The 144179-nt window shown below is 36.1% G+C and overlaps 1 protein-coding gene across 1 annotated transcript; it reads right to left on the bottom strand.

Moving 5' to 3' along the window:
• Positions 1–27262: 27262 nt before the first annotated feature.
• Positions 27263–114470, bottom strand: LOC150102200 (thioredoxin-related transmembrane protein 1-like). Its single transcript, XM_090398975.1, has 8 exons — positions 114291–114470; positions 111747–111862; positions 94661–94706; positions 72670–72798; positions 69651–69696; positions 55675–55776; positions 46691–46798; positions 27263–30366 (listed from the first exon to the last, which is right to left on the bottom strand). The coding sequence occupies exons 1-8, from the start codon at positions 114422–114424 to the stop codon at positions 30307–30309; spliced, it is 741 nt and encodes a 246-aa protein (XP_090255101.1). The 5' UTR covers positions 114425–114470; the 3' UTR covers positions 27263–30306.
• Positions 114471–144179: the final 29709 nt, after the last annotated feature.

Consider the following 144179-nt stretch of genomic DNA (forward strand, 5'->3'; position numbering starts at 1 on the left):
AATCACCGCCAGTTTGCACAATTTCTAAAAGACTAGGAGAGTGAATTTGAATGGCTACCTTATTACACAGAGATTCGTTGGTTATCTTGTCAAAAGGTTCTGAAAAGCTTTTTTATTTACTTTTAGAGGAGATCAAATTGTTCCTAGAAATGAAAAATCATGATGTTGCATTTCTTAATGATCCGACATGGGTACAAGATCTGGCATTCTTAGTTGATATTACAGGACGTGTGGATGTCAAACTTCAGGGGAAAGATCAATTAATAACACATATGCAAGTTTTAGATGTCAGTTAGTTTTGTTTCAAAATCATTTAAAAGAGAATATTCTAAATTAATTTTCTATGTGTGAACAGTTGAACAATAAGAATCCAAGTTTTACCATTTTTCAATATTGTCCCGAACTAGAATAGATAAAAGAAGGATTTGATAGGCGATTTAAAGATTTCAAGGAGCAAGAAGAAGTTTTTTCGCTTATTACGGATCCTTTTTCCTTTAATTTCGAAAAAGCTCCTATTTGTATTCAAATGGAACTTATTGATTTCCAGAATGATTCCATTCTAAAAGCGAAATACCAAGAAGTTGGTGTACCAAAAATATAGTTATTTAGGTCGAAAATATCCGGAAATAAAAACGTTTGCAGCATATATTCTATGTTATTTTGGAAGCACCTATTTATGTGAACAATTATTCTCATGTATTAAAGGTAATAAAACAGCCCACAGATCAAGATCAACCGACGTCAACCATTCTGCCATAATGAAGGTCGTATGCTGTCAATCTTTGAGTCCAAATTTTGACAGTCTGGTTAATAATAAACGTTGTCAAGTGTCGGGAAAAAAATAAGATACTGAAATTAAATTATTATAATTATATTATGCAAGTATATATATATATATATATATTTTTTTTTAAACCCGAAAATATAAATTTTACCCAAAATATTTTCAGTAACATTTAAAAATTCCTTTAAAAATTCAAAATATAGTCCCCCCCACCAAAAATATATATATATATATACTTTTTTTTTAGAATGTATAAATATATAAATATTTGATTTATTTAAATAAAATTTAATTTCGTTTTAATTAGGATTAAATGTTATCTATTGTAAATATTAATATAATAAAAATATTCTTTACATTTTTTTTTGAGTTGTCATAATCATTATAATATTATTTTATGTCTTGTAATGCTTAGAATAAATAAATTTTTTGTTATTCATTTTCCAATTTATTCATACTCGTTTTTTCACTTCCCTTCGATTCTAATTAGTGCAGGTTTTTTTAGTCGAAACTTTTTTGCGGCCCACTTGGGGGTGCTGCATATACAAAAAAAAAAAAAAAACCTTTTTCTCCCTAATCAGTAATGAATTTATTAATAAATAAATTTACATATTAAAAATTGCTTTATTAAAAATATTTCATCCTCACCACGAACAAACACCAATAATAAAAGTTTCGTATCAACGGCAATGACAAGCGCAAACGAATATCGGCGTTAGATGGCAGTGCTTTTGTTTCGTGTAACGATAATTGAAAAAATATAATTCTTTTCGTATTTTCAACAGTGACACTCGTCATAATTCAGCGTTGTATCTATAATAAATAAATAATTATATGTTATTTTAACAAAACAAAATAAGATTGACAAAAAATAGTTCACCACGAACATGCATCCATAATAAACGTTTCATATCTCACAGAAATAACGCGCGTAAGGATACTAAAAAATAGTGTGGGAATGACGTAACGTGCAATGACAAGCGCAAACGAATATCGGCGTTAGATCGCAGCGCATTTGTTTCGTAATCTAAAGCGTTAATCGAAAACAATTCAAATTATTAACTATTCAATCAATGTCAAAACATAAGCTGTAACCTTTAACATGTTGTACTGCATTTACATAATGTTGTAAGCATTGTTATTATTTATTAACACAAACAAAATTTAATTTTTTTCATTTTTTCCTCGGTGGTGCTGCAGTGTCGCAGTGCTTATGTACGGGCCGCCACTGATCCATGTTAGGAACTTCGTCAGCTGCTACAAATCAGCACGCACGTGGATCGGTACATTCTTCGATGGATTTCACAAAAGTATATCTTGTAATACTGCCAGCGAACTCTCCATGATCTCAAGAAACTACTGCTCGCGGGATCACGACCCTTCCCGTACTCGAAAAGCTTGCCACAGGAACAAAAAACAAGCGAGAGAGAGAGCGCACGAGCCTCAATCTCCAACTTTTATATCATATAAAAAAAAGTTATCGATTTACTGGCAGCGCCCTTATCACCCACGCATACAGTAAGGTTTGGGAGCAAAACTCATAGTCCGGTGACTTTTTTTTTTTTTTTTTGTCTAATCCTGTCTGAGCTTTTTAGCTACAATTGCTTGTGGTTCACTCAGTCATTCTAACATTATAATATAAAATTGTTACATTACATTAGGTTATGTACACTCTTAATTATAAGTATTTTATGGGCCATGTAAAATCGATATAGGTGAAAAATATTTCACTTTTTTTTTTTTTTTTTTTTTCCCATAAGAAATTTTACACTCCAATACAAGAAATCATGATCAAATTCAAAAACTGGTGATTAGTAAAATCTAAATGCTATGAGTCCTTGAAAGACAGTAAAATTTGCAAGCCAAATGGCATTACCATTGATAATGGTTTGAAAACGATGTTTTGTTGTGCTTGAAGCTCGATCCTACTGCATATCTGTTGCTCTACTGGTAGATTGCAAAACTCGTCTTATTCTTTACAACAGTTCAGTCCACCCAAGAGATGAATACGTGAGGAAAAAGTCTTTATAGAGTTTGGCCATAAATATTACCACCAAATTGCACATCTCATATCCATATGAATTAGCGAGAACTCTACCGTTCTGATGAATTATCTTTTAGTTTTCAACTTTGGAAAAGACGTTTGAAATTTTATAATCCTCAAACTTGCCGTCTGCACACTGTTTATTCCATTTTGTAAAAACACGATAAAATTGTATGCAAAAATATTTTAATTACAAAATTTTAATTAGAGTGAATCCATTCCTCCCGATCAAAATGAAAACATATAAATACCAATAAGTATAATGCTCCACTGTACACAAAATCTATCCAACAATGTGTTGTCGATAGATGTCGCTACAAGTCAGTCACCAGCCTATACACGTAGTGTGTTCAGTATCTTCTGTTGGTGTATTACTCCAAATATGGTACACTAAATTCTGTGGTTAAATTTATTCGGGGCTCTCCGGGGCCCGTCCCCGGAACTTTTTTTATGCACCAAACCTGGAACATTTTTCTGTTTTGTGACTTTTCTCCCTTTACGGTAATTATGCCTACATTACTGTGTTATTAATCAACACTTGTTTACAGTTTTGAATGTGTATATAAAGTCAATATCAACAGTCGCCTGATTACGAACGCGTGATGAAGGGGGGGGGGGAGGTTTGGAGCTTCCCCAGATAACATTCAAAGGTAAATACAATTGATTATTTTCTATAGGGCCCGGAACTTATTCGTTTATAATTTAACCACTGACTAAATTATTACTTCCAGACTGTAATCCAAGTTTACGTTTTTTATTTACAGCATTGCTATAGTGAATACTGAAATAGCTTGTTATTAATATTAATCTCGATATACATAAACGATACTACTTTTTATCAAAAAAATATTTAATTTTTAATATAAAAATGCAAATGTAATATTATAGTATATTTTAAGTTTACTTCTAATATTATAATATTAATTATAACTTAAAAACTTAAAGAAATACTTTATACACCATATCGTGTCTTATGAATAATTTCTATAAGAAATATGTCTTGATGCTTGAAGATGGCATTCATATATCAATGAAAGATACATGCAAGTAAAACTCAACGGAATTGTTTCTTCAAGGCGCAAAATTCTGGCGGGAGTACCTCAAGGTTCTCCTCTGGCCCCAATACTTTTCACAACTTACATGGCAGATGTTCCTCTCAATCCAAGAACAACTACTACTGCCCTTTATGCCGACGACACCGCTATTCTAGCTAGATCACTCAGCCCTCGCCTAGCAATCACTAGACTCCAAGGAAGCATCAATGAGCTAGCAAACTGGTTCACCAACTGGAGGATTCAAGTGAACCCCCTCAAAAGCTCAGCCATAATGTTTTCAAGAAGAAAAATATGCAACAAAGAAGACATCCTGCTCTCTGGTCAAAAGATCCCATAGCAATCAGAGACCAAATATCTTGGGGTATTAATGGATAAGAAACTCCTTTTCAACAAACACATCAATCTCATTTGCTCCAAATCTTCCAAAGTCATAGCTCAGCTCTACCCATTGATCAACCGTAAGAGCAAATTGAACCTACATAATAAATTGCTTCTATACCGGATGGTAATACGTCCAGTCATTACCTACGCCTCACCAGCATGGAGTCACGCTTCAAGATCAAACATTTCAAAATTACAGAGAATCCAAAATAAATGCCTTAGGATGATCCTGGATGCTCCGTGGTTCGTCAGAAATTCACCGAGAAACTGGCACTCTATACATCTCCTCCCTTCTTCGTGATCTTGCAGAAAAACTCTTCGTGACGTCAAGTTCACATTCAAACCCACTAATAGTACAAGCTGTCAATTACAACGAGACTGATTACTACAAACACAAAAGATCGAAGGCTATTCTTCTCTCAACCGATCATAGCTAACACAACTGCCCTCAGAGGGCGAGCTTAATTGCTCACAAATCTCCCACTCCCAAACAACTCTCGTTACAGATAAAGGGGAATATGAAAAGCCCTAGTGCTTCACCCATCCTGTCAGTAATGTTATTGGTATTGGTATTGAAGATGGCAGAGCGGTTAGGAGGTTTGGCGCTTGGCTTTTGATGTGAACGGACGTAATATTTTAGACTGAGCCTGATTAGTTTGTTTACGTGGTTTTTCACGAATCGAGCACTGCACTGGTGCAGACACAGCTTGTTTCCTACTGTCTCCCCCTCTGCATGAAACATGCAAGAGGTCTAATGGCCGGCAGGCCCCATCCGCAATGAGGACCAGTGGTGGATTTATGGTTTTATAGGGAGGTAGGAGTTCAATCTGTGGCCAAGTGAATTCGTGACACTCCTTTTCCCTACTGTAAGACAGCTAGTTGTATTTTATTGCTGGTAGACACCTAAGAGTGTCTACGGGATTTGCTAGTGGACCCTCAAGTTCACAGGATTACCTGTAACCTACTCGGGACACCAGAGCAATCTTTATTCTCTCTCTAATCACAAATTAGTCAAAATCATGGACACTCCATATGATGAGCTCGACTTCAAGCGGCTATTGCATACTTCAAGCATGTAGGAGGCCTGCTGCAAAGGAAATGATCAGGAGAGGTAGAAATCCACCAAATAGCAGGTTGAATCAGAGAACTACCAACCCCCTGATCCACTTTCCAGCACTTCTCAAGATAACACTAGGGAGATTATGTCGCCAGCTATCGGCCAACCCCTAGTGGACTCAGATGACTCCACAGACTATCAGGTGGTCAGTAGAAAAAACGTAAGAAGGAATCTCCAGCTTCAGAACTTGAAACAACAGTGGAAGCAGAGGCTCAGTCCAAAGATAGGACAGCACAGATGGACACATCGGTACAGCCCGTTGAAAGAGCAGCTTCAGGGAATACAGCGGCTCAGCCCAAAGAAAGAATTCCACCAGTAATTCTAAGATCTAAAGACTAATGATCGACATTAGTGGAGGTGATGAAGAACACGAAAATCAAGTTCACTTCTGCTAAAAATTCAGATGAAGGTGTTCGCATTCAACCAGGAGCATCAGACTACCATCGACTCACTAAATTTATGGACGAGCTGAAAATTCCATATCATACATTCCAGCTAAAAAGTGAGAAAATTTTAAAGGTGGTAATTAGAGGTCTAGTGGAAACAATATCATCAGAGGAAATAGCCGCTGACCTCAAGTCACAAGGCTTAAAACCTATGAAAGTTTCGCGCATGTACCGTGCAGACAAACGTCCCATGCCCCTAGTTTTAGTTGAAATTAGAGAGAAATATATGACCTAAAAATTGTCTGCCATCTAGTGATTAAGACAGAGACATCTGCAGGTCAATGCCATCGCTGCCAAAAGTATAGGCATACGCAGAATCTTTGTAGAGCAGAGTACAAGTGCGTTAAGAGGCAATCATCCCTCTCATACATGTTCTAAACCACGCACTACTCCCGCCAAATACGCAAATTGTGGTGGGCCGCATCGGGCGAATTACAAAGGTTGTTCATCCCATCCATCTAATATGTCTAAAGCTAGAGAAACAGGAATCCCGTCAACTCAGAAGCATGCTACACCTCTTACACCAGAAAACCCTTTGCGAGCTTCTACAAGTAAGAAATCGTGCACCTCAGTGGTTTCTTTACACACCAAATCAGCAGAAACCATACCAAGCAGTCAAACCTCCGCTGCGATGCTTGCCGCCCCTTTAGGAGAAATGTTAATAGATTTTAGCAAATCAAATCCCAACCAGGCTGATACAAACAGATTTCTTAAAAATACCCAAGTCATATACTCAATCATTAATGGATAATCCGGCCATCATAATAAATTCCATACAAGTCGCATTTTGGAATGCTAACGGGATCAGTAACACCATTATAGAACTTCAAGAATTTGCTAATCATTTCAAAATTGATATCCTGTTAATCAGTGAAACTCATCCCTATAATCCCAAGCTAAGGAATTACTCTTTAATAAGAAATGACAGTCTAATGCCAGAGAGGTGGAGGTACTGCAATCTTTATCAAGAAAAACATCCGTTACAATGAAATAAAAAAGATCCCTACAACTAATCTGGAAAAAACGGGCATAGAAATTCATACCATTAATGCAGGCATTGTAAAAATATATTCCGTTTATAACCCTCCAGGCAGAACTCTGCTATCCTCTGATCTTTCTCAGCTGCTTGACAATACGGAAGCAATGATAGTAGCAGGAGATCTAAACTCAAAACATCCCTTATGGAATAGCAGGTGTATCAATTACAACGGAAAAATCCTTCACAATTTTGCTAAGCTGAGAAATATTATCATCGCAGGTCCGATTGAACCAACATACAGAAGGCCCGATGTATTAGATATAGCTATATTCAAAAACACATCTCATCAATTCCAGCTGCCAGTGGATAACGACCTCAGTTCGGACCACAACCCACTACTTCTAAGACTGGGAGAGGATCCGGAACTTATTCCCAGTCAGTCATTTACTAATTTCACAAAATTCAAGGCTACAATCAACACTATCATAGATTCAGTACCAAATCTCTCCTCCCGTGAAGAAATTGACGTGGCAGTGAACAACCTGGAAAGCAAAATTCAAACTGGATTAGCTGCAGCCTCTTCTATTTCCACTCTAGGTCAAGTAAACCTACTTCCAGAAGAAATCCTTGCTCTAATCAGAAACAAAAATAAAATCAGACGTCGCTTTCATAACACGCTATCTCCTCAAGACTGCCAAGAGCTGAACAGAGCATCAAATTTACTTCGTTATGCACTAAAAGACTACAGAAATCAGCAATGGGAAAGAAAACTTTGTTTCCTGAAAACTGAAGATAACTCTTTATGGAAATTGGCAAAAGCTCTCCGTACAGATCGTTCCAATATCCAACCCATTCACGGAGAAATAGGTATAGTTTATAGGGACGATGAAAAGGCAGAAGCTCTCGCTGAAGCTCTTCAACTTCAGTGCAGTCCTAATTATGCGCATGCGGATTTAGTCTTCATAGAGAAAATTCACCGTCGAGTCCAAACTGCGCTCCGGCAGTCTTGCAGCCGTGAAAATATCTGTCCCACCTCGCCTAAAGAGGTCTACTCAATCATTAGGAAGCTTAACAACAAAAAAGCCCCTGGCCCAGATGAAAGTAACAACAAAACAATCAAGACCCTTCCGCACAAAGCTGTCATGCATTTGATAGCCATCATATATGCAATACTCAGATTAAATTATTTTCCAGTCCGATGGAAACAAGCAGACATAATCTTCATTCATAAGCCAGGAAAACGCCTCAGTTACCGCAAAGTTACAGGCCCATCAGCCTCCTTTCATGCTTGGGGAAAATTGCGGAAAAAATCATCCTCAATCGACTTCAAGATGTGGTGAACAAAAACAACATAATTCGGAAAGAGCCGTTTGGGTTTCGAACCGGGCACAGTACTACACAACAAGTTCACAGGTTAACAGAAATCATCACAACTGGATTCAATTGGCGACAACACATAGGAGCTATTTTTCTGGATATAGAAAAAGCCTTTGATAAGGTTTGGCACAAAGGCCTCATCTATGAATTGTTTAGGGCCAACGTTACTCTCTACCTTACCAAACTTATCGACTCCTTTCTAAAAAACCGGAAATTTCAGGTCAAGTTGAGAGGACTCAAATCCTCTTCGAAAAGAATCACTGCAGGTGTTCCTCAAGGCTCGCTGCTTTTTAACATCTTCGTTGCTGACGTCCCTAGCACGACATCAACCACCACAGCTTGCTATGTGGACGACATGACAATTTTGAGTAGATCTCTCAGGCAGAACTTAGCTACGCAGCGCTTACAAACCTCAGCAACAAACCTAGAAATGGCTCAGGAAATGGAGAATAGCTGTGAATTCCGACAAAAGTACTACCATTCTCTTCACAAGACGGAAGGCATCCCACTACGGAGAAGTCAAACTTTTCAACACAGCTATTCCATGGAAATCCAGCACCAAATATTTAGGTATTCAACTAGATAACCGTCTCAACTTTAACTCTCACATCGATTATGCCTGCAGCAAGGCAAACTCCACAATTATGCAACTTTACTCTCTTCTCAACCGAAGAAGCCGTGTTAACACTGTATAAAGCAATCATTCGACCCACATTGGCTTATGGATCACCAACTTGGGGGTCACACCTCCTCTGGCAACATCAAAAAGCTACAGGTCATCCAGAACAAATGTCTCCGTATGATATTCAATGCTCCGTGGTTTGTCAGGAATGCTCTCCTCCACCGAGACGCTGACATTCCTGATATTCACATGTTTCTCCGTGATACTGCCACTACATATTTCACCAAAGCAGCTAGTCATCCCAATTAACTCATTCGAGAGTCATCTAACTACGATGAAAACGATAGGTGGAAACACACGCGTCCGAAAGCGGCTCTGCTCATCGGTACAGACGCTCCTACACTGGGTGAGCACCTACACCAGATGCGCGATAAATTCTAATTAAGAGAATTTATGCCATTTTTCATAGAGATGAAGGGATTATAGTCCAAGGGATCTCCAACTGGAACTTCCACACAGCTGCAGTCTTTATAGATGCTGCAAAGGCTTTTGATAAGCTGTGGCATCAGGGTCTTCTCAACAAGCTCATCACATTCAATATACCAATTAGTCTTGTAAAAATAATTCACACATACCTCAAAGACAGATTCGTGCAAGTCAAAATAAATGAAACCGTCAACGAGATGCAAGATCCTGGCAGGTATGTCGCAGGGCTTACTCCTCCCCCCTTCTATTTTCTATCTACACACACCTGATATCCTGAAAACCCAAGTTCAACAATCACTGCATTATATGCAGATGATACTGCATTATTAGCAAGATCTCTCAGCCCCAAACTGGCTATCAGAAGACTCCAAAGCAGTATTCATACATTAGAGAAATGGTTGATGGACTGGAGGATCCAAACAAACCCACAGAAGAGTTCAGCCATACTGTTCACTAGAAAGAAGTTTCAGACCAAGGAAGACATACATCTCCTGGGAGTTAAGATTCCATGGCAGAGCGAAGTCAAATATCTTGGCGTGATGCTCGACAAAAAACTCCAATTCACCATTCCAGTTCAAAACAAACTACTCATATACAGGATGGTAATATGCGCAGTCATCACTTACGCATCTCCTGTATGAACCATACCTCGAATACAAATATTCAACAGCTGCAGAGAATACAGAATAAATGCCTGAGAATAAGTTTGGATGCCCCATGGTTTATCAGAAACTCCCCTCCCAGATTCACAGGAAAGTCAACAATCGCTACATCACATCCCTCCTCCATGACCTAGCAGAAACGTTCTTCACCAAGACAAACAATCATCCGAACCCGCTGATCAAGCAACTTCAGACTACAATGAAGCAGAATTCTGCAAATACAAAAGACCCAAGTCAATTCTTTGCTCAGCTGAACACAGCTAATCCCACTGCCCTTTCAGGGCAAGCTTAAAGCTCAATAATTCTCCATTCAAAGAACTTCCTTTTCAGACAAAGGGGAATATGAAAAGCATTTATGCTTCGCCCATCAAATCAGTATCGTTATGCATTTTGAGTTTTTCGAAATTGTGAATTGTGCGATTGACTGGTGAAGAGTGATTGACTTTTGATGTGATCGGACGTGTTATTTTAGGCTGTACCTGATTGAATTTTATACAAGGTTTTTCGGGGAACTAACACTGCACCGGAGCTAACACAGTTTGAAACTTACTGTCTCCCCCTCTGCATGGAAAATGCGCAAGGTCTGATGGCCGTGTAGGCCCCACCCGCCATGAGGACCAGTGGCGGATGTATGGTATTTTAGGGAGGTAGGTTTTCACTCTGTGGCCAAGTGAGTTCTTGAGATTCCTTTTCCCATTTTATTAGAGTACTATAAAACTAAAAATTGCTGTTACTTGGCGCGTTTTTCCAACGCTTAGTTTTGCTGGCAGTCTTTTGCGGCTGCGAGATTCTCTTTGCGGGTAGACCGCTGATTGGGGTCTACGTGGCATCTACACGAACTCAAGGACCCACGTTTTAAGCAGTGATTTTGCACCTCGTTTTCTCGCTATGAGTGGGGTTGACGCTGACGCCCTGGTAGGGTAAGTGGACAGAGGACTAGCCATAAATGTACTGAAAAAGATTCCCAAAAAATTTGAACTTAATTTGTACTCTATGTCGGGGGATGACGACGACAAGGCTTCAGCAGATGAGAGATAGGACTTGGTGATCTCTGCCCCCTCAGACTTCACCGAGGTCCGCGCACGTAAGAAGCGCAAAACCACCAAAAGAGGATGGAATGGAAGACGATATTCCCGTTTCGGACTCCTCTGACTACAAAAGAAAAGATACCTCCGATTATACTGCGTGGGAAAAAAATGGATATTTCTAAGGGCTACCATGTCCAATCTGCAGATCTCTTATAACTACACAAAAAATGTCACTGACGGCATCAAGATTCAGCCCACCACAGTGATGGACTACCGAAAATTCACAGGAGAAATTCAGTATCTCACCTTCTTACTTGCTTCAGAAAAAAAATCTCAAGGTAGAGCTTAGAGGATTGTCTGAAGACGTATCCACAGAAGACGTGGCTGCTGATCTACACCATTAGGACCTACCACCCATCAAGGTCAGCAGAATGACCAAAAAAAGACAAGACTCCGATGCCACTAGTATTAGTTAAGATCAGTCAAGATTTGAAACATATATATATGTCAGTGCTACAGATGTCAAAAATTTGGCCACCCATAAAATGTGTAAGGCTGAGTTTAAATGTCTAAAATGTGGGGACAGCCACCCAACCAATATCTGCACAAAGCCGAAAACCACCCTGCCTAAATGTGCCAAATGCACATTTATTCGGCTGTGTGTGTGTGTGTGTGTGTGTGTGTGGTCCACACACAACCAACTACAGGGGATGCATTCAAAATCCAAAAAACAGAAAATCGGAGACAAACAGACACTCTTCCTCCCACAGAAGATCTACGTCAGAGGCCTCAGCTTCACAACCTCTCAAAGAACATCACAAATTGTCAGAAGCCCATCTGCAGCAGTCAGAAGCCTTTAAAAGAACAACTCAGCAATGACAGACAAGGACATGTTCGGATGTAGTCCGTTCTAAACAGATAACTCATGAACATGATCAGCTAGTACTACACACAAACCTGACAGCTATCATCACCTCTTCTTTGGCAAATATGCTACTAGACTTCAGCAGATCCAATCCTACACCATCCTCTACTAAACGATTCCTAAAGGATACACAAACCATCCTCACAGCGTACACTCATGAACAGGGATAAACTAAATCCAGACTCACTGCAGATTATCGCGAACAGCCCCAGAAATAAGGTCTCGGAGCTCCAGGAGTTCACCCAAAGACATCAGCCGGATGTAGTTTTGATAAGGGAAACGCATTTGAGATTCTATCTCTCCAGAGGATATCATCTGTACAGAACTGACAGGCTGACCCACAGAGGTGGCGGCACTGTCATTTTAATCAAGAATTACATTAGTCATCACTCTGTAAATATCCCACCTGCTATTAATCTAGAGGTTAGAGGTTCTCACAAGCTCGGCTGGTAGACTAAAAATCTATGCAGCATACAATCATCCATTAAACTCGTTAACTGTCCCTGGATTTGTACGCTATCTTGGGCATCAAAGCGCTTGTCATCATTGCCAGTGACTTAAACGCCAAGCATCTCGCCTAGAACAGTCGAACTACCAATAAAAATTGGCGCATACTTGCTAACTATGCAGGATCCAACAACGCGGTTGTGGCAGGTCCCACTGAACCTATCCATCATAATCGGCAAGGCTAATGTCATGGACACAGTCATACTGCAGAATGTGAGACTCCAGTACAGTTTAATGACACAATGATCTTTCATCTGATCACAATCCAATACTGCTTCAGTTGGGAAACCAAGAAAAACTGTCTCCCCCCCCCCCCCCCACACACACTCATTCATATCACGGGAAAGGTTGACCAAAGTACTCCCAAAATATATTGGTCCTGTTCCGCTTATAAAATCCAAAGAAGAAATTGAAACACCTGTTAAAGACTTGACCCAACAAATTAACACAGCTCTTACAATAGTCACTACTTCCACAACTGCCCTCAGGTCAAACCACTTGCCAGAAGATATCATGAACCTGATCAAGGAGAAAAATAAGTCTAGAAAAAGGTTTCACAATACCCGCGCACCACAAGACAAACGAATCATGAATAGGCTCAATTCTGCAGGTGAAAGATGCCCTTAAAGCACATAGAAGTCAACTTTGGGAAGAAAGATTGTCTTCTATCTCTCCTGACAATCACTACATTTGGAATCTAATCAGAAAGATCAAAAACAAAAACAAATCTCTTCCCCCTCTCCAAACAGATCTTGGCCTCATCCACGCTGATGCAGATAAAGCCGAAGCAATAGCAGAAAACTTAGACAAGCAATGTAAACTCTCATATGAACATCTAGACTTCAATCACATCTACAAGATCCATCGACATGTCAGATGTTCATAAAATCTTCTGTAACCTGCTCTATTCAAATTGCACCCACATCACCAGCAGAAATATATGATATAATCAAGAAATTAAAATACAAGGCTCCTGGACCTGATGGCATCAACAACAAGGTGATAAAGCTGCTGCCTCGTATTGTACATCTGACCAACATAATTAATTCCATCATTCGTTTCAAACATTTCCTCTCCTGGTGGAAGATGGAGATATAATTCCAATCCATAAGACCGGAAAATACCTGCACCTGCCTCAAAATTATCGGCCAATCAGCCTCATCTCAAATTTGGATAAAATTGCAGAGAAAGTTATTCTTTCCAGACTCCAAGCCTCCGTACACAAGTTAAACATTCTTCCTAAAGAGCAGTTTGGTTTCCGTCAATTCCATAGTACCATACAACAGATACATAGACTAGTCGAATACATCTCAACTGGATGCAATTGGCATCAATGAACTGGGGCTGTTTTCCTTGACATAGCCAGTGCATTTGATAAAATTTGGCATTTCCGATTACTGCATAAACTGATCTCAACTGGAATACCATTGGAAATGGTTCACCTAATTATTGTGTATATACCTTTTTGACAGGTGCATGCAAATCAAGATCAATGGTGCGGTTTCGGCACAGAAACGTGTCTTGGCTGGAGTCCCACAAGAATCCTTACTAGCACCGATTCTGTTTTCCATATACATCCCACACAATCCATTGTCATCTATTGTGGCCCTCTAAGTGGATGATACAGCAATATTAGCCAGACCTCTACAGCCACATCTTGCCATCAAAAAACTACAAGAAAACCTACTACTGATTGAGAAATGGTTCTCCAAATGTAGACTGCAGGTGAGTCCCCAGAAAAGCGTAGCCATGCTATTCACCAGAAGACCGATGCTTCCTAAAGTGGACATCTTCCTATTCAACACAAAAAACCCGTGGCAAACAGAAGTCTTGGTGTATACTACTGGACAGAAGGCAAACTTTCAGCTGCCATATCAAGGCTCTCTGTGTAAAGGCATCAAAAGCCATTGCTGAACTTTATCCTCTAATCAACAGGAACAGTAGACTAAGCATCAAAATCAAATTGCTTATCTACAAACTGATGGTTCGTCCTATACTCACTTACGGTTCTCTGGCTTGGAGCCATACCGCTGATACTCATATTCTCAAGTTACAACGAGCGCAAAATAAATGTCTACGAATGGTCCTAAACGCTCCATGGTTCACAAGAAATGTGCAACTCCATTGAGACACAGATGTCCTCCTATATTTACACTTTCCTGCGAACTATAGCAACAAAGTTCTTTTCAAACTAAGAAATGTTTTTCAAGCACCGAGAACTTCAGCTTCACGGTTAGTGATTTCTTTGGCCTTATCACCAGCATAAGCAGTCTGAAGATTATCCGATTCTTCTTGTATTTGCCGAACTGCAGTTCCCAATGTCTGAAGAACATTTTCATAATTCACATGTTTCCTCTGCAAGTTAGACACACGAAATGTATCTCTTCCTAGTTCGCCTGACATTGAATTTTGCTTTTTCAGAATACGCCCATATAGATCTTTGCAATCATAGAAGAACTCATATAACTGCCAAGAGGCTGCCAGCATTTGAGAACTGGATTCAATGAATTCAAGTAAATCTGCCCAAGAATCATTGACTGTATCTTTCCACTCAGCAATACTTGCACTGTCTGAAAGTCTTATGGAAATCAACTGATCTGCACTGCTGTTCACAAGTGCTACTCTTTCTGTGCCAGTCATCTCAGTATCTTGAGCAAATGTTTTAAACCTTTCACTAAGCATAGTGACATTGCTCATAGTCTTGACCAAGTTCTTGGGAGCTAGCAACTACTTCTCTCTCAGCAATCCACTGCAAGAGATCGTCAACTTCATGGTTTAGTGAGAATAATTTCAATGCCTCATCCAATTTTCCTCTGTGTTCAAGAATTAAGCAGATGTACTTGGGATTGAAGAACTGCTATCTGATCACTTTCAGGATGTTCTTCTGATATCAATTCCTTAGCGGTTTCTCCTAATAGCCTTACTGTATCAGTATAATCTTCAACAGCATTTTCTAAAGTTTCATGCTTTTTTAGCAAGTTTTGAGCAGATATTTCATCCTTACCACGGTCCTCTACTATCATATATAACTCTTGTTCACTCATCCATGCTTCTACTTTAGAAGTATCAAAGTAATATTGCTGAGCCTTCTCAGTTTCTTCGAGCTTATTCTTTCTGAAGTCAATTGCTTTCTTCAGAAAGCAATTGACTAACAGTGTACAGATGCTTTCTTTTCAAAAGCATCTGTACACCCCAACAAATTGGTTCAAGTAGCTGCAAATTACGAAGCAACGGATTACTTCAAATATAAAAGACCAAAAGCCATTTTAAACTACAATTCTGATTTCAATATTCAAGCCCGCTCAGCGCTAGCAATTGGTTCATAAATTTTTCCTCTCACTGTTTCCCTGTCAGATAGCAGGGAGTATGAAAAGCATTTTGCATCACACTTTATGTCAGAAATGTTAATCGTTAAAAATTTGAAATAAATTTGCATATTTTGTTAAAAGTAAACTGGATGAATGGAGTTAATACATCTGCTTAATGATCAGATTAATATTAAACATGACGTATTGCAGGACACTTAATTTTATTAATAAATTAATGAAACGATATAATACAATATGATGTTTCATGGAGTAATGTTTATAATATTGCATAATAATAATTTAAATTATTTTCATACGCTGTACACCTTTTCCATATAGTAATATACAGTATTGTCCCTTGAACTTTATAAGAAGTTACTAAACCAATTTATAAAATAAAATAAATCAGCTAATGCTTTTTATTCCTTTATAGGGAATAGAAGAGGCCTTTATACCCTATGTAGATTTGGAGACTGAGTGGGCAGTTCAATCTCCACTCTAGACCAATTTAGATAGCATAAAGGTGGTGTTAACGTTATCACTGAAATATATATATATATAGTGACTGTCATTTTTATTCGGTAGAAACTATTATAAATTAGTTTAAATGACTGATACCAAGAGACAAAGAGGTGACATGGTTTATTTAAAAAAGATACCACTAGTTTACTAATTTCTTTGGATGGATCAACTTCTTCAGGTATCACAATCAAAGAAATATACAAAAAATAACAGAGACTTAAAAATTGCATTAACAGTACTAGTACAAAAGACAGTAGTACATTTTGAAAACAGTAATGCGAGCTTGAGTTCCCAAACAAAAGTTGACTACGTGCTGTCACGAGTGCGCCAGCATTGAACAGAGGCAATGTGTGCGTCAGAAAGATTGAAACTTAGGCTGTTGTTGATATGGGAAGAAATTAAGTTCTAGATTCGACAATTTTTCTTTCAAGTTTGTCATAGCACACATGGATATTAGAAGTTTGTGTCCAGTCCAAAATGTGTTGGCAGCCTTCATCTGAGTTAAGAGAAAAAAGAACGCGGCTAGAGAGAGCGCTGGCTCTAGTCCTGTTGTAGGAAATATCTCTACGATGTTCTTCCATACGTAAAAGGATGGATTTAGCAGTTTGGCCATAGTATGGCTTTCCACAATCACATAACATCTTGTAGACGCCTGGAAACTAAGTGGAAAGATGTTTCTGTTTAGGTTTACTAAGTATGGAGCGAAGTTTTGGGAGCGTAGTGAAGCAAGTTCTGAAGTTAAATTTACTTTTTTTTTACTCATACTGACAAATATCTTCATGCTTCTTCCCATCACTATCCTTCACAAAACTTGGGTATTATTTCCACCTTAGCACACAGGGCCAGATCTTTACTAACAGAAGAAACAGAAATTAAAAATGAACTCCTTTTTCTTAAAAAGACTTTCGTTAATAATGGTTTCTCCCCTAATAAGATCAACAAATTTCTCTCTCTACTTCACTCAACTGCTTCAGAAGATCGCTCTTCCCCAAGAGCTTTTATTTCTTTGCCTTAAATCAGCTCTCTTTCACCAAAACTGGCTAAAATTCTCAAGAAATTTAACTTCAGAACTTGCTTCACTATGCTCCCAAACTTCGCTCCATACTTAGTAAACCTAAAGAGAAACATCTTCCCACTCAGTTTCCAGACGTCTACAAGATGTTATGTGATTGTGGAAAGCCATACTACGGCCAAACTACTAAATCCATCCTTTTACGTATGGAAGAACATCGTAGAGATATTTCCTACAACAGGACTAGAGCCATCGCTCTCTCTAGCCGCGTTCATTTTTCTGTTAACTCAGATGAAGGCCACCAACACATTCTAGACTGGACACAAACTTCTAATATCCATGTGTGCTATGATGAACTTGAAAGAAAAATTGTCCAATCTAGAGAAATTGTTGCAATAGCCTAAGTTGCAATCTCTCTGACGCACACATTGCCTTTGTTCAATACTGGCGCACTCGTGACAGCACGTAGTCAACTTTTGTTTGGGAACTCAAGCTCGCATTACTGTTTTCAAAATGTACTACTGTCATTTGTACTAGTACTGTTAATACAATTTTTAAGTCTCTGTTATTTTTTGTATATTTCTTTGATCGTGATATTTAAAATTTTTTTTTTTTTTTTAAACTAGGAAGGAGACTGTCGCTGGCATCTGCGAGGGGTTCCGAAAAGTAAAGTAACATTTTTTTTTTGAATGATGGTGAAAGGGATAAAACACAGTGGGCAGATAGACCCGTTAATAATGTTTAAAAAGACCGCCATTACAGTGTGGCGCTACTGTCGCCTCACAGGTAATTTCAGTTGCAAGATGGCAGCTGCCGTTCCAGTGTAGTCCGAAACAGTTGTATTATACACGGCCGACGGAAGCGGACATGTACGATCTGCAATGCAGGCGGGCGTCACTACAAGGTCGGCGCGATTTCGAAGTGTTAGTATGAAGTTTCATTCTTTCTTTAAATTTTTGTAACCGAATTAAGTAATAATAATTAGGTAAGTCAATATAATTGTTGCAAATTTATATATTCTGCATAAAAATAGATTAGATTTTCTCCCACTAAACCAGTAGTCGTTTGGCCCGGTGCAGAACTCTGTGAAATAGTCATGTCGCCAATGTAAGTAATTCTAAAGATTCTAACCGATTCTAATAATTCTAACCAGGTGTAGTGTGATATAGGATTTTAAGACTGACAACTATAACGGCCCGTTTCACTGGGATGGTTTCTATTTTGAAATGAAAACAATAAAATTCAGTTACATTTGCTCTGGTTACTGTTGGTAAGTAGTAAATATCATTTACTACCGCGCTGATTTCGCCTGATAAAAAACAAAAGTACAGTATATCGACTGTCTATTGAAAATGATATATGTGAAAACTTAGATATTAAGAATATTATAGATACTTTTGTTAATATCAAAGCTAGGAAATTTAAATTTTAATTAATAAAATGTTTTCAAGAACAAAAGTGTAATTTAATTTCTTTCTTGTAAATTCTTTCCACATGATTATGACAAAAATAAAAATAAATAAATAAATTGCCATTTATTTGAGGGTGCCGATTTCAGCTTTGCAGGTGGGCGACGTCAAGCCTAGCGCCGGCCCTGGTTGTATACGTGAAGTTAATTGTTTTTTTTTGCAAGTAAAATTTAAAACGGGCCGTGGTGACGTTGAAAATCGACATCGGGAGGGCAGGCCTGCATCGAGAAAGTCAGAAGACAACGTTTTGCTTCGCACATTAAGGGTATCGTTCTTGAAGACTGGAAAGTAAAACTGAGTGAAGCTTCACAAGTTGGAAACTTGAATAAGTCCACTGTTTATGAAACTGTTGTTGTTGGCTTTCAAAAGACGTGCTCTCCTGAGTACCCAAAAGAGAACAAGGCAACATGAATAGGGATGTGTCTGGAGAATCTGTTGCGATACAGCGAGAAAGGCGAGGATTTTCTCGCTCGCTTTGTCACAGGAAACGAAACGTGGGTTCATCACTTTACCCCGGAGAGCAAATAAGACTCTATGACCTAGAAACATTCCCAATCTCCTGCGCTCAAAAAAATGCAAAACTGTTCTCACTGCCCCACAAAATCATGGCCACACGTTCTTGGGTCACCAAGGTGTTCTGTTGGTGAACCTCTTACCGAAGGGAGGAACAATCAATGCAGAGCGTAATGTTGGACACACTGACGGCCAATATTCGATGCAAACGACTAGCACTCCTGACAAGCGGCGTGATTTTGGTGCACGACAACGCTACTCTACACACTGCACACACCACTCGTGGGTGGTTACGCTATAATCATTGGGAATCTCTTCCACCCCCCCCCCCCCAACAGCCCAGACTTTCATTTATTTTCTCTCTCAAGAAAAACCTATCCAGAAGGCATTTCACTACTACGGGAGAGGAAGTTCATTAGTCGGTGCGATGTTGGTTACTGGGTGTGGGCAGGGACTTCTTCAGTACTGGTACTGATAAAGTGATCTCTCATTGGGACAAGTGCATCCATTAATTTGGAGACTTTGTGGAGAAGTAATGCATGTTCACTTATTTCTCTGTGTATAATTTCAACTTCCTAATCTTAATCCCAAACTTCCTGGAGAAAAAAAATTTACCTTACTTTTCAGAGACCCCTCATATAAATGTTCTAACAAGAGGACCGTTTTTGTGAAGAATTGATCTTTTTTCAAAGGACTTGGTGTTCTAATGGAGATGTCACATTCCTCAAGTCCAGATTGTTCCAGCTCATCGAATGTAATATAATCAAGATGCTCATCATGATAAACAGCCACAGATCTATTAGTCTGGTGAAAGATCTGTGGCTGTTTATCATAACAACCACAGATTTAAAATAACCTGCAATGACAAGCAATTTGATAAACACCAGGGTAAGGTAAAGGTAGATCTCTTTTCCCAAGCATAAAGAGGCAGAAATCTTAATAGGGCAAAAGAACACATGATGATCAAGCGATCTAAGCAATTTGGCCATTGTTTCTGAAATGGCTGTGAACATAAGGAATGGTAATACAATGGACCATTTCTTAAAAGGAAGGTGAATAAGTGATGTAGTTGTTGACATAAGATTGTGAAGACATTAGCCTGGAAGGTAGTCTTAATTTCATTTATTTCTTATGACAGCAACACTTCTGTAGAGAGCAGAGTGAGCCCAATGTATAGGTCTTTGATAGTGACAGATTTTAGAGAAGGATGATAAAAAGAAAGAGAATGATTAAGTCTGGGGTAGATTTTCTTTTTAAAACACAGAAGTGTAAGCATCTGGCAATGAAAAAGCACACTTACAAGTCACCGAATTAGCAACTTTGATTTAATAACGTGTTGGACCTCCTTTAGCCCGAATTACAGGATGTAGGCAGTTTGCCATAGATCACAGGTGTTGGATTGCATCTACGTCAACAACATACCAGACAATCATTTAATTGATTTAGATTGGATTTAGGAGAACTTTACTCAGGATCTGTTTTTCAAATATGTAAGGTACATTCTCAATGGGGTTCAGATCTGGACTTTGTAATGGCTAGAAAAGATAGTAGAAGTCGTTGAAATACTGCTGAACAATTCGTGTGTGATGAACAGCAGCATTGTCGTTCATGAATCAACTGCCACCTGCTGCATAAGCTCGTGAACATCGGCGACAATGTTCAGATATTCCCTGAAGGACACTAGCCTTCCAGCAATATCCAGGGACTCGTTCTGTGCCAAACGAACATGCTCAGCTCCAGAACCTTGTTGTCACATGGCAAGTTAGGTTCATTGTTTCATAGGGCTCCCTGCAAACTCTCTGCCCACCGTTGGTAGAAAACAAGGTGTCCTGTCTGACCACAGCTGTTTTCCAGTGTCCAGTCACGGTGCTCCTGACACCACTGGACAAACTTTCCAGTCTTTCGCAGAAATCAGAGGTTTCTGTATAGGCATACTATGCCAATACCGATCCTCATCAATTCGCTGAGCATAGTAAGGTGAGATATGAGTCTCGAACAAAAAAAAAAAAAAAAAAAAAACTCAGTGGATGTGGCGTTTGCACACCACCGCACTTGGCCGCACGAAGGAAGTCTTGGTTTCGAGTCTAGTCGGCGACTAGAGGAAATTTTTCTAAGCCTTTTTTCGACCGGTTCCCGAGTCGATCTCTGGCACGGCCAAGCAGGTTTTTCCTCCCGGAAACTCGGGTTTTTCGTCCTGTAAACTCAAGAAAATCGACCGTAGAACCCACATTATTTCAGACATTAAATATATTGTGTTAGGGTTAGGGACCACGAGATGGCGGCACATTCGAGCCGTCTCTCTTCACTGCGTACCGCTTAATCAGTGATAGCCTTGGGCCATCTGTCTCTGATTGGGTACCAGTGGAGATTGAACTGCCCACTCAGTCTCCAAAAAGTTAGATAGGGCTAAATGGCCTCGCCTACTCCCGTATACGGGAATAAAAAAGCGTTAGCTGATTTTTTTTTTGAGTCTCGAACAGCCTTTATTAAATGCTTTTCAATTTCTGCACACAGGAAGTTGTTTATCCATACAAGCTTTCTCAGACAACGGCGATCACGTTCCTGATTTTCAAAATCGTGGGTGCAGCCACAATAAGCCTTTTGTCGAATTCCGAAAGATCTTGTTTTTCCCATTGCGATCGACACTTGTTACTGACTAGCAGAATTCTTAAATAGTTGCCTAGGACACGTGATCACGCACGTAACCAAATATTTTTCACATATGCTGCGGGACGTTTATGTACATCTGCCTAATGGTTTCTAATTCAGTTGCCGGTATGTAACACGACAATCTTTTTCTGCAGCAGGACCTAACCGAATGTGATGGTGAACGCTAAAAATCTTTGCAATTAAATTTTGAAGTCTTTAAAAAGGGAACCTTGTAGCAAAGTGAGCCAATGAAGTCAATGAGAGGATGTTATGGAATGTTGGTTTTGTTCATTTTAGGAAATCCACATAACCTACAAGCAATTTTTTTGTTGTTTCTTATTTATCCCAACAATACAAACTATCAATGAGTGTGCTAACTTTGATTAGATGTGGGATCATTAGTAAGAAGATACAATGTTTGGAAAGAAGTCAGCTGATACCATAGTGTGAGGAACGAAGTCATGGCGCACACTTTAATAAGATACATGGCCTCCTTTCACTGCAATAATCCTATGGGGCATACTTTCCACAAGCGTAAGATAAGATAGCGACTAATGTTCATTTTTGATCATTCTTCCTGTACAGGCAATAGGTCCTGGACTGTTGTGTGGCGAACGTCCATTGACGATCTAGTTTATTCCACAGATGTTCAAGAAAATTGAGATCAGGGCTCTATGGAAACTAGTTAAATATGTGAAGTTCATGTCCACAAACCACGCACTTACAGCAGCAGCCTCATGACATGGCACACTGTCTTGCTGAAAGTGATAATGGTCAATTCCATAGAAACGTCAAAGAAGAAGACACGGACCAGGCATCTACCACACCCATACCAGTTCATCTGCTTAGTAGAGGGTATGGTGTGATTCGTTAAAGTTTTCACATCCTACTGTATACTTTTTTTTGCACCACTGAAGACTGCTGCATGTTGGTTTTGGTAATGCAGGGCTTAAATATTGGAGTCCTACCATGAAAACTTGTGCTGTGAGCCTCGGTTTTGCAAACATGGGAGACAGAATCATGTTCCAGTCGATGCCCAAAATTCTGCATTCAATGTGTCAGTTTTTACATATCCTTTCTAGCACTTTATGGACGCTTTCAGCGAGTCTTCTTCTGCAGGTAGCTTGCAGTTGACTCCCATCTCAGTATGGTATCACTGATTGTTCGACTCGGGATCGCTTAATTCGCCAACAGTTTGCTTAACAGATAGGCCTGCAACATGACATCCTCTCACAATGCCTCTTTCAAACTTGGTCAGTTCCCATTTTGCAGCCATTCACCAGGGCAGTTGCACTGACTCGGGAGAATCATTCCTACAATTTATATTGCCTACAAACATGTGACTCATTACATGGCGCACACACCTTGCCCATGGGGGATGTCTGTTGATTTTTTTCCAAGCAGCATATTCACATAGCATTAAGGTAAGTTTTTTATATTCTTTTTTGCTCTGGAAGATAAGGAATCACTTCCTATCATGTGCATCCAACCAAAAGCTAGGCAATCCAGTTGCAGAAGTATGGGAGCTTATTTAAGAGGTTCTTGTGCAAGTCCTTGGAGATATATAAAGGGCATCTGCTTGAGATTTGTCAAGCGTTTGCATGGTATTTGTTCAGAGATGGGAGACATTTCTAAGAAGCAGATTCCCTGGTTGATCAGCAATGGGGATCATTAACTAGTTACTTCAAAGTAGCAAAGGAGTTGATATTGATTGCTATCTCATTACTTCAGAGGTTTAGAGAGACTGCATGTAATTTGATGGTTAGGATTTATCACCCTGATTCCCAGCCTATGGGATGGATTACCAGTGGAATAAGAGCATAAAAATGCATTACAGGAATCAACTCTGGAGCAAAAACTTTCATGCCAATAAAAGGAATGCTATTAACAGCATGAGACATTCTTGAAGGTTCAAATTTCTGCAAGATTCTTCTGATCTCTATCTGGACAAGGTTGGAGAGGTCACCCAGTATACATGTGCACTTGAGGAAAAATATCAAGCCAAATATCGACTTTCTGTGATAATTCAACAGCCATCACCATCTGGACATGACAGGGATTGGAGTGGTGTTGGTCAAAAGTTGCAGTCGATTGCTTTTGGCAAGAGATCAGAATGCTTCACAGCCACTTGGATGCGATGCAAGTTTTCTGCTATTGGCCCTTTCAAAATCAGTTTCTGATGCATCATACTTTTCATGCAGCTGTTTTGAGTTTTGGTATAAGCAGTAAAGGAAGACCAAATTCTTGATGAAAGCCATTTGTGCTGTACCCGATTTTTTGTTTGTACAGCCTTGGAACATCTTATAGAGAAACAAGGCTTAAATAGGAGACAGCAGTTTAGAGTGGAATGGGGAATATGTTTCCATACTTGTAACGATTAATTCTGTGATATTTCAGTGCATATATTTCGGTTGGGAGACCAAAAACAATAATCCAGCCTAGAGGATGATGCATTATAACAGCAAGAAGTTATAAAGACAATCCCATTTGGCACTATTATGCCAGAAAACTCTTGACAAAATAATTGTGCGAGTATTGTTCCAGAGAAGAGAACACTTCTAGAGTGTGCGTGTAACTTGGAAGTTCACTGGCATGGAAGAAATCTAGGGAATAGTTGAAGTTATCTGGTAGGCAACTGTTCATATGAACAATTTATAAGGTCACTGATGATAGCAAATATCAGCATTTCCACCTGGATGAAGAAAGCTGGACTAAAGAACATTTAAGGAGAGAGAGTAAGGATTCAGGCTCATATTAGACCAGAGACAGCAAATGAATCCAAATGAGTGGGGATAAAATTTTCCACCAAAGGTCAAAATCAAGTGATTCTAGGTCAAACACTTTGGTATGCCAGAGCAAGTGTGGTATCTGCACATACATTTGAATTGAAAGGAGTGTAATTAGGGAAACTGAAATAAGAAGTACTTGAGGGGGGGGGGAGAGGGGAATTTGAGTTGAGTTTCAGCAAGGAGAAGTACGTGGGGTTTTGCAAACTGGAGATGGAAGTGAAAAATGTTGAGGTTGGAAAGACAACATATATGTGAAGGCTCTGTGGAGTTAGTTACTGATTACATGGGTTATACATTTTTTATGCAGTGCTTGCATTCCAGTTTCCATGACAATATCAGTGGCATGTAGTTTCTGAACTAGAGTTCTTTTCAGTAGTCAATAATTCCACATCACAATATAATCATAGACTAGACTTAGTCTATGATCATATTCTCACTGAGCAGTGAACACTTCATGATCCCTCACAGTACAGGCTCAATACACAGAGTACCTTTGAGGTGTGGGAAGTTCATTCCAAGTTTTTTTTTTTTTGTGGGCCTGAAGCAAATGGCACCTACTGTATTCCCACAGATGCGAGACCCCTTTGACACTTATGTCAGAAGAAGGAGAATCTATTCTGATAACAGGGTAATCAATCCATCTTCTGGGATGAGTTGTTTATTATTACTACACGTTGGAAAATTAACTTTTCTTTTGTGAACATTGTAAAAGTGGTAACTATTTTGCATGTATAACAGTTGGAAAATTTTATGTATAAAGCATGTTGTGATTTTGCATGTTGGCAACCAACTTGTATATCCTTTATTTTTTTTTTTTCCCTTCAGCATGAATTGACCACATCTGACAATCTGCCAGACCAGGTTCTATGTACTGTGGGCATACAATACAAATTTTCTGACATCTAAATTGCACTCTCCTTAGTGCTTTATCAATTTCTGTGTGAAAATTTAGAATGACAGTATTCTTTATTTACAGCCTCAATCAAGTCATGCACTGTTGACAATAATGTTAACAGAGTTTGCAGTTTTTGGCAGAGGATGCATTTTTGGACTAGGTGCTAATCATGAAGTTTAAGCTTGGCTTCTGTTGATTTAATTTTATTGGAGAGATTCTTGTCAATAATGATGAAGCTCTGCTCCAGGCTGTCAATGTGCTTGCCCAAGTTCAGGAGCTATTTTACTGAGGGAAAGCACAGAAGATAAGAGAGAGACTGCCTGAAGTTGGTGAGCAGTATGTATGCCAATATATGAATCTTTATACAGCAAGAATGTAACCAGTGCCAACAAAAATCAACTTTGTGTCCACACCACAATGTCTAGCCTACAACTGCAGCACGTCACAGCATTAGTGCATTTATTAAGGTGGTCGAATGCACTGCAAAACCTAAAGTGCTTGGCTTTATTGCTCACTATCTTCGCTTCAGGCAGTAGGATACAGTCATCTGCATGTGGCCAATATGAAAACTTTTTTTTTTTTTAAACACTAAGTATTTATACAGATTGCACAGGGATATTCAGCTTTTTGGACCTTCTTCTGTAATTTTAGTTGGAGATTTTAGAACAAAACGCTTTACAAAACATGTGAACACAAATTAAGTGCTATTATTCCAAAGCACCACCTATTAACTATGTAACGATAAGTTATCTTACATCTGCAACTTTACTATGGACAGGGAGAAGTCGCAGACATGACACTTATTACATGATTACATAAGAAATACAGGCTATGATTGTTATTACAAGTCAGCACTGAAAAAAACATATTGGACACCTTTTCACATACAATTAAATGGAGAATATGGTACTATGTACAGACCATCACATAAATAGTCGGCGAGACTATTTTTGGAGTCATCATCAGTAATGAAGCATTCCCTTAATTTACCTACCAATTGTAGAATGCTATTAAATAGTTAATATTTCCTGAGTATATTTATAGCAAAGTACAGAACTAGTTTTAATGGGACATTAGTTCTTCTGTCCATTAAAATTCTGAATGGTTTCCAGTTAGTAATGTTTTGTGTTCAGTAACAAATGTTTTTGTGCCCAAGGATGGTGGTATGAAATCATATGAATCGCCAACACCTTAATAAATTAATATATTTATTTTGCTTCTGTGGTCTTGCAAATCAATACCACGAAGTTAATATGAAAACCTATGTATTCTGCATGTTATCTTAGGATCGACAAATGTTCATAAAGTTATTGTGAACCATGTTTGTCGCTCATGCAGAAAGCTGTTTTCATTGTTTTTATATAATGATTTTTAAATATTTGCATAAAACTTTCTACTATGTCCAGTAAGTTGGGTTTCATTTAGCTAAAAAGCTGCATGACCTTTAAAAAAAAAAAATCTGGCATATTAAATTGAAATTGCAGCTAAGATATGACATGAGATGCTCTTACATCCAAAGCACCTTTTCTGTTCACACCAAGGGAGGAGACAAAAAAATGAATCCAATATTTGGCAAACTTCACCTCTTGGGCTAGTGAAGCATAAGAATAGTAGAAAAATAAAGGTATTGGGGTTAATTACTTCAAAAAATTATGGCATTTTAAAATTGTTTTTAATTTAATCACAAATTAGTACAGTACAAGCAATTTGCTGAAATTTTTAATAACTTAATATCATAGTACATTAATAATGCTGATATACAAACCATTAACATTTCCTGAGTATATTTATAACAAAGTACAGAGCTAGTTTTAAACATTAGCTTACAGTTCTGAAATATTTATCTGAATATCATTCTTTTCAAATAACAACCATCTATTTTACATTTCAGTAAAATGAGAATTATGTGCAACTAAATACTAACCTCAGTGTCCAGAAGAATGTTTACTTTTCTTTTAAATATATTTATTGGATATTAATAACTATATATCTGATACCCAAACTTCTATGTGTTAAAATTTACGTAAAGCATTTTCACAAAGGTATATTTGTTTCATGCAGATATTTTCAAAGTTATTTTTATTTGCTTAAAGCTGATGGATATTTTGTAAAATAAAACTTTCAACACACACGCACACTTTTTTAAACTTAGAATAACAACAAAATGCTATGTATTTTAGAAGGAAAAAAACACGAACGATTCATATTAACAAAAGTAAGACACATCAAAGTTGGCAGTGATCACAATGTAATTTTGGAGTGAAAATCAGATCGAAGATCTGGTATATATTTCATTGAAAATGAAACAAACCATTTTCACAACTCATAATTTTCAAGAAAGAAAAATGTCTAATACAATTCCAGAAAGCAGAATGGCAATGTCATTTCAGGAAGTAGGATAGGAAGCTAAACAAACCTGTTACATCGATATTAAAAAATTACTAGTAATTATTTTTATCAATAATTAAGATTACCTATTAATAACTAGCTGTTCTCTAACATTACTGCATTATCTTTGTACTTATTGTAATGTATTAAATGGACATGTTATTTAGCTGAAAGTCAACTTATTTCTTGTAGCTAATATCCATGCAACAAGTTTATCTGTGTTATATGGAGCATACAAAATAATACCTTATGGCAATATATCTAATAAAAGTTAAATCAACTACTATTGTGTATGTAACTGAAAAAAAAAAAAAAAAAAAAAAATCTTACAAGCCAATAATGCTTTAAGTTGAAAAAGATAAATGAAATATGGTCATATATCAGAATATCAGCGATTGCAGATCATCATAAAGCTTCAAAATACTAAAAAGTTGCTATACTTTTGTCATGTACAGCAGTATTCAATTTTTCTTTTTTTAATTTTACATTCAGAAACAGTGAAAATGCTTTACTGTGTGAATAAAAATACACTGAATATGCAAATTATCTAAACATATCTATAAGTTCTTGGTTAATTTTTGAGCTAAATGACTAGTCAGTGTATATATAAATACATTCCATTCTGACTATTACAACCAGGCAATTTTTATATATATTTTTTATATATTATTTCTAAATATTATACCACCATCTTGATCTGATCCTAATCTATAGTAACTAATTTTATCTGAACACTTCAGAACTAACTGCTCTTTTCTTGAATGTTATTCCAGTTACAATTATCAATCTTGACCTAATCATAGTATAACAAAGCTTTTGCAATTAAAATAAGTTTGTATTATCAGCTATAAGTAAACACCTCAATGCATCCTTTAATTCCATTTTTTAAGTAATGGTTAATTTAAAAATTAACAAATTAACCTACTTCCCTTTTGCAAAAACACTATTTATAAACATTAATACTAATATGCATCCAGTGTTCATTTTGTGAGGGAGATTATATCACAGTGAATTAGTCCCTCTTTCAATATGGTATTATACCAGTTAAAAGACAGTGATAAGATTTCTAGGAATACTTATGTAAATTGGTATTTGAAAAACACACTTCTATTCTTTGTATTTCCCTTTCTACTATTGAAAATTTTAATTAAATTGACATCAGACTAAAATAAATAATACTGTACTTGTTGACTAGCAAAGTTAAGAATTCTAAAATCTAGGATGGTAAACAAAAGCTAATGATGTATAAATTAATTTATAACTCACTTGGCAACACAAGTGATATGTTAGAGACAGGGATAATATTTCTGTGTATGATAAATTTACAAACATAAATTTTTAACAAAATACACCATACATGGCCAAATATCAAAAGTAATTTGTGTATAGTCTTAATTTCTACGAAAATAAATAAATGAAAAATTTAAGAAATAAGGCTCAAAAACATACAAAAATTGTGCATAGTTCATTTGAGAGAGAAATTAAGTGCAGTCATTTAATTTCTTTTTTAAGTAATTGCCGAGTGATCTTAACTTCGCAGAACATATTAAAGGCATCCTGAGAAGTTAAGACAAAAACACTCCTGAAATAAAATAATTATTTCTTGATATTGCATCTTATCAGTATTAAAATGATACAACACTAAAGTAGTTAGTGACTCACAAAAACAAGAATTAATGCAAACTTAATTTTTAAACATTATTGGATAAATCATTTTAAATACTGATCCAACAAATGATTTCTTTTTTCAGAATGTTATTTCTTCCCTTCTACAAAAGATTTAAAATAACTGCATATAGTCATCGTGATTTCATGTGCAAAATAAGAAAAAAAAAATTACGATAAATTTTGTTTAAGGAAATGAAAATTATTGTAGCTTCAGCATTTGTACAAAGTAATAAATAATTTTCATTTCCTTAATATTAAGGTTAAGTTATGCTTTAAGCTATGATTTTTAATACTATTTACTCCTAATATTCTAAGAAATTATCTGTTGGCTTACATGTTAACAAATTAACATGTTTCTAGTTAATTTCTAGTTTCCAGTGAATACTTACAAATGTCTATATTAGGGAAATATTAAAGAATGGAATGACAGATATGCATTTAATGTCAAATTTCTGGGAAATGAGAAACTAACCACACATGTCAAATCAATATTAAATAATAAACAGAAATGAAAAATCTTTAAAATGCCTATTCAGCTTTTAAACATCTGTTAATACTTGGCTTCTATACAATTTCAGCACAATTTTTCTCAAACAGAATTTGGTCATTTATTACCCATGTTGAAATCACTTCATTTATCAATTCATTATCACAGACTGCATTTCACAATAATATTAAAATTATTTCCTTTTTCTAAGGCTTGTATCGGTATCGATTTCTGTAGTTTCATTTTCTTTATCCTGGGAAAGAAGATGAATTCAGCATGAGACAATCTTTGATATAAGTTTATTTTACAGCTAAAGTACAAAATGTTGTAATGATATATTCCAAAAACTGCAAATTCAATATAAATGTATTATTTTAATGGCTAATATAGTCTACTTTCGTTTAGGAGTGCCCCTTTTTTTACAATGTCATTGGCCCTTTACCCAAATCTTAGGGCATTACTGAAGTGTTATAAAACTAATATATGAAGAATAATATAGGAGGAAAATTCGGACATATTTTTTTGGATATTGTTTTCTGTCTCCTTATCCTGACAATGTGCATTCATCTGCTGTTAAGATGTTAAAGAAAGGGTTTTTTTGGGGGGAAGTGGTGGTAAAGTAATGTGAGGAAATTATTTGAAAAAACCCTGGTTTTTTCAAATAATGAACCCCCCCTCCCCCAAATGCTCTCTACCCACCCTTAATAATATTTATTATTATTAAAGATGGGTAGAAAGCATTTGGGAGGGAGGTCGAGAGAAGGATCTGAAGAAAGAAATTTTTTGGGGGGGAGAAGAGGAGGAATTTATGGGAAAAAGTCGGGGTGAGAGTAATGGGATGTGAACCGTTTTGACAGGCATCGTCTTCGGAACTCATGAGGGAAGTGAAGGCTATGTCATGTCATATAGGTGTTTCTGCCTTTGGTGTGCTTGTGTTGTCTGCTATTGGTCGGAGTCGTGATCTAATTTTTATGTTATGAATCTTCCAACTCTGAGATTATGTAGGGTCAGTGGACGTTTATTCAGTTTTCATCACATTTTATGGCTGTCATTTCTGATATTCTAAGCATTGTTTCATTGTCTTGTATGTCTAATATTATGGCTTGTCAATTTGCGGGGTACGTTTTTTGTTTAAGAGCGTGGACTGATATTTCAGTTTTTCCTGTGCTTTGTATCCTGTTTTTCTTTTTGTTGTTGCATTTTTTTTATTGTTTAAATGTTCTGGAATAGGGATGTTACAGTCCTGGAAGTGTTCTTGTAGTTTTGCCCCTAAAGACCTGATAGTAGAACATGTGTAGGCAACATCAGTCTTTTTGGCAGGGAAATTTGTAAACAACATTGTGGTGTTCTAATATTTCTTTTTGTGTGTGTGAGATTTTGCAGGTTTTAGAAGTGTTGCCAATTTTTGGTTTGTGGTGAACACCAGCTTATAGTCAGTGTGTTTGAAAATGTATTTGTAGGTTTTGTATGTGTTCTGGATGTATGGCAGTTTGATATTTTTTTGTGCTGGGAAGTTTGTTTTGGTTTCTGCTGTAATTTATTAGTTGTGTTGGGTAATTGCGATTTTGAAAAATTTGTGTTAACTTCTTTATTTCTGTGTTGAGATGATTACACTTAGTTGAAAACTTGTAAGCATTTAAGAATTGTGTTAGGATGACTGATTTTTTAATCAAATAAGAATGGTAAGTTAAAATGGAGGAAGTTTCCGATATGGATGGGTTTGTGGAATATTTTCATGGCTATTTATTGTTTGTTCTAAGTAATGTCAGGTTCAGGAAATTGATGGATTTGTCCTGTTCAGTTTCTATAGTGAATTTTAGTCTGTTGTTGTAATCATTAAGGGATGCTTACAAGGTGGTGATGCGTGTTGGTTCTCCAATGCATAGAATATCGTTCACGTATTGGCCATAAAAGGTGATGATGCGGGGGGGGGGGGGGGGGGAGAGTTGAGTAGGAGTGATTCTATGTGTGCTAGGAACAATTCAGCTAAACATGGGAATTTTCCCAGAAATAATACCTATTACCAATATAAATGTATTTCTTTAACATTTAAATTTACTAAAACAGGATCCCTCTTGTGCTTGCACAAAGAAAATAACTCTTGTCATTTTTTTAACACCTCTAAGTAACCAGCACAGATACATTTTACCATTTCACAGAGAAATTACAGGGGTTCCCCCATTTAAAAATCGACAGAAGCAAGCTGTTCTAATATGCCAACATAAATAAAACTAAATTAATAATAATTTAAATGTAAATAAACTGTTAAGTAGTATATAGTATACTATTCTATGAGAGGTGAATTAAATATACAGTGGGTTAGCTTTGCATTAGGAACACTCCCCATCCAATTTACATATTTGGCAAAATAACGAGGCACCACGTGATATCAACTTCAGGTCTAGCTATTATAAATGGGCACACATATCCTCTGTAATTAATCAGTAAACATTTGCCAGTAATGGGGAAATGTGGTGACATAAGCAAATTTGACCATGAGCAGATAGTTGGGGCCTGCAGGGCATGTGCCAGTATTTCAGAAACAGTTGCACTTATTGGTTGCTCCTGTGCTACTGCATCAAGGGTGCAGAAGCACAGGACGCATGGTTGATCCTAGAGGTGAATGTCCTTATTGGTCTCCAGCTGTGAAACCCCATACTTTGCTTCATCTGGGTATCACAAACAATGGCTTACATGGACCAAGGAACGTCAGCAATGGAAGAAGGTTGGTCACCTGGAGTGATGAGTCCCATTTCCTGCTGCACCATGCTGATGGCCAGGTTTGCATTTGCCATAACAGCATGAAACCCTATCCCCTGGTTGCACAGTTGGGGTGGGGAGCTTTTTCCTAGTACGCCCTAGTTCCATTGGTTACCATCCCAAACACTAAATGGTAAATGTACAGAAACCTGTTAGATGACCATCTTCATCAATATCTGCAGAGTGGTCTACCCTGACCACAGTGCCATCTTTCAACAGGACAACACACTTTGTTTTTGAGCTCATACAACCACTGAATGGTTGGAGGAGCATGACAACGAACTGTGGCCCTCCCAAATGTCCAATTCAAGATGTGTGGGATATGCTAGAACAGGGTGTAGAACTGCTAATCCTCCTCTATGTAATGAGAGTGAACTGACGGAGTTGCTGCTGCAGACATGGGTTGAGCTATGCATGGAGGATGTCTGATACCTTGTGGAATCTGTTCCTAGGTGTCTGTGAGACATGGTTGCATAGAGAGTGGGACCAACATTATTAATTGGGTGTTCCTAATGCAAGGCTAATCAGTGTACTTAAGTGATATGGTATGCTGCATCCAAAAATCAAGTTCTTCAGGATTCAAACATGGTGAGATATCTGTTGGGTGGTATATAAAGTATACTCAGTAGAGTTTATGAGGAACATCATGTTAGAGGTTTAATGGAATATTTACAGCACTAGGAAAGAGTTAAAAATTTATTTTAATGCTTCCAATATTTCGTTTCAGTCACTGAAACATCTTCAGGGATTACAAATAACTCTTGTAACACACTCAAATACAACATAATACTAAGCGAAATACGTGGGTGAATCCAAAGTAATATCTAGGTGGTGCGCTCTCTATGGGCATTTGTAGGTGGCCTAGGATGTAAAGTGGGACCTCTAATAATTAATGTTTCCCAAATTTTGGGAAGTTTTATGCAATCGTATTTATTTAAATTCAGTTGATTTCCGAGTGCTGCTGCAGATTCTAAAAACTTTCTTTTTTTGAATGGTGGAGCATGGTGGTTTTTTTCCAGGAGATCCTGTGGGTTATATCCAAAACATGATTTGCAAGGCCAAATTGACCATAACCATGATTGCAGATCTACCTGTCTGTCCAAAGTAAGCCAGCTTGCAGGAACAGGGTACTTTATATACTCCAGGCACTGAGAGAGGAGGGAGCTGATCTTTGGGAGAACAGATAAGATTAGTAAGTTTACGGTGAGGCTTAAAAGCTGTGTAGCGGTTGTATTTTTTTAAAGACCCAGCTATTTTTTCTGATGTGCCACAGATGTAGGGAATGGTGATGGCATTTCTGAATTCTGAAATCCTGCTGAAGAGATGGTTGAGGAATGGGGAGGAAGTGATTATTTTTTAAATTCTGTAATTGCTGTAGCCATTGGAAAGGAAGATGCTGTGTATGTGGTTGAGTTCTGTTGAAAGGGAGATTCCACTGGAACGAAGATTGTGGGCCTTATCGGTTAGAGTTTTAATAATGCCAATAATACCATATTGTTGAGAGGGGTGGTGGTGAGAGAGTTTGTGAATCTGCCTGTGTGAGTGGGTTTTCTATATAAAGTGAAGGAAAGTGTGTTACTAAGGTGTAGAAGGGTAAATTATTGTTATTTTCTTTTTCCATTGTAAACTGGATTCTTGTATGTAGGCTATTGAGGTGACTGAGGAAGGAGTCTAATATCTCTGGGCCACGAGGCCAAATAAAGAACACATCATTTATATATCATAGCCAGATAGAAGGTATGAGAGGGGGCTGAGTCTATGGCTTGTTTTTCAAAATTTTCCATGTAAAAATTGGCAAGAAAAATAGCCAGAATTGATGGAAAAGGAAAAGAGATCTAACATATTAGAAGGAAAAATATTTTTTAAGAGTGTTAAAGTGTTATTTACAAGAATATTGGTAAACAGCGAGGTGATGTCAAAAGCTTATCAATATATCTGTATTATTTAAAGTTAGATTTTCAATCAAGGATTGGTAAGCTTTGACAACACCTCACTGTTTACCAATATTCCCTTCAATTAAATGCATTTTGTAATGGCAACCTATAGTACAATTGTACTGTGGACAGGTTAAGAATTTTTTAAAATTATTTCTATTGATTTCATAAATATTAATGTATTCTTATTTATTTTTTTAATCTGGTATGGAAACCCTGCTCTAGAGACTAAACAAGGAAAATTTTCAAGCTACTTCAGGCCTCCAAAATAAGAAGAGTGCTGGTCTTACACCAGGCAATGAACTTCATCTCCCACTTAAAGACAATCACAAACATTCATGCTCATGGGATTTGAATCCAGAGCCAGTTGCCTGAGAGTAGATATGCTAACCACTCAGCAAACCAGGCTTGCTATGGTGGTAATATCATCATCATCAAATTCCTGCCGTGTACTCTCAAGGAATGTACAGGATATGATAGTACTACATGAAAAATTTACATCATTACTAACTTCCTATCTACAATTTTCCTCCAAATCAGTCTGTTGCTTGCCAAGACTCCAACATTACCAGATCTTATATTTGTATCGTCTAAGGCACTTTGTACCACATCAATTCACCTATATCTTGGTCTTCCTCTGGATCGTTTTTCTGCCATACTTGGCAGAGAACGCTTGTTTTGCTAATCTTTCCTCGCCCATTCTGTTTAAATGACCTTACCACCTGAGATTAGCTCTGCTAATGCATTCCTGGATGCGGACAATGTCAAGTTCTTTCCTAATATCCTTGTTTTTAATATGATATTGCCATTGATGCCATCTGTTCACGCCTCTAATCTTTCTCAGGACTCTCATATCTGCGGTCTCTAGTCTTTGGTCAAGTGTTTTACTTCTGACCCAGCTCTCAGATCCATAAGTTAAAACTGGTTTGAATACTGTCTTGTATACAGCTACTTTAGTGTTCCGACTAATTTCTCTCTTATTCCATATGAATTTATTCAATTGACTTCTTACCATACCAGCTTTGTTGATTCTGTTGTCTATTTCCATATTTAATTTACCATCTTCACTAAAAATCGTGCCAAGTAGCTGAAATGTTTTACTTGTTCCACAGGTTCTCCATTCACAACACAGTTGACATTTTCAATGATTCTGCCTATTTTCATTGTCTTTGTCTTTTTATTGCTGACCTTCATACCATATCTATTACAACAGCTATTCAATTTAGTCAGAGAATCTTGCAGATTTGTAGCGGATTTATTTAGAAGAATAACATCATCCGCATAAAGCAAAGAGCTGACATTAACATCTCCAATTTTGATATCATGTTTAATACCACTTTCCTTCATAATGTGATCCATATAGATAATGAATAACAGAGAGGATAATGTACATCATTGTCTCACACCACATTTAACATTAAACCATCTTCCTGTACTTGCTTCAGTTTTAACTGCTGACTTACAACTCAAATAAAAACTAATTATTGCTTGATATAATGCCCCATTGACACCATATAACTGTATTGAATAGCTTCTCTCTTGGCACCTTGTCATATGCCTTTTCAAGATCGACAAAACTTAAATACAGATCTTTGTTATATTCCCATGCTTTCTCGACTGTTTGTCGTAAAGTGAAGATCTGATCCTGACAGCCTCTAATTGACCTGAATCACCAAGCTTTACTTCCACAATTCTTCTCAGCCGTTTCTCAAGTATACTTGCATAAATCTTACCAGGAACACTCAGTAGGGAAATACCTCTGTAATTCTCACATTCAGTTTTATTTCCCGTTTTATATATATATGGGTACTACTCTACTCCAATCATCGGGAATTCATCACTCTGTCCAGGCTTTCAGAACTATGCAGTGCAGCCACTGTAATACTTTTATACCACCATACTTCAGCATTTCTGGTCGAATATTTTCTACTCCTGCTGCCTTTCCACATTTCAAGCCTTTGATGGCTTTTTCTACTTCAAGTATGGATATATATATTCCTGACTGTATGCCTGTTGAGTGTTTCCTAACACTGTGCTATCACTGCTTGTTTCATTTAACAATTTTTTAAAGTAATTATTCCACACTGAAGTGTGGAGCAATTACTTTGAAACGATATCTTTTTCTCCTGTTTTCATATCACCTTTATCATCTCTAACTCCTTTTACAGCCTCTTTCCTCCATTCCTAAGCTTCTTCAACAACCTCCAGAATATTTTGCCACCTTCTTGATATTTATTTTCTATGTTCTTGCCAAAATCCTCCCATGACTTTTGTTTAGCTAGTTTTACAGTGTTTAGCTTTCTTACATTTGTCTCTGTGTTTGCTAAGATCATAAGCTTATTTGCCAGGAACTTTCCGTACGTTTTCTTCTTTTCTTCTCTGCCTCTAACTTCTTATGTCCACTATGGAGTTCTGATTTTTCTATCCTTGCAGACAACCTCACCACCTGCCTCTCTGGCTGAATCAATCAAGGTTTTCTTCAAGGCCTGCCACCGAATCTCCAAGGTTTGGTTCCTGTTCTCAAACTCTTCAATAATCGTTGTGTATTTCAGTCTACAGTTCGCCTGTGAGAGTTGCTTAACTTTTATTCGCTATAAAACTTTCTTACATGTTATTATTTTCAATATGAAATTCAATTTTATCCTTCTCAAGACTAAATAGTGATCACTTCCAATTTCACATTCTCTGTACACTCTGGTGTCCTGCACCAGGGAGAAAACATCACTATCAACAATAACATAGTCAATGAGACTTTTCTTATTCCTGGCCTCTTCTCTCCATGTGAATTTGTGCACATTTTTATTTTGAAACATGGTGTTAGTAATAACCAGTCCATGTCCTGTGCAGAAATCCAACATGTATTTGCCATTATTATTAGCTTTGCTCTTTTCTCCAAATTTTCCAAAAATATTTTTGCATGTCTGACAATCATTTCCTACTCTGCTATTAAGATTTGTGTACGTATTTAGTGTTGAATACTATGGCTACTCCTTTTCCTTGATTGTCATTGCCTGAATATTACATTTTGTATGTATTGCTCAAAAAAAAGATCTCACTAGTTTTTGCCTTTTTTGTTTCAGTTATCCCTATTATGTCGATCTGGTACTCATCTAATTCCTCAGCTAGCTCTATTTCTTTGACATTCAGGCTTCTTATGTTGATAGTACCGATCTTTTCACCGTTCCCTGGCGAAAACAACAGGGGCCTTGTTTAACCGGCTGACTCCCCAGCTGTCATGGAATTTTGTCATGCTGTACCATCATTTTGTATTTTGATTTAAGCCAATAGGAATACAATTTGGTTGGCTAAATCCAAAACTGCCAGCCTATCCTTGTTCGTTCAGTATCCAGGTAGATACCCAACAGGGTGCACCACGATAAGGTGAGGACTGGACATTAGGTCAGAAGCCCTGGTTGATTCTCCGCGTTCCTTTAAAGGCTATGTGGAGGTCTCCTCTCAGTTATACAGCTTTGACCCTTCACTGGATATCAAAATATTTCTCAGATGAAAAAAAAAAATGCTATAGAATAAGATACTATAACGGTGGTAACTAATCAAACTAAATGCAAAAATGCATTTAGTTTGATTGCACTATATTCTAAATAAAAACTAAATGCATTATGTTCTATCATAATGCTCTATTATTATCTGAGACTTCCAGGGAATCAAGGACTTATTGAGAATGCTATACATCACATACATCCCTAAACCAGCTGTCATACCTTCCCTTCACTCACTGCTCTGTGGGAGAGAAACCTAGGTCTTGCCCCCTTTTTAATTGAAAACAAACTTCCATGAATGCCCCATGTTCTCTTCCCATCCTACACATAAAAAATTTCAGACAATATCTTATAACACCCATTCAGATGTTTACAGACCTCTATCATATCACTTCCTCTTTCTCCAGTTAACCAGTTGTAATCCACATACTATCAATCTGTTTTCATAATCTACATTCCATTATCCTATAATGTTATTCTATAACGTTTGTAACTCTTCTTTGTATCCTTTCCAGAACTTCTTTATGCCCTTGGAACCCAGGGGGGACCAAATCTCACACGATAGTCCAGATGTGGGTCTTATCACGGCCTTGTAAAGAGGCAAAATGGGTGAATATAAGTTATAGTTATATAAGGCAGACTATGGCTTTGGTTTGAAGGTGACCTTCAATCTGACACTGAAAACTGTCAAATCTGACAGTTTTCTAAATTTTAGCACATTAATGTAGCCATTCTTGAGATAGAGGGATTTCTTCATTACTGATACTGGCTCCAGAAATAATCATTCACACATGTAATGTGTACGTAGTACTGTAGTTTATTTCCATTTAGTCCTGCATGATAGGGTAAATAGAGTTAACAGAAATTTAAGTATGCATGAGATCAATGTTTTGAAACACAGCTGGAACAAAATATGATTAACCTATTATCAAAAACTAGAGTCTTCCAAAAAAGGTTATGGATGCCATTAAGATCAAAGTGGATTGAGTATTAATTTTTCTGAATAAACAAACTCCACCAACAGCTACTAGTATATAAAGTCTATTCAAAATACATGACATTTATTCAAGTTTAATAACATACAATTACATGCTTAGAAATATACAGTTTGGGCACACTGTTGCTTAACTCATATCAGAAACCCATAGACTTTTCTTATTCCTTGCCTCTTCTCTCCATGTGAATTTGTGTACATTTTTATGTTGGAACATTGTGTTAGTAAATAACCAATCCATGTCCTGAGCAGAAATCCAACAGTATTTGCCATTATTATTAGCTTTGTTCTTTTCTCCAAATTTTCCAAAAATATTTTTGCATGTCCTACTCTGCTATTTAGATCTCCAACAAGGACCAAATCTGAAAACAAACCCCAACTCAACATCAGCAGAGTTAAAGATCGGTACTATCAACGTAAGAAGCCTGAATGGCAAAGAAATGGAGCTAGCTGAGGAATTAGATAAGTACCAGATTGACATAATAGGGGTGACTGAAACAAAAAAGACCAAAACTGGTGAGATCTTTCTGAGCAATAAATACAAAATGTTATATTCAGGCAATAACAATCAAGGAAAAGAAGGAGTAGCCATAGTATTCAACACAAAATACGAGGCTAATCTTCTTGAATGGCAGTCAGTCTCAAGTAGAGTAATGTGGGCAAATATGAGAATGGGGAACTGGACAATGAGACTTATTTGTGCCTATGGTCCCACAGAAGGTTCTACTAAGGTAGAAGTGGAGGAATTTTTTGAGGCTTTAGAAAAAGCAACTGACACAATGAAAAAGGAAAAGTTGGTCCTTATTGGGGATCTAAATAGTAGAGTAGGAAATGATTGTGAGACATACAAAAATATTTTGGGAAAATTTGGAGAAAAGAGCAAAGCTAATAATAATGGCAAATATCTGTTGGATTTCTGCTCAGGACATGGACTGGTTATTACTAACACCATGTTCCAACATAAAACTGTGCACAAATTCACATGGAGAGAAGAGGCTAGGAATAAGAAAAGTCTCATTGACTATGTTATTGTTGATAATGATGTTTTCTCCCTGGTGCAGGACACCAGAGTGTACAGAGGATTTGAAATTGGAAGTGATCACTATTTAGTCTTGAGCAGGATAAAATTGAATTTCATATTGAAAAGAATAACATGTAAGAAAGTTTTAAAGCGAATAAAAGTTGAGCAGCTCTCAGATGTAAACTGTAGACTAAAATACAGAAAGATTATTGAAAAGAAAATGAAAGAGTTTGAGAACAGGAATCAAACCTTGGAGATTCAGTGGCAAACTCTGAAGGAAACATTGATTGATTCTGCCAGAGAGGCATGTGGTGAGGTTGTGTGCAAAGATAAAAAAATCAGAACTCCCTGGTGGACACAGGAAGTTAAAGAGGCAGTGAAGGAAAAGAAGAAAGCATATCAAAAGTTCCTGGCAAATAAGTCAGCTTTTACTCTTACAGAATACAGAGACAAATGTAAGAAAGCTAAACAGTGTGTAAAACTAGCTAAACAAAAGTCATGGGAGGACTTTGGCAAGAATATAGAAAATAAATATCAAGAAGGTGGCAAAATATTCTGGAGGTTGTTGAAGAAGCTTAGGAATGGAGGAAAGAGTGCTGTAAAAGGAATTAGAGATGATAAAGGTGAAATGAAAACAGGAGAAAAAGATATCCTTGAAGTATGGAGTAATTACTTTGAAAAACTGCTAAATGAAACAAGCAGTGATGACAGCACAGTGATAAAAAACACTGACCAGGCATGCAGTCAGGAATACATATCCATACTTGAAGTAGAAAAAGCCATCAAAGGCTTGAAATGTGGAAAGGCAGCAGGAGTAGATGATATTCGACCAGAAATGCTGAAGTATGGTGGTATAAGAGTCTTACAGTGGCTGCACAGCATAGTTCAGAAAGCCTGGACAGAGGGACGAATTCCCGATGATTGGAGTAGAGCTCTCATAGTACCCATATATAAAAAGGGAAATAAAACCGAATGTGAGAATTACAGAGGTATTTCCCTACTGAGTGTTCCTGGCAAGATCTATGCAAGTATACTTGAGAAACGGTTGAGAAGAATTGTGGAAGAAAAGCTTGGTGAAGAACAAGCTGGATTCAGGCCAAATAGAGGCTGTCAGGATCTGATCTTCACTTTACGACAAATAGTCGAGAAAGCATGGGAATATAACAAAGATCTGTATTTAAGTTTTGTCGATTTGGAAAAGGCATATGACAAGGTGCCAAGAGAGAAGCTATTCAATACGCTGCAGTTATATGGTGTCAATGGGGCATTATATCAAGCAATACTTAGTCTTTATTTGAGTTGTGAGTCAGCAGTTAGAATTGAAGGAAGTACAGGAAGATGGTTTAATGTTAAATCTGGTGTGAGACAAGGATGTACATTATCCCCTCTGTTATTCATTATCTATATGGATCACATTATGAAGGAATGTGGTATTAAACCCGATATCAAAATTGGAGATGTTAATGTCAGCTCTTTGCTTTATGCGGATGATGTTATACTTCTAAATAAATCCGCTACAAGTCTGCAAGATTCTCTGACTAAATTGAATAGCTGTTGTAATAGATATGGTATGAAGGTCAGCAATAAAAAGACAAAGACAATGAAAATAGGCAGAATCATTGAAAATGTCAACTGTGTTGTGAATGGAGAACCTGTGGAACAAGTAAAACATTTCAGCTACTTAGGCACAATTTTTACTGAAGATGGTAAACTAAATATAGAAATAGACAACAGAATCAGCAAAGCTGGTATCGTGGGAAGTCAATTGAATAAATTCATATGGAATAAGAAAGAAATTAGTCGGAACACTAAATTAGCTGTATACAAGACTGTGTTCAAACCAATTTTAACTTATGGATCTGAGAGCTGGGTCAGAAGTAAAACACTTGACCAAAGACTAGAGACCGCAGATATGAGAGTCCTGAGAAAGATTAGAGGCGTGAACAGATGGCATCAATGGCAATTTCATATTAAAAATGAGGATATTAGGAAAGAACTTGACATTATCAGCATCCAGGAATGCGTTAGCAGAGCTAATCTTAGGTGGTATGGTCACTTAAATAGAATGGGAGAGGAAAGATTAGCAAAACAAGTGTTCTCTGCCAGGTTGGCAGGAAAACGACCCAGAGGAAGACCAAAATATAGGTGGATTGATACGGTACAAAGTGCCTTAGACGATAGAAATATAAGATCTGATAATGTTGGAGTCTTGACAAGTAACAGACTGATTTGGAGGAAAATTGTAGATAGGAAGTTAGTAATGATGTAATTTTTTCATGTAGTACTGTCATATCCTGTACACCCCTTGAGGGTACATGGCAGGAATTTGATGATGATGATGATGATGAACAAGGACCAACTTTTTCTTTATCATTGTGTCAGTTGCTTTCTCTAAAGCTTCAAAAAATTCCTGCACTTCTATCTTAGTAGAACCTTCTGTGGGACCAGATGCACAAACAAGTCTCACTGTCCAGTTCCCCATTCTGATGTTTGCCCACATCAACTCAACTAGATATTGCCTGCTATTCAAGAAGATTATCCTCATATTTAGTGTTGAATACTATAGCTACTACTTTAAAACGATTGTTATTACCTGAATATAACATTTTATATATGTGTTTGTATGACTACTTAGAAAGATCATACCAGTTTGTCTTTTTTTTTTTTTTTCCAGTCACTGTTATTATGTTGATCTGACACTTATCCAATTCTTCAGTCAGCTCCATTTCTTTGCCATTAGGCTTCTTCTGTTGATGGTACCGATCTTTATTTCTGGTGATGTTGAGTTGGGGTGTGTTTTCAGATTTGTTCCAGTAGCTGACTTTTCGCTGTTCACCCTGGTTCCCTGGCGAAAACAAGGGGGACCTTGTTTAACCGGGCGACGCCCCAGCCGGCATGAAATTTTGTCATGTTGTACCATCATATTGTATTCTTATTGGGTTAACCAATAAGAATACAATATGTTAATCTATATATATATATAGATTAACATATTGTCAGCTAAATCCCAAATTGCCAGCCTATCCTCGTTTGTTCAGTATCCAGGTAGATACCCAACAGGATGCACCACGAGAAGGTGAGGATTGGACATTAAGTCAGAAGCCCTGGTCGGTTCTCCGCATTCCTTTAAAGGCTATGTGGAGGTCTCCTCTCAGTTATACAGCTTTGACCCTTAGTGGTATTAAAGGGCTGCCTAGTCAGATGTCATGATGCAGCGGTTTTCAAGTTGACACTTTTGGTTCTCAATTTGACTACATTAAGTTCCATCTATAAAGATTGTAGAATGCTAATATTATTTGATTTGGAGTTTCATCATTTGCAAGTTTTTGTAAAAGTTGATTTCTGTTTGTTTGTAGTCAAGTCCCTTCTTATAGTCTATAAATGTAACATACATTGGTCTACTGAATTCTGTGTGCTTTTCACAATTTGTATATAATAGGTTCGATGGCATATAACACCACTTTTGTTTGGTGTAATATCATAAAATTATATATCAATGGAAAGATAATTTAATCAAGAATGTAATGCAACAAAGTTTGTTCAATTATCTGTATTCTATGAAAAGTTATGGCAAAATAACCAGAAAAAAGAAGCACAGCTTGCTTAGGTTTATATGAAGTCGCTTTCCTTCATTTGAATGTAGCCAATGAGCATGAGTGTTTAGAGAGCCAATCAGGTGTCATCTTGTTTTGGGAATGAGCCAATAAGGTCACAGCAGTATTCAGCTATTGATGTCATGTATTGAAGATGAGAGGAGGACATCTGTCAGTGTGTTATGCGATTGCTATCAAGTTGGTTGGTGTTTTTGGTGTTCTTTCATTTAGTAAGCTTGTAAAACATAATAAAATTAAAGATATGGTGCAAAGAGTTGACTGGTCACCCAGAAAGTGATGTAAAATAGTACTATTAAGTGAACAAGGCTACAGTTATGAAAAAATTAGAAGAAAAATTGGTGGAAACTTAACCAAAGGTGGCATTTCTAAATTTTTGAAGAGGTATAAGGAGACTTAGTCACTACAAAACCAGATGGTAAAGGCAGGAAAAGGTGTGCACAACAGCAAGTGATGATAGAAGAATTGAGAGACTGTGCCTACGTGACAGAAGAAAATCATCTGGGTGTATACAAGATGAAATGGCACAATACAATGTGAAGTTGAGTGCAAGGACTGTTCGGTGCAGACTGCAAGAATTTGGTCTAAATGCTAGAATTCCATGAAAAAAAGCCATTTTTAGCTCTCAAACAAAAGTTGAAAAGATTAAACTGGGCTAAAACCCATGTTAACTGGACAGCGGAACAATGGGATAGTGTTATTTGGAGTGATGAGACCATAATCTTCCTGTTTGGTAGTGATGGCATAAAATATGTAAAGAGAAGAATCGGAGAAGATTTGCATCCTGATTGCATTACACCTACCGTGAAACACCCACTTAGTGTTATGATCTGGGGTTGTATAACATCAAAAGGTGTGGGCAGAATTTGCGTGATTAATGGGAATATAAATGCCCCAAAATACATAAATGAAATACTTAAGCCCAAACTGAAGCCTTCCGCACGTGATCTTTTCCAAGATAATGAAGCATTTATATTTCAACAGGATTCAGCTCCATGTCATGTTGCTGCTGTGTGCAAAAAGTGGTTTCAAGATAATCGTATTCCACTGCTAGAATGGCCTGGGAATAGCCCAGACCTTAAATCAATCAAAAATCTATGGAGCCGACTAAAGAAACTTGTTAGTCAGAAACAACTCACCAATAAAACCCAATTAATAGAAGCAATAATTCAATCTTGGTTTCACATTATAGCAGCTGCAGAACTAAAAAACTTGGTTCACTCCATGGGAAGGCGTTGTAAGGCCGTAATTACTAAAATTACCGAACTAGGTAATTAACTCACATTGTGAGAATTTTTGTATATGTGTTTCACTTTTCTTCTTTATAACTGCTGTTCTAATAAAAAATACTTCATAAAAGTTATTGCATTATATTCTTGATTAAATTATGTTTCCATTGATATATAATTTTAGGGCATTACACCAAAAAAAAAATGGTGTTATGAGCCATCAAACCTCAAAAATACACTTTTTTCCAAAAGGTTTGATGTTATACAACTCCCAGATCATAACACTAAGTGGGTGTTTCATGGTAGGTGTAATGCAATCTCAGGATGCAAATCGTCTCCGATTCTTTTCCTTATGTATTTTATGCCATCGCTACCAAACAGGGAGATTATGGTCTCATCACTCCAAATAACACTGTCCCATTGTTCCGCTGTCCAGTTAACATGGGTTTTAGCCCAGTTTAATCTTTTCAACCTTTGTTTGAGAAATTAAAATGGCTTTTTTCATGGAATTCTAGCATTTAGACCAAATTCCTGCAGTCTGCACCGAACAGTCCTTGCACTCAACTTTGCATTGTATTGCGCCATTTCATCTTGTATACACCCAGATGATTTTCTTCTGTCACGTAGGCACAGTCTCTCAATTCTTCTATCATCACTTGCTGTTGTGCACCTTTTCCTGCCTTTACCAGTCTGGTTTTGTAGTGACTGAATCTCCTTATACCTCTTCAAAAATTTAGAAATGCCACCTTTGGTTTATTTCCACCAAATGGCCACAATTTTGGCCACTAGTGTATATAGAGGCTAATGACTTCACATCAATTGCCTCAGTATCCCATAATGCAAAACACAAATCCTTTCAGATGTGTATAATGCAATGCATTAAAGCAACTGATGTGAAGTCATTAGCCTCTATATACAAGTAGCTCAGTCATGAAGATACTGCACATGCAAACACTGTTTGCTTACACTTGGATAATGGTTAAACTAAAAATATAATTTCTTGGCATCTTTAATTTATGTTTTACTATATAAATCAGAGTATGATATAATAAATGCTTGCATACCACACAGAAGCAGTGCAACTCAAATACCTTAGTTTATTATAATAAACTAAGGTATTTGATAATAAAATGCTACTCTGCATTTATTTTTTTATTACAACCTGTAACCACTTATCATTTTATTGACCTCCTATGACTAATATCTTTAAAAAAAATGGGGAGAGGTCATGGCCAAATATATCCCCCTCCCGTGGCAAGTAGGATTTTACAAAACGTGTTAAGCCAGCTATCTGTGATTGGCTAAGGAAAGAGACTAGCTATCACCACTCCCTTCAGTCTTCAAAAGTTAGTTAAGGATAAATGGTTTCATTTGTTTCCATTGAAAAATATGTCATTAGTATTATTTGTTTCTAAATCAGGTATTAAATATTGAAAATTAGAATAATACCTCACAAAAATCATAAATTTCATTTTTTTTGAAAAAAGAAGAAAACGTATAAAATAGAGGAGATAAAACAGTTAAATACCTTTGCTGCTGGTAGTGGTTCTTTAATCACAGGTTTCTTGGAGGGATTCTTGGATGGAATTAGAGAAGGCCTTGTCAGTATAATAAAGTCAGCTATACAAACACCTAACTGAAAAACAATTGCCAATGAAAAATAGACTTACATACAAAGTAATATGTATAAAATTTATACTGTATGATAAGAAACTTGTGGTTTCTTATCATAGAGTATAAAGTATACAGTATATCATGCAGTTTCTTATACTGTATACAGTATAAGAAATATAACTAATTCTCAGTCAAGAATGAAAGACATTATATAGGATTATATATATATATATATATATATATATATATATATATAAATTAACACTCTAATGGTTTATCAATGTTACATAAGTTTCAAAATACAAGGTCATAGTAACACACAGTGAGTGAAAATTCCCTGTGTACCTATTCCAAGGAATAAATTATAATGAAGTACCTATAACCATTATAAGTACAATTAGAATGCATATTGGAAGTTGTCTTTATATGATGGTGGACAAGCATTTACTAGTTTTATTTTGTTAGTAAAGATTCATAGCAAGTTGATGTAGAAAGAATTTCTATTAAAGTTGGTGATGGCTATCTTCACATCACTAAAACCAAGAGGATTTTCTTTGCATATCACATTTTTCATTCTTCCCTAGAGATAAAAATCAGGGAGGAGTACAGACTCAAATGATCCTAGCAGATAAATGTACCTTGAAAATAATCAGTCACTTAATATAATGATCAAGTGCTATGCATTTGTGTGTACTGAGCACTCACTATCTTGAAGGCATAGGCCATTTTGTCCTAAGTCAATTAGCTTAGGATGTTTTGAATTATAACTAAATGACTAAGGTTACATAGTTAGATTTCTGTGTGGGGGGAAGGGAAAGGCTTGTTTGTTTTGTGAGATGAGAAATCTGAGATTCCAGGAAGAAAAATCTTGTCACCTCCAGATGAGATCCTCAGTTAAACAGCCCATGAATGAAGCAGAGTTTTTAATCCCAGAAACTTTTTTTTTTATCCCATATACAGGCAAACTGGCCATGAAAATACACAATTTACAAACAATATATATATATATATATATATACCTCCCACAATGAGTCTTTAGACTCTTTGGAGGTGTCACATACTAATAATAATGATACAGAATCATAATACATAAAATGCTTCCAAACCCTTCTAGATGAAAAAGGGTGAAATTTTTCATAGAAGGTCTTCCCCTGTTGAATGTATTATCAAGGAAAGTTGTGTATTGAGTTCAGCTTTAATATTTTCTGTTTCTTATTCTGATTTTCTGTTGGTATTTGTATGGTTTTTTTGACATGGCTGGGATTGTTGTGGGCCCTTATAAACAAGAGGATGAAGACATTCTTCTTTAAGAGAAGTCTAGCTTGGCATCAGAGCTTCCTACCCACACCACACCACAGAATGGATGTCCACTCTCCAGCAAGCAGCAAGTGCTTAGAGTATATCAAGTCTCTTCTGACTTGATATACTCTAAGTAGTCTTACACCCAGTGAGGATCACCATTACGTGTCCACAGTGGGATCTGAACCACCACCTGCTGGTTTAGAGAGTGGGCATGCTATCCATTCAGCTAATGCAAAATAGTAAGTATAAGAGAGTTGATGCTTAAAAGAGATTTTTTATTTAATGAGTTTAAGATTTTCATATTTTAGCTACCAATATACTGACATGGAGTGCTTAAGGGTCAAAGCTGTATAACTGAGAGAAGAGCTCCACATAGCTTTTAAAGAAATGCAGAGAACCGACCAGGACTTCTGACCCAATGTCTAATCCTCATCTTCTCGTGGTGCACCCTGTTGGGTATCTACTTGGATAGTGAATGAACGAGGATGGGCTGGCAATTTGGGATTTAGCCGACCAAATTGTATTCTTATTGGTTAAACCAAAATAAAAAATGATGGTACAACATGACAAAATTTCATGCCAGCTGGGGCGTCGCCCGGTTAAACAAAGCCCCCCACTGTTTTCGCCAGGGAACCAGGGCGAACAGCGAAAAGTCAGCTACTGGAACAAATCTGAAAACACACCCCAACTCAACATCGCCGGAGTTAGAGATCGGTACTATCAACATAAGAAGCCTGAATGGCAAAGAAATGCAGCTAGCTGAGGAAATAGATAAGTACTAGATCGACATAATAGGGGTGACTGAAACAAAAAAGACAAAAACTGGTGAGATCTCTCTGAGCAATAAATACAAAATGTTATATTCAGGCAATGACAATCAAGGAAAAGAAGGAGTAGCCATAGTATTCAACACAAAATACGAGACTAATCTTCTTGAATGGCAGGCAGTCTCAAGTAGAGTAATGTGGGCAAATATGAGAATGGGGAACTGGACAATGAGACTTATTTGTGCCAATGGTCCCACAGAAGGTTCTACTAAGGTAGAAGTGGATGAATTTTTTGATGCTTTAGAAAAAGCAACTGACACAATGAAAAAGGAAAAGCTGGTCCTTGTCGGGGATTTAAATAGCAGAGTAGGAAATGATTGCGAGACATACAAAAATATTTTGGGAAAATTTGGAGAAAAGAGCAAAGCTAATAATAATGGCAAATATCTGTTGGATTTCTGCTCAGTTCATGGACTGGTTATTACCAACACCATGTTCCAACATAAAAATGAGCACAAATTCACATGGAGAGAAGAGGCAAGGACCAGGAAAAGTCTCATTCACTAAGTTATTGTTGATAGTGATGTTTTCTCACTGGCGCAGGACACCAGAGTGTACAGAGGATTTGAAATTGGAAGTGATCACTATTTAGTATTGAGCAGGATAAAACTGAATTTCATATTGAAAAGAATAACATGTAAGAAAGTTTTAAAGCGAATAAAAGTTGAGCAGCTCTCAGATGTGAACTGCAGACTAAAATACACAAAGATTATTGAAGAAAAAATGAAAGAGTTTGAGAACCGAAATCAAACCTTGGAGATTCAGTGGCAAGCCTTGAAGAAAGCCCTGATTGATTCAGCTAGAGAGGCATGTGGTGAAGTTGTCTGCAAGGATAAAAAATTAGAACTTCATGGTGGACACGGGAAGTTAAACAGGCAGTGAAGGAAAAGAAGAAAACATATCAAAAGTTCCTGGCAAATAAGTCAGCTTGTGCTCTTAGAGAATACAGAGACCAATGCAAGAATGCTAAACACTGTGCAAAACTAGCTAAACAAAAGTCATGGGAGGACTTTGGCAAGAATATACAAAATAAATATCATGAAGGTGGCAAAATATTGTGGAGATTGTTGAAGAAGCTTAGGAATGGTGAAAAGAGTGCTGTAAAAGGAGTTAGAGATGATAAAGGTAACATGAAAACGGAAAAAAAAGATATCCTTGAAGTATGGAGTAATTACTTTGAAAAACTACTAAATGAAACAAGCAGTGATGACAGCACAGTGGTAAAAAACACTGACCATGCATGCAGTCAGGAATATATATCCATACTTGAAGTAGAAAAAGCCATCAAAGGCTTCAAATGTGGAAAGGCAGCAAGAGTAGAAGATATTCGACCAGAAATGCTGAAGTATGGTGGTATGAAAGTCTTACAGTGGCTGCACTGCATAGTTCAGAAAGCCTGGCGAGAGTGACGAATTCCCGATGATTGGAGTAGAGCTCTCATAGTACCCATATATAAAAAGGGAAATAAAACTGAATGTAAGAATTACAGAGGTATTTACCTACTGAGTGTTCCTGGCAAGATCAATGCAAGTATACTTGAGAAACGGTTGAGAAGAATTGTGGAAGAAAAGTTTGGTGAAGAACAAGCTGGATTCAGGCCAAATAGAGGCTGTCAGGATCAGACCTTCACTTTACGACAAATAGTCGAGAAAGCATGGGAATATAACAAAGATCTGTATTTAAGTTTTGTCGATTTGGAAAAGGCATATGACAAGGTGCCAAGAGAGAATCTATTCAATATGCTGCAGTTATATGGTGTCAATGGGGCATTATATCAAGCAATACTTAGTCTTTATTTGAGTTGTAAGTCAGCAGTTAGAATTGAATGAAGTACAGGAAGATGGTTTAATGTTAAATCTGATGTGAGACTAGGATGTACATTATCCCCTCTGTTATTCATTATCTATATGGATCACATTATGAAGGAAAGTGGTATTAAACCTGATATCAAAATTGGAGATGTTAATGTCAGCTCTTTGTTTTATGCGGATGATGTTATACTTCTAAATAAATCCACTACACCTGATATCAAAATTGGAGATGTTAATGTCAGCTCTTTGCTTTATGCGGATGATGTTATACTTCTAAATAAATCCGCTACAAGTCTGCAAGATTCTCTGACTAAATTGAATAGCTGTTGTAATAGATATGGTATGAAGGTCAGCAATAAAAAGACAAAGACAATGAAAATAGGCAGAATCATTGAAAATGTCAACTGTGTTGTGAATGGAGAACCTGTGGAACAAGTAAAACATTTCAGCTACTTAGGCACGATTTTTACTGAAGATGGTAAATTAAATATAGAAATAGACAACAGAATCAGCAAAGCTGGTATGGTGGGAAGTCAATTGAATAAATTCATATGGAATACGAGAGAAATTAGTTGGAACACTAAATTAGCTGTATAATTTAGTGTTCCAACTAAGTTATACTAAATTAATAGTATACAAGACAGTATTCAAACCAGTTTTAACTTATGGATCTGAGAGCTGGGTCAAAAGTAAAACACTTGACCAAAGACTAGAGACCGCAGATATGAAAGTCCTGAGAAAGATTAGAGGCGTGAACAGATGGCATCAATGGCAATATCATATTAAAAACAAGGATATTAGGAAAGAACTTGACTTTGTCAGCATCCAGGAATGTGTTAGCAGAGCTAATTTCAGGTGGTATGGTCACTTAAACAGAATGGGCAAAGAAAGATTAGCAAAACAAGTGTTCTCTGCCAGGTTGGCAGCAAAATGACCCAGAGGAAGACCAAGATATAGGTGGATTGATACGGTACAAAGTGCCTTAGACGATAGAAATATAAGATCTCATAATGTTGGAGTCTTGACAAGTAACAGACTGATTTGGAGGAAAATTGTAGATAGGAAGTTAGTAATGATGTAATTTTTTCATGTAGTACTGTCATATCCTGTACACCCCTTGAGGGTACATGGCAGGAATTTGATGATGATGATGAACTATATGGACTATCATGAAGTCCCCTTTGGCTTAAAGAATGTTTAATCCTTTCTTTTCCTGAGGAAAGGAAAGAAATTAGGTCACATTCAGTAATTTTTCTACACATCATATTTACAGCTTTCAATGTGGACATCTCAAATAGACTCAAGACTCAAAGCTTGTTCTTCATATTTTCAGGACATTTGAGTTCTACTTTCCTTAAGCATGTAAAAACACGAGCAGTGGCAGGTCAACATCCATTCACAACACAATTTCAAACTAAATAAATTTACTTCTCATCCTCCTACTCTTTCATTCCATAAACATCTGTTCTATGGAACAGTTTTCTATTTTCAACAAAAATTTTCATAACTAGCTGCCTACAATAGAACTGATGTGTAATATTTTTGTAACCTCTTGTGTGGGTTAATATAAGAACAATTATAGTAGCTATTTGTTTCCACAAATGGCAATATACTAATTATACAGTGTGTGAAACAAAAGTGCTTGTTTACACGTCACTTGTTTGTGATAGTCATATGTAAAATGTCTTCAAGTGTTATTTAGGAAACTGATGAGGATAAAATAATAAAACTAAAATGTAAATTTAATCATGTGGTACTTATAGTATCTTTACACCCATTGAGGGTATATCAGGAATTTGATAATGACTATTAAACAGATTTGAAATAGATTTTGAGCTATATATTTTAAATGCAAGTGATTAATATCAATATTTCATATTTATACATGACTAAATCATATGTCAATCTATGTGTGTGTGTGTGTATTATATTTCTGCAGCAAGTGACTCACAAATTCATTATTCAGTATACTTATTTTTACAATGGTTAAAGCATGTATAACTTTTAAAGTTTTCTATCTTCTATTTACCTCAATTATTATTCTGTTAAAATACATTCAATAAAATACATTCAATTGCATATAGAATCTGAATCTAGTAATAAATCTTGTAATCAGGTTGCTGATGAGTGGACCTCTCCATACATGTGCTTTAAGCATTGTGAAAGGCAGTGGTATATAAGGAGTGAACTTAGTATATACTCTTGTCTTCTCCCTCAGAGGTAAACATCTTTTTGGATTATGGAGTCTGCCTCAGAATTAGAGGTCTAGCAACTTCTACATGTTGCCATATGGTATACTGCTGCATAAGTTAGTTTTTTTGTTGCAGCCAGTTCAATGAACACGCATCTAATAAATTCATATTTGTGAATTTAGGGACACAAAACACACATGTTGAAAATATTATTTTACTGATTATTAATAAAATAGTAACGTGACGTTTCGACCCCTGTATTGAGGTCATCATCAGAAGGATACATATGTATAAGAGGTATACGTGTGTTATACACATGTATCCCTCTGATGATGACCTCAATACAGGGGTCGAAACGTCAAGTTATTATTTTATTAATAATCAGTAAAATAATCTTTTCAACACGTGTTTTGTGTCCCTAAATTCACAAATATGAATGCTGATCACTGTGTAACCTTAAAAGAAAGATGCATCTAATAAAGAAAAGTAGTAAAAGGATGCACTTTTCCATTAAGTAGTTTTAAAACATCCATATTTTTTAAAGTGGCTTATACCTACACTAGTGGCCAAAATTCTGGACCCTTTTGGAAAAAGTGTATTTTTAAGGTTTGATGGCTTATAACATCACTTTATTTTGGTGTAATACCATAAAATTATATAGCAATGGAAAGATAATTTAATCAAGAATGTAATGCAACAAAGTTTGTTCAATTATCTGTATTCTATGAAACATTATAGCCAAATAACCAGAATAAAGAAGCACAACTTGCTTAGGTTGATATGAAGTAGCTTTCCTTCATTTGAATGTAGCCTATGAGCATGAGTATTTAGAGAACCAATCAGGTGTCATCTTGTTTTGGCAATGAGCCAATAAGGTAACAGTAGGATTCAGCTATTGATGTCACTTATTGGAGCTGAGAGGAGGATATTTGTCAGTGTGTTATGTGATTGCTATCAAGTTGGTTGGTTTTTTTTTGTGTTCTTTCATTCAGTGAGCTTGTAAAACAATAAAATTAAAGAAATGGCACAAAGAGTTGACTGTCACCCAGAAAGCGATGTAAAATAGTACTATTAAGTGAACAAGTTATGAAGAAATTAGAAGAAAGATTGGTGGAAACTTAACCAAAGGTGGCATCATTCACTTAATAGTACAGATTAAACTGGGCTAAAACCCATGTTAACTGGACAGCGGAACAATGAGACAGTGTTATTTGGAGTGATGAGACCATAATCTCCCTGTTTGGTAGTGATGGCATAAAATACATAAGGAAAATAATCGGAGAAGATTTGCATCCTGATTGCATTACACCTACTGTGAAACACCCACTTAGTGTTAGGATCTAGGGTTGTATAACATCAAAAGGTGTGGGCAGAATTTCCATAATTAATGGGACTATAAATGCCTAAAAATACATAAATGAAATATTTGAGCCCAAACTGAAGCCTTCCACACGTGATCTTTTCCAAGATAATGAAGCAATTATATTTCAACAGGATTCAGCTCCATGTCATGTTGCTGCTGTGTGCAAAAAGTGGTTTCAAGATAAACATATTCCACTGGGAATATGTTTATCTTGAAACAGCCTGGGAATAGCCCAGATCTTAACCCAATCGAAAATCTATGGAGCTGACTAAAGAAACTTGTTAGTCAGAAGCAACCCACCAATAAAACCCAAATTGGTGCAAATAATTCAAACAGCTGCAAAACTAAAAAACTTGGTTCACTCCATGGGAAGGCATTGTAAGGCTGTAATTAATGCTAAAGGTTACCCAACTAAGTATTAACTCACATTGTGAGAATTTTTGTATATTTCATTTTTTCTGTGTTTCACTTTTCTTCTTTATAATCGCTGTTCTAATAAAAAAATCCTTTATTATTACATTCTTGATTAAATTATCTTTCCACTGATATATCATTTTATGGTATTACTTCAAAAAAGAAAAGTGCTATTATGAGCCATCAAACCTCGGAAATACACTTTTATCCAAAAGGTTTCCACAATTTCAGCCACTAGTGTAGGCAGAATAACAGATGAAATTTCTCCATTAGTTTAGGTGGTTGACTGTTGTGCCAAATTTTTTCAGAAGAGGTTGTGCAGCTGTCAAGTATCTGGGACAATGTATATTCTGTTGTGAAAGTCTTGCCAATTATGCAAGATCCTTAATCATCAAACTAATTTAAACACTAGAAGCATGTTGGTTAAGGTAACTGCTTTGCTTCAACAGAACAATTAAGTAAACAAAATATCCTCTGGATAAAATTGCTCCAATGTGCTTTGGTCTGTTATCTCTTATATTACCATTGTTTAACTGATGAGCAAGGATGGATGATATCATCAGTGTAGCCTCTACTTATCTTCTGCCAATGAAAAATTCTTTCACTGAGCAATGTTACCATCCTATTTCTGTGGCCGTGATTATTACCTGTTGTGACAGAACATGGCTGTTCATAAAAGTTGTATAGCTACACTATTTTCAATCCATGTTTTTGATCAAATTTTAATTCAATCTTTATATTAAAAAAAGTGAAGTATAAAATAAGAAAAATAAAAAAAAAAAATAAAAAAAAATTCTCTGTTGTTTACATCAGAGAATCAGTTTATTTTTTAAGCATGAGATTTCTATCCAAAAAGGATGGAAAACTTATAATCCATATGATCATATTTGAAGAAATGTAATCATGTTTAAATTTAAACTACACTGTAATCCAGAAAATACTACATATTATATATATATATATACGGACACACAAACATGCATACATACCAAGCCAATAACAGTTCCACAAGCGATGAAGATGAGGATGAAGATAATATAACTTAACCAATGTGGGATGCCATACTGCTGTTGTAGTTTATCTTGAGACTCCTAACATATATAAAAGTTATTTTAAAAATAGTGTGTGTGGACACACATACAGCTTGACAAATATATTAGCCCACAGCAAGTAGATTTTGAGCTAGCGAGCAACTACAGAATGAACAAAATAGAGCATTTTTTTTGTTTAATAGAAAATACTGTTCAACCACGACAGCACTATTAATGACTTTATGGGACTCCTATTGAGTTATTGGGATATGTCATTAAAATACTGGGCAATCTTGGGCAAGTAAATTTTTTTGGTGGTGAGTAGTTTTGCATAATTTGTCGATCCCTATGTTTGTGTGTGTGTGTGTGTGTGTGTGTGTGTGTGTGTGTGTGTATAAATTCAAGATATATAATAATTATAAAAACAATCTAGAAGAAATAAAATATAATATTCTGCTAAATTCAAAGAAATTAGTTATCTCAAATGGGAAAAATATTGCAGATTTTGGTGCAGCAGTGATAAAGACTTTCACTGATAGGCTGTTTTCAAAGTGAGATTGGATGGGATATCAGTTCATAAAAGAATTGCAAAAAAAATTAACAAAATCTTTGATTGGTTGTTTAATATGAGTTTATATTACATAAGGTCTCGAAGAAGCGAAATAACATAAAATAGCCTAATTACACAAAAGTTGCCAGGCAGAAAATAAGCTAGTTAATAATTCTGGAGGGTGCTTAAGGATCAAAGCTGTATAACTGAGAGGAGACCTCCACATAGCGTTTAAAGGAATGCGGAGAACCGACCAGGGTTTCTGACCTAATGTCCAATCCTCACCTTCTCGTGGTGCACCCTGTTGGGTATCTACTTGGATACCGAACGGAAGAGGATGGGCTGGCAATTTAGGATTTAGCTGACCAAATTGTATTCTTATTGGTTAAACCAAAATAAAAAAAAAATGCTGGTACAACATGACAAAATTTCATGCCGGCTGGGGCGTCGCCCGGTTAAACAAGGCCCCCGTTGTTTTCGCCAGGGAACCAGGGCAAACAGCGAAAAGTCAGCTACTGGAACAAATCTGAAAACAAACCCCAACACAACATCACCAGAGTTAAAGATCGGTACCATCAACGTAAGAAGCCTGAATGGCAAAGAAATGGAGCTGGCTGAGGAATTAGATAAGTACCAGATCGACATAATAGGGATGACTGAAACAAAAAAGACTAAAACTGGTGAGATCTTTCTGAGAAATAAATACAAAATGTTATATTCAGGCAATGACAATCAAGGAAAAGAAGGAGTAGCCATAGTATTTAACACAAAATACGAGGCTAATCTTCTTGAATGGCAGTCAGTCTCAAGTAGAGTAATGTGGGCAAATATGAGAATGGGGAACTGGACAATGAGACTTATTTGTGCCTATGGTCCCACAGAAGGTTCTACTAAGGTAGAAGTGGATGAATTTTTTGAGGCTTTAAAATAAAAAAGCAGCTGACACAATGAAAAATTGGTCCTTGTTGGGGATCTAAATAGCAGAGTAGGAAATGATTGTGAGACATACAAAAATATTTTGGGAAAATTTGGAGAAAAGAGCAAAGCTAATAATAATGGCAAATATCTGTTGGATTTCTGCTCAGGACATGGACTGGTTATTACTAACACCATGTTCCAACATAAAAATATGCACAAATTCACATGGAGAGAAGAGGCCAGGAATTAGAAAAGTCTCATTGACTATGTTATTGTTGATAATGATGTTTTCTCCCTGGTGCAGGACACCAGAATGTACAGAGGATTTGAAATTGGAAGTGATCACTATTTAGTATTGAGCAGGATAAAATTGAATTTCATATTGAAAAGAATAACATGTAAGAAAGTTTTAAAGCGAATAAAAGTTGAGCAGCTCTCAGATGTGAACTATAGACTAAAATACACAAAGATTATTGAAGAAAAAATGAAAGAGTTTGAGAACAGGAATCAAGCCTTGGAGATTCATTGGCAAACTCTGAAGAAAACATTGATTGATTCTGCCAGAGGCATGTGGTGAGGTTGTCTGTAAGGATAAAAAAATCAGAACTCCCTGGTGGACACAGGAAGTTAAAGAGGCAGTGAAGGAAAAGAAGAAAGCATACCAAAAGTTCCTGTCAAATAAGTCAGCTTGTACTGTTTTAGAATATAGAGACAAATGCAAGAATGCTAAACACTGTGTAAAACTAGCTAAACAAAAGTCATGGGAGGACTTTGGTAAGAATATAGAAAATAAATATCAAGAAGGTGGCAAAATATTCTGGAGGTTGTTGAAGAAGCTTAAGAATGGAGGAAAGAGTGCCGGAAAGGAATTAGAGATGATAAAGCTGACATGAAAATGGGAGAAAAAGATATCCTTGAAGTATGGAGTAATTACTTTGAAAAACTGCTTGAAACTAGCAGTGATGATAGCACAGTGGTAAAAAACACTGACCAGGCATGCAGTCAGGAATATATATATATCCATACTTGAAGTAGAAAAAGCCATCAAAGGCTTGAAATGTGGAAAGGCAGCAGGAGTAGATGATATTCGACCAGAAATGCTGAAGTATGGTGGTATAAGAGTTTTACAGTGGCTGCACTGCATAGTTCAGAAAGCGTGGACAGAGGGACGAATTCCTGATGATTGGAGCAGAGCTCTCATAGTACCCATATATAAAAAGGGAAATAAAACTGAATGTGAGAATTACAGAGGTATTTCCCTACTGAGTGTTCCTGGCAAGATCTATGCAAGTATACTTGAGAAACGGTGAGAAGAATTGTGGAAGAAAATCTTGGTGAAGAACAAGCTGGATTCAGGACAAATAGAGGCTGTTAGGATCAGATCTTCACTCTACGACAAATAGTCGAGAAAGCATGGGAATATAACAAAGATCTGTATTTAAGTTTTGTCGATTTGGAAAAGGCATATGACAAGGTGCCAAGAGAGAAGCTATTCAATTATATGGTGAATAGTTATATGGTGTCAATGTTATATGGTGTCAATGGGGCATTATATTAAGCAATACTTAGTCTTTATTTGAGTTGTAAGTCAGCAGTTAGAATTCAAGGAAGTACAGGAAGATGGTTTAATGTTAAATCTGGTGTGAGACAAGGATGTACATATCCCCTCTGTTATTCATTATCTATATGGATCACATTATGAAGGAAAGTGGTATTAAACATGATATCAAAATTGGAGATGTTAATGTCAGCTCTTTGCTTTACGCGGATGATGTTATACTTCCAAATAAATCCGCTACAAGTCTGCAGGATTCTCTGACTAAATTTAATAGCTGTTGTAATAGATATGGTATGAAGGTCAGCAATAAAAAGACAAAGACAATGAAAATAGGCAGAATCATTGAAAATGTCAACTGTGTTGTGAATGGAGAACCTGTGGAACAAGTAGAACATTTCAGCTATTTAGTCACGATTTTTACTGAAGATGGTAAATTAAATATAGAAATAGACAACAGAATCAGAAAAGCTGGTATGGTGGGAAGTCAATTGAATAAATTCATATGGAATAAGAGAGAAATTAGTCAAAACACTAAATTAGCTGTATACAAGACAGTGTTCAAACCAGTTTTAACTTATGGATCTGAGAGCTGGGTCAGAAGTAAAACACTTGACCAAAGACTAGAGACCACAGATATGAGAGTCCTGAGAAAGATTAGAGGCGTGAACAGATGGCATCAATGGCAATATCATATTAAAAACGATTATATTAGGAAAGAACTTGACGTTGTCAGCATCCAGGAATGCATTAGCAGAGCTAATCTCAGGTGGTATGGTCACTTAAACAGAATGGGCGAGGAAAGATTAGCAAAACAAGTGTTCTCTGTCAGGTTGGCAGCAAAATGACCCAGAGGAAGACCAAGATATAGGTGGAATGATACGGTACAAAGTGCTTTAGACGATAGAAATATAAGATCTGATAATGTTGGAGTCTTAACAAGTAACAGACTGATTTGGAGGAAAATTGTAGATAGGAAATTAATAATGATGTAATTTTTTTCATGTAATACTATCATATCCTGTACACCCCTTGAGGGTACATGGCAGGAATTTGATGATGATTCTGGAGTGGTAGTCAAGCTGGAGGCAGAATTTAAGGTGATAATTTAGGAAGGTGGTTGGCTGAGTGGTTAGCGTACCCACTCTCCAACCAATAGGATGTGGGTTTGAATTCTGTAATATTGTGATTGTCTTTAGTTGGGAGATGAATTTCAATGCCTGGTGTGAGACTGCCCAGCTTATTGGTGGCTTGAAAAAAGTTCCATGTTACATTCTCTAGAGCAAAGTTTCTGGACTATGTAAAAAAATTAAATAAAATAGAAAAAAAAAAAATCCTCAGGCACCACCACCTGCAGTACAAAATGTACTACAGGTTTGCGAATAACCTTTTGTGGGAGCAACGTAAAAAAAATGTAGATAGCAATATGAAAGGGAAAAAAATTGGCTTACAAAAAAGGAGTTTTATAATTATTACATAATTAATTTAATTACTGAGATTACTGATATTTTATTTGTTATTTGAAAAAATAAATGCAATATTTGTTTTGAATTTTATTCTGTATTATTTTTAAATAAATATTCGCTATAAAATTTAACAACAGTTTTATTATGTTGAAATGGAGAATATTATAGATTCAACCTTTATAGCCACACACGAAACAAAACTTAAAATTTCAAAAATTCACCAGAGAACATATGAGAACATAACCTTTGATATAAGAGTTGCCTTGGTTTCCACTATTTAAAGAACATGAACTCTGAACAAGAGCCTATATGTTTGCCTTTTTATTAGAACATTGATTAGATTTCACTTGTCTAATGTGTATTATGAACTGTCCATTCTCAGAGACCATACAGACCTTAAAACCGCAACAAACATCTGTTAAATATACCAAAACAGCTTATATTAAAAAGATAAATTCATCCTAGTGTAGGTGCAGAATCGAATATTAATGTCTGTTTGCTCTATACTTTATATAAGTATAGAGCAATGGAATTGCTCTATGCTTATATAAAGTCTATACTTAACAAAATGGAATAAATAAGATACTCCACTGGAGTATATGAAGGATCCATTTGTATTTTATTGTTAATTGTGAAAAACTTAAAATTTTTGAAAATTTATCAGAGAGCTTATGAGATAACTTTCATAAGTTACTTTTTAAATCTTTTTCTACATTTGGCTATAACATGGATCGATCCATAGTATTCTCCTTTCAGTATCAAATTTAAGCTTCTCAGCTCTATTTTTAATATTTGATGGTTTCATTATATTTATGGAAAGCAAAAATTTTATTTCTCCTTTTTATTTTTAAAAAAAAAAAAGCTTAAAAAGTCTTCATATCGATGGCTTATTTTACAAAGCCAAAATGAAGATTTCTAAGCTCTTCTCTGATAATAACTCTTATGCACTAACTGCAGTTCACTCATGAAAAATACAACTCTCAGACACAGGATTGCTTAGGTATTGGAATGAGAGTTTTTGCTGTCATAAAGTTTCTGTCTGATCTCTCCGATGAGAACCAGTTTGAAACAGGTGTTTGAATTCAGGCCAGCAAAACTTTAATCAAAAATCCTTAATAAAAGAAAATGCAGGTATATGGGCAGAGCTTGTGCCTTTTGAGTAGTGCAAGTTAAGACAACACAATGCATGGATTGTATTCTCATAAGCTCTCTGGTCTTTTTTCGAGCCTTTCTAAGTTTCTAATGAAATATACGTATATATTTCATTATGAAATAAGGATGGTTCTTTTTATTTTTATATTTTCACATGGTTACAAGGTTAGGTGAAGTATTACTCATATTTTTCAATCTTTCTTCATTCTGCAATTTGGCCTAAGCACCAAGTATTCATCAAAGTATATAGAATTAAATTTTAAACATTCAGAATTAAATTTTATTTATAAATGTTCTGAACATACACCACACACACACGCACACAATAAAATTTATGAGTTCTTTATGCATTTTTTTTTTTTATATTTTCATCATCAATCTCCTGATATGTATCCCTAAGGGGGGGGGGGGTGTTCGGGTTAACATGACAGCACTATACGATTAGGTTTACATTATTATTAATTTCCTATTGCCAAATTTTCTCCAAATCAGTCTATTACTCGTGAGTATTCCAATAGTGTCATATCTAACATTTTGTGCTTCAAGGCACCTCTAACTGAATCAATCCACATAGACCTTGGTCTCTTTCCTGCCATCACACACCTCTTTTGCTAATCTTTCCTCACCCATTCTATTTAAGTGGACATACCACCTCAGATTAGCTCTGCTAACACATTCTTGAATGCTAATAATGTCAAGTTCCTTTTTAATATCTTAATTTTTAATGATTCTGCCACTGATTCACTCCTCTAATTTTTCTCAGATCTGCAATATCTTAACTTACTTGGTTTAATCCTTCACCCAAGTGTAAGCAAACAAAGTTTGTGCCTGAAGTATTTTCAGGACTTGGGGCAACTCTTGGTATCTTTAATTTATAGTATAACCAAGCAGGAAAACTTTCAACAACCCTCAATATCGTGGTCTCTAGTCTTTGATCAAGTGCTTTATTTCTATAACTCTCAGATCCATAACTTAAAACTGGTTTGAACACCGTCTTGTATACTGCTAGTTTGGTGTGTTTAGCTGGCCACTCCACCATATCAGCTTTGCTTATTCTCTTGTCTATTTCCAGATTTAACCTGCCATCTTCACTAAAAACTATGCCTAAATCACTGAAAAATTTTATTTATTCTATAGGATCTCCATTCAGAATGCATATGCTTCTGCCTATTTTCATAGTTTTGGTCTTTTTATTGCTGAATAGTCCTGATCTCAATCCTACTGAATATCTGTGGGATAAATTGGAGCATTTGGCAAGGTCAAGGGATGTATACCCCCACATTAGTCCAGGACCTTATTACATGCCTACAGTAAGAATGATTCATAATTCCCATTGATTGGTATCATACGCTTGTGGGAAAGTATGCTCCACAGGATTGCTGCAGTCACTGCAGTGAAAGGAGATCCTATATCTTATTAAGGTGGGCACCATGGCTGTGTGTTCCTCACACTATGGTTCCATTGACTTCTTTCCAAGCAGAGAGAGAGAGAGAGAGTGTGTGTGTGTGTGTGTGTGTGTGTCTGCACACATGCATATTATATATATATTATTTGCTTTCTGAGCCCAATAACTACATTATAAACAAGTGTTACCACATATTTTCTACAACTGAAAATTTGAAACAGGATGCCTATTTAGTTAAATACCGTGTCTGGTGCAATAAAACTATTTTCTTGCATCTATGTAGCATGATGTTTGTGGGAGGAGACATGTTTTTCATTATGAGGGGTCATTCCAGGTTGTCTCTAATTACACTAATTGTTGCTAAATATAGTACATAGACTGTAAATGGCGGTACTGTATTTAGTGATGCAATAAAACTGTTTTTCTTGTTACTGCAGTATAGTGTTGGGAATGTTTTTTACTCCTTTCTTTTACACTATAGGAACATTTTCATTCCAGTCTTCAGAAAACAAACAGAAGTAAAATCCATCTATTCCTGAAGACAAATATGAATTTTTCTGTGTGTTATAAGAAGTGGACTGCATCTGTTGATCTCCAATAAAAGACTACCATATGGGAGATCTGTTCTTGATATGACAGAAGAGTGACTGATTAAAAAAAAAAAATTATGTAATGAATGTAGGATAATTCTGATAACGATCAGAAATAATCTGTATATATTACTATGTAAAAAGTGTATACTCAGTGAATAAAAAAGAAAATTCTAAGAAAACAAAGAGAAATATAAATAAAACAAAAATCAATACAAATAACAAGCATAACAAATTGTATAAGATGATTTGCTGCTCCATCAAACCACAAATATTCCTGACATGTCCAGATGAATTACCTGATGAATATTATCATTTCATTAGATTAGCCCTCCCATATAGTTATTTCTAAATAACTAACCAATAATAAACAATGGCTGTTTATTATTGGTTAGTTATTTATATTTTGAAAAACACTTTCCCTCTCCTTTACGAGAAAAACTTGTATCATATCACATGTTATTTGGTAGAGCAAATAACATGTTATCCTATAAACTGTGGACATGCATGTTTGCATTTTTAATTATGCCTATCATGAATGCAAACATGCATATCCACAGTTTATAGGGTCATATGTTATTTGCTCTACCCAGCAACTTATAGGACAAATATAATGTCACAAATGTAAATGATTAATAATGTATTTTTCGGTAATGAAAACATTTCTTTTCATGCTTGTTCTTTCTCTCTTTTATGTTTGTCATTCTCAAATAGTTCAAATGATTCACATATTTAGTAATTTTAGTAATTCAAGTATAGTAACCAAATATAGTAATCTTGTTAATTACTGCTGTCTGATACATCCTAAACAAACACATTTGGATATCATTTATATAAACTTCATTTAAATTAATGTAATTTGATCAGGATTTTTCAAATTCTACACATTTTAATGCCGATGATCTCTATAAAGAGAATCTCTGAAATATTTTTATATCTATTCTTAAGTACTAGGTGGTAGTTTTTTTTCATCCAATTCTGTGAGTAGGCAGTCTGCTAAGACCATTCCAGGCACAGACACATCAGCAAAGTTTCTAATGTATTTAAATAGCTATTTTTTTATTCATGAAGTATATGTATGGGTGCTAGCAATTTAAATACAGGGTGTTCGGGATAAATTTGACATATTTATAATTAATTATATTTTTCCGTAAGTTACATGTATTAACACACACTTCTCTTCATTTAAAAGGTTGGACCCTTCTTCATTCATATACAAGATGTCAGAAAGGATGGATAGCTGGAACCCACCTGAATCATGGAAGAGAATAACTTGTATCATGATGATTCGTGCCGGCCATCAAAATAAGGATATTTCGACTGCTGCCCAATGCTCCCTGAATACAGTAAAAACAATCAGGCATGAACTAGAGACTTGCAATGGTGACTACAAGGATGTAGCAAGAAGAAAGATTCCTAGCAGACGATCTGATTGCGTTCATACAGCAGAATTCCTCGCAAATCTGCAGGAACAGGTGTTGAAGATCCCTGGCATTGGAATTCGGGCTTTGTCACGTGAAATGAATGTTGCAGCCTCTACTATGAAGCTTGCACTCAATGAAGACCTCCGCTACTACTCATACAAGCGCCGCAAAGGTCAGCTGCTTACAGAAAAGGCCCGTGAAAAACGTTTGATAAACGCGAAGAAACTTCTAAGCAAAGTGAAACATCCTGCGGAACCACAAACAATCTGGTTCTTTTCCGATGAGAAAACCTTTTGCCAGGATCAAAAACACAACACGCAGAATAACAGATGGCTTGCATACAGTACAAAGGACATTCCTCGTGTAATGCAGGCTAAATTTCCCCAAACTGTGATGATTTTCGGATGTGTATCCTCTGAAGGCAATGTGATGCCTCCGCATTTTTTCCAAGAGGGCCTCAGGTTGACTTCAGATGGCTACGTGGAGTTGCTAAACACTGTAATCAAGCCCTGGATAACAAGGGTAGCCAATGGTAGGCCGTATGTATGGCAGCAGGATTCGGACCCTTGCCACACCTCTGGGAAAAGTCAAAAATGGTTGTCTGAAAATTTCTACGACTTCACCAGTCCAAATGTTTGGCCTCCAAACTCCCCAGACCTTAACCCCATGGATTATTTTGTATGGGGCGCAGTTGAAAAAGACACCAATCGCACTTCCAGTAATACAAAAGCCCAGTTAATGGATAAAATTAAAACAGTTTTTGCGGCCCTTCCCAGGGAGACTGTAGCATCAGCTTGTTCGAGGTTCCGAAGCAGGATTGAAGCTGTGATCGATGCTAATGGTGGTTATTCTGAGTAAATCTTGTTGATAGTATTGTAATTAACTCTGCCTGTAATGTTTTTTGTCAATTCATTAAATTTAATAGATACAAAGAAGATTTTCTTTTTCCTTACGAAACTGTCAAATTTATCCCGAACACCCTGTACATTAGAAACTTTACTAATATACACTGGGATAGTGTGTCTAGGTGGGATACACTGTTGTTAGAAACAACAACAGTGTATCGCACCTCCTCTCCTTTTGAGTCTTCAAAATTCGACTCATCAGAATTCAAGGAGAACTGGTCTACCAGTCCGGAACTCGAAGGGTCAGGCGCAGGGGGGGTGGAACCCCCTTTCAAGTCTTGAAAATTCAAGGAGAACCAGCCTACCAGTCCAGAACTCGGGAGGGGGCATATGCATCAAGGGAGGTGGGCCCCCCTAGTATTACATATAATTTTATATAATACATTCAACTTGTATATAAAAGTAACAATTCCAACTAACAACTACAGATCTGGAGCGATAACATTATTACAATGGGGACACTAATTTCAAAAGCTTTGTCAGGCCAAATTCCAGAAATAAACCTCTCATATTTAACTGAAACTAAAAAACTGAAAAATTAATCTATAACAAGGAAATCATTATAAGGTAATTCTTGTAGATAGTTATGTGTTATTAACGTATAAGCCTATTAAATTATTTCAGGAATTTACAACATATACTGGAATATTAATTAAAAGAAACTTTAATAAATACTTCCTATATTTCGGCAATGTCACATCGCCATCTTCATGGAAACATAAAACTATGACACATCAAAACAGGCACTACAAAGAGCAAATGAGGCAGAAGAGAGAAAACTAGTGTTGTTCCTAGAGTCCTAAAAAGTGCCCTCTAGCAGGCTATATTGAATTGTCTTGGCTGTTGGGATGAAGTTCTCAAGAAGCTTCTCAAATTTGGGGCAGTCTTGTGCATTCAAATTTGTTGAGGTTTGGAAAGTTTTTTTTAGAGCTGAGACTGATTCCATGAAAAATCTTCTGTATTTAAATTTGCTGCAGTGTAATAATGTGGCTTTCTTCCAGCGTATTCTGTGGTTATCCAGAGCACGGTCTGCAAGCCCAGAGTGACTGTATTGGTGAAACCGGATGTAGTCTTTGTGTTCCGAAATCCTGACATTTGCTGTCCTGCCTGTTTGGACAAAGTAGGACAGTTTACAGCTGCAAGGGACCTGGTACTCCAGGTAGGCCTAGAGGAAGTGGCTGGTCTTTGGTGGAGCGGACAAGGGATGCTAATTTCTTATATGGTTTGTAACAAGTTTGTGGTTAACTGGTTTTAATATTTTTGGATTTTTTGGGGGTTGTAGCCATTGGCTAAGAAAGTGTTAAAGTTGTTAGAGCATTGTCATCTGAACAGATTAATTTTGCCCTGTTAAATAGTGTTTTTATAACCCCATATTGTTGTGAGGGAGAGGATTGCTCTCCCAAATTAGAACACTCCAAAGGTTCCTTAAGAAGGTCACTTTTTGGCCTGTGGAAGTTACTAACTAAAACCTTTTAACTCTTGACTCCCCCCCATCCCCGAATATATGAACTTCTAAAAATACATAAACAAAATGTGCCATTACGTCCCATAGTGGATGTCATTGATTTCCCCCACATACAAATTAGCCAAACATTTAGCCAAAGCACTCACACACTATACTGGCAACACACCATCACACACAAAAAACTCAGCCCACTTCAAAGCCAGTATAGAAAACCTCTCACTCCAACACACTGACGTAATGGTCAGTTTGATGTCTCCTCCCTATTCACAAATGTCCCACTCAAGGAAATCTTTGAGCTCATCCAAGCTAAATTTCCTCCCAATATCTCAGCCCTATTTCAGTTAATAATGAACTTGTGCTATTTCGTTTGGAAAGGAAAATTCTACAAACAGATAAGAGGGGACAGTCATGGGTTCATCACCCTTCCCATTCCTGGCAAACTTCATTATGGAGACTTTTGAAGAGAAAGCCTTAAACTCAGCCTCACAAAAACCCAATGTTAGGCTATGCTACGTTGATGATGTGTTCGCTATTTGGCCACATGGCTCAGATATACTCAACTCCTTAACACACTTAAACAACTAACATCCTAGAATCCAGTTCACCTTGGAAAAAGAAGAAAAACAACAGTCTCCCTTTCTTAGACACTCTAATCACTCGCCAGCCTGATGGATCCTTGGCTTTTTCTGTTTACAGAAAACCCATCCATATAGTCAGATACATTCACCAACAATCCCCCCCCCTCACAACAATACGGGGTTATAAAAGCACTATTTAACAGGGCAAAATTAATCTGTTCAGATGACAATGCCCTAACCACTGAACTAAACCACATCCTTAACATTTTCTTAGCCAATGGCTACAACCTCCAAAAAATCCAAAAATATTAAAACCAGTTAACCACAACCCAACCACCCCTTCATAACAAAGATTACACTAAATCCATCACCATTCCCTATATCCAGGGCACCTCTGAAAAGCTAACCAAAATCTTAAAAAAATATGACCTGATTTCCTGTTACAAACCATATAAGAAACTGGCATCCCTTATCCACTCCACCAAAGACCAGCCACTTCCCCTAGACCTACCTGGAGTATACCAGGTCCCTTGCAGCTGTAAACTGTCCTACTTTGACCAAACAGGCAGGACAGCAAATGTCAGGCTTTCAGAACACAAAGAATACATCTGGTTTCACCAATACAGCCATTCTGGGCTTGCAGACCATGCTCTGGATAACCGCCACAGAATATGCTGGAAGAAAGCCACGTTATTACACCGTAGCAAATTTAAATATGAAAGATTGTTCATCGAATCAGCCTCAGCTCTAAAAAATTTTCCAAACCTCAACAAATTTGGGTGCATTAGACAGCCCCAAATTTGGGAAGCTTGCATCTTGAGAACTTCAGCCCAACAGTCAAGACAACCCAATACAGCCCATTAGGGGGCAGTAGTTTTCTCTCTTCTGCCAGTGCCTGTGTGTGCATGTATCATAGTTTTATGTTCCCATGAAGATGGCAATGTGACATTGCTGAAATATAGGAAGTATTATTAAAGTTTCTTTTAATTAATATTCCAGTATACGTTGTAAATTCCTGAAATCACTTAACAGTCAGTATAAGATAATTACAGAGGAATTTCCCTATCGAGAATTTCAGGAAAGTATATATATGAATAGGTCAGAAGCATTGAAGACAAACTTGGGAGAAGAAGAAACTAGGTTCATGCCATGGCTGAGATAAAAATCTAGTATGGCACATTTTTATCTAAAGTTCAGAAGTTATGAAAATATAATATGGTAGTCACAAGTTTTTTTTCTTGTTTTTTTTTACCACAAGAATTTTGTAAACTTATTTATAAACTTTGCTCTAGAGCAGACCAGATATGAAACTTTTTTTCAAGCCACTTCAGGTTTCCTAAAGTAAGGTGACATATATGCAGATTTTTTCACTATGAGCAAAAATCAACTGATTCCAATAAATTATTTCACAATACTTATTTTACACGAAAATTTCATCAAAAATCTAAAAATTCCATAAATGCTTCTTTTTCATTGGATTTGCTCAGTTTGGCAAATAAAGGAGCAAGATCCTGCCTGACATACAATATGCACGATATACAGCCCAACATGAACATATTAAGGAGAAGATGAAGCATATTTTCTAAATATATTAGGAAAAAAATACTGAGAGGTAACAGATAATAATCTACTACTTCTACAGTAAACACTATCATAGCAACCTTAGCATAACAAATTACTGAAAGGTGAACAAAAATTCCCCACAGGCACAATGCTAAAGGAAATTCGAAACTATCCATTATAACATACTATTCCTGTGATACCTATGAGTTTGCTATAGTGAGCTGAAGATATATTTATGGACATATCTGTAAGAAAAAAATTCAGTAGCCAAAAGTGAGAAACTATACAATAGAAACTGAATTAAATAATATGAGGTTTAAAAAAACAAAAAGAATATTCTGTAGATTTACAATATTTACTCACCCAAATGAACACAGCTAACTGATAAGTAGATGATAGCAAAACCATTCTAAAATAAATAAATAATTATTAAGAACTTTGTTATAGTAGATAGATAGTAATTTTTTATAAATAGATAGTAATTAAATCTCGTTTTTTTAGTATCAATTTAAACATTTAACCAATATCAATTTCAGTTTGATGAACCCATGCAGCATCTCATTAAAACACAGCATTGCTGACTCTTTTAGGATTCCCAATACAATGATATATGAAGCCAACGACGGTTAAATTAATATCAAAGTTTCATTATAACTACTAATTAGCCAGTATTATTGCTGATGATGATGTCCGAAGCTAATGAGATTATTCAATTAATGAGTGCTCACTTTGCTAAGATATATCAACCAAGTGTATGTAACATGGTGCACAGTGCTACTGCTACATTGGATGAAGAGTTAGAGGTGCATGAAGTAGAAGAGCTGTTGCATATCTGGATAAGAATTTGCCAAAAGGGACTGGTGGAATATCAGCCTGTTTGCTAAAGGGATGTTCAGTTGAACTGGTCAGGCCTTTCACATGTTTGTATAAGTCTCGGCTAAGGAATGATACAACAGGAATGGAAGAATTGTATGATTGTACAAGGGTGGTGCAAAAATTGATGTGTCTAACTGCTGACCTATCAGTATCTCATGTGGTAGTGAAGATTTTAGAGAAGTTGGTAAGAACTAGCATACAGAAAGGGGTAGACAAACAAGTATATTGTGCAAGGAGCAGCATGAGTTTACTAAAGGAAGGTCATGTTTTAACAATTTGTTCATATTTTATAGCAATGTTATGGCCGAGTTGGATAAAGGGAATGGATACACTATGATAACATTGGATTTTTCTAAGGCATTTGATAGGATATCACATAAAAGGCTGTTGCATAAACTTGGAGAATGTGAGATTGAAATATAAACTCTTGACTTGGATCAGGGTATGGTTGACAGACAGACATATCAAAAAGTGATATACAGTGGGTGTGATTGAAGGTGACCAGTGGCGTACCTCAGGGTTCGGTCCTTGGGCCATTATTGTTCAATCTATACATTAATAACATCAAGCAGGGTCTAACATGAGATGTGCAATAGTTTGCCAATGATGCAAAGATAGGCAGGGCAATTTAGAGATGCTACTGATATTCAGTACTTACAAAATGATTTGAATAGGCTAGAAATTTGGGTAAACGTAAATGGTTGTAACAGTTTAATGTTAATAAGTGTAAAGTTATGGCACTTTAGTGTGATGAGATTTCCAGCAGCATATTATATTAGCAGGGTTATGCTACAAGAAACTGAGGAAGCAAGGGATCTTGGCATATTGTGGATAGGAATTTGAAGTTCAAATGTCATATAGCAAAAGTTGCAAATACAACTCGGAGGATAATTGCAATGTTGAAGTGAACCTTGACATATAAGGATATGGAAATCATTTTGCCTCTTTGATAAGACCACACCTGGATTATTGTGCGCAGATTTGGTCTCCCAGATTCCAAGGGGATAAAGAAGCTATGGAAAGCTTGAAAAGAAGCATTACAAAGATTATATTGATTATGGGATTTAGATTATGAGGACAGATTGTGAGTATTTGGATTACACACTCTGGTTAAAAGGAGAAAGTGGGGGCCATATGATAGAGATTTATAAACTTTTGAATGGGTGTTATAGGATATCGCCTGATGAAATTTTTCGTCATATGGAAGGTGGGGAAGAGAGAGCATGGGGGGGGCATCCATGGAAGTTAAGTTTGTTAACAAGGAGGAGGTAAAAACTAGGTTTTTTCCTCACAGAGCAGTGAGTGAGTGGGGGATATGAGTGCATCTAGTGTGAATGAATTTAAGGGAAAGCATGACAGCTGGTTTGGGCAATTTATAGCATCCCTCGATGAGTTCTTGATTCCCTGGAGGTCTTAATGGCAGCAATATTATTGTTCTTGGCTTACCATTATCAGCATATACTCAGTTTTTGCATATTCATATTTCTATAAATACTTGGATGATTTGATTGATTTATGCATCTATTTATTTGACTTGACAAGTAAGATTACCTGAGCACATTATTAAGTTGATTTACATGGAGACACCATTTATAATTGACAGAGAAACAGGAGAGAACTTCACTGTTACCACTTTGCACCCTCATATTTTTGCTTCTACCACTTATAGTATATCCTGAGTCACTTTTTATTACACAATTACTTTCCTATCATTATAAAGAAATATTGCAAATAAAAATATCTAGCATCATAAAATCTCAAAAAATAAAATAAAACCCTTAGGTACACATACATTAACTACACCAGTGTGCCTCTGAATTTTGATCAGTGATGTCTCATTACATGGCAACAACTCAGTAAACAACTGAAACACATTTAGGTTAGAATCAATATACAGAAATATTTTGGAAAAATAAGTCAGTGTGCACCATAAACATTTACATTCTGCATATTCCCTCACTGGGTAAGAATAAGCTAATTACTGCTGTCCACTGCATATCTAAAGATAAAATGGTGTGTGTATTATTATCCCTCATTAGTCATATTCCATTACAATAAAATCTAATAATTGACAAAAGAGGCATTTGTAATGTTCAGCATTCTCCTACAGCTGTGAAAAGTGAAACACACATAAAACTATTGACGACATAAAACAAAATCAGCATCACACAGTGAAACCGATGATTAATCGGAAATCCTTCAGATTGAAAGAAGTGAGAAAATATATGATGCAATATTGCCAGCCTGGTTGGCTGAGTGGTTAGTGTATCTGCTCTCCAGCCAAAAGGCTGCGGGTTCGAATCCTGCAGTGGGCATGAATGTTTGTGATTGTCTGTGAAAATCTAGTGGTGGTGGGCGGTAGATGATGATGGTGGTTGCGGTTGGTGGAGACAGAGTTGTAGAGCAGGTGCCCTCCCTCGATGAGTCACTCCCTGGAGGCATCATGCAATAATAATAGTAATAATAATATTTACACACACACACACAGATATTTCAAACCACTTACGCCACAGACTGTGGATCTCTCCATGAGGACATAGGTTGAACTGTTTCCCATAATCTTTCTTGTACAAAGTTGATGAGTAGATCTTCTGTCACAGCTTTTTTATAATGACGATATTTTCCATCTTTAATGCTGGGAATAAAAATACACTATTAAAATGTTCTTTAGAAATACACGGTAACATTAAAAATGCTAAAAATTAGAAATAGAAAATGATGCATAGCATTTAGGGAACCCCTCCCAACAAATTAAGATTTCCATTGGGAAGCCAGAATGGTTTCCACTTCATCACACATATAAATACAACACACCTTTCTTTGGCAGTGCATTATTTGAATGACTTTATTCCTTAAGCAGACATTTAGTACAACAAAAACTTTAAAATCAAACTTAATTTGTAACAAACTACTGTTTCAGATCTCTTAAATGTCTCTAAATTTGATTTCACTCTTATTTTAAAATTAAGCCTTCAAAAAAGGGATTAAAAAAATCCACATTTAAGAGTAAAAAGCAGGTTGTAGATATTCTTTTGAAGAAGGAGAGAGAGAGAGAGAGAGAGGGGGGGGGGGGGGGGGAAGCAGTTCAAAATGTTTAACTAGCAACTAATTCTGAAAGTTCCACTGATGTTTGGGTGATCACATTGTATGCTGACCTTTGAAGCCCAGTCAGTCCAATGCAACCAAATTCTCTAACTAAGCCATCAAGGGCAATCATATATAAAGTAGAGAACTGAGATTAATATCTCAATTTTCAATATCAGGTTTAATGATATTTTCCTTCATGATGTGATCCAAATAGATGAATAACAGTGGAGACAGTGTGCATCATTGTCTTACACCTGAATTTACATCAAACCATCATCCTGACTTCAATTCTAACTGTTGACAACTATGTATTACTTGATATCCCATTTACACCATATAATTGTAGCATCTTGAATAGCTTTTCTCTTGGCATTTTATGTGCTTTTTCCCACATCTATTCTATCCAGGTTTATGCTCATGCACATTTGGAACTGAAAATCCTATGGAATAGGTTGGTTACTCCTTATTCTCCAGGAGTGTCTTATGACTGTGGCCATGTGTGCATGGGACCGGTTTGCCTGTTCTGGGAGATGAAAAACCTGAGTTTCTGGGTGAAAAAACCTCCTACCTCCATATGACGCTAACTCACCTTTAGTCAAAAGAGACCAGATAAAGGTTCCTCATGTCACTGAATCAAATCGAACTCAGGTCTTTCTGACCAAAGGGATTCGTCTATACTGACTGAACTACGGAAGCACTTCCCACATCTACCAAACATAAATGTATATTATTATTATAAACATCTTACCTTGCAGGAGGTACACACTATTGCAACCATGCCTTAAAATGATTCACCATGTCTACATTCACAACACACTCAGGCAATCCATTCCACTCACCAACCACTGTCAATGCAAAGAACCTACTCCTCTGCTCACATTCTCCTTATACAGTTTCCAGCGATGGCCTCTTGTTCTAAGCCCCCCCCCCCCCCATTGAAATATCTCTTCATGTCAACTTGATAACAATCCCCGACTAGCTTATATGTCTCGATCATATTCCCCCTCTTCCTCCTATTCACAAGGCTTTGCAATTTACATTCTCTCAATCTGTCCTGGTATTCCACATTCCAAAGACCACTGCCCACCTTGGTGAATCTTCTCTAGACCCTTTCTAAAATATCCTTGTCACTATGAAAACCCAGGAACCAAATCTGTGCACAATAACCCATATGAGGCCTGGTCAAATATAAATCATAATAAAATAAAATAAAATGATATATAATATAATAATGGCATCATAACTTCTTTATTTCCACATGTCAGGGTCCTCTGCATCATTGGCATTATCTGATATGACGTGTTCACAACTTGTGTAATGTTGCCCCTGAATGTCAGGTCACTGTCCACCACAACCATTACCAGATCTTTAATTTCCTCTATCTCCTTTCAAGTTTCCCCACCAAGTGTATATTTTGCATCCCATTGATGCATTACTAATTTTCAAAACCTTACACTTTGCAACAGTGATCTGACAGTTCCACTTACCTGCCCATTCAATGCAATCTATTTAAGTCCTCTTGTAAGGCCATAACATCTGCTTGACTCTACATGCTCTCCCCAATTTTGCATCATCTGCAAACAGCTGCATATTACTAGTTAAACCCATTCCAATATCATTAATATACAAACTGAACAGCATTTGTCCCAGAACTGATCCTTGCAGTACACCATGACCTTCCTCTTTTGGGATACTGCATCCCCCATATATAACTTTCTGATACCTACATGACAGCTAGTCACTGATTTATTCAGAGGTCTGTTATCCAATCCCAGCTGTTTATTTAACAGCTTGTCATGTGGCAGTCTATCAAAATCTTTTGCAAAATTCAAGTACACTGCACATCTCCCTTGTGCAAGACATTTGTCGCTTGTTATAGTACATAAGTAAGTTAGTAAAACATGATCGCCCTTTAAGAAACCTATGTTGATAATCACAGTGAATACTGCTGTTATCAATCAACCCACCTATGTATCCTACTTTTCACCAATCTCTCCAGTACCTTCACCACAACTTCAGATATGCAGATTGGCCTATAATTTGAAGCCACAGCCTTATCACCACCTTTATGCAGTGGAACAATATGACCTTCTTTCCACTCCCTTGGAACCTGTACTGTTGTCTCTTATTAAACAAGCATGCCAATGTTACTGCCAATTCCCTGCAACATTCCCTTAAGACATGTGGTGATATATCATATCCTATTACCTTATTGACATCAAGTTATTTAATTTCTGAAATACCCCCTGTTCACTCACAATTAAGCCATCCTCTCCTATGTCCTCTACACTTAAGTTCCTCATGATTCCACCCTGATTGATGGATGAAACATCCTTAAAACTGATCACCGAACATCTCAACAATGCCTTCTGCAGCAGTTACCATTTTCATCCATAAACATCATCTTACCATAACATTCTTCCTTCTACTTGCCACATATCTTACTCTAGAGTTTTTCTTTGCCTGGTTTGCAAATTTCTGCTCTTTTAATAACTTTTGTTTTCCTTATTCACTGAGTCGCTCTCCTGGCTTGTTCTTTATACTCTTCATAAAACTGATTATTGCCATTATTCATCTTGTACTGCCTCCAAAGTACCTTCTTCCAGATTTCATGCTTAAGCCCCTCATTCATCCATTTTACACCTATCTTATTCAACTTTTTGGCCTTCAGAATACATTCACATAATGATGTTGTTATGTATTTCTTTGTCAGTTCCCAAGCAGCATTTAATTCCTTACCCCTCAACTCCTCATTCCATGCTATAGCTCCAAGCTGTCTCCTAAGCGTGTCAAAATCATCAGCCTTGTACTTCCACATATATCCTTTCTTCATAAAGTCTGCATATGGCTAGCCACAACCTAGGTGATCACTTCATGATCACTCTCACCAATCACACTCCAATTACATTCGCTGATGAAATAATCAAATCTAAAACTCTTGATCCTCGAGTGCCCTTCTTTACATGCTGCCTGAGATAGTTATCTCTCAAGCATTTGAGAAATTCATTTTCCTTATTCCTAAATGACTCTTCATTCCAATCTATTCTGTCAAAATTAAAATCACCCATAATAATTACCCTTCCTATGCCATGTCTCCCGTGTCCACCCGGGCTCTCCCCGTTTCCCTTGATAAGCTTCCTTTGTTCACTAATCCAAATTGTTTATACATTTCTTGTAGAAAGGCTTATACATTGGTAACACATGACTATTAAATTATTTAAGGAATGCATACTGGAATATTAATTAAAAGAAACTTTAATGAATACTTCCTATATTTTGGCAATGTCACATTGCCATCTTCATGGGAACATACAAATATGACATGAAAATATGCATGCAGGAACTACAAAAAGCAAATGAGGCAGAAGATAAGAACTATTCTTGTTCCTAAAGTCCTAATGGTGCCCCCTAGTGGGCTATATTGGCTATCTTGGCTGTTGGGCTGATGATCTCATGTCACCCAAATTTGAGGCAGTCTCATGCACCCAAATTTGTTGAGGTTTGGAACATTTTTAGAGCTGAGGCTGATTCTATGAATGGTCTTTCATTCAGAGCACAAGAACTACATCTCGTTTTACCAGTACAGCCACTCTGGACTTGCAGACCATGCTCTGGTGTATTACTTTAGCTTTCTTCCAACGTATTCTGTGGCGGGTATCCAGAGCATGGTCTGCAAGTCCAGAGTGGCTGTACTGGTAAAACAGGATGTAGTTATTGTGTTCTGAAATCCTGATATTCATTGTCCTGCCTGTTTGGCCAAAGTAGGACAGTTTACAGCTGCAAGGCCCCTGGACCTACCTGGGGTATACCAGGTCCCTGATATTTGGTAAACATTAAAACATTCTTGTGTTAATGTGCCTATAATTCCTAAAATAAGAAAGGATAATGGGAAAAGAAAGCATAGGAAATATAAATGAGAATGGAGAGATGTTACTGCATTTTTGCATGGCAAATGAATTAGTAATAAGAGGATGCATCTTTAAGTATAAAAATATACATAACATGGAGAGCACCAGATGGAAAAACTTATAACCCAATTGATCATATAATGATACAAAGAAAATGAGAGGATCTCTTTTGAACACGAGATCAATGAGTGGAGCAGATGCTTACACAGGCCATTTTTTAGTAATAGGAGAAATTAAAATAAGATCAATGACCATAAAGAAAGTAATGGGCAAAAATAGAATGTATAATATAAATGAACTAAAAGAAAATATGCAGTACAGATTAAAAATAGATAGGAAATTCTTACTCAGACCAGTAAGAACAAATGTATAAAGAATACAGAAGCATTGAAAATATGTGGACAAGTACTAAAAACATATACCATGAAGCTGCAGAAAAAATATTAGGAGTGCATATAGAAAGACAAAGAATGGATATCTTCACACACAAAACTCAAAGTTGAAGAAAGAAAATAATTAAATAAAAAAATAATACAAGATAAGAATAACATCATATTACAAGAGAAATATAACAAAATACATAGGGATTAAGAAAAATGCAGGAAAAGATAAGTTTATAGAAAACCTACTAAACGATGCAGAAACTGCAGCTAATAGAGGTGATACTAAAACATTATATAATATTATGAGAAGAACAATGAAAGGAAAGAAAAGAAGATATTAAAGACAAACAAAGAGATGAATTTCATTGCCTAGTGTGAAACCATCGCCACTGGGGGCCTGAATTGGCTTTAAAATTCAAGTTCCATGTTTGGTCTCTAGAACAGGATTTTTCTGGGCTATGCAAAAATAAATTTTAAAAAATTACAAAAATATATAAAATTGATAAAAAATTCTCAGCCCACCCATGATACAAATGTTGTTTATTAATAACCTTTCGTAGACATAGGTGGGAAACGCATTAAAAATAATAATAAAATAAATAATAATAAAAAGAAAACAGAAAGATGGGTAGAGATAATGAGTAGAAAAAAAAAAAAACTAAAAAGAAATTCAAACACTACAAAGAAAAGAAAAAAATATTAAAAACAGACATCAAAGAAATGAAAAAAGTGAAATATAAAGCACTTAAAGAAAGTAAAAATGGAAAAGCAGCTGGTATATCATATGAACTATTAAAAGCAGATAGATTTAACTATGAATATACTCTACCCATTTCTTAACCAAATATGGATGCAGGAAGAGTGGCCAGATGAATGGAATGTTGAATTACTGATAATTTTTTTTTTAAAGAAAATAAAAAAAGGAGATTTAAGTAACTGTAGTAATTGGAAGGGCATAGCATTAGTAAACATAAGTAAAATACCAAAAACAGTATCAGAAAAATAAAAAGAAAGACCAAAAGTCAAGAGAAACACAAGCAGAATTTAAAGTAAACAGGTCATATACAGATCAAATAGCAACACTAAGAATAACAGAACAATCAACATAAAATGGCAGTCAAATCTTTAAATCAAATTTTGCTGATTTCAAAAAATAAAATAAAATACAATAACATAAAATAAACTTTTGGCAACACTGACAGAGAAGCAATATGAAAATTAACATACCATATAAAATTGTCAACATAGTTATAGAAATTTATGAAAAATATAAAATACAAATCATACATAATGGAGAATTTTCAGAAAAGTTTGAAATTAAAACAGGAGTTAAGACTGTATTCTCTCTCTCTCTCTCTCCAACAATATTTCTTATTGTGGTAGACTGGGTTATGAGCAATTCAATGAAAAGTGCAAAAGGAATACAGTGGAATTTAATATAGTAGCTACGTGACCTGGATTTTGCAGATGATTTATGTTTACTTGTACATACGCAACAGCGTATGAAGGGAAAAAAAAAACAAAACTTAATGAAGACACCTTGACTATCGGATTAGGAATAAATAAAATGAAAACAAAAATAATGAAAATAAATAACAAACAAAAAGAAGACATTGTACTGGATGATCAAATTTTAGAAACAGTGGAGAACTAATTACATAGGATCAATAATAAATAAACAGGGAGGGGAAAACAATAGAGAATCTAAGATATACAGAGCATAGAGACATTTTAAAATGTTAGGAAAAATATGGAGATCAAAGGAAATAAGAAGGTGGTCTGAAAAGTTCTTGGCTTAACAATGAAAAAACGAATTTAAAATTTCAAAATTATTATTTTTTTTCAACATAATCTCTCTTAAGACTAATACATTTATTCCAGCAATGCTCCAGGTCCATTATCCTGTTCCTGCAGTGGTTCTCAGTAAGATCTACAAAATACCCCTCTACAGCTGCAATCACCTCTTGATTCAAAGAAAAATGCTGACCAGCGAGGAAGAGTTTTAGTTTTGGGAAGAGATAGAAGAGGGGGCTAAATCTGGATGAATAGGGAGGATGTTCCAACAATTTATAGTACAGATTCCTTAATTTTCCCATTGCCAAAACATCTCTGTGGGCAGGTGCACTGGCCTGATGAAAGATGATTTTTTTCTACTGCAAATCGGGTCTTTTCTCATGAATTTTTTCGTCTAGCCTGGTTAAAAGATCAGAATAATATTCCCCAGTTATTGTTTTACTTTTCAAGGTAATTAATAAACAAAAATGCCTTCAGCATCCCAAAACACCGATGCCATGACCTTTCCTGCTGATGGAACCGACTTTGTCTTCTTTGGTGCTGAACAACCGGCTTCTGTCCACTGTTTTTATTCTGGTGTGTAATAGTGAATTAAAATCTCATCCATAGTAATAAATCAACGAACAAAATCAGTTTTATTCTTGTTAAAACGCTCCAATCAGAGATTTTCAGGCGAGTGCATTTTTGATCTGCTGTGAACAAGAAAAAGATGGGTGCCACATCTTTGTGCAAAATGTGGCACCCATCTTGCACAAAGATTTTTCATTTGCAATTCTTCATGCAAAATATATCTTACATGTTCTTTTGAAAGGCCTATAGTGTCAGCAATTTCATACACTTTGACTCGCTGGTTATCCAATACCATATTGTATACATGATCAATGATTTCTAGTGTTGTTACACTTTTTGGAAACGCTTCACATGGATCATCTTCAAGGCTGGTATGGCCACGTCGGCAGCCCATTTCTTAATTGTCGAAAATGAAGGAGAAGAGTGCCCATAAACTTTTATGAACTTCGAATGAATTTCTTTTGGTGTTAAACTTCTTTTACAAAGAATTTTATAACTGCAAGATACTCAATTTTATACATTTCAAGGGATACAGACAACACTTTTGTTTCAGACAGCTGTATAAAACAAACTACTTGATAGAATGACTTGCAATTTCACATGGATGCTTATGACAGATGTACCAACTTGGAAAAAAAAAATATTGCTGATAGTGTTGCCATCTATGGTCGAGGCTGAGAACTTTTTAGACCTGTTACGTCACCACTTCATGGCTTTGTTTTAATTTTTATGCTCGATTTTCCTTGTTTAGATCTAATTTGCTATTACCCTAATTACTCTCAAGGTCTAAACCTAAATTTTGCCTTCAGTACACGATATAGAAAGACTATCTATATATCTGGCTGATTTCTAGATTAATCACGTGTATCGATTACTCGGACAAAGGGTTTATCCTTTGTGATTACTGTCTGAGATTGTCTCCCGATCAGATATTGGCAAATTTATTTGTTACAGTTCGCCATCCAATATCTTTAGGTTAGAAGGAATTCTTAACCAGGGAAACTCTCTCAGATAATATACAAAGGTGAAGAATCTAACACTTATTCTTAGTACCAAATTTCTCAATATCAACTATGTTTAATATCGTTTGCAGTCGCGGCTTTTAAACATCTATCCTACTCTGCTTAGGTTCTGTTTTTATGACTGGTAATTTGAATTCATTCTCAGGCTAATGTCAGGTACAAAACATAACACATTTATTGAGATCTTAAAGTTATACATTTACATTCATGCACTCAAATCAATTTTATGTCATTCTAAAGTAAAGAACTAGTTAAACCAATTAAAACACAAATGGGTACAATCATAAGCTCCTTCTATAAGATGGAGTATTAAACTACACATTATACATGCCTTACATTTCATCCATTCAGTTCTCTTCTATATTATGTTAGTTATTCACATAAAATACCTGTCGCAAATCATCTATAAATTTTCTCTAATAAAATGCTCAGTGGAGTTAATCCACTACTATCATCGATAATCACCTAAGAGTTTTATACTACATTGTCCTTGCTCACTAACTATATAACATTTCTTCACTCTAAGTGGGAAAGGAATAACAAAATTCTGTATGTTACCAGCTCTTGGGAAGATTAACAGATCCGTCACTTAATTCACATTTTTGTCTTACACAGCCCAATCCTTCTTCCTTGAATTGGGGTCACAACATCTCTGCTTGGCCTTTATCCACGTGGTTACTCAGAGGTCATCCTACTTGGCTTTATCGATTGTCTGGCGATATGCCCACATTTGTCTGGTTCTGATGGCGCCAATCCTTGTCAGAGTTGCCGGTTCAGGAATTCCGTCCCGAGGAGATAGCTAGTCAGGGTGCTGGAACTGCGAGTACCGACATCTAACATCTCAGGGCTATCCGGAATCCATCAAGAGGCGAGAGAGAGGCCCAGTGTCCAACCACGTAAAACACCCGGAAAGGGTTAGGAGAACAAGATAAAAAGCCTTGAGAGAGGGGAGCAAACCTTATTCTGCATTCTTGGTGCCGTCCTCTTTACTGCCGTGTTCTTTCGCATGGCACTCGTTTCCTTTGCCCACGAGATGATCACTGCATCACCTTGTGTAGCACCTTCTGGGAAAACGAACTAGCGCTGCTTTCTGTGTAAATGCTTATGCCTCAAGCCAAATGTTCACCTGAACGGTCCGCCCTCGAACTTTGGACTTTTGTTTGCATCTTGATAAACATTTTATTTCACAGAGAATACCCTTTTATAGTTACAATTTACAAATTGAAATTTTTACTTAGATTTGAAGTAAAGTTAATTAGAATAAACAAGTTTTCTCTTATAATTCTACATTTAAAAGGTATTTATAGCCCTGTTTACAATCCTTTTGATAACTTAAGTACAAGTTTCTCCTTGTCGATATGTTAGACTTGTTAAATCTTGAATGAATTAATTTTTTTTATAAATTCTTCCATTCAAGATCTAACAGACCACTCTTGTAGGTTTAAAAAACAATCAGATTATTTAATACAAATATAAATCAGTTCTACTCTATTCGTCAGAAACATGGACAACAATAAAAACAATTAACAAAAAACAACTGCAAAGCTTTGCAGCAAATAAATGTTTAAGAAAAATTCTACAAATAAAATGGCCAGAAAAGATATCCAATAAAGAATTATGGCAAAAAAACTAAACGAAAACTAATAATGCATGACTTCAATCAAAGAAAATGGAGTTGGATAGGGCATATGCCAAGAAAACCTGAAAAAGATAAAGTCAAAGAAGCATTAGAATGGAATCTGCAAGGAATGACCAAATATGAACTGGCAGAGAGGAGCAGAGATCAGAAAGACTGGAAAGAACTGGACACATATGAAGAGGGAACACAAAATAGTCAGGTATAGATCCATGGTCAAGGCCCTATGCTCCTAGTGGAGTGAAACAGAATAAATAAGTTTGTTTATAGTCCAATGTTTTCATTGCAGTTCCTTCTGAACAAAACTACCTGGCTGAGGAGATAGCTCTGCTCTCATAGGTTGTATCTGAGTCTTGTGGAATTATGGATATTCGTAAAGGTCTTTAGGTAGTAGACAAATTACATCACCCTGTGTGAGCCAAACAACCGTTTTCCTGTTTGGTCTCTAGAACATGGTTTCTGCCTTATTTATTCCTTAGTTTCAATGTACTAAACATACTGTAAGTTACCCATTTTGTGTACATGGGATTCACATAAGAAATTGATTTCAGAATAATTATTATCAGTAACTAATCTCATAATACATGCATTTTTCTGTACCAAACAGACTATAATAAGGAACTTCATTTGCACAAATACTTGGAAACAGTATTGAACCTCACAAAGCTAAGGGCCCGAGACCTTATACAAGCTAGATATGGCTTACTGTAAGTGGGTTAGATGAAATTATCAGTCAGGATACCATTTTTTTTTTTTTTTTTTTGTATTCATTAAAAGAATAATAAATATCTGCATATCTGGTATTATTTTATAACCAAGCAAGCAAACAGCTGGCATTCGAAACTATACTTCAAAAGTGACAGAAGAAAACAAACCTTAGCAAGAACTGTTTTAATATTGAACTATTTTCAAGATTTCTTTTTTAGTGCAGCTTATTTCCAGTATTTACAAAAATTTAATTTCTACATTAGTTTGAAGTTTTTCATCATCAAAACAAAATAAGATAAAACTGAACGTTATACAATAAACCTAAAATTCTCCAAAGTACTGTTAAAATCTTCAGGTCTTAATAATAATATCCGAATAACTAAGGTTGTGCTTTATCTGGTCTTAGAGATGATAAGTACCATCCTTAAAAGAGAGGAAAAACATAGCTACCACATGAATCCTATTTGTATAATCACATAAATTTAGTTGGTCTGGTTGGAAGCCTCTATACTTCAGTATAGACAAAGCCCTCTGGTTAGAAAAACCTGGGTTTGAATCCCATCTAAAGTGAAGAACTATTATTAGGACTTCTCAAATGAAGGTGAAAAGGTTTTTCTTCCTGGAAACTGGTTTTTCATCCTGCTAAACAGGCAAAGTCCAGAAGAACATATGCAATTTATAGCCATAAGAGACGATATAGGATAGACCACCCTATCATAAGTAAGGTTTCTGAGAAGCTAAGTTACTTGGACATGACAAGCTATTGAGTCTAACACAAAAGCAAAGATGAGATGGAACTGGGCATCTTTAAACAAAATCTTTAAATCTTAAATTTATTTCTTCCTCAACTAATTCTATTTCACGAATAAATTATTTTAAATCATAGCGAAGCATTTCTTGATTTTGTTCAAAAAATTTTAATAAATATGGGAGATGTCTAAATTTGCAGTCATTTATATTTTTCTTTAATAAAAGTAAGTATTGTTGGAAAGTTTTTATTGAACTTAACATGTCAATTAAATTTTTATCTCTACCTTGTAACTCTAAATTTAAATTGCTTAATTTCATACAGAAATCTACTAAAAATGATAAGTGTAACAACCATCTTTATCACTCAATTGTGGATAAATGTCTACTTTTTCATCAAGAAAAATTTTTATATTGTTAATTAATACAAGAAATCTTTCTAAAAATTGACTTCTGCTGAGCCAGCAAACATTATTGTACAACAGAAGTTCCCTATCATTATCTGCCTGTAATTTAAATAACTGATGTTGCAGGGGTTTTCCTTGAACAGAATTTACATTTTTAAATGTAATATCCAAAACTTCTTTTGTGTTTAATCTTTTACTACACAGTACTTATAATAAATTTATTTGCTTACACTTGGATAAAGGATTAAACTAAATTTATTATACTATAACCAAGTGAAAAATAAACTTCCAACATCTTTCTCTAAATCCAGAGAAATTCAATAATAAGGTGATACACCTGTTGGCAACTCCTATAGCTTCTGCCTTAGTATCTCCACGTTTGGGTCTGCTTCCCACTGATGAGACCTCAATAAAGATTGAAACTGGTCTGGGTAGTGGCCCTTCCCTTAATGCATAGCAGTATACATGTCTGCAAGGAGATGTGCTCTGCATCATGGGAGATACTGAGACAAGAAGTGATGAGAGCTTGGTCCACCTTTGCTCGGAGTTGCCTGGCATTGCACTACCTTACCTCAGTCCTGAAGATATTTTCAGGCGCAAACTTTGTTTGCTCACACTTGGATAAAGGATTAAACTAAATTTATTATACTCTAACCAAGTGAAAAATAAACTTCCTGCACAGTACTTGTTGGTGAATAATACAGTGGTACATTAAAAAATCTGGATATTTGTCATCGTTTTTACATAATGAAACGAAGCCTGATTTATTACCTATCATTGCAGGAGCACCATCAGTAGTAATAGACACAAGTTTAAAAAGCGGAAGTTTGTGATGTTTCACAAATTCATCAAATGCCGAAAAAATGTCTTCTCCCCTAGTCCTTCCCAATAATGGTATAATTTTCAAAAGTTCTTTACTTGAATAATCTTGAAATAACATTAACTGAGCAATATCAGTGAAGTCGTTTGATTCATCAAATTGTAATGAAAATGCAACACACTGGTGAATGTCTGACATTAACCTGGCCTGGAAACTTTTCTCCGGCAATTGGAACTCTTCCTTTCGGCAATTTGAAACCTTGTCTGCAGCCTAGAAGTAGTCTCTCTCTCTAGTGACGTCTTGAACCGAGAAGCTCCTTTCTGGAAGCGGGAAACTATTCTCTCAAGCAACGTGGATCCGGGCAGTCTCTCTGATGGCAACTCTGGACTGGGTGGCCTCCTCTCTGACAGCAATTCTGGAACCGGGACCCCTTCTGCTTGCTTCAGTCTCTTTTTATCAGGTCTCCTCTGAGACTTCGCATGAAGTTTGGCAACCCCCAAAGAATCAGTATGAGTCTTTCATCTTAAGTTTCAAGTTCGGCGTGCTTTATGACTGACTTCGGAGATGTTTACACTTAGGGCCTGCAAGCCTTTCTCATACATAAGTTTCAATAACAATTTTTCTAATGCTGCCATGTACAGCTTCGGCGACAAAAACATTGCCTTTGTTTTTAACACTCTAACATATTCTTATTAAAGCAGTATATAAAGTTAGCTTCAAAAGAGTTATTTACATAAACATCTAATACAAACTATACTGAGACAAAAAAGTTTATTTTTTAACAATATTCACATGGGACTTAACCTGAGTAAAAAATCGATATAATATGCTTTGGAATATTTAATATTTAAGCTACAATCGAGTTTTTACATTTTGCTTATAATCATATTCACTCGGCTCGCTGTTTGACTTCGAATGATCCAAATTAATCCATTTACCCGGACTTATAAGAAAATTACTGAATTGACAATTTTAAAGGAAAATAAATAAACAATAGCAATACTTAAAGCGAATTAAAAATAATACAAAATAATGATAAATAAAATATTGTGTTTTCAGTTTCAATTAATTTGTAAGGAGGAATACACAATCGACCAAAAATCGCTCTGCGATCGACGGGTTGAACACCCCTGTTATATATCATCATATATATAGTAAAAAAAGATTAAAATGAAGCAGAAAACATTTACAAGTCACAATATTGCATTATCACACCAAAATTTATCTCTGCAAATTTGATTGTTCAGTCAGACCAATTCCAATCAAATTATCAGTAGAAAGACACCCAAGAGTTTTTTTTTTTTTTCTATTAAGTTAGCAAACTGGTGCACAGCTATTTTGAGATGGTCCTCTCTTGACACAGATATACATCCTTCTTTATGGAGATGGGCCAGATTCCGCTGCATACATCACTCGCATACACAATGCAACATAACTATAAAGTAATGGAACAAATACTTGTGCATGAATCCTGCCCCCATAAGTCCCTATAAATGAAGATGATGAACAAAAGCATTTATGAATGCACATATACATAACAGAAAATTAAACAATGATTAGGCAACAGTCAATTAATGCTTAAGTCCAAATAGTAATTTATATAAATAAAAAGAAAATTAATTATGACCAGATAAGGAGCCCTATTTTCCATAAAAGAGAAATGTAACTGATCAGATCTATTAAGATTAGAGCAATATAATACTACCTCCAACTTTCTTAGTATTGTCTTTTCATAAGAAACCTGCTCATATGAGACAGTTTTCTTCCAAAGGACTGTGTTTAGAAGAGATAACATATTCTGCAACTGCCTGGGTTTGTGATACTATATGATTTTTATGTTCTCTATGATGAATAGCAGTAGATCTTCTAAACCAAAGCATGAAAAATTGCAGGAGAATGGAATTTGGTAAACAGGGGAAGCATATCCTTTCCTTATTAAAGAAATGAGGAAACATGCAGAAAAGGTTGAAAAGCTACTTAAACATTAAGCAGCCAAACCATACCTAGGAAGGCTATCAGAGAACAGGTGCTGTTCCCTATTTGGACTTCAGCATTAATCTATTGTTGTCCAATTCTGTGTATTACTGATAATACATTGAGTTTTTTTGAATGTGTCGCATAAACTTTTGCTGCAATCATTTCATACAGAGGATACCAATCAAATGCTGGAGAAAATTTTATTGTTATAAATTTTTCATGCAAGTTATGCATATGATTAATTTTGTGCCTTTATCCTATGCTTCTATTCTTAAAGGCTGTAGACTTTAAGAATAGGAGCATTCACCCACATACATTAACATAATGGGTAGGCAAAGGGTGTTAATTAACTCGGGAACCATGTTCTAGAGATCAAACACGGTATTTTTATTTATTTATTTTTTTATACCTTCCATTTACAGATCTCATGCCAAGCAATGAAAATCTGTTTCCACAAATATCCATTCCACCATGGAATTCAAACCTATATCCTATTAGTAAAAGGCATGCTATACTCAGCCAACAACTATATTCCATCAGTCAGGCAAGGTAAGCTATAATGCTCTACATATTGAGTCTTTTTTGTGATGCAAAGTGTTGCAATATCAAAGTTTTATTTATTTTTATTATGTATGCAGTATAAAAAAAGGACAATTTCCATAGTTTCAGAATTCCATATTAAAATACAGTTTACAATATCTTGATCTTTATATGCAGAAATTTTCATTTGAAAATGAAAACTTCAACATCACTGTATAAATCCTGCATGTCTTCACATTCATTAACATCAGAAAGGAATGATATGATGGTTCAAGTATTTTTATTCCACTGCAGCATAAATAACAAATGTCAAAATGCAGAATGCATAATTTCTAGTCAGTCTACTCTCAATATAGCAATTACAGGAATCTATTTTTTTATATATTTCTGTGGTTGCTATGAGTTTGCTATAGTGAATTTTTTTAGTATTTTAGGAGACCTTAATTGGAATTTTTCTGTTTTTTTATATATTCCTGTGGTTGCTATGAGTTTGCTATAGTGAATTTCTTTAGTATTTAAGGAGACCTTAAGTGGAATTTTTCGGGTCAGTCAATTCTCACTACAGTTATGAAACACTCACTCAGTATAACAAACTACTGAAAAGTAATAATAGGTACAGTGCTATTGTAAAAGAAATTTGCCATAGTAAAAATTATAAACATTAGTGAGACTTGGCTAACAGTGGATGACATAATTAGAGGGACAGAATGTGATAGATTTAGTATTTTCAGGAAGGATAGAGTAGACAGGACAGGAGAGTGGGATACTGCTGATGATAGCAGTTGAATTGCAGCTAACAAGATTAGGAATCAGTCAGGCAAATGGTAGTTCTTTTGAGTCCATCTAGTGTGAGATAGAGGCTAATAAGATAAACTATAAAATTGCTTGTTAGCTATAAGGCTAGGGATGATGTGGAAGACATGCATCACTAGCAATGAGTGCAAGTTGAGTAATTATTACAGGAGACTTTGGAGACACAGATTGGAAAGATCACATTGCAGGATGGAAATGGAATTTATACACTGAGAGATAATTACTTGAAGCAAAATGTGATGGAAAGGACTCAGGGTATATGAGCATGTTGGATCTTGTTATAGGGTCCATGACTTGTCCATAACTAAGGTGGCTACACTGCTTCCAAAGGAGAAAGTAATCATGTGGTCTTGACTTGGGAAGTTGCAAAAATGTGGAAATTGCAGTTAAGAAGGGATATTATGTGGAACTATAAGGCAGGTGATTATGATGCACTTAGGAAGCACCATAGCATAAAGATCTGCAAGGGAAGGATGTTCACGGTGTGTGGATGATGGTCAAAATATATCTGGAAGAAGTAATATTACACTGTATATTCAAGGTCAGGGGGGGTTAAATCAGGAGGAATAACTATAAGGCAGGTGATTATGCTACAAAAAAAGAAAATATTATGGAGGGTACATAAGGAGAAAGATTACCAGCTAACTCATGAACAGTACAAGGATCAGGAAAATAAGGTAACCAAGCATGGTAAGGAAGGCTAAATCAGATTGAGAAGAAATTAGCTAAAGATGCGACAGGAAATCTCAAAGAGTTTTTTGTCACATGGCAAAGGAAGAATAACTTTAATGAGTACAGATGGTAGAGAAGTAACACAGACAGATGAAATTGTTGAGCTACCGAGTGACCATTTTGCAAGGGTATCCAAGTGAAGATGGTATGGCAAAGATGACAGAGACTGACATGAAAATGAATTAGCTTGCATTTAGAGAATATGCAGGGGAACTGGTGATGCCTTTGATTAGGCTGTTTAAATATCAGCTCTAGCAAAGTTCAAAGAGAGCAGAAGGATGGCAAAATAATTCCTCTGCATAAAGGAAGTTCTGTCTGTGGTACAAATAGACCAATTAGTTTTTCAAGCGTCGTGATAAAAGTAGGGTCATTTGAACTTTTCTACTTCTAGAAAAGTTGGTCAAAAAGAGAATTCAGGAATGGGTGGATAAGAATATGATACTCTATGAGGGGTAGAATGGTTTTGTGAAAGGTAGGTCATGACTTAATAATCTATTAACTTTTCATAATAGGGTGGCAGCTGAACTGGATAAAGGAAATGGCTATACAATGATATAGCTGGATTTTGCAAAGGCATCTGACAGGATACCACACTGAACAAACTGTAATATCAATTTCACATCAAATGATAAATAATACAAACTGTAACATACGGGATGCATATGAAACTGGTAATATAGATAAATACCAAAAAGTAGTATATGGAGGAGCAGAATCCAGGAGAAGGTAGGTGGCTAGTGGTGTGTCACAGTGCTCTGTGCTTGGACCATTGCTGTTCAATTTGTACATAAATAACATAGAAAATAATTTGAAGGGAGATGTTCAGTTTGCTGATGATGCAAAGTTGGGTAGAGTATTAGATAATCATGGTGATGTACACCCTCTGTCCAAAAAGAAACTGAACTTTACAAAAACAGAAGAAACTATTGGCGCCACCTGTTGTATCTTTTTGTTGTCGAAAGCGGCAACCTTCATTAGTGTTGTGTCAACTGTTTATGACATTTGTTTCATTAGAAGCTGAGTTATAGTGCCAAGAGTGACAGTGTGTTTTGACGAACGGTCGGAAAATGAGTTTCAACCAGACAGCTGCGATCGACTTTTGTGTTAAACTTAGTAAAAGTTTTAACGAAATGCATCAAATGCTTCAAAATCATACGGTGATGAATGCTTATCCCATACTCAAGTTTATGCGATTTCAAAGCGGTCGTGAAACGCTTAAGGATGATGAAAATCCGGGCTGTCCAAAACTGGACTGAGTGAAATTAACATCCAAAAAGTGCATGATTTCATCAAAGAAACCCAAAATCGTCCATGAGATTGATTGAAGATGAATTGGGGATTCCAAAATCAACTGTGCACAACATTTTGACTGAGAGTTTGGGCCTTCGTAAATTAAATTCGCGATTTGTTCCCCACAAGTTCATCGACGACCAAAAAATGTACTGAATTGAACACTGCAAGAACCTCATTAAAACCGCTCGTAAGGACTTCCTTGAAATGATCGTTACTGGTGACGAAACATGGTGTTTTGAGTATGAGCACAAAAAAGCGGCAGAATGCTGAGTGGAGACCATCAGAAGAGAGAGACATCTGAAAAAAAGTTGCTTGGAGATGTTAAAAGTAAAGACAATGCTAATTTGTTTCTACAATTCCAAGGACATTATCCACAAATAATTTGTTCCACCTGGCCAAACGATCAATGGTGAGCTTTATCTCAAAGTTTGAAGTGATTGATAGTGAGAATTCCTTGCGTATGGCATGAATATCATGATGCAGGCAGCTGGTCACTTTTGCATGATAATGCACCATCTCATCATTCAAACATTGTGAGACAGTTTTTGAGCAAAAACCAAGTTTGTGTGTTGAATCACTCGCCGTATTCACCTGATTTAGCACCCTGTGACTTCTTTCTCTTCCCCTGACTTTATTTGCCAATGAAAGGAAAGTGATATGCCACCATTGAAAGCGTTCAAGTAATCACGACCCTCAACAGTATTCCAAAATCGATATAAAAAAACTAATTTAATGAATTAAATGACTGTGCCAAATTCTGTATCGAAGCTGAGGGAGAGTATATTCATTGACATAAATGATTTGAATAATTATAATTGGTCTGTGTTTTACTTTCTATCAAAAGTTCAGTTTCTTTTTGGACAGAGGGTGTAGAGAGCTTTCACGATGATTTGAATAGGCTAACAGGATGGGCAAAACATTACTACTTAAAATTATAATAACAAAATTAACTCACATAAAATATTATTTATTATTGGAATTTTTTCCTGAGTATCACAGGCATCTTCAGTACCCGTAAAAAGGCTAATTAAACAATAACTGGCAATTGCAAAAAAAGGCACCAGCAAAGTAGCTGATGTAAGATAACTAAAAAAGGTCATTAAGTTTCCTAACTTATTTAAAAATAAATAAATAAATAACATATCTAACTATCTATATATACACACACAATTAAAAAGTTAAGAAAGATTAGCTGATTTAAAAAGTCTATCCCCTTTGTGGGAGATTAATATCTGAACCTTTGTGGGAGATTACTATCTCCCACAAAGGGGATAGACATAGATCATTGGATCTATTTAAGTTAGGAGAGTGAAGTAAAGTTTCACGTTTCTTTATAAAGCCATTCCATGAGGAACCGACTTTTGTGAAGGACTCGTCTTTCCAATGAACTCTATGTCTAGTGTTGATGGCATGCTCTGCAATTCCAGACTCTTCAGCTTCAAGGTAATGAATATGCAACTTGTGTTCTATCTGAATAAAAGCAGATCTTCCTGTTTGTCCAAAATAAGATACCCCATAAGAGCAAAGAATATGGTAGATACCTGGATGACTGAGATGTGGAAGCTTGTCCTTTGGAGAAGTGAGAAAGGTGGCGATTTTTCTGATGGGTCGAAAGGCAACAAAAATATTCAGTGGTTTTAAAACTTTTGCTATGCGTTCCCTAATGCCTTGCACATAGGGGACAGGAATATGCGTTATTTCTTCTGTATTTGAAGAGGAAGATATATCAAAACTACTTAAAGCTCTTTTGATGAAAGAATTCTTATATCCATTAGATAGAAAAGAGGAAATAATAAATTGCAATTCTTTCTGTAATAATTCCTCTGAAGAACACAAGGAGTAGGCCCAATGAACCAGTGTTTTAATAGTTCCTGCTTTTTGACTGGGATGGTGATGAAATTCAGCATGGATATAATGGCCTGTATGAGTCTCCTTTCTAGACTGAGAAATGTAGGTTACCATCTGGTTGGCAAAGAATTAAAAGATCTAAAAAGGCTAACTGCTTATTTACTTCTACTTCTAGGGTGAACTGGATCCTTGAATGAAGTTCATTTAATTTGGAGAGAAATTGTTGTAATTCACCAGAAGAGCCAGTCCAGATAGCAAATATGTCATCTACATATCTGAACCAATGAGTAGGTTTGGGTGAAATGTTGTTCAAAGTGATCCATAAAGAAGTTGGCAATAGCAGGAGAAATAGGATTGCCCATTGCTGTTCCTTCGATTTGTTGATATAACTTATTTTTAAAGGAAAAATAACCAGAATGCATTACAAAATCAAATATTTTAACAATGTCTGAAGGAAATTCTTATTACAGTAATTCAATGGTGTCAGATAAAGGAACATTAGTAAATAATGAAACAACATCTAAACTAGCCTGCGATACTCAGGTGAAAATTCTACTAATAAATAATATTTTACGTGAGTTAATTCTGTAATTATAATTTTAAGCAATATGTCTACTCACGATATTTCCTTACTGAAACATATATCAGGGCAAAACATAATGGATGTCAATTTAATATGCAAAAGTATAAAGTTATGTATTTTAGGATTCAAAAGATTACAAGCTGTGTGCCACATTGAGAAGTGTACTCCAGAAAATTGATGAAGTCAGGGATTTGGGGGTAGTAAAAGTTGAAGTTTCAAGAACATATTGCTAAAGCAGTCAGGGTAGCTCGCAGGATTACTTGGTTATTGAAAAACACATTAACAAGCAGAGACAAGGGAGTTATCATTCCTTTTTATAAAGCCTTGATATGACTACATCTGGACACCTGGGTTTCTTGGGAATGAGGAAGTGACAGACAGGATCCAGAGGCGAGTGGTCTGTGAAATTATTATCATCATCAACAGACCTCCATGAAGTCAAGAGACTCATCGTGGGAAGTCCCACTCTCACATGCACAGCTCGTTGTACCTCGACTTAAATGCATTCACTGTCCCTGCACTCACCACACTCTCGGGTAATGCATTTCAATCACCCACCACTCTCTCCATGCAAAAACTATTCCTCACGCCCTTGCTCACACCCAACTTATAATTTCCAGGGATGGCCTCTTGTTCTTCCTCTGTCTCCAGACATTCTATGAACAATCTCATCCACGTTAATCTGGTAATTACCCCTTAGCAAATTATACACCTCAATCAGGTCTTCTCTCTTCCTTCTATCTACTAGGCTCTATAGCTCTATAATATGCATTCTCTCAATTTGTCCTCTCATATTCTACGCTCCAGAGACCAGAAACCAACTTAGTCAACCATCTCTGGACCCTCTCCAAGATCTCATCATCCTTTTGAAAACCTGGCAACCAAATGTGTCCATATGCAGCCTGATCAGTCTTGTATAATGGAATTAAAACATTCTTACTTCTACACATCAGTATTCTCTGTATCATTCCCATAATCCACTGTGTTATTCTCACAATTTTAGCAAAGTCCATAAAATTTAGTGTCCCTATCACCATAACCCCCAAATGCTTCATCTATTCACAGGATAGATGAAGGGTTTGTGGATTGCAAAAGTTGGTAGATAAAAAAGAAAAAGAAAAAAGGGGGGATTGATATGATAGAAACATTGATGTTACTTAAAGGATGTTATAGGATTGATACAGGGGAAATATTACAACACATGGAGAGAGAGAGAGCGGAACAAAAGGTCATCCCTGGTCAGCAATACATGAGGACTGCATTGCTTGGAGTGGTGAATGAATGGAATGAGTTGCCTGAGTCAGTTGTAACTGACTTTTCTGTTAATGGTTTCAAGGAGAGGTACAATAGATATTGTGTTGATAGTTTGGGTCTCCCACAATGAGTCTCAGGATTCCATGGCAGTGCCCATGCAATAGTGATAATAATCCCTACAAATTTGTATTGTGAGAGTTGAGCATGTATAACAAGTATGCAAGTGTCGAATGTGTGTATAGGGGAAGAGGAACAGTGACTTACTGCATTTGAAAGAGCAGAAATTGACATATTAAATTTCATAATTTAATATGTCAATTTAACACAGAATTAAAACATTTTAGAAACAATCTATATTATTAAAAAAACACTTACTGGAAAATTGTGGGGAATTCTGTTGTAAGGAAACGTGCTTGCAAGCCTATAGTAAAAAAATCAACTAAATGACACTTCAATAATATACAAAAGCAAAATACTAATATAAAAAGGAAGCTTGAAGAGAAATTACAGATTTAACACAGTACCAAATAAATAGTTTGAATTTTTATTTAAAATAAATAAAATAAAATTATTTAAATACACAGCTTGGAAAGAAGTCAACGGATATACCATCATGTGAGAAATAGACAGACATGGCACCTACCTTAATTGCAATGACCCCAGTAATGCTACTTTCCACAAACATATGATAATGATCAATGGGAAGTTTGGACTATTATACCTGTAGGCATGTAATGAGGTCCTGGATTGTTTGCAGGATGGACATCCCTTAATCTCATTAAATGCTCCAGTTCATCCGAGATGTTCAACAGGGTTTAAATCAGAGCTCTGTGGAGACCAGTCAAGTGTGGTGATGTACATATCTACAAACCACATAGTTACAGCAGCAGCCTTAACATTGTGCATGCTGAAAGAGGCAATGGTCAGTTTTCCATAGAAATGTCACAAACTCAGGAGCATTGCAGTGTCCGGAATGTTCAGAGTTCAATGTTCATGGCATCATAAACAGAGGCCAAACCAGGAAAAACAGAACCATACCATCACATCACCACCTCCATATTTCATAGTTGCAGTTATGCACTTGTAAGAGATATTCACTGAGAATCTGCCACACCTATCCATCTTCTCAGTATAGGGCGTAGTGTAATTTGTTGCTCCATAACACAGTTTTCCAAGCTTCCATGTCCTACTGTACATGTACCATTGAAGATGTTGTATTTTGGTTCAGATAACTTGGGACTTGCATACTGCAGTCCTCCCATGTTGTGAGTACTGGTTCTGAATGTTCTTGTGCAGATTCATGTATCAGTCGATTCCCATAACTCTGCATTTAATATGTCAGCTTCCTTCGTAGCACCCTACTATCAGGTTTGGTGAGTAGTAGTCGACCACTGTGGGTGGCATTTACAGTTGATTCCCTGTGCTTTCATTTCAGTATAGTATCACTTATTGTTGACCTGAGATGGCCCATGTCAACAATTTGCTGTACATATAGGGCCACAATGTTGCATCCTGTCACAATGCTGCTTTCAAACTCCGTCAACCTTCTTGCAGCTATTTCACCTGGACACAGTTGCATTGACTTGGGAGAATCATATTCCTGCAATTTACATCAGCTACAAACACGTGACTTGTTAGATGCCATGATGCACCTTGCCCATGGGAGTGTCCACTGACTTCTTTCGAAGTAGGGTATATTTCAGAGGGGTTTCTAATAACTGTCCCAGAAGCTTGTTTCTCTATAGTTTAAATGCCCAAATATCAAGAAGTCCACAAATTTGTTTGTGGACTTCAATGTTTAGAACTCAAAATTACTTTTCTTCTCCAATTACAGATCACGCTACAAGAGATGCTAGGTTGGACTGTTTTGATTTACTCTGAAAGCAATTAAGGCTGTGAAGCCAGCGTATTACTTCGTGTTAATTGTTTTTCATTTTACAAAGCAGCTAGACAATGCACACATTTCTGGGAGGAAAAGCCTGCCACCTCCACATGAGTTGCTATAGAATAGATATTGAGATATTTGTTGTCAGCAATGACCTAATACAAACTGTCCTTCTGGCTACCAGAACAAATAATCATCTTAAAGTCTCAATATTTTGTATTTCTTCTTAAAAAAACATAGTTTCTTCCAAATATGCTGTGGATATATTTGCCCTTCAGTTGAATCTGGAGTTTAATACTGTCCATGATGCAAAAAAGTTTTTTTTTATCCAATTATTTCTTTGCATAAGTCACAGGCTATGGAAGCCTTCTAGTTATGCAGCTCTGATTCTTAACAACCTTTGATGTTAAGTCAAAACACATCAGTCTTTGTCTTGTTAGAAAGTACATTATACTTGATGCAAAATTATATTCTTGCTTTTAACCTTTATCCAAGTGTGAGCAAACCAAAGTTTGTATGAAAAGTAACTTCCTGACTATGCTACTTTTATATGAAGGCAGATAGCTTCACATCACATTTCTCTGGTATTCCATAAAGCACACTTCTTTTCAGGCATGTATATTGCCATAATGATTCATGGCAATTATATACAAAAGGAACTGCACCTGTGCCTAATAGGATGCTAGAGCAGTGCGATATGAAGTCATCTTAAAATAAACATTTTTCTATTTATGAACTAAATTATGTTAGACTTGGGAAACTGCTAACAGAATAAAATTCTTTTTTTTTTTAAAAAAAAAAAAAAAAAGGTATTTATTTAAACCAGCCTATGTAACTATTTACATTGCTAAAATAATTGAAAGCATACTAGAAAAGCCAAGATGGCATCAGAATATTATAGCATTTTCTTATAAAACAAAGTAAAATGACAAAATTTGAAGGAAACTGAGATGAACAAACAGGAAGAAATGGATAGGATGCAGAATACCTCTGCCAAACTACTTCACAGCAACAGATTTGAGTGGTATTTTATAACTTATTTATATAAAATACTTATACTTGAATATTATTTTCTATCATCAAATTACTGATATGTTACTTGTTGGATCCTGCTTCTTGTCAATCCTTACTTTGGATCTGACATGATTACTATTACGATGTTCTTAACTAATTGATACGTTGTAAATTGATTTCTAATTCAAATATAAAGAAAATTTATATTTAAAGACTGCACCACTTTATATCTGAATTAGTTCAAGAATTGAAGATAAACCAACTCTCAACTACCTTTCCTTTATATGTTGTTATTATAAATACTGGCCGAGTACATTTAACTTATTTATCACTCCCACTTTGGTTCGGATATTTTATGAATGGTGCAGTAAAAGAGATTCAGGCAAAATACAACTTTAGATAAACAAAAACAAACATTTAATTTAGAATCACAAGTTTTACACTTAAATTCAAATCAATAATTAAGATATCACAAACAATTTAAGCTTCTCTGATAAGTATAATCATGCAACTCATACAATGGTAAATCTGTTATCTCTATAATACAGTTTTCTCACAGTTCCTTAAGTTCCAAATACAATAAAATCACAGTAACACCACTTTACAAACACTTTTAACTTAAGTATAAAGAGCTAATAAACTTCATTTCGGCAATGAAAACATTACTTAAATTAAGGGGATATTAAATCCCACATAGTTTTAAAACCGAATAAGAAACTCAAAGATTGGAATCAGAGAGTTTCTTGCCGAATATAGTAAACTTAAAGTATCGGTGACACTAGCGTTAGCAAATGCAAGTGATCCTAGTACGTAGTACAATACCGGACGACTCGTTGCAAAGGTGGGGGAAGTTCAGATCGCTATTCTTAGGTATTTTCCATGATGTAAAAACACATTTCCTAGGAAATGTATGCTGTTATTACATTATGGAGGGAGGTCACTACCCAGACCGGTTTCAGCCTTTTTTGAGGCTTCATCAGTGAGTAGCTAGACCTAATACTGAAGTGTATAGCGAAAAGAACTTATATACTCTGTGAACGAGTTATTAGAAATTACGCTATAATGTTAGAAAATGGTCATCATCTCAATCATCATGTCACTATACACTCTCTTGTTCTTGCCCTTTTCTTCACTTGCTTTAGCAATTTTTGCAGTAATTTTTTATTAGAACCTGGTAACTTTTGAAGTATTTATAGCCAATTGAACCTCTGCAAATATACTCTGCGAACTTGTTCGCAGAGTATATAAGTTCTTTTCGCTATACATTTCGGTATTAGGTCTAGCTACTCACTGATGAAGCCTCAAAAAAGGCTGAAACCGGTCTGGGTAGTGACCTCCCTCCATAATGTAATAACAGCATACATTTCCTAGGAAATGTGTTTTTACATCATGGAAAATACCTAAGAATAGCGATCTGAACTTCCCCCACCTTTGCAACGAGTCGCCCGGTATTGTACCACGTACTAGGATCACTTGCATTTGCTAACGCTAGTGTCGCCGATACTTTATAGTTTACTATATTCGGCAAGAAACTCTCTGATTCCAATCTTTGAGTTTCTTATTCGGTTTTAAAACTATGTGGGATTTAATATCCCCTTAATTTAAGTAATAAACACTTTTAATCTTACACTTTAGCTAATTTCTTCAATAGTTATTGTTAGTATAAGGAAATTCTAGGATGAAACTCACACACTTCTCTGTATAGGAATATTAATGGTTGGAATAATCTTACCGATAATCTTCTATCTTCATCTACTTATACATACACACTTTTTACAACAGTAAACACTTTAAACAGTAAACGGCACTCATTAAATAAATTCTTCTAAGCAATAACTGAATTAATCATCGGTCACAATACACATAAACGTTGTTGCATAAAGTACAACTGATCACTCATGAAATAAGGCAATACACGATAATTCCTTAACTTGAGGTTTTATATGCACAACTGCTCATTCTTCCTGCATTCATTTAATTCTTTAGGCAATATATTTCTAAGCACAGTTAACGGTAAATTTCAACTTTACAGCCTCTACTATTCGCTAATAACTCTGTGCTTTGCTTCAAGGTCGGCCCTGAAATTGAATCTCAACTCAAATATCGCTAATCTATTTAGTAGTCACTCAGCTGTCTTTCGTAGCTATAATTGTTATTCTACAATTTATTAGCTAACTGCCTCTCGACTAGTAGACTTTATTAGCTGCTTGAGTGACTTGCCAACTCGCTATTATCGCACTGTGATTTCCGAATGATCCTATTCCAACCTAATGCCAATCCTCTCTCTTATAAATCTCTAATAAATAATTTCAGCGTTCTTCCCTTTTTATATCCATTCTTCTCGCCTAAATTCTTCTCGTGATTTCTTTCTAAAACTCTTTTCAATAAACCTCACGTGGTGTTCCAAAACGTGCTTGCTCACTTACATAACGTTAAACTTTACAAACAGGAATAAATAGAGAATATTTACATTTCAAATAATGCGCAGTTAAATTATCAAATACAAGTTCTTATAATATTAACATAGTAATAATTAAAATAGCTTAATAATATTTAATACAGTCTTATCACTATTAATACATATATCTTTGATTAAATAATTAGATATTAGACAAAATTAAAGTAGTTATATGAATATTAAATTATAAAATAAGTTATTTACATTAAATAATTACAAGTTTAGCTTATGTGATGGAAGATCATGTTGGATTCTGAACCAAATAATAATTACTCTAATCTCTATATAATCAGAATCCAACATACTTAACTAAATGCATAGGATACTACAATAGATCCTTTCCAGTTCTGTTTAACTGAGCATTATATTTCTAATATCTTCATATTTTAGTATGATGTTACTTGATACCAAGATTTTCCACAGCTCAGTCTGTTTCAATGATGTATTCTGATTTGAAAGATGTGGATTCAAATCCTACCTAGGACAAAAAGAACCCTTATCAAGGCTTTAACTGCATGCAGGCACTATTAAAAGCAAATGAGGCAGAAGAGAGAAAACTATTGTTGTCCCTAGAGTCCTAAAAGGTGCCTCCCTAGCAGGCTATATTGGGTTGTCTTAGCTGTTGAGTTGAAGTTCTCAAGATGCAAGCGTCCGAAATTTGTTGAGGTTTGGAAAGTTTTTTTAGAGCTGAGGCCGATTCCATGAGCAATCTTTCATATTTAAATTTGTTGTGGTGTATTAACGTGGCTTTCTTCTAACGCATTTTGTGGTGGGTATCCATAACTGTCCTACTTTGGCCAAACAGGCAGGACAGCAAATGTCAGGATTTTGGAACACAAAGACTACATCCGGTTTCACCAGTACAGCCACTCTGGGCTTGTAGACCATGCTCCGGTTACCTGCCACAAAATACGTTGGAAGAAAGCCACATTAAACACCACAGCAAATTTAAATATGAAGGATTGTTCATAGCCTCAGCTGTAAAAAACTTTACAAACCTCAACAAATTTGGATGCATGAGAACTGCTTCAAATTTGGGAAGCTTGCATCTTGAGAACTTCAGTCCAACAGTCAAGCCAACCCAATACAGCCTGTTAGGAGGCACCTTTAGTACTCTATGAACAACAGTAGTTTTCGCTCTTCTGCCTCATTTGCTTTTTGTGGTGCCTGCATGCACGTGTCATAGTTGTATGTTCCCATGAAGATAGCAATGTGACATTGCCGAAATATACGAGATATTTATTAAAGTTTCTTTTAATTAATATTCCAGTATACGTTGTAAATTTCTTAGATAATTTAATAGTCATGTGTTACCAATGTACAAGTATTAGAGCATTAAGAATCTAAGTTACTTAGCTGTGACAGCCTATTCAGCCTAACATGCAAGGAAAAAATGGGAATGCTGTCTTGATGTTATCTGTTCTTTCTAATTTTTCTCAAAAACTTTCATATCTCCTGTTTAGTCTTTAAGCACTCGTATTATTTCTAACCTAACTCTCAGATCCATGATACTAAAATTAGTTGTGACACCATCTTGTATACAGTAGGCTTAGTGTTTTGGTTAATTTCTCATTTATTCCACAAGAATTTATTAAACTAGCTCCTTATGATGCCAGTTTTGCTAACTGTACTATCAATCTTCATATTTAATTTGCCATCTTTACTAAAAATTGTGCTAAATAAAGTAATTTTACTTGTCACATAAGTTCACCATTGAGAATGCAGTTTATGCTTTCCACATTTACAATCTCATAGTTTGTCTTTTTATTGCTGATTTAAAACTAAATCCATTACAGTAGTTATTTAATCTACTCAAAAAATCCTGAAGGATTTGCATTGAATTTATTTAGATATAAACATAACTTGCAGAAAAGTGAAAAGCTAAGTTGAATATCTCCAATTCTGATGATGTTTGTTGCCACTTCGCTTCATAATGTGATCCACATAGATGAATAACAGTGAAGTGTGTGCACTGCCCTATGCCAAAGTCTACATCAAACAGTCTTCCTATATCTTCAATTCTAATTGTTGCCTTACAACTTAAACACAGACTGTGTATTGCTCTGTATAATGTTTCTGGAAAGCTTTTCTCTTGGAACCTTGTAATATGTCATTTCTACATCTACCTGAATGCAGATCAGATTTTTGTGATATTCCCATGAATTCTCAAATGTCTGAAAGTGAAAAATCTGATCCTGACAATCTATTTGGCCCGAACCTAGCTTGTTTTCCCAAATTTCTCTTCCACAGTTTTTTTTAGCTCTTAAGTATGCTTGTATATATCTTACTTGGAAACATTCAACAAGGAAATTTCTCTGCGATTCTCACTATTTTCTTTCAGTTTTTATAGATCTATAAGAGCTCTGTTCCAATTATCCAGAATTCAATTCTCTAACCAGACCCGAATTGCATATTTCGGCATTTTTGGTCAAATATCATTTAGAGCAGTGATTTTCCGCATTTCAGGTGTCAGATTTTTTTTTTCTTTTTTCTGCCTCAAGTACATGTATCTTTGAATGTATTCCTTTTGCATATTTTTCTGCAATGTTTTATTAGTGCTTGTTTTATTTAGCAATCTTTCAAAGTAATTACTACAGATATCCAGAATATCTATATTCAGATTTTGATATTACCTTTATTATCTTATTTCTTTTTATAAATACTCTTTCCTCCATTTTATAGTTCTTTCAAAAGCCAGCATACAAAACATTTTTTCACTTTTGTTTAGCTGCTTTTACACATAATTTTCTCACATTTTTTCCTGTATTCTCTACGAGCATAAACTGACTTACTTGCAAGGAAGTTTTGATACACTTTCTTCTTTTCGATGACTGCCTCTAACTTATTGAATTCAGCATGCAGTTCATATTTTTCTATCCTTAAAAACCTCATCTCCCTAGAAGAATCAATGCTTTCTTCAGTTTTCTCCTGAGGTTCCAAGATTTGGATCTTGCTTTTAAATTCTCATTTATCTCCAAATTATACATTGCAGTATGTACACTATCTACCAATAATTGTCCAAACACTAGCAATTTACAACTGATACCAGCAGGCAAACTCTAATATTGGGTATGTCCATCTTTGGCTTTGATCACCTCCTGTATACCCTTTGAGTGAGGCTTTTCACCAATATGCAACAGATCAGGTAGAATTTGTTTCCATTCCTCCATCAAAGCAGCACTGAGTTCAGCGACAGATTGAGGACTTGCTACTTGGACTTCAATCGCCACTCCAATTCGTCCCACAGGTGTTTGATGGGGTTGAGGTCAAGACTCTGCGCAAGCTAGGGCAGTCATTTAACATCCATCTCTTCATACCATTTCATAACAGCTGCAGCTTTGTTACATGGGGCATTGAAGTCTTGATAGTGACACAGGTCTGTTCCATAAAAACTCCAGTGTAGGCATCATCTGATTATCCAGAATAACAAAGTACTGAGCTGCTTTCATGAAACCACAGACAATGACCAGTGGTCCCACTCCAAACCAGCTGAATGCACCCCATACCATTCCTCCTCCACCACCAAACTTTATATTGTGGGTACAACACAATGTGGTAACAAGCATTCACCAGGCTGACTCCACATCCACACCCTGCCATCAGACTGGAAACAGGTGAACCTTGTCACTCCAGAGTAGTTTTCCACTGGTCATTTGTCTAGTTCACACTCTTTGCACCAGGCCAGATGAGCCTCCTTGTTCATTGCTGGAATGTTCAACTTGTGTGCCGCTGCTCTTCAGGATAAATCCAGTAAATGGAGTTCTTTTCATAGTATTAGTGCTCACCATGGTGTTACTGGCACTCATCATGGATAGTCTGTGCCAATTGTAGCTGGTCTTTGCGTGCCACCAATTTTAACACCCTCCTGTCCCTGTCAGTCATTTTCAGCTGTCACCCTAGGTGTTTTCCTATACTAGTGATGCAGAATGTCTCCAATTGTTGATCACATCACCAACCATTGATTTTGGATGCTCCAGTTGAGCAGCAATGGCATGTATGGACATACTACCAATGTGACGACCTACGATAACACCCGCTCAAAGTCACTGAGTTCACGTTGCATTGTCATACCAACTGTATTCAATTGCTCTGATGAAATACTGCTTCCTACTATCTGTAGATTGGTTTTTATGTTATTAACAAACCTGGAATGTTCCCTAACTTCAAATAACAGGGATGTCCAGACAATTATTGGTATATAGTGTATATGAGGCTATACTTCATCTATAAAAGCTGTTACTGATTTTTTAAAAAAATCAGAGTTTACTTTTAAACACAACGTTCATTTTTATTCTGCTCAATACTGAATGCTGATCACTTCCTATTTCCAAACGTTTCATCTATACTGAACAGCATGACGATAGCACTATCAACACAATAAAAGTTAATTTATTTCTTGTATCTTCTTTCCATGTGAATCTGTGCACATCAACATAAATGTTGAAACAATGTTAGTGATGATGATAACTAGTTATTTTGTTGAACAGAAATCCAGTACACACTATTAATAGTTTTCTCCTTTTCCTTACATTTTCCCAAAGCATTTCTATACACTTGGATTCATTTTCTATTTTGCTGTTTAGATCTCCAATAAGGGGTGCTTAAGGGTCAAAGCTGTATAACTGAGAGGAGACCTCCACATAGCCTTTAAAGGAATGCGGAGAACCGACCAGGGCTTCTGACCTAATGTCCAATCCTCACCTTCTCGTGGTGCACCCTGTTGGGTATCTACTTGGATACTGAACGAACGAGGATGGGCTGGCAATTTGGGATTTAGCCGACCAAATTGTATTCTTATTGGTTAAACCAAAATAAAAAATGATGGTACAACATGACAAAATTTCATGCCGGCTGGGGCGTCGCCCGGTTAAACAAGGCCCCCGTTGTTTTCGCCAGGGAACCAGGGCGAACAGCGAAAAGTCAGCTACTGGAACAAATCTGAAAAAAAAAACACCAACTCAACATCACCAGAGTTAAAGATCGGTACTATCAACGTAAGAAGCCTGAATGGCAAAGAAATGGAGCTAGCTGAGGAATTAGATAAGTACCAGATCGACATAATATGTGTGACTGAAATAAAAAAGACCAAAACTGGTGAGATCTTTCTAAGCAATAAATACAAAATGTTATATTCGGGCAATGACAATCAAGGAAAAGAAGGAGTAGCCATAGTATTCAACACAAAATATGAGGCTAATCTTCTTGAATGGCAGTCAGTCTCAAGTAGAGTAATGTGGGCAAATATGAGAATGGGGAACTGGACAATGAGACTTATTTGTGCCTATGGACCCAAGGAAGGTTCTACTAAGGTAGAAGTGGAGGAATTTTTTGATGCTCTAGAAAAAGCAACTGACACAATGAAAAAGGAAAAGTTGGTCCTTGTTGGGGATCTAAATAGCAGGGTAGGAAATGATTGCGAGACATACAAAAATATTTTGGGAAAATTTGGAGAAAAGAGCAAAACTAATCATAATGGCAAATATCTGTTGGATTTCTGCTCAGGACATGGATTGGTTATTACTAATACCATGTTCCAACATAAAAATGTGCACAAATTCACATGGAGAGAAGAGGCTAGGAATAAGAAAAGTCTCATTGACTATGTTATTGTTGATAGTAATGTTTTCTCACTGGCGCAGGACACCAGAGTGTACAGAGGATTTGAAATTGGAAGTGATCACTATTTAGTCTTGAGCAGGATAAAATTGAATTTCATATTGAAAAGAATAACATGTAAGAAAGTTTTAAAGCGAATAAAAGTTGAGCAGCTCTCAGATGTGAACTGTAGACTAAAATACAGAAAGATTATTGAAACGAAACTGAAAGAGTTTGAGAACAGGAATCAAACCTTGGAGATTCAGTGGCAAACTCTGAAGAAAACATTGATTGATTCTGCCAGAGAGGCATGTGGTGAGGTTGTGTGCAAGGATAAAAAAATCAGAACTCCCTGGTTGACACAGGAAGTTAAAGAGGCAGTGAAGGAAAAAAAGAAAGCATATCAAAAGTTCCTGGCAAATAAGTCAGCGTTTACACTTACAGAATATAGAGACAAATGTAAGAAAGCTAAACAGTGTGTAAAACTAGCTAAACAAAAGTCATGGGAGGACTTTGGCAAGAATATAGAAAATAAATATCAAGAAGGTGGCAAAATATTCTGGAGGTTGTTGAAGAAGCTTAGGAATGGAGGAAAGAGTGCTGTAAAAGGAGTTAGAGATGATAAAGGTGACATGAAAACAGGAAAAAAAGATATCCTTGAAGTATGGAGTAATTACTTTGAAAAACTGCTAAATGAAACAAGCAGTGATGACAGCACAGTGATAAAAAACACTGACCAGGCATGCAGTCAGGAATACATATCCATACTTGAAGTAGAAAAAGCCATCAAAGGCTTGAAATGTGGAAAGACAGCAGGAGTAGATGATATTCGACCAGAAATGGTGAAGTATGGTGGTATAAAAGTCTTACAGTGGCTGCACTACATAGTTCAGAAAGCCTGGACAGAGGGACGAATTCCCGATGATTGGAGTAGAGCTCTCATAGTACCCATATATAAAAAGGGAAATAAAACTGAAGGTGAGAATTACAGAGGTATTTCCCTACTGAGTGTTCCTGGCAGGATCTATGCCAGTATACTTGAGAAACGGTTGAGAAGAACTTTGGAAGAAAAGCTTGGTGAAGAACAAGCTGGATTCCGGCCAAATAGAGGCTGTCAGGATCAGATCTTCACTTTACGACAAATAGTCGAGAAAGCATGGGAATATAAAAAAGATCTGTATTTAAGTTTTGTCGATTTGGAAAAGGCATATGACAAGGTGCCAAGAGAGAAGCTATTCAATACGCAGTTATATGGTGTCAATGGGGCATTATATCAAGCAATACTTAGTCTTTATTTGAGTTGTAAGTCAGCAGTTAGAATTGAAGGAAGTACAGGAAGATGGTTTAATGTTAAATCTGGTGTGAGACAAAGATGTACATTGTTATTCATTATCTATATGGATCACATTATCAAGGAAAGTGGTATTAAACCTGATATCAAAATTGGAGATGTTAATGTGAGCTCTTTGTGATGTTATACTTCTAAATAAATCCGCTACAAGTCTGCAAGATTCTCTGACTAAATTGAATAGCTGTTGTAATAGATATGGTATGAAGGTCAGCAATAAAAAGACAAAGACAATGAAAATAGGCAGAATCATTGAAAATGTCAACTGTGTTGTGAATGGAGAACCTGTGGAACAAGTAAAACATTTCAGCTACTTAGGCACAATTTTTACTGAAGATGGTAAATTAAATATAGAAATAGACAACAGAATCAGCAAAGCTGGTATGGTGGGAAGTTAATTGAATAAATTCATATGGAATAAGAGAGAAATTAGTCGGAACACTAAATTAGCTGTATACAAGACAGTGTTCAAACCAGTTTTAACTTATGGATCTGAGAGCTGGGTCAGAAGTAAAACACTTGACCAAAGACTAGAAACCACAGATATGAGAGTCCTGAGAAAGATTAGAGGCGTGAACAGATATGATCAATGGCAATATCATATTAAAAATGAGGATATTAGGAAAGAACTTGACATTGTCAGCATCCAGGAATGCATTAGGTGGTATGGTCACTTAAATAGAATGGGAGAGGAAAGATTAGCAAAACAAGTGTTCTCTGCCAGGTTGGCAGGAAAACGACCCAGAGGAAGACCAAGATATAGGTGGATTGATACGGTACAAAGTGCCTTGGACGACAGAAATATAAGATCTGATAATGTTGGAGTCTTGACAAGTAACAGACTGATTTGGAGGAAAATTGTAGATAGGAAGTTAGTAATGATGTAATTTTTTCATGTAGTACTATCGTATCCTGTACACCCCTTGAGGGTATATAGCAGGAATTTGATGATGATGATCTCCAATAAGGATCAACTATCTTCTCATTATTATTATAGGGATATCTCCATGAAGTCAGAACGCTCCTGTGATTTTCATTCAGAGCTGAAGCACTTGCTTCAGCTGTGAATGAAAAAGTATACTACATGAGAAACTGTATTCTTGTTTTAATCTTTTACCTAAGCATAAGTAAATAAAGTTTGCATAATGTATCTTCACAACAAGATTACTTATCTATAGAAGCTGTTAGTTTCATATCAACTGATTAAGTATCCAATAATGCAAGTATATTTCCTTTCAGAACATGTATATTGCTATGCATTATGGAAAGAGGTCACTACCCAGACTAGTTTCTAACTCTGGGGTCTTATCAGTGAAAGGTAGTGTTGTGTCCCAATTTATGATTATTATTATTCTATCTAGAGAAATTCTACTTATCTATATTCAACTTTTATCTATGTACGAGATTTATCCCAAATTATAAATATTTAAGCTATTTCTCCCCTTAGTGTCCCTAATATTTATATTATACTGCGCCTTTTGGGACATTTAGTTTGAGATATAAAATACAAAAACAAAGAGCAATTACTAAAATATGTCTGAATGTGAAACAATATGGCAGTCATGGTACTTTATCTTGTTACTCATTTAAATATTCTCCCCTCTTGCATGATTAGGTTCGTACATTTTCAAGTGGTGCATCGGGCAGCAATTTCAGACAACTGTTTTATCAATGAACAAAGGTTTATTAAACTCATTAGCATGGTACAATTCAATTTCTAATATAATTCGATACTAAGAAAATATTTACAAAATAACATTAGCTAATCACAAGTATTTGGCTAAGATCCTATATGGGTATTACGATCATGCCGCCATAACATATCAACACATACAATCATATGTATAATCCCAAATCTAATTAACACCTTAGTTAACCCTATATTAGTCTGAATATACGCTATATGCTGTAGCACATAAACACATGTGATCAATTCACTCTATTTAACTATCCAAAACTATGTAGATTAAATTATCCTTTCACTGTAACTTACTTTTAAATGTTTTAAATGTCAAAGTTATGTACAAAAACATAACTTTGACATTTAAAACTTTCCTATATGTTACAATACACATGCATAATTCTCAGGACACATGAATTACTTATATAACATTAATATTAACAAGAATACTTTCATTATAATCAGTCATGTACTAAAGTCCTAGTATAATTTTTCTTAGTCTCTTCAACAGTTCAGTAATAGAACAATGAGTACAATTACAGACAATTTTCAGTTAACGAGATTTTTACAGTACCTTTTTCTCTTGAGTTTTCTATATTGGCCTCTACCTTTTTTCTGATTGAACCATCCTGGTATGATCTCTCCTATAATCGGTCACTCCTAAGTTCTTTTGGCATTAAACTGTGCTTATGCGATCTTTGCTTTTCGTACTTGAATTAAGAACACACTTTAGAATCATCTATACCATGGCTGTGAAACTCACCACATGGACGCCGACTTCTTTACAGATTTACTTTTTTCGTAGTTGTCACTGAATTATGAAACACATAGATAATACCTTCTTTCCTTAGCTAAATGGCATTCCTCATTTCTTACCATAGGAAATACGGAATCGAAATCCCGCTCACTTTTGTTTCCTTGTTGTGACGACGGAGATAACTCCAATCCCGCCACTCAGGAAAACCACATGAAACCTATACGAAAAAGCTTGCAAAGAAACTATCCCGGGAAAAAGCCTTGTGTGTGTGTGGGGGGGGGATTTCCAACCCTTTTATACCTTGACCCCTACCAGCACCTTCTTTAATTTCTTTTCTCCGCCCCTTACTGGATTCAACTTCACCGACCAATTAGGGTGGCGTTTTTCTGCCAAACATCCTGAGGTCAGCGAGCACGTGATGATGTCTCAATCCGGAAATTGACCCTGAGTGATAGTCTATTGCTTTTTCTTTCTGCTAGCCTCTAAATTAATCCCCCTTCCATATTTTCTAAGAATTTGCTTAATATTTTAATCTCTAGCCTCTCACATATAATTCTTTATGACTAATCTTTTCTGTTTTACTTAGCTAATTTTTTTATATCACAACTGTAATATTTTCCTTCTTTTATTATTTAGTTCTTCAAACACTTTTTTGTTATATATTTTACTTGGATGCAAGAATATTTTTCTTTCTTTAAGTAATTTATGTATTGGCTCTTATACAGGGGTTTTATTTTATTTTATTTTCTCTTCATGTTACACCATGATAACTGAAAATTCCACATAGTGATGGTATCAGGGTGTAACAGTAGACGTAGGAAGATACAGAATTAAATCAATAGAGAAATCATTTTCCATATACAAATAAATAAAATGGTATAGCAACATATTACTAAAACCTTCTTGATCAGAGATAGTTGTAGCAAGTTTTTCTGCTTGGTTTAAAGTAAATCATACTGAATAAGAAATTATATTCTTGTCTTGATTCTTTAATCTAACATAAGCAAAAAAAAGTTTGCACCATAACTCCACCACCTCAACACCATAACTTTTGCACATTAAGATACTTCAATCTTTTAGAAAATGACTTCATATACTGTTTAAATATTTCATGATGCCTAGCACACTTTCTTTCAGATGTATATAACTAGAATGTGTAAAACAAGAATAATGATTTAGAGTATTTTAACAATGTGGTCAAACACCATTTTACTACATGTACGTGGAAAACATGACTACTGATTTAACAGTATCTTCATGGGTCCAGCTCCCACTAATGAGACTTCAATAAAGGATGAAACTGGTTCAGACAGTGACTATACCATAATGCCAAGCAAAATACAAGTCCAAAAGGAAGAGTGCTTTGCATTATGGGATATTAGCAAGTGATCTGAAGTCAAATCAAGCATAAGCAACACTCCTCAAGAATAATTTCTTGTCTAACATAACTTTATTAATGTTGTACTAAACTGTACAACATTAATAAAGATGAGGTGACTTAAGACATAATTGACCACTTCTGATTACAAAAATCAGCCATATTCACAAAATTAAATCCAAAAAAAAACCTAAATTCCCTCAACAAAGTTCTCAGATATCCATGCACCACAGCAACTCATGTGACATATTGCACTGTGATCAGATGATACTCCTTCAGCTGATTGTTTTCATCTAAAATCATAATTATTTACAGTAAAGCTATAATAAAGTGTAAGAATTAGATGACTGGGAAATATTGCTCCAGAGACCAGGAATGATAGGCTTATTAAGTACCAATACTTTCAGATTTGAGGACTCCAATAAGCGGGTTGGTGGTCTCGTGCTGCAGCAGGCAATAAAAATCATCTATTATCAAAAGACATTCACAAATACCAGAGCAACATAAGTACTTTCATGGAGTCCAAAGACTCATCATGATAGACCTCATACTATCCTGTCATGAATTCACTGACAGGCAAAGCACTCAACTGAATGAAAACATTTCATTCATTCATCACTCTCCAAGCAAAAAAAATATAGTCCACATCCTTGCTAACCACACTTTTACTTAACTTCCAGGGATAAGCTCTTATTGTCCATACAGCCAAGTGCTGAATATTTCATCTGTATCAATCTCATAAAAACCTCTAAGTAATTAAATATTTCTATCCTATCTCATCTTTTTCACCTTGCTGACAAACTTTTGCAACCAATGATGGCTCAGTTATTTTCATAGGAAGCATTCCACAGACCACTCACCATCTTGGTCACTTACTTCTGGATCCTCTCCACTATTTCATCTTCCCCAAGCAACCCAGGTAACCAGACTTGAGCACATTAATCCAGATGTGGATGTTTAACAGCTTTATAAAGAGGAATTATAACTTCCTTATCTGTGATAGTTAGCATGTTCAATAACATGTAATCCTATGAACAAGGTTGCCAATTTTAGCAATATGCCTTCTAAACCACAACCACACCTAAATCTCTATCAGTTTCCTGGAATACAGTTCCATCAATGCTGTACATAGTTTGTAATCTTTTCATACCAAAATGTATAACTTCACATTTTACCACATTAAACTGGTACTCATCAACTTTTGCCCATACTATCTATATGATACCTACAACAATTAAGACTAATATTTACTAAGAAAAGAATCAGAAACTGTTTCCAAGTAAATAAAATTCCTAATAATTTAAGTAAAATTTCCTACAAACATTAGAATAAATATATTACCTACCTGGATTGTCAACAGCATTAATATAGCCAACTTGTATTCCCAGTTCTTCGCTTTTTGCTGTGAACCTTCTCCATGCTGCTTCTGCTTGTTTACAATCAGTGCACTGGGGGAGAAAGCTACTCAAGCAGCAAAAACAAAATATCTAATTAGAACAACAAAGTGCAATATAAAATATTAATATTCTGGCATTAGCTTGATATAATTATAACTATTCAATTCATATGAACTGAGTACATGCAACACATCCAGCCAAAAAAGACCAAGATCAGTAGACGTGAAGTCTATTATGCAATTAATCAGGCTTGTTTTTTTCTTCTTCTCCAGGCTCAATTTTCTAATCAAATCACAGAATTTACTTTATAAGTTTAGTGTGCTTGATATTTCCTTTAGCTTTAAGCCAAATCAATGCAGACATCTTCAATTTTTTTCCCAAATGCTGTCAGTATGCGAGACTGCAATCAAGTGACACCAAGGACTACTTTCATGGATTCGAGAGTCCTGTTGCAGAAGTTTATTTTTAGTTTTCTATGAGCCTCAAGATTGGTTAGGTGGAAAGCCTGATACAATTTTGCTGGGGTTAGGGGACAGTCCCCATCTTTAAAGTACTTTTCCAGTGAACTCAGATCTTTGCTCAGTGTTCCTTCAAGCATTTGGAGGATATTATCTTGGGTGGCAATTGCCACATCATCATCAGCATAGATAAACTTTCAACTGCCTTTTATCAGTTGAATAATTTGAATTGGGGCGATAGTAACTCGCTCCCTGCAGTAAACAACATGCCCTCTGCAACAGCTACTATACTGAAGATGCACGAAAAGCAATTAGTTTTATTATGTCCCTGAATAAGGTACACGGACATTTGCAGGCTATGTAATATATTTCTCAACAAATAGTGCAATTAGAGACAACTGGGATAAAAACGGCACTAACTAATGAATCACATGTCCCATCCCATGGCTTTGTTTAACACTTCCCCTGTCGTGAACGTGTTAAAACTAAGAAACATATAGTGAATGTGTTTTAGATATCATACAATTTGGTTGAAGAGAATTATCATTTCAACTCAATTGTTGAAATGATCTTTTGTTAATACCACACCAATCATATGTACCTCTTCATAGCTGCTCTATCTCTACTGGCCTAATATTGCTGTCTGTTTGTGCTCTGCTTTCACTTCTCATTAGTCATTTGTGAAGGATTGTTCATTAGGTATCTCAAGTCTTGTAAATTACTGGTAATTTTTGCTTGAAATAATGGGAAAGAAGATGACGTTATTTGGGTAATTACTTTGATGATGCACACAAGGAAACTACTCCGGATGTAGTGATGGCGAATAGGAACTTCTTAGTAAGTTATACTCATTTTCAGTTTTTTTCGGAAATTTTAGTTTCCGAAAATCCCAGCATATCTTGAACCACGATTTTTTTGCTTTTCATTTGGGGGAAAAAATGTGAGAAATATTCAAGTAAATATGGTAATTATTTTAGCTTTCAAATTCTTAATGCATTGCTTAAAGACTGGATTTATAAATGCACAAAAGAGAGCAATATAGCAGATACAAGTAACTGTAAGCAACAAGAAAACGTTGATATTGCATCCCTCTCATTAATAAATTATTTACATTAAGTAAAAATTTATAGTATCTTTATAAATTTTGTTGTATTAAAAATATATCATATTTTTTGTTTACATGTACATATAAATTCAAATAAAATAGACATTTACAAAGAAATATACTTATTTATTTGTTATTATTATTATTTTGATAAGGGGTACTCGGATATCTCAAGTTTCAGAAACACTGACCTAGTGAATAGTGCAAGCTGGTTAAGGATTATATATATATATATATATATATATATTAAATATTTATTTAATTTTTTACATAATCTGGAAATCCTGCTCCAGAGAAAACCAAATTAGGCCCCTAATAAGTGTGGGTGTGGTCTCACACAGGACGATGAAATTCATCTCCATTTGAAAGCAAAAAAAAAAAAAAAAACAGCAATAATAAAAGATAATTATTATTAGCATAATAATGTACATTGTAGGTTAAACTGAAGAGTTTGGCTATAGAATTATCTATATTGATAGGATTGTACTTCGAGAGAATGCAGAGGATATCAAGTTCAAGGGATTATAATAAGACAACACAACGAATAACTGCTACACTGAGAGACTGACGAGTTCATTAATAATAAATAATTAATTGTAAACAAGGTTAGAAGTTCGCGGAAAGCTTTCGTTATTATTTTTTTTTTATGACTATTTTGCCTGCTTTCGTTATTATTCTTAGAGCCCAAGCATGCACGAAGTGAATACGTGATGCGTGCCGAGTATATTATAGCGGAGAAAAGTGGATACAAAACGCAGGATACTTCCAAATATTAGCACTGGCCATCCTACTTATAAAGACGCATCAGAATCAGTATTATGAAGGTAATAAAACAGTCAGTATCTCACGAACCGAATAGTAAATGTATATCAGTTTGAATTAATTATGCATTTTTACATTAAAGCAAAGCCACAATAATCTTCACTTACAATGCAATCATCCATTCTCCTCGAGTTATTTGTTTCCAGTTGTCATCGTTTAGACGAATAAGAAGACTGCCATCATTATCTAATGAATTTGCAAGGGTTACTACAATAAATATCGTGCAAAGTGTTAATAACATATTTCACCTATACAAAAACCTCTGAATCAAACAGCCAACTACTACATCGCTGTTTCAACGACAACCAATAAGAACAACAAACATTGAAAAGTACGCCCTCCAACGCGATTCTTGGGGAAAAAAAAAAAAAAGGATAAAATAGGGGAAAAAAGTTGTTTTATTCATATTACTAGATTTATAATAAAGATTTTTAAAAAATAAAATGTACTTTGTAATATCATGAGTACTATTCGTGATTTTAACGCAGAAACAGCATTCATTTGAATGTCAAAAGACTGATCATAATTATTAATTATAGTTAATTAATTTTTCTTGAAACAAGAATCTTTATAAAATATTATTTAAATTAAGGGGATATTAAATCCCACATTGTTTTAAAGCGGAATAAGAAACTCAGAGAGTTTCATGCCGAATATAGTAAACTATAAAAATGTCGGTGAATAGTAGCGTGAGCCAATGCAAGTAGTCCTAGTACGTAGTACAATACCGGGCAACTCGTTGCAAAGGTGAGTAAAGTTCTGATCGCTATTCTTTGGTATTTTCCATAATGTAAAAATATGTTTTATAAAATATGTTTTTGGTTTAAAATAACTTCCTCACCACTTCTTTGGAAATTAAATATTAGTCTATATATTTTAAACTAAAACTACTTTTGAAGATCACGATCGTTAATCTGCTGATCAAATTTATTATTATTATTATTATTATTATTATTCGTGACACCTCCAAGGAGTCCATGGACTCATCGCGGGAGGACATCCACCGTACAACTCTCCGTCTTCACCACTATACCGAAACTCTACTACCAATCATCTCCATCAACGCCATCTACCGCCCACCACCACCAATATTTTTTGTCTGTAATTTACAAAAATAAATAAATAAATAAATAAAAGAAGAAGAAGTGGATTAATCACCTCACCAACCTTTAAAATAAAGAGCTGTTAAAAAAAAAAATCAGTTAACTCCTTTCTATTCCCGTATATATATAGGGAGTAGGCGAGACCGTTTTTAGGCTTATCTAACTTTTGGAGACTGAGTGGGCAGTTCAGTCTCCACTGGTACCCAATCAGAGATAGGTGGCCCACGGCTATCATTAAGCGGCAGTGAAGAGTGACGGCTCAACAAGTGCCGCCATCTCGTGGACCCTAACCCTAACACTCGTATTTAGTGTCTGAAATAATGTGGGTTCTACGGTCGATTTTCTTGAGTTTACGGGACGAAAAACCCTGCTTGCCCGTGCCAGAGATCGACTAACTCGGGAAGCCGTCGAAAAAAGGCTTAGAAAAATTTCCTCTAGTTGCCGACTAGACTCGAAACCAAGTCTTCCTTTGTGCGGCCAAGCGCCGTAGTGTGCAAACGCCACATCCACTGAGCTCTTTTCAGAATATATATAATTATTTTTTATTTATTAATTACTATTTTTTGTTAGTTATTATTTTTATTTATTTATTTTATGGAACCTGAATTATAGCATTAATGTTCAACTTGCTTGCTGGAACTATTGGCGGGAATAATGATAATATTAATAAGTATTATTAACATTATTACCTCGAAGTAAATTTCGAACGGCAAAAAGAAACGCAAACTATTAGAAACTATTCGAACGGCAAAAAGAAACTATTACAGCAACAAATTAACAACAGCACAGAACGACATAAAGGAAACCTGGCACCTGATTAATGAAATGCTGGCCAATATACACAGAACTACTGCCACAGAAACAATAAAACACAGCTTTGCCTGCGACCCCAAATCCCTCAAACAGTTGGCAAACAACTTTAATCAGCACTTCGTGAACTCTGTCCAAAAGCTACAAGAAACAACCTTTCCTCACACAAACGAACATTCTCCACTAGGTCCACGAGCAACCCAGTCGATGTGGTTCCCCACAGTAACAAAAGAAGAACTATCACTGGCAATTCAACAAATTAATCCTAACAAAGGACCGGGGATAGACGGAATCAGACCAAAAGACATCAAGAAACACTCAACCGACCTACTTCCAGTTATACAAAAACTGGAAGTAGGTCGGTAGGTCGGTATAAAATCTTCGAAACGGGACACATACCTGAAACACTGAAGACTGCATTAATCACACCCATACACAAACAGGGAAAAAGAAACATAATAAGTAATTACAGACTTATCGCCACGCTGCCTGTAATCAACCAAATCATGGAGCGCATTGTACATCAGAAACTCTCCACATACGTTGAAAAATTTCAAATCATACCCAAAACACAATATGGCTTTCAAAAAAATAAAGGAACAGCAACACTCCTGGAAGATTTCACAGATCTGATAAACGCTGCATTGGATAAAAACAGAATAACATTAGTGGTATTCATTGACCTAACAGAAGTATTTGACACACTAACACATAAAACCTTGTTAACGAAACTTACCCATATCGGAATTGGAGGTCGTCTACTCCAGTGGTTTAAAGCATACACGAAAAACAGAAAGCACATCACACGTATAGGATCAGCACACAGCAAAGAGGTACATGTAACCTGTGGAGTACCGCAAGGAGCTGTCCTATCTCCCATTCTGTTTAACATATACACACACGACATAAGCCAACTCCCCCTAAAAAGTAAAATCTTCCAGTATGCAGACGACACTGCCATAGTATCCATTCACAACAATGCAAATATCGCTTACAAAAATATGCAACACGACATCAATCAAATCACTAACTGGTTAACCGAAAACGGCATATATATAAACCCTGGAAAAACAAAGCTAATGATATTCAAAAACCCCCAAACCCTGCCCATAGAAACTAAATATCTCACTATCAAACATTCATCCTCCTATACACAAAGTGCAGAACCTAAAATCACAACCATCACACAGGTGAAAACAACATGCTACCTTGGACTTCACTTCGATGCTGATCAAAGTTGGTATAGCCATACAAACTACCTACATACCAAGCTTAGGATAATAGCAAGCAAACTATACAGATTAAAAGACATTGCCCCAACCCACATAAAAATACTAATCTATAAAGCATTATGTGAAAACATTTTAAGATATACAATCACATCATACGCATTCTGCGCAGACTACAGACTTAACAGGCTACAATGGTTGCAAGATAAAATGATAAAACTGATATTCTGGGAACAACCCACTCTTATGCAGGAAGCACGGACAAAACACAAAATATTTAAGGTGAAACACTTACGCCACTACACAGTCATGTTAAAACACTACTACAGCCCAACATATAGAGTAACCAGAACAACATATCAAATAACAAGACCACATTCAACAAACTACATAATATATAAGGACAACAATCACTACGGCAAAGCCACCCAAAACTTCTATGTACCTGACATGATAAACAAACTGCCGTTCGACAACAGAAACCTAGGAACATACAGAGAGCTGAAACAGGCACTATATAAATATTATAGCGAGAATGAAAATTAGAGCAATTCCTGTTTCTCTCTCCCCCACCACACACACACACACATATGACACCCCCCCTCCCAAAAACTATCACTACAAGAACACAAAGAAACAAACACACCATGTCTAAATCCAACCCTATTTGCACAAAAAAAAAAAAAAAAAAAAAGTTAAACTGTAATAGCAGTCGAAGTCTTTCAACCACGTACCAACAAACAGTAAAATCAACACCCGGCTTGTGACCAGTATAGGAACACAACCATGAAACCACCACCCTCTGTCATCTATTATCTTCTTCAGATAAGCTCTGCTAAGCTTCGAGGAAGAAAATTACTAACTTGCAAGTATCTGTTATACACACTTGTAATGCGTTATAAATATTATATACATATAATTACTACAGCAACTATGTATGCAATTCATCTGAGACATAAAAAAAAAAAAATTCTGTATAATCCTTATTGTAAATACTGTAAATATTATTATTGTATGTAACTTATACTGAGACATAATAAAATGTTTTTTTTTTTTAAAAAAAAAAAGTAAACAAAATTGAGGATAAGCGATTACAAATATTAGTTACGGCAAGAACATCGCTTTTTGGATAACACACGAAGTGGAAATACATTTAATCTCTGTGATGGTGGCTGTCTAACAATTTCCAAGAAATTTTGGAAATGCCTTTGTGGCGACATTGACCCATCGATAGGACTCTGGTTAGGGTATATTTAGCTCTTAGGTAAGGACTATTTTTTTAAAATGGTTTTTATGGTTGAGATACAATTTTGCTGCCTTCCAAACTCCACCCTAGGCGTTACTTTAGTTGCTAATGGGTTACGATGGTCCTGCCCACCGGTAAGACAGAACCAGGTCTGAAATCTGCCTAGGAGATGAGAGGCATCTTCATAAAGGTTTTGTTGTTGTTTTTTTTTCAGTTGAAGGTAATTTAGCGCTCTGAAACGGAATTAGAAGAGCATTTGCTGTCAAGAACTTGGCGTTCTTTCGCAAAAAAACGGGCAAACCGACCATTGCTTGAGCAGCAATTCAAATGAAATCTCTGCCTACTCTCTTTGCGATGTGAGTAAAAGGCGTTAAAGGGTTACTTGCTACCTTACATTTTCTACAATTATAAATTTTCTACATTATAAAATATTTAGTATTTCGACCTTTCACCATTCACATAAAAGTTTTACATTTGAAGAATTATTATACTAATGAACTAAAAATTTCCATTGCAAGATATACAAATTCCTTAAATTTTTCTGAGTGAGTTAAACCTAAATGCCAGAACACTGATCTGTGCTACAACTACCACCATTGGACACGTTATTTTGTAAGCCACGAAACTTCTCCTCGAATTATGAATTCACTAGATGATTACATCTTTGACATGATCATAATTAAGTTTTACCATCAAACTCTCAATCATTCCATTAATTTGAATGGAATAAAACAAGCTGAAGTTTTAAATATTAGTCATTTAAATTTATTTACACTTTCCTGTATTGTGGTGCCATCTATTGATGTATAGATAAAAGAAACGAATTTTTGTAAAACTACGATAGGGTTCTAAACAGTTTACATATACCGAAGGAAAAAATAAATAAATAAATAGACTATGTTGAAATAGGCATTGAAATGCCTCTTATTTATCTCAATACTAATATGCATACTCCTTTCATTCCACATGGACTATGTATGTCTGTATGCCAAAGCATTATCAGACTATATAAACGTGAGGGTGCCATCGAAGGCAAGAAACTCTAAGGAAGATCTAGGAAGCCAACACCACGGATTGCTCGGAACGTAGAAGGGAAATCTCGGAAGATTTACGAGGAGGCAATCAACCATCAAAACGTCTTCAAGAGTTCGGGTTGATGAGAGGACATTATGTTAAAAATTGTACAACTTAGGTGTCCATGGAAAATCTGAGTTGGAATCGTAGCCAAAGCAATTAAGATTATGATGCCAGTTAATTCTCATTTCCATGGCAACTCAAAGTGCTCTGTCGGTTGTCATAATAATCATTCTATACGTAGATTATTCATGTATATAGTCAATAACTTATGCCATTACGAAACAGAAGGTATTTAGATCAGTTTTTTTAGAACTACAGGTTTTTGTAAATATATAGTAAATGAGCATTGTGGGTGAACTAAGGAATTTTTTTTTAAATTAATTTTATATTTTGGGAATTTTTTTTTTTTAGTTTTTTATATAGTCCGGAAACTGCTCTAGAGACCGATTCTTATGGTATTTGCCATGATATTAGATTCATAAAAGAAATACCTTTAGATTTAATTCTACTCGCCGACTAGCACTTTTCCTATGATTTTTCATTCAACTTTTTTTTAAGCTCTAGAAAAAAAGGTGGATTTTTAAATCTGAAACAGATATCAATCATAGAACACACTCGATATCCATGCATATAATTTTAGTTAAGAACACCAGATGGAGCTAGTTTTTCTGCAGTATAAGTTCGAGCTAGCAGAAATACGCTTAACAGCCGCGACAGTTATTTTGGGGGATAAAAAAAGTGTCGTCTGCTCCATTTATCTTAATTACTTTTTTTTTTTTTTTTAATGAAAAGTGTTTTACAGAACTTTTATTGTTTTGGCGTCTCAAGGGGAATCTACCAAACTTCACAGGTTTGTAGTCTGAGACATCCGAAATTCTCAGAAGCAATACATTCTTATTGTTAATCTTTTGTGTGTACTGTACATGCAGGGCCGTCAGCAGATTAGATCACGCCCTGAGACAAACAATTAAATATCGCCCCTGATGGATTATAAGACAAAAATATAAGAAGATCTCCAAATGCTATTTTGTTTTTATTACAAGGAAACATTAATGCAAAACGATTACATAATAATATTAATTAAATGTTTGCTCTACGGGGATATCGCACAATAAAACTGTTCATAAGCTCGTCTAAATTTAAATTATAAGCTATGCCCACCTCTGTCGATATAGTTGCTAGACCAGTGTTTCTCAACGTGGGGCGTATGCCCCCACAGGGGGGAGCATCTGAATATTTTTGGGGCAATTATAAAATGTACATGTACATATTTATACATATTTATATTACACTTTTTCAGAACTTGGCCAACTATTATGCTAGAGGGGGTGGGCATCAAAATTTTTGAGACGTTGGAGAGGGGCATGATCGAAAAAAGTTGAGAAACACTGTGCTAGACCAACCAATCTTTCTTGGGTCATTACTGTTCGCAAATAATTTTTAATATCATTGAGATAGCCTCAATGCTATACTCTGTCGACGGTACTGCATATATACATACGATATTGTAGAAGGCTAATATCGGGAGATCGATCTATCTAGCCAAAAGGAAAGGACCTCCTAGAACAATCTAATGCTCGCGAAGAGCAATGGTATAAATAATGGCAACCTGTGGAACAAAAGGCGATGGTGATCCATCATGATACAAATATCTACGCCTTCGTGTCAATACACGAACATCTCTGAAAAGGTCAAAGATTATTTTGTTAAACAACCAAACATCTTGAATTTAACATTACAAAAATCAATGCTGTTTATAAGCTCTGAGAGCATTTGCGAGAAATAGACTACGAAACAAGACCACGATACATGAGGGTCAAGTAGAGATCCAGTTACTAGCGGCTGAGTATCCACCTTACCACCACGTTAATATCGTATAAATGTTTTTTCCTGCTTAAAATCACTCAAGTAATTTACTTCACTCTAAATCATTTTCTTCTCTTTCCTGGAAGTGTGTGGGTTGGTATAGGTGAGTGGACGAATCTCATTCGCTATGATAATCCTTAGAGGATTTTGCCAGTCACTGCTGGGAACTTAGTGGATGAATGCTTAGAAATATAGAATGAAATAAGCAGTTATTCTGATAGTTTACCCTCTAAATAGACTGCAGAGAACACAATAACAAAAAAAGTGTCTTTTTCAAATACTTAGATCCGATTAACCATTACAAGACAATGGAGTTTATAGTACATACTACATATATCATTCCAGGTGTGTTACCTTTCCCTGATCTGTCCCTCTTAATATGTATCGTTATATAAACCGTACTATTATTTATTTAATAAAATAAATTAAATTTTATTTTATTTAATAAAATTTAATTTATTTTGTTTAATAATTTTGCTAATGATTTCGTGGATGAGACGATTTTAAAGTAATCAATGAATAATTTTCTTAGCATATGTACACCAGCTTTTCTTAGGATATGTACTGAAAATTTTTATTTTTAAAAATCGAGCATAGTGGCGCGCGCGCGCGCACACACACACATGATAATGGGAAGGAAAGTTGATTAATATTTGCAGTAATTAATGCATAACCAAGTTAGTGAATAATAATTACAAAAAACAACCAACTTTAATTTTAAGTCGTGCAAGTACACTACCGCGTTTTATGACTGAGTAATTACGTTACCGTCAAGCCTTCAGCTATTTCAGCTCGTATTATCGCTTTCATCAGTCACAAATGTCGCGATCTTGATTTCTGTCGTCTGCCATCACTCCACAAGCGTTTGTTCCGTGCTAGGATGAAAATGGCGCTGAACAATCGACTATGAAAATAATACGGCAGTTTGATCGACTTTTGCATTCTGTTGATGCAGTCCCAAGTGTACCAGCTCGGTAATTTAAAACAAAAATAATAAGTCTGCGGAGAAATGGGTTGCTTTGTTACACGTAAAAGATCAACTATCGTCTGCTTTCAGTCTACTTTACCTGGTCTTTTAGGCCGTTGTCCTTGTTGTATATCCTTGCATATAACAGCTCTGTTTTCATCCAAAAAAACATTACAATAGATAATGATCTGATCAACATAGCTATTTCGGTTGATTTTCTTCCCAACATATTAGTAGTAACTATTTTTTTTTCCTTTTCTGATAATAAAATTTAATACGGGTACTTGAAAATCTGTGAAAACCTTAGTCATTTTCTTGAATAAAAAGATATTTGAAGAAGAAATAACAAAAATAACCATAATTAAGAATATGCATATGAAACCAATAAACTGAACTCTCAAAGGAACTCGATTTCCCATGGTTTTTGACATCTTGGAGATACCAATTATTGAAAGACTACAAACTGTTCTTAATGACTCATTAAAGTTTTAATGATGTCCAATTTTTATTTCAGAAGAACATGCACAATTAAAGAAGATTGATTTAGGATGAAACATTTTTTCATTAGCTACACTTCAAGTATTATTATTATTATTATTTTTTTATTACATGGCACTTCTGTTGAGTCCCAGAACTTACATCTTGGGAGACCACTCTACACTGTACTATATTACAGGACTCATCTAAACTACACATCCACCATATGCACTACATCATTAAGTACACAGCATTTTTCTTTGTTAATTGCGTCTGTTCCCTGGTAAGTTATCTATTTGGCGAAGAAATTCGAGTTTCCAGGAGGAAAAAATCCTGTTATCGCCACATGAGATCAGCTAACCGACCTTCAGTTGGAAAAGTCCATATAAAAATATTGCGCGTCATGAAGCGAATCGAACCCTGGTCATCCTTTTATACAATAGAAGGGCATGGCCAATTGTTCTTCAAGTTAAGTGATCATTACATAAAGTATTATTATTATTATACAGGAATCTCCGTGGAGTCAGAAGACTTAATGCGGGAGACCCAAACTATCCGCGCATTATCTATTATACCTTTTCTTGAAATCAATTACAGACGAAGCACTTACAACTTAGTCAAGCAACGCATTCCATTCATTCACCACTCTCCAAGCGAAAAATCTAGTTCTCAAACCCTTGTTAACCACACGCTTACTTAATTTCCAGGGATTACCAATTGTTCTTCCACCACTCTCCCACTGCTGAAATATTTCCCCTGCATCAATCTTATAAAAACCTTTTAGTAACTTAAATGTTTCTATCATATCCCCTCTTCTCCGTCCAATTAACCTCTGTAATCATTCCTTACACCACTCACCAATTTGGTCACTCGCCTCTGAATTTTTTCTACCACTTCCTCATCTTCAAGGAATCAAGGAGACCATACCTGAGCACAGTAATCCAGATGTGGACGTATCAACGCCGTATAAAGAGGAGTAATAACTTCTTTATCTCTGCATGTTAGTGTGTTCTTAAATAACCAAGTAATCCTATGAGCTATCTTCGACACCTTAGCAATATGCCCTCTGCACTTCAACTCCATATCCACTAACATCCCTAGTCACTAGCCTCATGAATCTCTTGGATTATCGTTCCATCAATGTGGTACACAGCTTGTAATTTTTTAATCCCAAAATGCATAACTTTACAATTTTTCACATTGAACTGATATCCATTACCTTTTACCCATTTTACCAGCTTATTTAAATCATCCTGCAAGCCCTCTACATCAGCTTGATTAACTATTACTCTGCACCCAACTTTACATCATCAGCAAACAACAGAATACCTCCATTCAAGTCATTTCCTATATCATTTATGTATAAAATAAACAATAATGGTCCAAGCACAGAGCCTTGAGGCACACCACTGCTCACCTACTTTATCACGGACTTGCTCCTCCATACACTAGTTTTTAGTATCTGTCCATGAGCCATTCTCTTATCTATATCACCAGTTTAATATCCATCCCTATTTGTTCTAATTTGTGTAAGAGTATTCCATAGAATTTCCTGTCAAAAGCCCTAGCAAAATCCAGAAATATCACTGTGTAGCCATTCTCCCCCTGTCCAACTCAGCAGTCACTCTATTATAAAAAGTTAATAAATTATTAAGGCAGGACCAACCTTTAACAAAACCATGTTTTCCCTACAGAGTATCATATTCTTATCCACTCATTCCTGAATTCTGTCTTTAACCAACTTTTCCAATGCTTTTACCACCACTCCCGAGATGGTGATTGGTCTGTAATTTGCTACCGCAGTCTTAGAACCTCCTTTATGGAAAGGAACTATTTTACCTAACTTCTACTCCTTAGAGAGCATACCAGAGCTCAAACGTAAGTTAATTAGCCAAGTAAGAGACAGTTATTGATAATTCCTTCGCACATTCGCGTAATACCCGAGCTGATATTACATCCAAACCTACGCAGTGTTTGCATTTCGATTCGGCAATATCCTAAGTACCTCTGATTCATTAACTTCGAATATCGTATCGGTTACTGCTACAGACGACAGAAATATCCTCACTTGGGTGATAGACTTTTGAAAAGTGGTCACTCAGTAACTCTACCATTACATCTGACTCAGTCACTTCGATACCATCTGCGCCCACTAAGTTATCCTTCCAAAGTCATTCTTCCTTTTACGTGACAAGTAAAAGTCATTCTTCCTTTTACTTGCCACGTAGCGGAAGGATTCTTTGGAATTTCCTTTGACCAGCTTGGCTAAGGTCTTCTCACAATCTGATTTAGCCTTCCTTACTATGCTGGTTAACCTTTCTAGCCTGAGCTTTGTACTGCTTGTGAATGTACTGATCACTTTTCTCCTTATAAATTCTCTATAACATTTTCTTTCTTTCTTTTTGTAGATCAAGCCTAATACTACTACTCATCCATCTAACGCCTACCTTATTTATCTTCCTGACCATGGGAATAAATACATTCCGCCATTTAGTACCGTCGAGAGGGTGTAGCATAGAGGCAGCCTGCCTCACGGGACAGCTTAATAAGGGCGCTCGTTCAGCCATATTGCGGTGAGCGAACTCGCTAAGCTAACAGTTCCTGTTAGAGCAGCAAGTGGAGAATGAAAATTTTTCCAAGCTTAAACTGATTAAAAATTATTTGCGAACAGCAATGACCCAAGAAAGATTGGTTGGTCTAGCAACTATATTGATAGAGGCGGACATAGCTTATAATTGAAATTTAGAAGAGCTTATAAACATTATCCCCGTATATATATCCCCATAGAGCAAACATTTAATTAATATTATGTAATAGTTTTGCATTTATGTTTCTCTTGTAATAAAAACAAAATAGCAATTGGAGATTTTCCTATATTTTTGTCTTATAATCCATCAGGGGCGATATTTACTTGTTTTCGTCAGGGAACGATCTAATCTGGCGATGGCTCTGTCGACCTTGCTTCCCTCAGATACCCGCTGATTATATCCCATGCAGTGCTAACATCTTTCTCCTGCTATTTTTTATGCCATGTGACGGTTGTGAGCTGCCTCCGAAACTTGTTCTAATTACCTAACCTGTAGTTCCGTATATACCCCTCGTTAAGAGAGAAATCCACAAATTTTGCAACCTCCCAAGTCAATACCGCATGATCACTCTCACCAATTGGAGGTAACGGGAACATCTTACTTATGCATAGGTCTTCTGAACCTATGACCAGATCCAAAACTCTCACACATGCTGTTTCAAGTGATTATCTCTTAGGTGTATGAATTCCATTTCCTTTTTAGCCACGTGGTCTTTCCTCTTTCGAATCGATATCACCATAGTTAAAATCCCTCATAATAATCACTATATATATATATATATATATATATATATATATATATATATATATATATATATATATATATATATATATATATATACACACACACACGGTATATTTTATAAGAATTGAGGCATGTCACCATGTTATTGGTTAATGATTTCTAGAATTAAATATTGTTCTACATATTGATTAAATGTTTAAATGTTCATTAAGATTTCTCATACAAGATTACAATTTGAAATATTTTATCATACGCAATCTTTTAATTAGAGGCCGCTGTATTATCAATATTTTACTGTATTTAGTTTTTTATATTCTTCGCCACTAAACTTGCGGTGATATGTGTCAGAGAGTAAGAAAATATAGCAGACGATAAACGAGCAGGTTAGGAGAAATAGGTCAAACGATCGATACACAGAGATATTGGAAACCATATTAAATCTGATTTCATACTAAAAGTGTGCCTGCATAGACTAATTTCCTACTGACTGTTTTCTTTAAAGATGCTCGGTATATGCCGCATGGATATCTTTAAGAAAAATATATCTGTAAGTCATACTTCATATTTATTTAATAAGTGTTTCTTAGAACTTGGTCGTACGCTGTACTTAATTGACATTTTGATGGAAGCTTAGCTCTTTCTTAATAAATCTTAGAAAAAAATAATTTCCGCGTTCGCTATTTAATCTAAAAAAAAAATCCTTCGTCAATAACAGACTGCAGATTTCCTTTCAGCTGCCGAAATCGCTTCATGCATCTTAATAGGAAGGGTTGGATAGTAAAACTTTTACTGTTGCTGAAAGATGCGCTATGGATTAACAGGAAATAGTGCGCCCTCTTGTAGTTAAAACATCTGCTCTGTTGAGATAACTGACGAAATCTGAATTCCGGTATGAAGAGTTAATCTATATTTAATAGAATCGATCATCTGTGTAGCAAGAGAAGGTTGTTGAGTAGTTTGCATAAATATAAGCTGATATTAAATTTGCTTTAGCATAATGTGCACAATATAGTTTATAGGCATAGCTTATGCCTATAATAGGCATAAACTATGCCTATAAACTATATGATGTTTATAGTTTATGTGCAGATATTACTGGCTCAGGCTAAATCCACTTTATATATATATATATATATATATATATATATATTAGGAGCTAAAATAACCAAGCATATAAAATTGCTTGGTTATCCTAATATACAATATACCCAAGTTAAAAATTTATTCCCATATATATATATATATATATATATATATATAAGAGTAACCAAGTTATTTAATAAACTTGGTTATTTTAACTCCTAATCCCATGTATGCAAACAATTAAGTTTGCACCTAAAACAAAGTTCAAGTCTTAAGGTGATACAACACCAGGGCAACTCATTGTAAAGGTGGGTAAAGCTCTGATCACTGTTCTTAGTATTTTCCCATAATGTAAAGCACATCTCACTAGAAGATGTATACTGCAATGCATTATGAGTGGGGTCACTACCCAGACGGGTTTCAACCTTTTTTGAGGTCTCCTCAGTGAGTAGCTAGACCCTAAATATATATACCATACCAAGGTTATTATTAACATTAACATTAACATTTCTGGCTAGATGGTTGAAGCAAAATTGCTTTTCATATTCCCCTTTGTCTTGTAATGGAAGAACTTTGAATGGAGTGTTTGTGAGCTATATGCTCGCCCATTGAGGGGAGTGAAGTTAGTTGCGTTCAGCTGAACTTAAAATAGATTTTGGTCTTTTAAATTTGTAGATTTCTTCTTCATTATATTCCGAGGCTTCCTTGATTAACGGGTTTGGATGGTTACTTGTCTTGGTAAAGAACTTCTCAGCTAGATTTATGAGAAAGGAAGAGATATAAGGAATATTAACTTCTCTATGGATATGGGTGTTTCTTATGAACCAGGGGGCATCCAGAATCATCCTCAGGCACTTATTCTGTAATCTCTGAAGTTTTAGAATGTTAGAATTTGCGGTGTGGCTCCAAGCTGGGGATGCTTAAGTGATAACCGATCTAATTACCATCTTGTAAATTGTTAATTTTGTTTGCATGTCCAGTTTACTTTGTCTGTTGATTATAGGGTAGAGCTGTGCTAAGACGTTGGATGTCTTTGAGGAAATGTAACTAATATGTTTGCTGAATAGGAGTTTACTATCAAGAATCACTCCAAGATATTTAACTTCAGTCTGCCATGGAATCTTTACTCCCAATAAATAAATATCCTCCATGGTATGGATTTTCTTTCTAGTAAACAGTATGGCTGAGCTTTTCTGGGGGTTAACTTGGATCCTCCAGTCTGCCATCCACTTTTCTAAAGTGTGTATGCTATTTTGTAGTCTGTTAGTTGCCAGTTTTAGGCTCAGTGATCTTGACATCAGTGCAGTAGCATCGGCATATAATGCAGTGAATGTTGTTCTTGGGTTCAGAGGGATGTCTGCTACATAGATTGAAAACAGTAGAGGTGCCAGAAGAGATCCTTGAGGTACGCCTGCCGAGATCCTGCGTCTGGTCGAAACCGTTTCGCCTACCCTGACCTGCATGTATCTGTCTTTCAGATAAGAATGTATTACCTTTATTAGTCTGACTGGGAAATTAAATTTTATCAGTTTGTAGAGAAGACCTTGATGCCATACTTTATCAAACGTCTTCTCTGCGTCGATGAAGATGGCAACTGTATTGAGTTTCCAGTTGAAACCTTTTGTAATGATTTCTACCAGCCGGTGCACTAGTTGGGCTGTACTATGGGCCCTACGGAAGCCGAACTGTTCATTAGGCAAAATTCCTAACTTATCTGTTTCTGCTTGGAATCTTGAGAGGATCACTTTCTCTGTTACCTTTCCGAGGCTGGATAATAGGCTTATGGGTCCGTAGCTCTCAGGAAGGTGAGCATTTTTTCCTGGCTTCTTCAGTGGTATGATTGTGGCTGTTTTCCATGTAGAAGGGAAATGCTGGAATCTAAACATAGCATTTGTAATGTTGACGAGGTGGACTATGGCCTTTCTTGGAAGTAGTTTTACTATTCTGTTAGTTATGCCATCCGGTCCTGGAGCTTTTCTATTGTTTAGATGGGAGATGATATTTATCATTTCTGTTGGATTTGTAGGAGTGATATGTTCTGAGTTGACAATGTTCTGTCTTAAGGTTGACCTAACATGATGATGAATCTTGTACATAAGGTTGATATTTAAATTAGTATACGATGGGTTGCACTGAGATTCTAGGTTATCTACTAGTGCTTCGGCTTTCTCTTCATCTTTGTGAACTGTCCCTTTCTTGGTTTGGATAGGGGGTATGCGTTGCTTTTTGGTGCGGATTGTTCTTAAGAATTTCCATACGGAATGATCTTCAGTATTGATGTTAGCCAATTTGGTTTCCCATTGATGGTTTCTGTGTTTTTGAAGAGCTTCTCGGACCTGCCTGTTTAGATTGTTCAATACTTTTTTATCTTGTGGGGCTCTGGTATTGTGGTATCTCTTCCTTGCTCTATTTTTTGCTCTGATTAGGTCCATGATTTCTTCAGGGATACGGTTAGTTGGGTTGAAGACAGTTGATTGTCTGACTGATTCAATTGCTTTCTGAATTTGTATGGTTAAGTTATTTATTGCTGTGTCAATCTCTTCCTTTTTACTGATATTGGGTACCGGACCAATATGATCGGGAAGAACCTTGGCTAACTTATCCCATGGTATGAATGTGTGCAGAGGAGAGAATTGATCTGATGAACCTAGATTGAGCACTATGGGACTGTGGTCAGAAGATAATTCGTTGACTGATTCCAATTTGAATTGGTATCTTGAATTTTTAAAAATGACAATGTCCAGCACATCCGAGTCACCCGAAGGGCTGAAATGGGTGGGCTCAGTATTGCCGGCGACTACAACAGAGTTGAGCATTGCATAGTTGAACAGTTACTTAGGTTATAGTAATACGGAGCCTTATCAACTTTACCTATAGAAGTTGCAACAAGGTGTTTTTATTCTTAATAAAAATCTCTGGAGGATAGATATATAGATGTAATAAATTTTTTACCTTGGGGATATTGTATATTAGGATAACCAAGTTATTTTATAAACTTGGTTATTTTAACTCCTAATCCCAAGTATGCAAACAATTAAGTTTGTGCCTGAAACAAAGTTCAAGTCTAAGATTAGGATAACCAAGTTTATAAAATAACTTGGTTATCCTAATATACAATATCCCCAAGGTAAAAAATTTATTACACACACACACACACACACACATATATATATATAATTTATTTATTTATTTTAATAAAATATGAAGAGTAATTTTCTGAATATAACTCTGTATTTATATTTTTTAGGACAATCAAAGCATTCTAAAAAATCGAAAGAATGTAATGAAATCAAATGTTTGTTAAAAGTTATCTCGCAATACAGTAAACACAATTTATAGTTCCGCCATTTGCAGTCAATGTTCTATTAGTACGGAACTAAATTAATCTGCAGACCTCCTATTTCAGAGATTAGGTAACGTTAAGTGGGTAAATGAGGAAGATGAGCTAGTTGCAATGATGTAAAGCTTATGAAGGCAACGTCTATCTAGTGACGTCAATGGCCAGATTAGAATATCTATGTAATGGTCTATTGTTTGCGAATCGCAATGATTCATTAGTGACATATTTTGGTTGTCACGGCAAGCGGAACTGTTGAAAGCTTTGGGTAAATGCGTCGCTCTAAGATAGTCCATTACATTAACTCCATCTGAGAACGGGTGACAAATGTCAACCTGAAACCAGGTTTTCTGTGATATTTCATTGCTATGTAATGTGTGTGTTGTTGGAACGGCTGGATTTTTCTCCACCATTTCCTGTTAATCGACGCATGAATAAATGTAAACAGCCTACATCCCGACACCTGCCGAAATTTGTGTTATTTCCCGTCTACTTCATACCGTATCCTGAAACATTCCTTCACGGATATTATGAAGTTGGAAAAACATAACAAATGTTTATTCATATAATTAACAAATCATGATTAAGCCACCTTTCGTAAGATGATATTTAACACTACGAAAAATTAGACATATTTATTGAAGGTTTCCCGATTTCCTCAATCTACGTTCCATTATAAGCACGACTATTTAATAATGTGTAGATTGGATCGATGTTAATAATAGTTTTGCAGTTTTTCAGATGTTCGAAAGATGGCGCTACAGTGTTTCCTCAATTCTAATATTTTGAAGAGAAGCGATGTATAAGCGTTTTTTAATATTTCATAGCAATGCTGGCGATAGAAATACTATGGAACCTATACAAAGTAGTGGAATTAAAAGCTATCAAAAAGTTCGTAGACTTCTTTTGCGGGTGGAAATAGAGTAATTAGGTTCTTGTCCACGATTACACTATTATCATTGGAACAATTTGTTCAACTGTCTCGATCTCGAGATGCTATGGATGTAATTGAAGGGATAGGACTATTAGAGACCTCTTCAATAATAGAAAAATAGAAAAAAAAAAGTAGAATAAAAGCGCGAAATAGAAGATGAATATGAAGTCATTTTAGCGTTGCCAAATCATCACTTAAAAAAGAAATAATTAATATTTGTGTGTATATGTGTGTGTGTATGCGTGCGTGCGTCCCATCAACGAAACGAAACAGCCACTTCACGCCTCCATTTAATAAACCGAGCTTTTGTATATAATGTGCGACAATCTTCTTCTTCAACCTTCTGGTTCTGTCCACTGCTGGACGAAGTCTCCCCCCATGATTTTCCAGATCACTCTGTTTTCTGCCTCTCCCATCCATCTCACTCCTCCAATTTGTTCCAGTTCATCTCTCCACCTTCTTCTGGGTCTTCCTCTTTGTCTTGCTCCATCCATTGGTCTCCACTCTGTTGTTTTTCTAGTCCATCTCCAGTCACTGCATCTGGCAATATGGCCAGCACATCTCCACTTAGCCTGTTTAATGTATTTTACAATATCCATGACACCTGCTTGAGATCTTATCCAGATATTTGTCTTCCTATCTCTTAATGTTATTTATAGCATACTTCTTTCCATGCGATGTTGTGTTTTTCTCAGCTTTTTGTTTAGGGCTTCTGTTAAAGTCCATGTTTCTCCTCCATATGTTAGGACAGGAAGTATGCACTGGTCGAAAGCTCTCCTTTTTAGACTCATAGGGATGTCACTTCTGAATATGTCTCTCATTTTCCCATAATCCAAGGTGAATTCTTCGTTCAATCTCTTTTCTTTGGCACTCCTCAAAGGATAACAATTGGCCCAAATATACATATGAAGTTACTTGTTCTATTTCATGGTTTTCAACTTTGATAGTTCTATGGTTTATGTATTTATTCATCATTATTTTTGTTTTTTCTCTATTTATTTTTAATCCAATTTCTCTGGAGGCTTCATTTAGCTGATTTAGCCTTTCTTCCAGATCTTCAAGATTATCTGCTATTAGGACAATATCATCTGCAAATTTCAGATGATGCAGCCTTTCTCCATTTATGTTTATTCCTTTTGTTTCTCAATCACGGTTTCTAAAGACTTCCTCTAGTGCAGCTGTAAATAATTTGGAAGATATGGTGTCGCCTTGCCGGATGCCTTTTTGTATTAGGAACTTTTCACTGTTTTTATATAATTTAATTACAGAAGCTGCATTATTGTAAATATGTTTTAGTGTTTCAATATATGGTTTCGCAGTTCTCTGGATTTCAAGTGCTTTTAGTGTTGCAGATGTTTTAACTGAATCAAATGCTTTTTCATAGTCTATATAGGCCGGGTTTATTGTATTCAATTGATTTTTCAATGAGCTATCTTAATGTGTGAATATGGTCTAAAGTATTATAATTCTTCTTAAATCCAGCTTGCTCACAGGATTGCATTCCCTCTAGTTTAGATTTTATTCTATTATTTATAATTTTTGAGAAAACTTTATACATAGGCTGTTCAATACGTAATAAGACTATATTTGTACAGAAAACAGATTACCTTTAATCGTCATCATTTACATGGTCTTTTTCGAAGTAACTACCGTGAGACTCGATGCATTTGTCTCAACGTTGCGTCCACTTCTTAAACACATGTGAGAGTCCGTTTTTTGAGAGTTCTTTCAAAATCGCCTCCGCAGCTTTTACACATGCTTTGTTGCTTTCGAAATGGCGGCCTCTTAGTGGTTTCTTGAGCTGAGGAAACAGCCAGAAATCGCACGGTGCGAGATCAGGACTGTATGGAGAGTGTGGTGGGATATCTGTGTTGTTCTTCTGCAAAACGTCCACTACACAACCAGCAATATGTGGCCTTGCATTATCGTGGTGCAATAAGAAGCCATTCTTCAGCAATGGACGCTTCCTTTTGACGTGCTTGATGATAATCGCTGCTGTGTTGATCATTGTCTCTGTGATGGATGTTGAAGGTCTTCCCTCACGTTCAAGATCTTCCACATTTTGTCTTCCTTAAAAGTTTTATGCCAGCGAAAAACACTTGCCCTCGACATTGCTTCATCGTGGAAAGCTTCGCGTATCATGTTAAAAGTGTCCGATGCCGATTTTTGCAAACGTACACAAAATTGAATCGCATAACGGTGTTCCAAGGACGCTTCCATTTCGAAGACTGGTCGCGCCTCGTAGGAGCTCCGATGAGCACTTGCGTTTAGTCACATGACACTCTAGCACATCAGCCCGTATACGCCATCCATCAACCTCTTTTGTTAATACAGACAGCAACATTTCTTTATTCCACAGAAATTAATATTGTGATGAGTGGTTTCGCCATAGTAAAATTAGTCATTACTTATTGAACAGCCCACGTATATGATGAGGAGCAGGCTTATAGGTCTGTAGTTTTTATTTTCTTCCTTGTTGCCCTTTTTTAAAAATTATTATTAGAAGTGAATTGTTCCAGTTTTTCGGAATGTTTCTCTGTTTTAGGCATTTATTGAAGAGTTTACTCAACTGTTTGATAACAGCGCTTTCTCCCAGTTTTAAGAAGTCTACCATAATTCCATCTTCTCCTAGGGCCTTTCCATTCTTCATTTCCCGCAGTGCCATTTCCACTTCACCTTGTAAGATCTCAGGGGTATCATGTTCTTTCTCACTCGAGTTATCCATAGAGGATTCTTGGATGTCCCGGTCTTTGTCTTCATAGAGTTCAGTATAAAATTCCTGAATTCTTTTGATTATTGCATCTCTATTTTTTATCAGTTCACCATTTTTTCCTCTTACATCAGCAATTTCCTTTGTTCCAACTGATAATGTTCGTCTTAGGACCTTCATCTTACTATTGTTTTCTATTGCTTCTTTAATTTTCCTAGTATTATACGATCTACGTTCAAATTTCCGTATATTCTATTTTATTGGTGTCATTCAAATCTCTTTTCATATCTCTTCTTTTCATCAACAGATCTAAGGTTTCCTGTCTTAATGTGCGACAATAAACTGCTCCAAATGTAGATTAAAGTATTAAAAATGCAACAAGAAAAAAATGCAAATTAAAATGAAAAAATACATTACATTTAATTATACATACGAAAATGGAGTTCCAGGCTTTTTCCGGCCAACCAGACTGCACTGTTAGTCGGAAACTGATCGGTGGTGACGGTATCCTGGTATAGGGATTGTTCTCATAGACATCACTGGGTCATTTCATCCTCACTGAACCCACCTTGACAACTAATTCCTACCTGGGGATTGTTTCGGACCATGTATTTCCCTGCATGGTGGCTCGATGGATCTGGACGCTTCCAGCAAAGCGATGCCCTGTGTCACAAGGCTCGCTTTGTGCAAAGAAGGTTTGAAGAGCATCTCCAAGCATCATATGTGTTCCCTTGGTTTCCTAAATTTCATTATTTGAATCCTGTTGATCATTTGTGGGATCATGTGGAACGCAACATTCACTGTAGACGCTAGTCACGTGTTCTGTTGTTGACGTATGTCATAGCTGGTCCAGAATATCTTCCGTTGTCTAGAGGAATAAATGTCAACACGAGTGCAAGTGGTGTCGGCCAAAGAAGGCCCAACTCGTTACTGGTCATAATAATTTGGCTCATGAGTGTGCCTGTCTCAGAGAAACATCGAGAGAGAGAGAGAAGAGTCATGGTAGACACCAGGGGATGAGATACTTGGTATAGGATATTAGTTACACGATGTAAATTCAAAATTAACCTCCACCCATTCTCTTCAATGCTATCCTTTCTTATCTGTCGACAGGTTAGTCGATTGTTTTGGATTTACGGCCGAAGCAACGTAGGATACGAGGCCCATGTATTATGTTCGTTAATTTCTTGTAATCTTCTAGCCGGTTTGTCTGTTTTGTCGGATGAAAAATCCGAGTTTCCGGAAAGGAAAATTTCTGAAGATTTTTCTTGTTCTAGACAGGATTTGAACGCAGGTCTTACCACCTAAAGGGTGTCTACCGAGCTACGGAGGATCTTATCTCAATGACAGAAAAATAAACTTTATTTTCATATCAATGGATAATAATACTTGCTTTGGTGTTTACCTAAGTCGTGTAACACTTTAAAATTCTTTGTAAAATTTCTCCCCTCCCAGATGGAGCTCGAAATCAGGCCTTTTCAACTAAAGCGGAAATCGTGCCACCCCGCAATTGCTCTGGAGACGCATTCTGAAAATTGTGATTATGTAATCTCATCTCAACTTCCTTTTACCCTGCGGTGTCGAGGGTTAGTTAAACATCGGACCTCAAGCCGTTCACAGGATAAGGTGGGCAGCCCTACGCCCCGGTGTATCCTATGTCCATAGTGATGTTGAGTTCTCAAGGCCGGTTTGCCTGCTTTGCGGGATGAAAAATCCCAGGATAAACTAGGGGAAAACCCTGCTGTCCACGCCCAAGACCGGAATTGAACTTTCCTTCCCCAGGCATATGTTGCGAAGCGAACAGCCACTAGGCTAACCGCGCGGAAGTGATTATGTAGTTTATGGGGAAAATATAAACAAAACGGTCAAGAAAGTGGGAGTTATACTCAGTGAATCAATAAAATTATAGATGAATCGATAAAATTAAAGATTCCATGAGAAAATTTCAATTTGGTGATCATTGCAATTCTATCTCTTTGGGATAATATTAAAGTTAATAATGTAAGGGTAGGGATATGGATAAAATGATTAATAACGGAAGATCCATGTTCCCAGGACTGTACATTGTGCGGTGGTTATCAAGATAATCATAAATTATTTCTGGTCCTACTTCAAGATGTCGCACAGAGAGAGAGACAAAACTTGGGACTTTCCTTAGTGCTCATAAAGGAACTTATGTGACTAATTTCAAGTTTGTAGGCAATGATCGTGTTTTAATCTTGAAAATATTGCGAAGCCAAAACTACAGCAATGAAATTTGCAACGACACGCATTTCGTACCTCATTCAAGGATTATTGCACATGGATAAGGATTCGCTGTTTCTAAAGGAAGCCGGTTCGCTCGAAGGTGGAAATTATTGGGGAAAGATATGAACCCACCGCTACACTCTTAAAAGTATTCTTAAACTCTTTGTGTTGCACCACCGAAAAAGCACATTGACTGCTATAAAAGTAGCGATGGAGCGCACGCAAAACGGACATTCCTCCTCTGTGGTAACGCTAATGGGGAGTGTACATGTGCCGGTCGTCGTAATCATCTGGCTGGGGAAATTTACTGGCTCACATAGCGGACCGTTGATAGCTGCGATGTACTGTTAATGTTCACGACGGGGGAAAGCAACCTCCGAAGCGTTTTTCCGCGAATCTGTACTAGCGATTGAACTTTGGCGGATAGCAGACCATCGGATCAATAACTCGTGCGTTCCTCTTCGCGTTCACTCGTAACCTGTTGGCTTTTCACTGACGGTTTTCTTAGGAAAGGTAATCTATTGATTCCCTAGCATGTAGAGCACAGGAAGGAAACAGAATAAAGATGGTGGACGTAGAACTCCAGTTAACTGCACTTAAGTGATATCGTTCAGCGCAATAACCGACCGTTGTTTGTTTTTTCTTCTTCCAATTCCTCGAAACGATAGATGCAATGCAGAAATACGCAAGAAAATAACTTCGTCAGGTTAACGAGACATGGTCATGAAATCCTGGTAATCTACTAAATAATCAATAACTGGATAATCGATTTAGTTTATCAGTGACGTTCCGACAGCTGCACGGTGACCTTCATCAGATCAAAATCGAACAAAGAAGCACATCATGGGAGGCGTATTACTCCGATATAATCCAATATAATGTCATGGCTGAAAATGTACCGTTAAAGCTATTTATATTAATATTGCTATGTTAATACCCAGGCTTCAGCGTACGTTCGTAGTTCAGCCAATAACGGCCATATTGTTTAGATGGAAAGAACTGGGTTTAAATCCAGTCTGAGAAGTGAAGAACTTTTATAAGAGTGTCTAACTGTAAGTTAGTTAACCGGTCTCGTAAGCAAGTGGAGGATTTTCCTGGATTCTCATAGATTTTTAATCTCGCAAAATCGCCAAAGTTTCCTGATAGCCAGTTGCTTTGGCCACTACAGTACAAATATGCGATCGCGCATATTTACGGACACGTCACAAGTTTGGACTACAAATAATGATATATCCATAAGTTTCGTTGAAATTTTACATTTCTTATGGTAATAGACGAGGTTTAGTGTTACAATTCAATGTTAATGGACGATAGAGTGTCTAGTTGTAATTTCCCAAATCTGACGGAGGACTGGGAGGAATCTATATTGCTGGCCTTGTAGGCTAGTACTTTGCTTTTTAACCAACTAACCATGGGTTTGAAATCCACCGCGTGAATTGATGTTTGTGAATGTCTTTAGATAGGAAATGAATTTCGTTGTCCGGTTTGAGACCACCACTCTGCTCAAAGTGACTTGGGGAAAAAAGTTCCATAATTTATAGAGCACGATTCGGATTATGTAACTCTAGCCACACTCGGGTAGGTTTATGACCTTTAGAAACTTCCAGTGGCTACGCATGATCGTCCCAATACTATTTGCCAAATAATTCTTATAGCTGAATTCGTTGTATGAAACTATCTTATCTTACTTAAGTATAAAGAGCTAATAAGCTTCATTTCGGCAATGAAAACATTACTTAAATTAAGGTGACCTCCCTCCATAATGTAATAACAGCATACATTTCCTAGGAAATGTGTTTTTACATTATGGAAAATACCTAAGAATAGCGATCTGAACTCCCCCACCTTTGCAACGAGCTGCCCTGGTATTGTACTACGTACTGGGATCACTTGCACTGGCTAACGCTAGTGTCGCCGATACTTTATAGTTTACTATATTCGGCAAGAAACGTTCTGATTCCAATCTTTGAGTTTCTTATTCGGTTTTAAAACTATGTGGGATTTAATATCCCCTTAATTTAAGTAATATCTTATCTTACTTTCCCTTTAACGTGTTATAGGTTCAATGGAAGTGGCGGTCAAATAACTTGCCTTTATGAAACTTAATTAGTTTTCTATGACACTGCTGTTATTTTTACCTGTGTGTATAGGGTGACCATAAAATAACTTTCCCTCTTTGGAGGCATCTGTAGCTAAAACCAATAAACAGAATGAGACCAAATTTTATATTGAGAGTTTTGAAGGCATGGGGAGATGATTTCCGAGAAAAAAAAGATTTAGTACGAAAAGTCGCCGACAGGGGAAATTTTGACGCTGACGGAACCGAAAACAAGCGGATAATTACATTAAAGGCAGATAAAATGGAATAATAATCTGCGGTAGTTAGTGCTTGCAACTTATACGGATAGAAGTGAAGCATTTTCCATAAGATTTTCCAGACTGTACCATAAGCCATATCAAGTTTGCGAGCTATGGCACGAGCGCTTGGACAAGTACTAGTCCCTGTGTTGTCGAACACTGCAGTAGCAACGTCTGTTAGTGTCTCTTCTTGCACTGCTTTCCGTCCTCTGCCAGGTCTAACTCCTAGTGATCCAGTTTCTTCAAACTTCTTAATCATAGCTCTCAGTGCTACAGCTGACATAGGACCTGTACGCAGGTTATGAAGCCGTCTAAATTCCCGAAGTGCCGCTACGGCATTGCACTGTTTAAGGTAAAACAACTTAACAAGTAAAGCACGCTGAGGCAAGATAGGACGCATATTGAGCACAATTCGTCAGTCATTCGAATAACTGCCTGAACGTTCCCAATCCCATTTTAAGTAGAATTGGTGGCTCTGCTGTCACGTACGCACATTGAAATTTGCATAATCCTTTTTACCTGCGTTTACTGCAAATATTTGACTGCTTTCGGCTCCCCCAGCGCCAAAATTTCCCCTATTGGCGAGTTTTGGTATTATAATCTTTTTTTTTTTTTTTTTTTTTGCGGAATTCATCTCCCCATGCCTTCGAAAGTCTCAATATAAAATGTGGTCTCATTCCGTGTATCAGTTTTAGCTATAGATACCTCCAAAGAGAGAAAGTTAATTTATGGCCACCGTGTATGTACAGTATGTTAACTGCATGATGGCTAGTTTTCCTTGCTTTTCGGAATGAAAGGTAGATATGTACTATCTCTTTATGAGACCAGCTAATTCATCTTTCGCTGAATTTCAATGTTCTGTATTTTCAATGCAAATTTGAGAGAAAAGAGATTCAGCAGATCTTAGTCTATTCGATAGACATGCTATTAAGAAACGAAATTATGTATCTGAGGTGGGTGTCAAAAAGCCTGCAATGGGTTACATACGATTGTGTCTCTAATGAGTGTGTCCTTTCCATATTATTGTGTATTTTACGCGAGGACTGAACTCGTCCCTCTTCTTTGACCAAATAACTCAACTGCAGTTTAAAAAATAACGCCTAGTATTTGTTTCTCGCATCGGGTAGGTGGCATTCTACTACACGAAGTTATTTGAAATTATAATAATCAAGTGAATATGAGAAGAAAGATGGGTGCTTATTAAATAAGTCAGAATAAAGCAAGTGGCAATACATCATGTGTATATATGCCTAATCGAGCCTCAGCAACTCAGTCGTATCCATAATGCATAGTTGGAAAGACAATGGTTAAATCCCGTCTATGACGGAAAGAAATTTACAAGACCTTTTCAACAGTAAATTTCAGGTCTCGTGCGGCGGTAGGATTTTCCACCCGGAAACGAAAGTTGAGTTTTCATCCCGCACGCTGAAACGACAATAAGAACACTCGATTTAGAGACATAGTACACTGACCTCATAGCTTGAGCTACCGGAGTTCCAAAAAAAGAACACGCGAGTTTGGGGTTTATCTGATTACAGACAGAAAACCGAGATTTTTTTTAAATTTTAATTCTAAGGTTATTAGAACTAACATCTTTCCATAATTAGAGTCCTTGTTATGACACAAGGTGTCAATGAAGATGGTGAGATAATGGATTTAATGTCTGGTTTAGTCTTAGACAGTGTTAAGCTACAATCCGGTTCTTGCCTCAGTATGGGGTTGTATTTAATTTTTCAAATCTTGGACCATAAAGCATTTGGAAAGCAAAAAAGTTATTCGCAGATCCTTCTTGGAATGATTCATACTTTTGGAAAAGAAATGTTGGAATCAAGTTGCGCATTCTCCATTCTCTAGTATTAACCAATCCACTGCGAATGCATACTAGCGATTTGTTGTAGCATTCGCCGATCCGAACGCATGTGGCCCAGCACGTGAACAATGCCATGGTCCTAACTCTAAACGCACACATGAATGGTCTGAGTGAAAGTGACCAATCAGACTGTAGTCTCGAATAGCAGCTTATTCAGTCTCATTGGGGAGACTTGATCCCAACCCCTCCGAAACAACATAATTCTGGAATTTCTCGTTGCTATTCGTGTGAGGAATGTGTTGTTTTATGTTAATCTCGTCAGCTGACGGAATCCTTTTTTGTAATAAACACTTCGGCACGAGTCGGTGCAGCTGCCTTGTCTCTTGCTCCCCTACACAAACACATCAGGGAAACAATGTCAATTGGTGTTTTGCTCGCTACCAGGAACGCATGTCATGTCGCTTGCCATTCAGGTCGTCGCCGGTTGCGGCTAACAGAACGCATTTGTGACGTTCCTGGGAGCTACTAATGGTGTTTGTGATTGATTGGCCGGAATTACAACCAGCAACTTCATTAGGCAGCAACGCTATTGGAAAATGTTGATAAATAGTATCACCTAAGATCGAACCACAAATATTTCGTAATGATTTGTTAATAACTGATGATTATTTTTAATAAATTAACCACACTTTTAACTTTTGTTCATTTCACTTTTTTATTTTACTTTTTTTTTTTTTCTTGTCAGAAAGTTGTCACGGTCGGTTTCCGTAGAGATCGAATGGTACAAAAATGAAAAACCAAACATTTTAGTTCCGAATAATATTTCTACGCCTTCACAGGAGGTAATGGGTGTAAAGTTATCACTTTTATCTACTTTCCGTGTCTAGGAGGGGTGGCCAACTCCGGATGGCGTGCACATACTGTACATGAGTTGATCTCACCTGATTAAACACATTAACTTGTAACCTTGACCACAAAACAAACTTCTATAGGCATCCAGCAGTCTGCCAATGAACAGGCAATGACTTCTGCGAAAATAAAGAAGGGTTATTTGACCGCCTGCGTTGTTAGTCTTTCTCGATTACTTGGAGTTTATAGCAATAAACATTTAATACGAAAAACTCTTGCTAAAGCTGACCTAATAATGTGCAGCTGGTCGTGTTCTGTTCCCGCACAACACAATTTACCAAGTTTTATGTACGGAAACGGACACAGAACTTGTCAGCTAACAAACTTGTTAATCACAGTGCCCATAACCAATAGGTTAAATATATAACTAGGGATTATTTTTGATAAAGACTGACGAATGCAGTTATATATCTGTAAAACCCTTAACGATTAACTATTGGTGCAACAAAAAAGTCAATTCTCGCCATTAATTAAAATGTAACGGGATTAAAAAAAATATTACGAATCAATCTGAATCTATAATTCATAATTCGGTACTCCCACACTCCCCCATCCCTATCAAAAATTACTTTTTTTTTGTTGTTGTTGTATGCCAGTTTGTGACAAAGGAAATAGGGAGTCTACAAATTCAATGATTTCAGTTAATTGAACTTAGCAATTTATTAAATAAAATAAATGACTAAAATTATTATAATGAGTAATAATAATTCTTTATTTAATATCGTTATTTTTGATTGATCTCTCCACAGGCTGTTTAAATTATCCCCCAGTGAATATTATGTATTAGAAAGATAACACGGGGTTCGCTAAAGCTGCAAGTTCCTGGTTGTGCTCTTCTATATTTCCATTTTTTTTCGCGAATAATCATTACTATTAGTTCTTGAAATATGTCCTGCATGGACGTTAACCGAATTTCAAAATTTTTTAAGTAAATTCATTTTAAGGTGCTTTTTTTTATAATATATGTGAGCACCTAAAGGGATTGATTTTGTCCGTATGTACGTACGCATATTCATCTTTATGTGGCTAGATGGAATTTCATTTGTCAAGTCGTTTAAATTTGATATGCATTGTTTTAAGAGCATGCGCAGTCTATCCCAGTTCAGTTCACGAAATATCGTATATTTAAAACTCTTTGGATTGCTATAAACCATTACAGGAGAGGGAAAAAAATCAGATTAATGATAATTTGAATATTTCATTGTTGACCACGTGCTTCCTTCTTGGATTCAATCATTGTTATCGTCGTCGTCCGGTAGCATCCTCTAGCAAGAGGATTGCAGCAGATGAGCAGCTCTTCTCCATTCCTCTCTGTCTGTCGCTTCCGTCATTCTTAAACCAGTCCATTCCACGATGTCATTGAATCACTCTCTAGTTGGTCTTCCACGTCTTCTCTTCCCCTCAACTTTCTCTTGTAATACAGTTTTTGTCAGGTGTCCCGAAGAACCTCTCAGAAGATGTCCTGCAAATCTGGTCTTGATTAGCTATTCAGATAGAATATCAAATCAAGAAGTTTTAAGAAGAGTTGGGATGGAAAGAACACCGCTCAAGAATATTATGCAAAGAAAAACCAGTTTGCAGGACATCTTCTGAGAGGTTCTTCGGGACACCTGACAAAAACTGTATTACAAGAGAAAGTTGAGGGGAAGAGTTCTATATAACACCACATTTCCAATGCATTTCCATCTCTCTCTCTCTTTCTGAGTGTCCATGACTCACTTCCATAACTTGCAATACTCCAAACTGTTGCTTTAACTATTCCAACTCTAACACCTATTTTAATATTCTATTTCTAATGTTCAACTCTGAAGTTCCTTTCTCTGAGATCCAGCTACCTAAATATTGAAATCTTTCCACTTCTTCTAAAGTCTTTCCTCCACATCTTATCTTTACATTATCTCTTATTTTTCTGCCCATTATCATTATCTTGGTCTTCTTTATGTTAATTTTTAGTCCGTACTCTTTACAAGAGTTTTCAATTCTTTGAACAATTTGTTGTAATCCATTTTCACTTTTTGCCATCACCATTACATCATCCGCATGTCTTAAGTTATTAATGATTCTTCCATTTATTTTTATTCCTTCTTCTACATCCTCAAGTGCCTCTCTAAGCATCTGTTCACTATAAAGGTTAAACAATAATGGTGATAACTTGCATCCTTGTCTAACTCCTCTCTCCACGGGGAATTCTCCTGTTTCCTCCCCATTTACACATACGGACGCTGTATGTGACCAATATAATCTCTTTAAAATTTCCAAGCCATAGTAGTCAATATCAATATTTTCTAGAATGTCAAAAAGCCTTTTATGTTTCACTGTATCAAATGGTTTTTCAAAATCTAGAAATCCCCAAAACAACTTTCCACCATGGTTTAGTGTTTTCTCCCCAATAATTCCTAGACAAGTTATAGCCTCTCTGGTTCCTCTGTTGGTTCGGAATCCAAACTGTTCCTCATTCATTTCTTTTTCTATTTTATTCTTAATTCTCTCTAAAATTATTT

The sequence above is a fragment of the Typopeltis vanoorti genome, chromosome 10 (genome assembly GCF_054136105.1).
Source record: "Typopeltis vanoorti isolate ZY-2024b chromosome 10, IOZ_Tvanoo_1.0, whole genome shotgun sequence".
NCBI lineage: Eukaryota > Metazoa > Arthropoda > Arachnida > Uropygi > Thelyphonidae > Typopeltis > Typopeltis vanoorti.

Bases quoted from the DNA above. Each gene is read 5' to 3' on its own strand.
- LOC150102200 (XM_090398975.1), bottom strand. From the start codon at position 114,424: ATGTTATTAACACTTTGCACGATATTTATTGTAGTAACCCTTGCAAAT. The intron at 55,777-69,650 runs GTGAGTAAATAT...TATATATGTTAG, and splicing joins AGTTAGCTGTGTTCATTTGG to GAGTCTCAAGATAAACTACA. The intron at 46,799-55,674 runs GTATGTATGCAT...ATTGTTTTTCAG, and splicing joins GTGGAACTGTTATTGGCTTG to TTAGGTGTTTGTATAGCTGA.